This window comes from Mus musculus, chromosome 17 (genome assembly GCF_000001635.26).
Source record: "Mus musculus strain C57BL/6J chromosome 17, GRCm38.p6 C57BL/6J".
Classification (NCBI taxonomy): domain Eukaryota; kingdom Metazoa; phylum Chordata; class Mammalia; order Rodentia; family Muridae; genus Mus; species Mus musculus.
Window position 1 is genome coordinate 73,873,654 of NC_000083.6, and position 126,816 is coordinate 74,000,469.

Below are 126,816 nucleotides of genomic sequence, written 5' to 3' on the forward strand. Positions count from 1 at the left end.
GAACCAACCTAAGCCATTTCCTCACTCAGAACAGGCAGAGGCAAACTTCAGCTGTGGGCTTGTTCTTGGACTAGCCTGTGCCTGCATACCTGGCCCCATTCTCCTTAGATAGCTTCTACCTGTGAACTCCCTGCATTAGCATCCCCACCAATGTTCCATAAAATACAGATTCTCTGGCCCCTGTAGACTCATTGGATCAAAATCTCTGTAACAGGACCCTGGAGCAGTGCTTTGAACCATAAGTTCCAGTAATTCACTTGCTCTCATCGAAGCTTCCCAGACTATATGTAGCCCCACGGAACACTATCAAGATTCCTTTAATAAACTACTGATCCTCTCTTAATTTTCATTAAAAGATCATTTTCAAAATAACTCTCTAGTGAAATATCAAGTTTATTTGGTTATTCAGAATTCACAAGCTCACATGATGGTATATATAGCCTTATCTCAAATATCCTCCAGAGGGTTGACCCTGAAAGTATGGCATTATGGGAAAACAGTGGAATCTTTTAAGGGGAGGAGCCTAGTTGAAGAGAGTTGATCTTTATCCTGGAAGGATAAGTTGAGATCCTGGTGATAAGTCTTCCTCTACCTCATGTCCCCAAAACATACAGATACTTTGTGGCCACAGGCCCAAATCAACTAGGTACTGAAATTTAGAGCCAAAATTAACCCTTCACCTTTTAAGTTAAGAATCTCAGTTATTTTGTCCCAACAATGGACACTGACAACATTCCACATGAGGAATTTAGCCAGGTTTTCAGGGGACCTGAGGCTATTGCTAGAAGAGAAGGAAGCCATGCAGTGAACATTCTGTGAACATTCGTGGAGGCCTGCGTCTATGAGATTCACTACAAATCCTCATTTATATCACCCTGGACCCTCATTCCTTCACATTGCTGCTCTTCTCCGTGGGTTCTGATAATCTACAGCCAGTTCTTCACTATGGATTCGCAGTGCAGATTTAAAGCTTAAACACTAATAAGTACGTAGACTTGAAGAGGGACAGCTTACTTCTTGTCTTAGTTAGGGCCTCTATTGCTGTGATGAAACATCATGACCAAAAGCAAGTTGGAGGAGTGTGATAGTTTTCAGATGCTCAGCCCAGGGAGTAGTTGGATTAGAAGGTATGGCCCTGTTAGAGTAGGTGTGTCACTGTAGGTGTGGGTTATAAGACTCTCATTCTAGATTCCTGGAAGTCAGTATTCTGCTAGCAGCCTTCGGATGTAGATGTAGAACTCTTAGCTCCTCCTGCACCATGCCTGCCTGGATGCTGCCATGCTCCTGCCTTGGTGATAATGGAATGAACCACTGAATCTGTAAGCCAGCCCCAATTAAACATTGTCCTCTATAAGACTTGCCTTGGTCATGGTGTCTGTTCACAGCAGTAAACCCCTCACTAAGATAAGGGGGAAAGGAATACACTTCTTTACCATAGTCCATCACTGAAGGAAGTGGGGACAAGAACTCAAGCAGGGCAGAAACATCAAGGCAGGAGCTGAAGCAGAAGCCATGAAGGAGTGCTGCTTGCTGAAAGGCGGGAGCTTCAGAGATACAGAGGCCACAGGGGCTGGGGCTGGGGTGCTGCTTACTGGCTTGCTCCTTATGGCTTACTCAGCCTGCTTTCTTATAGAACCCAGGATCACCAGTCCAAGGATAACACCCATCACCATGGACTAGACCTTCCCATGTCAATCACTAATTAAGAAAATGCCTAAAGGCTTGCCTACCACCTGATCTTACGGAGGCGTTTTTTTCTCAGTTGTGGTTTCCTCTTTTCCAGTAACTAGCTTCTATCAAGGTTACATAAAACTAGCCAGCACACTGCTCAAATACAAATAATACCAAAGCTAGAGGAAATGAGTGTGTACACAATCATTCCAAATTGGGCTCAATAGTCAGAGCTCATTAAAGGAATCAGCCCATTTTCCACGGGGAAATACGGAATGGAGGAAGTAGATAAAGATGTTTAAGTGGCCCTGAGTCAGGTTCTGAGTATAGTTATTGTCACTTCTTTCTTTTATTGCCCTGGGGAGAAAGAAACAAAAGCACCTCCCGTTGTATCATAGGCCAAACCTCTTCCTTCAGGATAGCCAGCTCCTCTACCCTGTCCTGTCTCTCAGAGGGTTCTATCAACTCCACCCTCAGGCGCCACACTGGACAAGCACAGCCCACAGAGCTGGTTGAGGTTTCCCTGGTCCTCAGAAATAAGCAGTTAGTAGCCTCCATAGCCCCTATCTCCTTTCCCTTCTTGCCAGAGGGGGCGGTTGACTCACTGCCTCCCCCCTGGGGAAACCACAGAGCGCAGTGGCCGCCAACCACTGGTGGTAAAGCTCCCGGAAAGTTCCTGCAGGTCCCAAATAGCTGCCATGTGTGGACTCCCCGTCTCTTATTGGGTACCACAGTGGGCTTTAACTCATGGGATCCTAACCCAGACGTGTCTCAGGCCTGTGGTGGGGATTCACGCAGATGAGGATGCTGAGGAGAGGAACAGTGTGGTGTTCATCCATCCCCATCACCGCACACCTGAGCTGAGCCTGCTTCACCTGAGCTGAGCCTGCTTCCAGGATGGCTCACTGTACCAACCCCATCCGCGTAGGTGCTGGACCTCTGAGTATCCCAACCTGGGCCTGTGGGTGCCTCTGCTTTACTCCATTTGTATTAACGTGCACAAACACGGCGAGTTCTTAACAGTTTGCAAGGTCTTGACTTGCAAGCCTACACAAAATGGCCTACATTTTTAAACGTGAAGGTTTACTCACATGTAGCAGAATGTGTGGCTGCCTCGTGACTTCTGGTAGAGGCCAAACCTGTAACCCAACCAGCATGCAGAATGTTTCCATCAACCCCCTGTCTCCTTCCTATTCACTCCCCACCCGCCAAAGGAGAGCCCTGAGGAAGAGATGCCGTTCTCAGGGGGGTTCTAGTTTGTTCATGAAGCTGGATGAAGGGAACAGAGGCAGGAACCGGGATCGAGTGGATGCAGGAGAGATACTGTGTCCACCTCCTCTACAACATGGAAGCAAAATAAAACCCCAAAACTCAAAACAATTTATTCGGCTAGTCTGAAGATCAAAACCATATCCTTGCATATGCTAAACAAGTGCTTCACCACCGAGCCACACCCCCAGCGACACGCCTCCATCCCAAAGGAAACTTCCAGAGAAGTTTCCAACAGCTTCTGGAGATGTCTCCCTGGTCACTCCTTTCACCAGCTCAGCAGCCTGTCACTCTCACACCTTGGGCCACCCCCAACCTGATCCCACTGCGGTCAATATCTGGTACAACGATGCCGCTTCCTCCAAGGAGCCCTCCCACAATGCCACAGCCTCAGCACCTCTCCTTTCCTTTGTATGCCAAGGGCCCCACCTAAAGCCTTCAGGAGCCACTGAGTTAAGAACAGAACATGGTGGTTCTACCAAAAGCCCTCTTCTCTGTGAAGGCACGGGGCAATACACTTCCCAGCTATGATTACATCCAGACACCTCTCCCACATTCCTGCTGAGTGTCTGATAACATCCTGCCTCACAGGTCTATAAAAAAAAACAAAAACAAAAAACAAAAAAAAACAACCAACTTTGTTATGTTTACCTCAGTCCTGTTGATGATGTTAAAACAACTTGGGAGCAAGTCAAATGTCAACACTGGGAGAGTTCATTCAATAAACTATGGTTCAATCTATACAAATGGAAAATTACATACCCATTAAAAATAACATCAAGGAAGCATATAAATAGGCACAGAAAGCTGGGGAGACATACTGCCAGGTTTTAAAGGCATCTCGCAAAACATCCAAGTGTGAACAGGTTTCCTCATTGAGAATCGACATTGCCGGACATCATCTTATTCATATGATAGGCTGTGGCTTTGTGTGATTCATGAACACTATGAAATGAAAGTTATCTACGGACAGTAAAAGTGTAAGGGAAGAGCACACACAAGGGTTATGAAGTGTTATGACAGCAATTCCCAGGCAGAACTGACCCCAGTATCCATTTAGCCGGTGGTTGCCCATGTCCCCTTCAGAAGGTCTTTCTCTGTTCAAGAGCTTGCAGGCTCATTGTTTGGAGGCATTGACTGGTTTGTATCTAGAGGACAGGTGGTGGCTTTCTTTGTGCTCCAGGGATTTATTTCTTGTCCCCTGCTCCTTTCCCAAAGAGCCATTCCTCATGCCTCAGCAGGTGTACTCCACCCATTCATAGCAGGCAGGTCAAAGGCTTCTCGGAGACATGTGGGCCCTAGTCCTCTGGATCTGGGCAAGTAGATTTACACAGTGTCACCAAAGTGGCTTTGCAAACGTTATTAAGGTGACTGGCCTTGAGCCTCTTGGGTCCAGTCACATGAGCACAGAACTTTGTCTCTCTGGGGTCAAGAAAGATTCAGCAGAAGTGGTCAGGGAAGCATAATTGAGGCTGTCTCCCATTGTTAGAGGGGCACAGGCAAAGCATGAGGATTCTGAAGGCTCCTAGCAGAAGACTGGCTTCCAGGCAGCTAGGACAAGGGTAGTAAAAGACATGCCCACAGTGACACACCTACTCCAACGAGGCCACACCTCCCTAGACCAAGCATATACAAACCATCACAGGAGGCCAACATCTATATAGCAAACTGGGCATGCCTTGCACATCTGAAACCTCAACTCCAAGTAGTATGTGGGGAACAGGAGGGATCACTGGGACTTGCTGGCTTCCAGCCTAGCTGTAAAAACACGAGCTCCAGATTCTGGGGGAGATGGCTGTCTCAACGGAAAAGATGCAGAGTGATGGAGTTGCATCCAATAGCCTTGTCATAGTAAGTGGTCCTGTATCATTGAAGCTATGCCAATGGGCTCCCCTGCCCTCATATTGCAGCTCGAATGTTGGTATTTGTTCCACCGCATCCTTCAGCCACATGCCCTGCCAGAGGCCCAAAGCAATAGCACTGCCCAGTCACAGACTTGAACCTCCGTAACTGTTAATTAGATAAACTGCCTCAGGTATTTTATCATAGTAACCTGAAGTTAATTGAAACGTGGAATATCATTTAGCATCGTTACAAAGGCTACTTTCATAAACATCCTGACTCCTCCAACCACAGGTGAGTATTTCTTCCTGGGACTTTTCCTGTCACTCAGCTCCAGAGAGTGTCCAGCCATTGCTGTAGTCTACCCGAGCTTACTATTGTTTCTGCGTAGGACATCACTCTCTTCCTGGGTTCTGTGATACTGGCTCGTCTTCATTTTCCTTTCAGAACACCACAGAATAGCTAGTGTACAGTTAGTGCTAAATTTTTGCTGGGAGGATGGCTCACTGCCTGGATGGATGGTTATTGTTTAATAAAATGAGTCGCTATGACAGTTAGAAACGGGAATGCGAACCTGAGGCTATTGCAGATGTGAGAAAGAATAGCTAACGTGATGGATACTGACATGATAGAATAGAAAGAAAAGGAAAAAAAAAGAACAGGAAGAAAAAAGAAAACTTCTGACTGTTCGAAAGGAGTCTAAAGGTGCTTGGAATTTTAGCACATATGTACCTGGTCCTAAGATGTAAATTTACAAATAAGACAAATATGGCTGCAAGTCGGAATAAAGGGTTATGGCACCAGATGGGCAAGGCTGATGGGCTCCTTGTCCAATCTCATTTGTTCTACTCAGCTGTGGGGAGCCGAGAGGCCGTCTTCCTCCCAGGGAAAGTCACCGGAACTGAGACACACGATCATCTTTCACTATCATGTATGACACGTGATCGTCCACCACTGTGTCCTATATGTCAGTGTGTAATGATAGAAGCTGGCCACACCTGGTCCGGGGCCCCGCAGTTATCCATGCTTGCCTGTTCCCCATCGCTCCACACCCCCTGATGCTCAATAGTATGTCTTTGGCAACTCTGAGAATTCTGCTGCCTACAAAGTAAGTTTGGCAGGTGGTGGTGGAGGTGACTGCTCTGGAGGTGGAACCCAAGGCCTTATGCATGCTAGGCATGTGCTCCACCATTGAGCTGTATCCCAGCTCTCCTGCCTTGGCCCCACCCCCACCCCTCCACCCCCACCCCCATCCCCATCCCTGACCTCATTCACTCCTCACAACAGCCAGGCAAGCCTGATGAGCTCATGGTACTATTTTACATGTGAATGGACTGAGATTTAGGTGAGCAAAATAAACTTGCCAGAGAAAAGGGAGCAGAAGGACAAGGGCTTGGGCAGGCTGTGGGTGTTTGTTTCTGACACCGGAGAGCTACCAGAGCTACCAGAGTCTCCTGTGTCACTGTGCCAGCCTATCCTGGGTGGAAAGCAAGAGAAAGAAGTGTCCACAGGGATGTACCCACCTAGGAGGGCAACTGAAAATATGCTACCTAGTCGGAACACAGGAACACACACACACACACACACACACACACACACACACACACACACACGCTGGTTCAACAACACTTAGTGATAATTCATGCATTAGGACCATTAGCCAAACAGGGAACCCAAGCACAGGCCACTCAGATTGTCCAAGAGACACTCCAGGACCCCAGACTGAAGGAGGAATATGTCAGAACGAAAACAATCCCAAGATGAGAACCCTTGGTCTTGCTCCTGTTCACGGAGCCCCCAGGCGAGGAAGGACTGCTACTTTTCCTCCATACTGAAAGGGAGATGGGAAGGGGAGAGGTCAAGCCATAAAAGAGTACCCAGTACATTCCCTGTGGCCACACTGGAGCCTGTGGCCTCGTACAGTGCTAGCTCCTTTTCCCATTGGGGTGACACTAAACCCTCCAGATGATCATCCTGAGTGGCCCCACCCTACCTGGTCTACTGGTCCCCTTGCTGTGCCAAACTGCAGGAGTGCTCCTGACCCTGGCCTTGTGCCTCTCACCGTCCTGAGGCCTCAAGTTGACTTGACCACACCTGCCCAAGTGGATCTCCAAATGCTCTTCACGAGTCTCCCTCCTTTTCTCCCTGGTTGGAAAGATCCCCCACCACCAGCGTCCCCACACACATAGACGTACATACACACCTACGAATGCTCTCCTCTCTTTGTCAAGGGCAATATACAGCCTTCTGGCTTCAAAGAAACCTCTGCAGAGCCTCTCAAATGTAATACTCGAGTGCTGTATCCCTTTCACGTCGACAATACGCTACAGGAGGCAAAACCAGTTCTCCACCACGCCCTCACACAGTTCCTCATGTGACAAGTTGGCACCTTGCTTTCGGAATGAGATAGTGTTCTTGCACTTAATGCTTTCCTCTCCACTTGCAAAGTAAGGAAGAGTTAGAATCTTGTTCCCAGAGCCCGGGCGTAGAGGCACAGCAATCAAACATTCCCGTTTATCACGGTGCTCAGCTTGGTCCTTCATCTCCTCTCCAAGCAGGGAAAACCAGGTTCTGGTCACCTCCCAGCTCTTAGAGTGAAGGCTACAGAAGAGAAGGCCCACCTAATTAGCAGACTCGTGGTTTTGTTGGAAAAGCAGGAACTCGGAGTTGAGAGGCTGTATCGTAAGCCTGGCTCTGCCATTAAATGGCTTTGGAGATCTAGACCCAGCTGGCTACCTCCACCCCCGCCCCCACTCCCACCTTGTGAACTCATATTCTATGGTCTCCATGTTCCTTCCAGCTTTAGGATGCTGAGTTAGTTGGTCTGGGGGATTGTAAGCAAGGCCTTGGAAGTTCAAGGGCAGAGATGACGTCAGAATCCCTTTGGGCAGAGGCTGTCACTTCCACTAGTGTCAATGGCTGCTTTGTTTCAGGTGACAGGAGAGTCATAGAGTCTGTCTTCCAACTTAGGGACATGCCCTTCTCTACCTCAGGATAGAGGAAAAAAACAAAAGCACAGCTTCCTGGGTCTGGGGCCATGAGGGCAATCTCAGGCCTCAGCCATTCAAGGAAGCTGCAAGATCCAAAACAGGCAGTGCTGGTCTTCCAAGTGCTCTGTCAGCTAAAGATAAAAATATCACGGGCTCGGGGATGTTCCCAGGCATAAATCAATCAGCCCGGACTATTTCTGTTCTTATCTTTTGCCCAGGGTTCCTCCTGAAGACCTCCATCCCGCCCTCTCCTCGCTGCACCCCAGCCACCTTACCCAGAGTGGGATGAGCATTCAAGGCTTCCCTTACCTCAAGTCACTCACTATCTTATCCACGCCAATATGGGAGTCCTTACCCCACGTGCAAGTGAGCAGGCAGGCATTCTGATGCCTTAGCTCCCATTATCCTGCACATCAGGGACCCTGGGCTTTTCTGATAATCAGATTGATCCCCTCCATGGTATGTCAGGTCTGTCAGCCTTTTAGGCAGAAGAGCTACCCCTGGTTCTGGTGGGCTTCTAGAAGGAAGCAGTCTTGACTAAGACCCCTCACTACTGGCACGGTGAGAGTAAGGCTTGTCACTCGTGTGCTTACAGGGATTAGAGTACCTGCCCCTTAGGGCCACTTGGAGGATTAAATGAGGCTCTGTAGATAAAGCATTAAATTTGGCACATGGCATGTTGCAGATGTTCAAAAAAAAAAAAACAAGAATTGCCTTCCCCTGCTAGCCTTCCATCTGGCTGTCACCCTCCCACGACTGACCCGTGTCTTGAAAAAGCTCCTTTGAGAAGATTTTTGTCAGCTTGTCAGGTTCAAACCCAGCTCCCGGGGAAGCCCGTGAGGATATCTGATCCACTCCCGGATCCTAAGTCAGTGTCCTAGTAATAACCACAGATGCCACACTGCCGGGCCATCTGGAGAAGCCTGCCTTATCCTCGGGCTTCTACCGCCCTCTAGAGGCTGTAGTGTCACATTGCTGTCAACGCTGGTTAGCCCTGGGAGAGACTGAGGGACCTCACTCCACAGACTTGAGGCACCATGTGGATTAAGGTAAGACAGAAGGAAAGGCAAGATATCTGAGGAAGTCAACACCTCAGAGTAGCATGGAGAGTTCTAGTCCACAAATTTCTGCGTGAGTTCCCCTGAACAGGGTTCCTGCGTCAACCTCAGCACACAAGGGAATTCCAGTCATTCACTGTTCACTCAGTAGAACCTCATTAACGAAGGGTACATCTCACAACCTTGCGGAAAATCATCTGAACCAGGTCTGTATAGCTCAGTGTAAATACCAGCTCGGTGTTTAAAGCATTGCCAACCTCTGCCATGTTGTAAGAACAGCATATCTAGACTACATTGAAAGGTGTTTGTAGGCGGGAGGTTGCTCCATTATAAAGTGCTTATGTTCACAAAGCCCCAGGTTTCATGCCAACATCCCATAAGTGGGACAAGGTGGCAGATGCCTGCAATCCTAGCAATTGGCAGGGGGACTGTAAGTTGAAGGTTATGTTCAGCTATATAATAAGTTTGAAGCTAGCCTGGGATCTTATCCCAAAAAGATAAGGGGGAGGGAAGGAGGAAAAAGAGAATGTGGCATGTGCATGCATGCATGCATGTGCACGTGCGCTCGTGCGTGTGTGTGCGTGTGTGTGTGTGTGTGTGTGTGTGTGTGTGTGCGCGTGTGCATGTGTATACACATGCACAAGCTCACTCATTTTAGAAATAATGACTAGCTATGGAAGATGCTAGCATTTGATGGGAGAACCTCTAAGCATCTCTCATATGGCAAACAGCTAACGGACACATTTATTAGGACATCAGACATGACCGTCTGCATCTGCATCGTTTCTGCCTGTGCTCCTCCCGTGGCCAGACATGAAGACTGTGTCTGGCAGGCTGGGGGCTTGAAAGGAAGCCGCTGACCCCATTACCTCGTCCATTCAGTACTGTGCTGTGCTGGAATCTCCTGCCTGGGCAGTGGGGGGGACGGGGGGGGGGGCTTATCTTTCCTGTTCTCTTTACCAACTGCGAGCAAATGGAAGAATCTACGCAGGGTTCATTCGGCCCAGACATTGCATAAGAGCAAAGGGGGCCAAGTCTTTGATCGCTGCAGCTCCCTTACGTAACAGGAGTTTTCGGGTCATGTATTTATAGACTTAGAGCAGGGGGAGATCCTAGTGATTATTGTGGTCTAAGTCTTTCATTTCCCAATAAAATGCATCAGAGGAAGAGAAGGCATTTGAACGGCACACATGTGAAGTCGAACTCGGGCTTTCCCCTCTGACTGATATTGACCTCAGTATCACAGTTTCTAGGAGAAAATTATTCTCAGGGAAGTCCTTAAACAGAATCTTATGTATACATAAATGGGAGGAGAGAAGAGACCCAGCGCGCTGTAGGCACTCAATGATTAGATTGGTTGGAGTTTTGCACCAGAGAATAATCTAACCTTAGTAGCTCAACAGACCTGGAATTAACCCCACATTCATTATCATGTTTTATTGTCTTCTATGATGTAAAGGCAGTTGGAGGTTTTAATCCCCCCCCCCCACACACACACACACACTATTCCACTGAAGACTATGAGTGTGCAGCTGCGGTTACAACACGGCCCTTGGTGGCTTGGCAGATATAAGCTCTCTGAAGAAAGCATGCAGATCTAGAGAAACGTTGGTTTCAGCGTCAGGAGGTGTGTGAGAATCTTAGTTACACAGGCCATGTGGCGAGTAGGGACATAATGCAAACCCTTGCTAACCTCATTTCAAATATGTGATCAAAAATGGACTCAGAATTACCCAGAATTACTCAAAACTGCCACTTGGGCCAGCAGCTCCCCGTTTGCTTATTGGTTTGTTTGCAACTCATGATTTGGATCACAATTGTCCATTTTCTTGAAAATGCCATCCTGCTGAGTCCCCATGGGATGTGTGGAAATCTGGATACTACGGTATGCACTTGACATTCCGAGGAATCAGGGCTGTAGTATAAAACCATACTGGGGAGCCTCCTTTTCAGATCCTCACGGACCAGGATTTACAGTTTTCTGGTGTTCCAGTGGCACACTAGGAAGAAATGAAAGAATTGTCATTGCCATGTTTCTTCTATGGTGTCCCTCCCACTCTATCACAGAGACACCACAACCAACACCATGCCAAGACCAAACCCCATTTTATAGTCTCAGCTAAGGACGACACCCCAGCACAGGACCCCTTAAGTTCCTAGTCCTTCCTTTATTTTTACTGAGCATGTCTGATGTAGCAGCCAGTCTGGTGGTCTCTTTATGCACGGCACTTGCTGTCCTTAGGAAGCACAACTGTCATGTGGAATCAGATGTTCACATGAGCCCACAGAGGAGCTTTGTAATCACCGGAGCGCTGCTACAGAGAAGAGAGTCTTTGATCTAGGTTGGAGGCATCCGTGGGCCTCTTTAAATGATTGAGTTTTGCATCCCATTCCTTGCAAAAAGCCTACTTCGCCACCTGCCCATAGGTACCACTCTTGTTAAAGATACAGGGCTCGGGTAACCAGGAGCAATGGTAACGTGTTGGGTTCTGGGTCCTGGGAATAAAGTAGCATAGCGTAAGACGTGCTCTCCAGTTCTCACCTCCGAGCTAAAGCTATCAGCAGGCACGATAATGGCCTGCCTGGGAATCTACCTGTCTCCTTCACTCTTAGAATAGAGGTCTGGGTGTCAGATTTTCCTGCCATGAGGACTCTCCTGTCCACACCTCATGCCTGTCATATTGGGGGCAACAAGTACTCACTTTACCTATAAACCTACAGGCTGTGAAATGTCAAAATCCACCCATCTGCCAATCCAACAGGGGCTTTGAGTATAATCAGAGCTCTCTGTGCATAGCTACTGTATCATACAATGTAGGCTAGGCTAGCGCTGAGATCCTGTGGGGGGGAAAGTGCTCCTAGCAAGTTCTCCTTTCACCTGGCATCGCCCATCTAAAGTAAAACCAAGGGGCTTCCCAAAGGGAAGGGTCCTGAAGACCATAGAATTCCTCTACTGAAGTTCTCAACCTATAGGTCATGGCCCCTTAGGAGGCTGCATATCAGATATCCTGCATATCAGATATCCTGCATATCAGATTATCCTGCACATCAGATTATCCTGCATATCAGATATCCTGCATATCAGATATCCTGCATATCAGATATCCTGCATATCAGATTATCCTGCACATCAGATTATCCTGCATATCAGATATCCTGCATATCAGATATCCTGCACATCAGATATCCTGCACATCAGATATCCTGCACATCAGATATCCTGCACATCAGATATTTACTTTACAGTCATTAACAGTAGCAAGATTACTGCTACTGTTCTGCTACTACGCGCCTCTCCAGGGTGGAAGTCAGTCACCACATAGTGTGGCCGTCTGCCCCCCCCCAAAAAAAAAAAACCCTGCAAAGTCCTTGAGCGTACCTATCTACGTGCCCCCGTATCAGGAGGGCAAATGGTAATGTTGAAAGAAACATCATTAACCAATCATATTATTTCCTTTCCCTTCCCTCTCCACAGCCCTCACACGGTGTTTTTAACAGGGGAGTCACCCAGGTGATAGTGATTAGCAGCAAAGACTGGGTGTTCTGCAGATCTTCCCGTTACCTGAAGCCAGCTGGAAAATGGTAACATTCCCAGGTCTCAAAGGTCTGTACGCACCTCATCCCTCCCACCGAGAAAGAAGTCCATGTACAAGCGGCAATTTCAAAGGGGGGGGTCACTATTCTCTTGCAAGTTCAACTCAGTGTCACACATGGCTCAGGGAAAGCGATCCTTGACCCCAAGGCCAGCGGGGTAAAACAGAGGCTGAGAGTTCTCCCCGCTGCAGCACCTTCCCCTCAAGTCTGCCAGCTGGCCCCTATCCATCCCAGGGTGGGGTGGGAATTTGTCCAAGTATCCTACCAGGGTGGTGAACTGATCCACACAAGCGTTTCGGATCTTCTCCGGAGTGGCGGGGCTGTCTAGCTGGAAGAGCTGTTTGGCGTTACTGTCTCCGTGCTGAGCTCGAGCTGCGCGGATGGCATCTTTGATGGCAAAGAAGATCGAAGAAGCCAGGAAAAGAGGTGGCTCGCCGACAGCCTGAAAGGACAGAATATAGAACAGAGAATCAACCAGACTTTAACATCATCACACTGACCCAGGAGGCCAGGCCATGAGCCCTGCACTGAGATACCAAGTGATGTCCGGGAACAACTGCACCCAGCTCTGATGCAACCACAGCGAACTGTCGAGCGCGCTCAACTAGTCAGGAAGAACGACGCTGCTACAGGATCCTTCTGCACACATTTATTCAGTCCTGTTTCTTCTTTCTCCATATATCTCCCTTGTTTATATCTCCCCTGTTTATATCTCCCCTGTTTTTATATCTCCCTTGTTTATATATCTCCCCCGAACCCTGGGCCTCTCACTCCTTTTATACTCTCTCTCATCCACGCACTGCAGGCCATGCCCCCTCGCCAGTCACGAGGCTTCAGCTAATCAGGGCAGCAGGGGCAAATCTCCACCAAATTGGATTCATCTGTATCCTGGTACACCTGCGCAGCACTCAAGATGTTTGTGTCTTATATGAGGAAGTCAGGTGCAAGTCATATGACTTAGCTGCAGTCCCTGGCGCCTTTGGGACTGCCGCCACACCCGCTCCCCACAATTCCCCCTTTTTTCTTTTTTGGCAGAGAGAATGTCTGTAGATAGCCCCCCGCAGCCATGCCCCTTACCCGTCCTTGGGTGACAAACAGCATTGGTTTGATCCCTGTCTTAGGTTGGTGACATGCCCAGGGAGTCTTATCACTGACTACCTCTCTATCATGCCAAGCCACACCTGGGGAGATTGTGTTTTGCTTGCGGCAGGTGCATCAAAAGGCCAGGATGTTAATTAACCTATGGCCAGATCTTAATTGCTGCAAGCAAGCCTCATGGGTGAAGGTAGAGGTCTGATCCCCAGTGTGCAAGCATAGGGGCCCTACACAAAACCATCCCTTAGGCTCATCACCCAGAGAGGTCTTGGCCAGCTCCCGTGTCGTTTTTCCTGGGGGAAGGGAACTAGGACACTGAACCTTCATGCAATCAGACGTGCCTTCCACAGGATGCCAACAGCAAGCTATCCTCTGTGCAGTGCTTAGCCTCGCACCCCACGGCATAACGCAGCATAATTTCTTTTAGAGCGGCAAACCGAATCTGAGGAGATTGTCCCGCCTCCACTGCAGCAAAAGCCTATGCTACCATAGCGAAAGTGCGGACCGCACACTCTGCACCTAACACATGTGCCAAACACAAAACACACACACACTATAACAAGCATACATCCCAGGGCTCTCATCCCCGCTCATCTTCCCTGAAGCAAGGGATAGATAGCCAGAGGGGCTATCTCTTTAAGGGGAATTCAGGGATCAAAAAGGCATGGGAAAATTTAAACGTCATGTCGAGCTGGTATCGGCTTCTGGAATACCGAAAGGATCTCTCATCTCGGCTCCATCCTTTGTGCTTGTGGGATCATCCACCACATCCACAGGGGCAACTGGATCAGGAGCCTCATTCTTGCAGCGTCTCATCAATCTCTCCGGCACCCAAAGAGGTTCTGTCTGGTCCTGTGGAAACACACAAACAGACCCTCTCGCCCACATCAACACCTGATCTACTCGATCCCCAGGGGGGATGGACACAATACCTCGTGGTGATGAGACCATAACCTCAATCACCTGTGTGTCCATCTGGGGAGTCAATATGAGAGTCAAGTTTTCATTAGCTTCCCCCCTGTTGGGCAATGATTTCTGTGCCCTTATGGCAATCTGATTTACCTGCTTAAACACCTGCACTGGATATCCTGACTGTTGTTGTGCAAATCGACCTTGATCAAGCAGCATATCTCTATCCCATGCAAATTCAGCTTGATCAGTGAAAATAGGACATCCCAGCAAGGAGAATCTATCCTCTTTCCAGACCTCCGGACAGAAGGTCTGCCCATAGATGGCTGACGAGGAGGCATAGGGAGGGGGAGCAAAAGCTAATTCGCCTTCCTCCTCTGCCTCAACTCTTTTATTTTGTCCTTTCTGTCCACCTGATAACACTGTGTCTCCTTTCTTTTTCCTTTTTCTTTTTAAGCCCTTTTCCTCTTCCGACATACTTTCTTGTTGCTCTGTAAGGATTTTCTGACCTGTCTTGACTGCCTCTACACACAGTTTCAAACAGTAACAGAGTCCATATATCAGAACAAGCAAGACCAAAACTATCAGACCTACCCACAAAGGGTCAACGGGAGAAAAAAGCATAACTACACAGCGAGGATCTATTGATCACTACACTGAGGTTATCATAGTTCCTTAACTTGTCCCCAAACCGGGAACCTTAACTTGTCCCAAAGCCAGGAACCTTTCGTTACCTTGTGCCTGCTTCCTGGCAACTTAATGCTTACCTCTATTTTATCCAAGGTCCTTCCCAAACTCCTGGGTTACTTTGTGCCTACTTCCTGGCAACTTTATGCTCACCTCTATTTTATCCGAGGTCCTTCCCAAACTCCTGGGGTCACAAGTTTCACTCACCGTGAACTTACCCTGCCGGCAACCACTGACTGCTGAAAGTTCTGAACTCGGTGGGGGAGTCGGTTCCCCGTACGGGCCACCAATTGTCACGCCCGCTCTCGACCAGCAAGAACGACGCGACCACCAGTCCTTCTAACAGCAGTTTATTCAGTCTTCATCTTTCTTCTTTCTCTTCATCAGTACCTTTCCCCAGCTGAAGAGTTCTGAATCCACGCCGGATCCTTCTCAACAGTCTGTTTTACGGGAACCTTTATTAACCCCTTCTTCCCCGTTATGCAGTTCTGAATCCTCCCTGTAGCAGGGGGTCTTCACTCATGCCTGAAGATGTTTCTTTTCCCGGGTTTTCTCGTCCCAGGTCTTCTCGTCCCGGGTTTCGGCACCAACTGTCGCGCGCGCTCAACAGGCCAGGAAGAACGACGCTGCTACAGGATCCTTCTGCACACATTTATTCAGTCCTGTTTCTTCTTTCTCCATATATCTCCCTTGTTTATATCTCCCCTGTTTATATCTCCCCTGTTTTTATATCTCCCTTGTTTATATATCTCCCCCGAACCCTGGGCCTCTCACTCCTTTTATACTCTCTCTCATCCACGCACTGCAGGCCATGCCCCCTCGCCAGTCACGAGGCTTCAGCTAATCAGGGCAGCAGGGGCAAATCTCCACCAAATTGGATTCATCTGTATCCTGGTACACCTGCGCAGCACTCAAGATGTTTGTGTCTTATATGAGGAAGTCAGGTGCAAGTCATATGACTTAGCTGCAGTCCCTGGCGCCTTTGGGACTGCCGCCACACCCGCTCCCCACAGCGAACAAGCCAAGAAGAGCCAGCCAAAACTAATAAAGGCCTGAGAAGCTACTTCTTAAAGGACTGATCTTCATAAGACTTTTCTTTTAGCTCATACTATGTAATTTTCTCCAACAATACCAGAAAACTGCACGTGACATAATTATATGATGTATCTTTGAAAGTTATGTTAAATAATCATTTTTATTACTGAGAAAGTTTGGCTATGAAGCCCTGCCTGGCCTTGGTACTCACTGTGTAACCCAGGTTGTCCCTGAACTTTTAGTAATTTTCCTACCTCAGCCTTGGAAATACCAGGATTACAGATATGCACCACCATGCCTGGCTACTGTTTTATAGATCAAAAACTTGGCATAAGTTTTAGCCTCTCCCTCAGTTACTAGCCCACGGGAATAGTCTACCTGCATCCTTGACAGCAACGCTAAATATGCACTGTAATTACATATACAGATCTTCTAGGATTGCATGCATCTCCTAATAGAGATTGACTTTTCTTCCCTGTGAGGCATAGGTGCAAGACCACCTGCATCAGAATCAAGGAAACTTATTAAAACCTATGTTTTGAGGTTCTGCCTTCTTGGACTACAGAACCAAAATTTCTGAGGTTATGATCCTCAGAGATACATTTTTCTCATGGATCTAGTGACCCTAACACATGGTATTTTGTAAGAACCCATGGCCAAGGTCACAATGTGTTCCAGACCCTACCCACCCTCAGCAGGATAGTGAACCATGACCTGAGAAAATGTTTCATCAGATACAAGTTATGGTTTTCCTTCCTCAGAGACACAGGACTACATTGCTAAGCTAGGTTGATTCTTAACCATGGTCTGTGCTTTTTGTGGATAGGAATAAAGGAAGCTCTCTGTGCACAATTCCCCAGGCTTGTTAGCAAGGCTTTAAGGTTGGATCTCAATAACCAGCGGGGATGACAGGATGGATTGGAAGACACTCCCCTCCTCTGCAGCGAAATTGCATATTCTCACAAGAACATAGAGGTGCCGTATCTATGAAATCATCTCTGAGGATCAAGGACCGTGATTGTATGACAGAGAGCAGCATAGATCAGACTTTGATCCATAGGATTTGCTTAAGAAATCTCTCTGAGGCTCCCTATAGGAGCCAGCTTCAGCCAATATGATCAAGATGTGTTCTCCTGAGCCCGATTCCTTTGGTTCTCAGCTCTGCTGCCTTACCAAGGTCAGTGCCAATCCCCTTCCTTCTTTTGGAGGGATCCCTGGCAGACCCACTAGGCAGGTGACTGAAACTCCTTCTCCCCTGCAGTGGTCTCCCTTCCTAAAGTTTAGAAGGCAGCACAGAGCCACCGTACCTTGGATGCATAGATGGCCCTCTTGTTGGGGCAGTCGCGGAGCAGGGATACTCTGAACTCAATGGGGATGCTGCCAAATGCAGGGATCTTGTAGGTACTGGGGCCACGAGTGTGCAGGCTCCCCTCGGGAGAGTAGTGCAGCTCCTCCATGGTGAAAAGACCAAGACCCTGGACAAATGCCCCTTCTACCTGCAGGACAGAAGGTTATCATGGTTACCACCTCCCCTCCAGTCCCCAGGACAGATACTGATGACTACCATGGATGTAAAACCTGACCTAGAGTGGGACCTGGAAGGGGCCAGTTCCTACCTGGCTCTTGCCACAGGACCAAGGCCTCCCTATTGGATTGTCACTGAACTTGGTCTCAAGCAGAGCATCCCTCTGTTCAGAATGTGTCGGCAGAGTGGTAGATACCATTTCTCACTAAAACCTGCCACTGTGCGGATGGAGATGTTGTCTCCGTCTCGACACTAGTGATCCAACACCAGGACACAAGCTCATGGGAGGGATTTCATTTCTGGAGTAGTCAATCCTTTGAAATTTACCTCCAGCCTCATTGGGTTCCCACCCTTGTCTGTCCTGCTATGACTTACAGATCTAGAGCATCCACTACACTATGTTGGTCCCCATCCGTTCTCCCATCCCTACTCAGAAGAGTGATATGTGGCACTGCCAGAGCTGAACAAACACAAGAGGGCACTGTTGATAATCTTTGTATCCATAGTACTTGATGCAATGCCTGCCTACAGAGGGCATTCCCCAAGCAGACCAACTGAGTGTGTGTGTGTGTGTGTGTGTGTGTGTGTGTGTGTGTGTGTGTGTTGACTAAAGAGTAGATTAGCCTTTTGTATATTTTCCAAGTGTACTCATATTTTCTACCAGATGCATCTGTCTCAAATTGTGACTCCTCCCTCTCGTCTTCTCCAGCTTGACCTATTCTATGAATCCCATATTTGGGATATTCATAGAAAAATGGTTTTCATTTGGGAAGTTCTTTTCCTACTCATGGTTGAGCTCACGCCTTTTGGCGGATCCCTCTACCACCCCAGTCTTGTTACCATTTTCGTCCTAGAGAGTAGTTTATCTAATCGCTGGGTCAGTGGGCAATGGGGAGGCAGCCAGTTCTTCTGAGCTCAGACCCTACTGCTTAAGCATCAATACCAGTCTCTATTGCCCTTCCCCACTGTGCTTATTCCCAGGTACTCGAATACTCCCCTCCCTTCCCTCCTCTCCCTTCCTTCTATCCCTCCTCTCTTACTCCCTCCCCCTTTGTCCTCTGTGTGTGTGTATATGTGTGTACAAGTGTGTGTGTGTGTGTGTGTGTTACATGTGAGCATCCAATGGTTCCTCACACACTATACTGGTGCCTGGGGCATGTGGCTTCCCTTTCCAGGTTAATCTATGTTTATTTGTTTTCTGCATTGAGAGTTGGATGGATGATCATCAACCTAACTCTTACTCAAAATGAGGTTCCCCAAGTACTATGCTCTGGCCTGCTTAAAAACAATGACATGTTGTGTAGCTGTTGATCTTCAGTTATCAGGGTGGGGATGGGCACATTGCTGGCCTATTTATTCTGTTACCACCCTGATCTCCCATACACCTTACCTGTCCGATATCAATGGCAGGATTCAAGCTGGAACCAACATCCATGACGATATCTGTACGGAGATTCTGTGGATGGAAGATAGTTTGAGAAGAATAGAATACCTGAAATCCCACAGTGTGCTTTGATAACTCCTAGATTGTAAATCCCAATTCAAATACCATGTTCACAAGCACAAAGCCCTAAGCAGGTGGACACAGGGATCCCCACCACATATGGATGGCCATATCAAAGCTGACATTTGAGATCTTAGCAACCGAGTTAAATGCAGATCAGAGCTGATCTCGCCACACATCCACAAATGAGTGGTAAGAGAAGGTCTCCAGGGACTAGGGCTTTGAACCTGAGTCTGGGCAGATCTGCGAGAAATCAGTCAATAAAGTATATTGTGGCTGAATCCAAAGCATGCTTGGTTAATAGAGCCTGTAAGATAATAGCCACATTATTAAATAGCTGAGGGGCTGAGGATATAATTTAGCTGGTTGAGTTCTGGCCTTGTATGCATGAGTCCCTGGGTTTACTCGCCCAAATAAGAAAAAAAATCTAAAAATAAATGACTGAAAAAAATATAGGAAGAAGATACTTGTGGCACAGAAAAAAAAAACTATCTTCAGTTTAAACTTCAGTGGGCGGAAGTAGTCGTTTATGGAGCAGAGTCCCACACCATCCCACACGGCGGCTTTCACCACACCAACAGTCAAATGCTGACGCAGAAACTATGAGGCTCGTGGTTTAAGGTATGTGCTCTGTGGCCTTCATGGAGCAATCCCCTGCCTCTGACGTAAAGCTTATTTCCTAACCAGAGAGCAGGCCTGGGCCAGCCATTCAGATTGCAATCCAACTGTCTTTCTTCTCGTAGGCTAATACGTTGCAAATGTCTTACCTTATGGTCCCCTGTTAAGCAGTCAATTTCTACTTCTGAGCAAGCCACCCCATAACTGAAGTAGTGGAAGGGGTTCCCAGAGTTTGTCTCAAAGCTGTAACCAAGGTTGGGTGTCCTGGAAGAGAAAAGAGAAACGTTTATGTGTTTTAGACAAGCCCACCCCTTTCCATACACATTTTTGCCCCATAAATCTGTAAGCCCTAAAGGTCTTATTTTTCCCCTTAGTCATCCTCCTCCAAAGCCCACACATTTTGAATATTATGAACTTGTCATGAAAATGAGATATTCCAGAGCCTTCTACTTATGTTTAAGTCTTCCAAAGTTGTATGAGTGTTCTGTACAACCTGGCAGCATTTAGCGGAAGCATGCTGCTTTCTGCACTGTAGTGATAACAGAAACAGATATGCTAGGACTCACGGAGGATGTGGAAATCGCTCCCTAAAAGAGTGAGTGAGTGAGCCAATCCAAGGTCCTCAGCACTGCGGCTCTGGGCAGGACAGCATTGTGCTGTTCTCACAAGCTCACCTGATCACTTATTTTCAGGTGAAAGGTCACAAGAGCAGGGTGTCCTACCAACCTGGGTGAAGCCCCAAACAGCCACTCCCCATCTCCTGGCCCCTTCGGAACTTCAACAAGTGACTTGAGGAAAATGTTATTAAGAGATACAAATGTTCTGTTAATGTGTGTTTCTCTTTCAGGGTCTGAGTGCTTTGTCCAATTGCCATAATATACGAACCATATAAACGTGTACTCACATAAAGTATGTCAGCCCTATGTAATTATATATTGTACATACATTCACTATACAATGTATGTTTACTTGAATATATATAACACGTGTACATAATACTTATATACATATAAAATATGCTACATAGAAATAATATGAGCTTACATGACCAGAACTCACCCTTAAACCAAACTAATGCAGGCTGAGGGACAGGACTCAACCCCGGAGAAACTTCACTATCTTTGCCCTCTGACCTCATCTTGTTTATCTAGGTGACTATGGTGGTTTGAATAGGTTTGTCCCTGACTGAGTCTTGTGCTTGAATGCTCAACCGTAGGGAGTGGCACTATTAGGAGGTGTAGCCTTATTGGAGTGTGTGTGTGTGTGTGTGTGTGTAGTACGTGATAACCACATATTCGTTCAAGACATTTTAAAACAAGCTTGAAAAGCTAGCTTTAAGTGAAATTTCCCAGAAACATGGTGATGGCTAGTTTTAATTGTCAGCTTGATACTGTCTGGAGTCATCTGGGCAGAGTCTCACTGAGGGGCCGTTTAGATTGGTCTGGCCTCTGGACATATCTATGAGGGATTTTCTTGGTTTGGTTAATTGGAGTGGGAACAAACCATCCTCAATGTGAGCATCATCATGTCATGGGCTGGGCGCTGGACCGTATGAAAGGGAAGGAGGCGAGCTGAGTGTAAGCAAGCCAGCATGCTTCTTCTCTGCTCCTGATGGTGGATGTGCTGTGACCCAGTCGCTAAGGCTCCTGCTAATGCAGGACCATAACTTAGACTTATGAGCTAAACCCTTTCTCCCATACATCGTTCTCATCAGGGCATTTATTATAGCAATCGGACAGTAACTATAATCGTATCTTTTTATAACTCCAAATGGGAATGGGGGGAGTCTCTAGCTAATCACACAGTGATACAATTTTAAGACTATCAAATACGTATGTTCCCTCCTATGGCTCACTGCACTAACAAAGTTCCACCATACTCTGTATGTTGTAAAGAGACCACAGACTCTAAATCCTCCTGTTCTCCTGAGGGAAAGTCACTATGAAGAAACCCAGTGTTCTGCCCAAGGAAACATGCAGGTTGCCCAGACACATGTCGTGGTGCAGCTCAGTGCCATGTCCTATAGAATGCGGCACAGATTCGCCCTTCTTCTAGGAAACAGCATACTCAAAGGTCTGGAACTGGAGTCTTCTAACACAGCAGTTCCCGTGTTTGTCCCCTCATACTTAGTTGGTAATTGTACATAACGAAGCATCTTTAGACTGAATGAAGTCAGCGTGAGTCCCACTGACATGATAAAGGTTTTAGGGTTGCTGATTTTGTCTGGCCCTGGGCCAACCAGCATTCAGGGCTGTCAGCATGTGAGAGTGGGCAGGATGAGGATCATACTCACTTATAAAATCCAGTAGCAGACAAGCTCACTGCACTAGTGTAGGCATCCATGACCTGAGGAAGACAAGGGGCATCAGGAAGGGACATTTGTGGTAGACCCAGCCCACTACTAAGACATCGTTATTCCCGTATTGCAGATGAGGAAACTAAAGGCTTAGAGAAAACAGTTTTCGACCTAGCATCTATACTAGGCGTACAATAACGTACAATATAATATCTATATTAGTGACTGTGGATGACTAGCCTGTGTCACCTGCTCATAACGAATCCTGGACTACATAGCTGGTAACACTGGACGAAGCTCAAGTTGAGTGAAAGAAAATTATCAACAAGGCTGTTGTGAAGAATGCTCCAATTGCCTGACAAACCTATGCACAAGCCACCAGAATTAAATTAAATGCATATGGTACTTAATGACGTGAATGGAAAGGGAAGTTAAGATCAGACAGGGAGTGGAAAAAGAGTAGACATGACATGGAAGCTTGTTTTCTCTGAATCTGGTGAGATGGGTTGTACTACCATTTAGTTCATGTACAGTCCCATTTTGGTCCCTCTCCTTGGTCCCTCCAGTGTGTGTGTGTGTGTGTGTGTGTGTGTGTGTGTGTGTGTGTGTGTGTGTGTGTTTTGCACTGCTAGAAGTTGAACCTAGGACCTTGCATATGCCCATCCCTTGACTTCTTGAGACAGTGTCTTTCTGCATATCTCAGGCTAGCCTCTAGTTCATGAACTCTCTGTCTCTACATATGATTACAGGCGTGCAATATCTCTAAAAATTCTTTGTATACAGACACATCTAGTCTAGAAAGAATTCAGACAACTAGGCTCGTTCTTATTGAGATTCTCTGTTTTATCACTCCTAGCATCTATTGGGACATCTAGATCTCTCATGGATGACATTTTCAGTTGCCCCAGACTTGAAAGTTGGGTAAGAGGGCTGCCAGGGAAGCCCTCAGAGACATGGAGTTTTAAGAAGACACACCTCACTGGGCCTGATGATATATGTATAGATCCACACCTGAGTGAGCGAAGCCATCATGTGGAGGTGCTTAAGACAAACAATCCATCCTTCCAGGCTTGGGGAGGCCAGAGCTCTAATCTCCACAAGAATGAACTTGTTCTTACCCTGTGACTCAGACAGAGCTCATTGTCTCCAAGTAGGTGACTAGGCCATCATCTCCTACATGTGTTAGGTAGGGACAAAAGCCCTGTGTCACTGATGTACTTTTCCTTTGTAAAAAAGCAGCTTAGACCAGCTCAGACTTACCCAGCTCTCCCAGGAGCCTGAGGGATTCTTTTTCTTGAAGGGCTCCAGTCTTTTCAGTATGGTCTGACAGGCTTCCTGGAGGAACCCCACCAGACACCAGACACATCAGTGCTCTGCCCTCTGTACCAGGTGACACCCAAGCCACTTACACCGCTCAATGGTCTGCACAGTAGGCCACCATTAGCTCTTGTTTAGAGAGCCCTCCTGACACCATGCCTAGGCTGACAGAGAGGGAACTTCTGATGGACACCCCCCCTCCCAGGAGGTACCTCTCCTAGTCTGCTCCTTGTTTGAGGATATATCTCTCATGTGAGAAAGAAGCAAGTATCTGGGATCCTGCTGACCCCATAGTCAAATATCAATTTTAATCCACTATCTTGGATTAAAACTAGCTAGTTCCAGCCCAGGGTAGTATTCCTTCTCAGAATCCACTGCCTTCATTCTAATCCCCTCCTTCTCTGGATCCAACATTCCTGGCTTTGATAGACATGATTAGGCTGGAGTCTCTCTATTAGCTGGCCATATGGACCAGACCATCCTCCTGAATAGCAGAATGAAGTCATGACCATTGCCAATATTCTATTACAGACCATCAAGGAGACCTCTTGAGACACCTCACCCCAAACCCAGAGCCCATCCCCAGCGGCTCAGGTTTCCGCTAGACTCCTCACTTACATAAATGGCCTGGCCATTGAGGTCAGCGCTGGCAGAGGCAGCCGTGGGAGAGGTGTTAGGGACAGTGTTAGTGCTTGTCTCCGTTATATGGATCTTGGAAGTGGGGATTTTCAGAGCTCTGCTGGCCACCTGCAACAAAGGAGATGTCACTCTCTAGGACAGAGGTTATCATGGAACTTGGCTGTCCTCTTCCCAGTCTGGTAAGCTCTCTAGTCTGTTGATTCTGGAATGTCAAACCTGGCTGGGTTTGAAGGAGCACTTTTTGTGGGGTCTGGTTGGCTAAGACATCTATAAGCCCGTTTTAAAAACACTGGAATTTCTTTTTAAGTCTGGATAAACCTCAAGAGCCAAGCAGATGTTCTGATATCAATCCAGCACCATTAGCCCTCCTCCCCTTGAAGTCTCACTGAGCTGGGAAAATGAGCTATTTTCATACATACAAGGAGCTCAGAGCCCAGGATGCTGGTAATGGACATACCCTGGGGGATTATCTAGTCAGTAGCAGAAATAAGAAGGGAGAAGACTTCTCTACGGCCATGTGTGATGTTTTCTCAGGCCTGATGCTTCTCCTGGCACATCACCCAGCATCTTTCTGGACACCAGACATCCCAAATGTGGTCCCCAGGCTTCTCACCTGAACCATCTTGGTGTGAAGGCCTTGACCCATCTCAGTACCTCCATGTGTCAGCAGCACCGACCCATCCGTGTACACGTGGACCAAGGCACCCCCCTAAGGAAAGAGAAGGCCAACCACAACATTTGGTAAATCCTGAATCCACTCAAGCTTTGAAACTGAAGATACAGAGCCCAGGAAGAAGAAATCCATTAACCATGGTTTAGTTTAAAAAAAAAAAAAAAAAGACCCAAGCGAAAATTAAACAGTGTAAACCTCATTATTTAATTAACTAGCCCTTCAGGAGTTAGAGAAACGCTTTCATTTCTCTGTGTATCTTGCCTTGAGAAGGAAATAGGTCACTTCTCCACTTCTCTCTGTCCCTATGCGATTCTTGAAGAAAGAGAATGAAGAAGCCGAGTGACTGTCTTGTAGCCATGAAAGGTAAGAACTAGAAGGCTGACCCCAGATCCCCATCTCACCCTCCTTCACACACTACACTAGCAGCAATATGCAAATTTTATTTCAGAAGCAGAGAGAGCCTCCTAGTCAGGCCTGTTACCAGAGATGAGAGGCTTCTTTTATCCAAAAAACGAAAACAACAACAACAAATCAGTACTGGAATGGTGTGCCAGAGGATATGGCCAAGTTACCTAAAGCAATTACCTGGTTCAGAAAAGAAAGTGTGAAGCTTATTCCAAACTTAGTCGGGATTATACACAGCCCTCTCTTTTTCCAACAGTTCTCCCTGGAAAGAAAAAAAAAAAACATTCAAGGCCTCACTCTGTGGGAACTTTCTGGCCCAGAATTCACAGAGATCTGCCTGCCTTGGCCTCCCAAGTACGGGCATTCAAAGGGCCTTCTTAGAGAATACATATATATGTCTAGTTGGATATATTTCCGTTATCATCTTTTTTCTCAATTTCTTTTATTTTAATTAGGTATTTTCTTCATTTACATTTCCAATGCTATCCAAAAAGTTCCCCATATCCTCCCCACCCACTCCCCTACCCACCCACTCCCACTTCTTGGCCCTGGCGTTCCCCTGTACTGAGGCATATAAAGTTTGCAAGACCAAGGGGCCTCTCTTTCCACTGATGGCCAACTAGGCCATCTTCTGATACATATGCAGGTATAGACACGAGCTCTGGGGGGGTACTGGTTAGTTCATATTGTTGTTCCACCTATAGGATTGCAGATCCCTTCAGCTCCTTGGGTACTTTCTCTAGCTCCTCCATTGGGGGACCTGTGATCCATATTAAGTCAGAACAGATCCTTGAAAGCCACTGACACTGTCACTGTCAGACCTTGAATTGTGCCCCAGTAGGGTAGACAAACATGAGACTGGTGGGGATCTAGGTCTCTGGTCCTCCACTGCAGATGGCACAGACATCAAAGTACTATCAAATTTCCTCCCTGAGTGAAATGTGCATTTAGACATTGTGTCCTAATGACCTTCAACTGTCCTTGCCCCAGGGTGGAAGATAACGATGCTTTCTCTATGTGTTTGTTAAAAAAAAAAAAAAAAAAAAAAAAAACTGTGAAGAAGACAGAGCCAATATAGTCATTCCCACCTTACAGATGAATAAACTGAAGCCTGCTTCAGAGAAACTGAATGACTGCCTAAGTCAAATATATTTGCTAATTTCAAAGGTAGGCACATGGCTGTGGTGTTGATGGCCCCGAACCAATGCTCTCAACAATGTGGTACTCTAAGGAGGCACACATATGGATACAGATGAACCTCAAAGGATGTCTCTGATGCTGAGTGAAGGCTGGAGGTTCCTTGTTCCTGGCCTAATATCATCCACAAATGTTAAAGAGAAAACTGTCAATGAGCTGGAAGGTTCAGTAGTCTCAGATGTTGTCCTTTAAACCATCAGCTTGTTATTTGGGAACAGTAGAAAGGCTGGACCACAGCAAAGCCACAGAGCATAGGAACAGCGGACTCCCTGCCCTACACTTACCTGTTGAATTTCTCCACTTCCATCTTGCGAGCCTGATACTGGGAGCTCGCTATGCACTCATCCCAGCACCTGGGCAAGGTGAACCCCTCCAGCTTCTGGTTGAAGTGAGTCAGGTCCCCTTCTTTGTACATGTTTTTCCTCCGTACCTATCCAAGAGAGAGATTAGGTCTTGTCAGCTTCTGGTCCCTCTGCAGTGCCTGTTTTTATGGCCTACCCCAGGAAATGCACCCATGTAAGGATCACTCTTCCCGCCCAAAAAAAGCAGCTCACCTCCTCTGCAGGCAGCCCACAGGTGACAGCGACCTCACTCATCCAGTATTCTGCGATTAGCATCCCCTGAGGACCCCCAAAGCCTCTGAAGGCTGTGTTAGAGGGCAGATTAGTCTTACAAATCCTCCCGGTGCCGCGAATGTTGGGGATCTTATAGGCGTTGTCCATGTGGAATACAGCTCTTTCCATTATCTGAGGCAGGGGAAACCAAAAAGCATAGCACACGAAAATCCAGTGATTCCTTTGTCAGCTCAGGAAATGGACCCAAGCCTGCCTTCCCTAGGCTGACTGCCAACAGCTCTACCATAGGCCTGAGTTGTTTCTCTCCTAGAACAACTTACTCTCCTAAGTAGATCCCCAACCCAGCTTCCCACATGGGAATCCTTCCCAGGACCTCCAGTTTGAACTGACTGTTGGCCTCTTTCAAAAACAAGTTGATTTTTTTTTTTTGGCCCACTATAAATTTGTCTTCTTTAAAAACAATTTGTGTATATGTGTGTATGTATGTAAAACAACATTTTTTTAAAAGGCCATGAATTTGAGAGAGTGTTGGGGGGTTAAATGGGAGGGGTTGGAGGGAAGAAAGGGAAATGATTTAACTATATTTTAATTTATAAAAATAAAAATAAAAGAGTGGTTGAATTTGTTGTGTTCTTCCCCTTACCTGACTCTGAATAAAATTCTGCATTGTAAAGTTACTAATTGCCTGCTGCCTTTTGAAAGCATTTCACTGGTATGTTCTATCCCCAACACTGAGGAACAATGAGCAGCTCTTCAGCTCTGCAAAGAGCTGTGCTTTCGCTTCCTGAAGACTCTAAAAGGCAGTCTCCAGATTTCTAGATTGCACAGTCTATTTTCCTGGGTTGTGCTTATTGTAAATTGTCTTTTCATATCTTAAAATTGATGTCCATTAGTGTGTGTATGTGTGTGTGTATGTGTGTGTGTATAATGTGTGTATGTATATATATAGTGTGTGCACAATGTGTGTGTGTATAATGTGTGTGTATACATATATATATATGTATATGTATATATATATATATATATATATATATATAGTGTGTGCACAATGTGTGTATGTGTAATGAGTGTGTATGTATAGTGTGGGTATAATGTGTATGTATAATGTGTGTGTGTTTGTGAGTGTGTGTGTATGATGTATATATATATATATATATATATATATATATATATATATATATATATAGTGTGTGTGTGTGTATAATGTGTGTATGTATAATGTTTGTCTATAATGTACATGTGTATAATGTGCATGTGTGTATAATGTGTGTGTATGTATAGTGTGGGTATAATGTGTATGTCTAATATGTGTGTGTGTGTGTGTGTGTGTGCATAATATGTGTATATATAGTGTGTGTATAATGTGTGTATATATAATGTGTGTATAATGTGTGTATATATAATGTGTGTATAATGTACATGTGTATAATGTACATGTGTATAATGTGTGTGTGTATAATGTGTGTGTATGTATAGTGTCGGTATAATGTGTGGGTTGTGTGTGTGTGCAGCTTATGTTGTTTCTTGATAGCCTCTGCCACTGTGTGTTCCCATTCTTTTTTCTTTTTCTGAGATGTCAATTATTTGGACATCCTGGGCTGGTTCCCAGTTTTTCTTGTATTTTGCACACCTGCACAGCATTTTCTCTCTGGGGGAGCCATTCAGTTCCTTTCAACCTCTCTTACAGTTTGGATTAACAAAAGTTCATTTCATTCCTGGACTGATCTAGTGTTACAGTATGCTGCTGGCGCTCTCTCTCTCTCTCTCTCTCTCTCTCTCTCTCTCTCTCTCTCTCTGTTTCTCCCATGCATTGTGTTTATAGGCTCTTTGCGCTGCCACCTAGGGCTACATACTCAACATATTTATAGGACTGAATTACAAGGTTTTACGATCTTTGGGGATAACTACTGCATGCCTGTCAGCCTGATTTACTCTAAAACACCAAAACACGTTACACATGGTGAGAACGCTAGAAATACTTCCTGTTTTGAACATTTGTAATAGTAGGTCTGGAGTATAAAGTTTCCTAACTGAACTAATTAGACTCTAGCATAGAGGGGGACCCAGAGGGCATAACAGGAAACCTGCTTTTTAAAAAAAGGTTACTTTAAAAAATAGAAATCTAAACATGTAAGAACCAATCTGGTCATAAAATTAGGATAGTAACTTTTAAAAGGTACCACCATCCATGTAAATTTGATAATTCTCACAATTGATTTTTTTTCCATTTTTATTAGGTATTTAGCTCATTTACATTTCCAATGCTATACCAAAAGTCCCCCATACCCACCCACCCCCAATCCCCTACCCACCCACTCCCCCTTTTTGGCCCTGGCGTCCCCCTGTACTGGGGCATATAAAATTTGCGTGTCCAATGGGCCTCTCTTTCCAGTGATGGCCGACTAGGCCATCTTTTGATACATATGCAGCTAGAGTCAAGAGCTCCGGGGTACTGGTTAGTTCATAATGTTGTTCCGCCTATAGGGTTGCAGATCCCTTTAGCTCCTTGGGTTCTTTCTCTAGCTCCTCCATTGGGAGCCCTGTGATCCATCCATTAGCTGACTGTGAGCATCCACTTCCTCACAATTGATTTTATTTCACCCATTTTTGCCTCTTCTTACCTTCTTTTTATCTACTTCTTTTTAAACTGTACTTATTGGTTTACTTGAGTGAGTGTGTCAGAGCACACATGTCTAGGTCAAAGGACAACTGGCAAGAGTTACTTCCCTCCACCAAGTAGATGCCAGGATCAAACTCAGTTCACCAGTCTTGGTGCCAGGCACCTTTGCCCACTAAGCACCACCTTTCTGGCCCTGCTAGCTATTTTATTTTAACACTAAATTATTCCAAGCTCATCTATCACAGCTGTGGCAAAGTGAGCAGTGCACACAGCTGCTGGGCTTATCCTTGCCATTTATGGCTCAAGGATCCTCAGCAGGCGCTAAATACAGAAATACCCAAGGACCATGTTTGACATTACTCAAGGTTTTATCCTGGCAGACAGATACTCATCATTAATATACAGTATGAGGACCTAGCCCATCCCATCCAGTATCCTTAATATGATAGATAGATAGATAGATAGATAGATAGATAGATAGATAGATAGATAATTGACAGAGATAGATGATAGATAGATAGATAGATAGATAGAGAGATAGAGATGACTAGATAGGTAAATAATAGATTGTAGATGGTAGATAGATGATAGATCAATGATAGATTATAGATAGATGATAGATAGTAGATAAGAGAGAGAGAGAAAGGGAGAGAGAGAGAAAGAATGTTTTAAGTCAACAGTGATACAAAATATTCTAAAAGGGAAAGGAAAGTGGCAGAAACACTACAGTCCTCAGGAATCAAGAAATGGTGTGGTAAGGAGTTCTAGGGGTTAGAGGTTTAAGGTGTTTGGTTATGCTTCTAGACCTCAACCTTTATGAAAATCAAGTGATCTAAAAATGTCAATGATTATAGAGACTAAAAAGGATCACCCCCTTAAATCCTGTTCTTTTTATCCAAAAGGTCAATAAAAGGTAGCCTAGCAAAGGTCTTAGACATTAACTATTATACTCCAACTGAATACCACATACACACTCATAGACACACACACTCACATATACATATACTCACAGACACACACATCCACATACATACACACACACAAACACATACTCATTCACACGAGTTGTGACCCCGTTCCTATAACCACATCTGCAAAATCTCATCAGAAACCTATGCTTCCATTTTCATGAGGCTCCATTGGGGTGCCCCAACACTCTTGTTCGGATGGTATCACAAAAAGTCAGGTATGGATCTAAGACTCACCACTCACCACCTGTAGCCATTTATAAAGCCCTACCCACACCCTAAATAAAGCCATTGTAAAGCACATAAGACCCTGGACTTTCATGCTCACTTAGCAAAAAGACCTCTTACTGACTTTCCTTCTGGATGGTGCCAAGGGTCTAATAAAGAACCAAGGCCTTCACCATATCCCTGCTGTTCAGTAGCTAGTCAGACTTTAGCAGGCTTGGAGCCACAGCTACTGTGTGTTCACAATTACAATACCCTATGCTTCCTTGACCTCTAACTCAGACTACATAACTTTCTCTCTTGCTCTTTCCATCCCCTTCCTTCCAGTAGTATTTGGGTACAGTTATTTGAATAAGAATGGCCCCTATAGGTTCATATATTTGAACATTTAATCATAAGGAAATGGCACTACTTGGGAGGGATTAAGAGGTGTGGCCTTATTGGAGTAGGTGTGGCCTTGTTGGGTGAAGTGTGTCACAGGGGGTGAGCTTTGAAGTTTCAAAAGATAATAATAAATCAGTACAAATAAAAGACAGAGATTAACAGAGTACATTTAAAAATATGATGTAACTATATTTCTTTGAAATTTTCATTTCAATAATAATAGTAATCATAATATAATATAGGTAGATTGAAAGCAAAAGTTTAGAAAATATAGCATGTAAATATTAAACAAAAGGTACAAAACAGACTTTTAGTAACATTATATAAAGGAGAATTGTGAACAAAACATTATAAGAGAGAGATTATATAATGATAAAACGTCAGTTTCCCCAAAGCATACTCGTTGGTTTGGTCTCAAACAACAGAGAGGAAATACAGATGAACTAACAATTTCAAGGGCTCAAAGAAGAACAGATGAAAGAACAGGAAATCTGCACTTACAGTCAGAGGTCGCTGTGCCCCTTTCTCAAGATACAGAGATACTAGACTGAAAATTAGGAAGGAGGTAGAAGAACTCAGCACAAGCCAAAAGCAGCTACTGGACACCATAAGTAGTGTCCAGTACTCTACTTATGGGAGACAGAAAGCAAAGTCCTCCCTAAAGCTATGTTAGCTCCTCGAACTGTGAAAAGATAAATGTCCATGGCGTATATTATTGAACACAACTGAATTTCATCAGAGGATGTCTCTGCACCAGGATGGGATGCCCTGCAACCTAACTCCCTGAGTATGCTTTACTTTGTAAAAAGTCACTTCCGTTTCCTGTCTACAAATGCCACCTGGCCACCTCTCTGAGCCTCTGTTTTGAGCTGACTGGTTTGTAAAGTGTTCTTTGCTCGTTTAAGCTCTCTGAACTTAATTTTTGCAAAGCTTTTATTTTATAAACAAATATTACATCTTTTTGTCTTTTTCATGAGCATGCACATGCACACACACATACATACACACCACACACACACACCTGAAGATGTATACGTAATAGGGCTAGCATGGCAAATATCTTGAACAGAAAGGACGAGTTACTAATCATAGATATAATATGGTCATTCTCTGCTTAGAGATTGTCCAAGGACGGGAAGCTGAAAGTGAGGAAGATTTAGTTACGTGGCTATACAGAAATAATTGGCAGGGATGCCCCCAGACTGTGCAGCACACCCTTGGCCTTCCAGTCACTCCTAGGGGCAGGCAGATACTACTTACACTCCGAGAGAGATCCTCACTGTTCCCGCCATTGCTGAAGTGAGCCACCTCCAGTGCCACTATAGTCCCAGTCTTCATGAAGCCCACCTGATGAAAGGAGAGTCATTCTCAATATCACCCATGTCTGTCTGTCTGTCTGTCCTGGTCCATCCCACCCATTTATCCTACCCGAGTAGACAGAACAGATCAATCACCTTGTATTTAGCCAGGAAGGGATGTCTGCCACCAGTTATGAGCATGTCCTCGTCTCGGTCCAGCATGCAACGTACAGGGCGGCCTGTCCTGGGGCAGCGGGGGATCAAGGAGGTTAGAAACCTGTAAGCCTCCTGCAGCCTAAGCCCCGTGTGTCTCAGGATGCTAAACAGTACGGAGGTTTGCTTTCCATCTACACACTGAGCTTTTCAGTGGTGGTGCTGTGCTGAAGAACACAGGAAATGCCAGGCTGTGAGTCCTCACCTTATTCCTAGGGAGCTTAAGCTAGTTGGGGGGTGGGGGTGGAGAGAGAAGCCATGAATACAATGTACAAAGAAGCTGGGGAGGGTATCCCTGCCCTTATGTTCAAGGGTTTGAAACAGAGAAAACTGAGAAATCAAAGTAGGGACAATTACTTTCAACAAGGGGAGACTCTAGAAGGCCATCCTGACCAGCTGGCATTGTAGCAGGAGAAGGGGGCCTAGAAACTCACTTGTATGCAGCCAAGGCCACTGCTGTGGATATCAGAGTGCTCCGGGTCTCCTTCCCTCCAAAGCCTCCACCCATTCTTTTCACTCGGACTACAATTCTGTTGTCTGGAACACCCAACATCTTTGCAATAAAGCTCTATACAAAAGAAGAAAAACAACCTTGCATTGACACATCCTCTGGACCTTTTCAAGGCCTGACCTCAACCTGTCCAACATGCCTGGGCCTAAGCACTACTATGAATTCTGAAATTTCTGAAGTAAACATCTTCCCCACCTCCCAGTGGTGACTGGTGCCAGGATCCAGCACTCACTGGTCACCACCAAGTGAATTCAGGCAACTCGGATATTTCCTTTTTTACCAGAAGGGCAAGATAACAGCATGCATTCAGGGTGAAAAAAAAAAAATCATCTCACTTGGCAAGGACTTCTAGGTCAGAATGGTAAGAGTAGATACCAAAAATCCTGGCAACCAATATCATGTACCAGTTAGTACATGTACATACACCTAGTATTGTATTGTATTGATAGTGCATGTGCAATATCATATACAGACAGCTGTATCTGCTAAGTTAATGGTCCTTATGGTTATCACATGGTCCCATACTTGATTTTAAACAATGAGATATTTGGGCAGGATATGCCTTGGTATGTGCTGGCCACATAGCCTCAGAATTATAAAAGTGAAGACTCCCTAGGTTCTAGTGCAAGTTCTAAAATGTATCTGATTGATGAAATGACGCTAGCAAGCCCCACCTTACTAGTTAATGTTAAATGGCAAGTTCAATGTCCCTGGTGGTGAACAGGCTCTGATTCCAAGACTAATACTCATGTCCCTCTTAGGATCTATATCTAGTATCTACTTCTTCCTGTTTCCTATTCTGCCCGACCTGGTCCACTAGGAGTTCTCCTGTCACTGCCTTGAGCTGACCTGGGTTTTCATGGTGTTCTGTGTGCTCACGAAGAGCTCCATCTCGCCTGCCTCGCCTTTCGGCACGGCAATGGTGCAGTGGGTCTCCAGATAGAAGTGCTCCTGGCCACCAATATATAATTCTCCTGGGGGAAGCAATGAGAGACCCCTGATGAGCCCAGATCTGTACAGGGATATGCCTGCTGTGGTGGCTAATCTTGATTGTCAACTTGACACATCTGGGAACTTCAACTGAAGAATTGTCTCCATCAGATTGTCTTGTAGACATGACTGTGGGTCACTTTCTTCACTGCTAATTGATAGAGGAGAGCCTACCCGCACTGTGGGCAATGCCATTCCTAGGCAGATGGGCCTGGGTTGTATAAAGAAAATAGCTGAGCAAACCAAAGAAAGCATGCCAGTTAGCAGTGTTCCTCCATGCTTAGTTCCTGCTGCCAGGGTCTCACCTTGGCTTCCCTCAAGAACAGACAGGAACCTGTAATCCGAAATAACCCTTTCCTCTCAAAATGCTCCTGAGCAGTGTTTTATCACAGCAACTGAGGCGCGAACCAGAACACTTGCTAAAGGAAATAGTCCACCAAAGAACCCCTTGTTGTTCATGGTCACCTCTGGTGACCAACTGGGATGGGAAAGGGTCTTAAAGTCCTAACATTCTGTGAGTTATGTCTGTCCATCCAATCCTCCTCCCATCAAGGCAGCCAGAGTAACATTAAATACTGAGGCCACTGGGCACCTGGGATTTCTAAGATGAACATTGTAAAGTTTTATACAAGGTTAAAAAAAAAGAGAGAGAGTTTGGCAAGCATGATTGGAAACATATCTTTCAGAATGGAATCAACCACTCCTGTAAGAAAACTAGTTAGCCTGCTAATAACTTAGCGGGGCCAAAGGGTCAAAGTAGGAAGTTATCCTAAGGGGACTGAAGGATAGCCTTGGCCTGGGCGGGAAGCTGTGGGCCTAACTCATAGAGTTAGATTTCAGGGAGGGTGGGGAGGGGCAGAAGTTCAGACAGTGGTTAAAAACATCTTCAATCGAGGCAGGCAGATTTCTGAGTTTGAGAACAGCCTGGTCTACAGAGTGAGTTCCAGGGGCTATACAGAGAAACCCTGTCTTGAAAGAAAAAGAAAGAAAGAAAGAAAGAAAGAAAGAAAGAAAGAAAGAAAGAAAGAAAGAAAGAAAGAAAGAAAGGAAGGAAGGAAGGAAGGAAGGAAGGAAGGAAGGAAGGAAGGAAGGAAGAAAGAAGAGAAGAGAAGAGAAGAGAAGAGAAGAGAAGAGAAGAGAAGAGAAGAGAAGAGAAGAAAAGAACATCTCCAGGCATCCAGTGAGAATGGAGAATCTGTCCCAAAGCTGGATGCATCTGTGGCCATCATCCTCCCTACACAGCCTTCCAAAGACATAATGTAGGATCAATTGGGTATATCCAGCCCAGAGATGGAAGAATGAAGATTTAAATGGGAGAGGCTCTGTCCCTGCTAACTACAGTTTCATTCTGAACACCAGAGGTTTCTTGCATTAGAAGATGCTGTCACCTCACTTCCCTTCTGTAAGGCTCCCTCCGTGTGCATCTCTAGAATTTAATTCACAGACCAATACCCCAGTCCTTCCTGCTGCTTGGTGCCACCATACCTGAGACAACATTGTCAGCTTCAGAAAAGCCTTTCTTGAGATCTCCTTTCTCGATTTTTACCTCGGGGCCATAAAAGGAGTTGTTCTTTATAGCATCCTGAGGGTCAGAAAGGAAGCTTCAGTACCATGGCTTTCCAGGGAGGGGGGAGGGTTCTGACGAGGAAGAGAGAGCCTTTCTAAATTACTACCCCTCCCTCCTCACAGATGTGCCTCCCCGAGCTCCTGCATACCCTAAAGCTCGCTCTACTGGAGCTCAGGGCATCATGTTCTGTCCATCTCCTCAGTGAGGGACAGACATCTCTGAGACTTCTGGAAAAGCAAGAGAATCCCACAAGGAACCACCTGCCACTAAAATGTGGAGCCGGAAGAGCCCAGCAGAGTCATTGGTGGCTTGAACCCAGGATGGTGAAAGGTAAGACTTCCTGGAGCATAAACTTTGGGGCTGGAAGGAATTCTAAACTCTACTTAGAGATGATCCTTGTCTTATGATAGGGTTATAGCCCAATAAATCTATCATACTGAAAATACCATATGCTAATGGTTCAAGGTACCTAACATATGGAGTGAACAACATAGCTTCGACTAGATAAACTTAAACAAACTCAGAAAACCTATATTAGCCCACAGTTGGACAAATTGATACAGCACAAAACCTGTTTTCAAATGCAATGTTAGATATAATATATGATTTGAGTATTGTACTTAAAGTGAGAATCTGGGTGTTTGCAGACTAGGCTTGTACACTACCGTTAATCTGAGGAATCAAAATAGTTTAAACCGAACCCAGGGAAGCTGCTGTCAACTGTAGTCAAATCTCTATGTGCTACTCAAGTTGGAGGGTCATTCTCCAGAGGATTCAAAGAAATGCCTTGGGTGCAGACGCTCGCTCCTCTACAGGAGCAGCCCATTTCTCAGTTACCTGGATTGTGATAATGGCTGGAAGGTCTTCATAGGTGATTTTCACCCCTCTAGCGGCTCTGTGTGCATGTTCTGGGGTGTCAGCGACCACAGCACCAATGATGTGCCCAACACAAGTAACCTAGGAGCAGAGCCAAGCTGTTAAACACCATAAAGTTCACTGGGAAGCAAATCTATATGGATATTCTGAAAAGCCAAAGGCTGTCCCCACCCTTTGGTCAAAGCACATTTTAGGAATGTTCTCTGGCCTTTCCATTTCCTGACCCAACTAACTGAGACCATGAGCCTCTCACAAGAACTTAGCATCAGTGTGCCAGGAAGAGGCCATAGAGATCACTGGCACCAGAACAAAAAGATTTCAGCTCAATGCCCAATTCTTGTATTTTCAATCTGGTAGCTTATTGAGACGCTAACAAGATAGACTAGAAACAGTGGCTCTTCTTGTCTACCATGAGTCAAACAGGAGACATGGTCATGTTTCTCAGCTTCAGTATAGTTCCACCAGACCACTTTCCACCTCAAAGTCACACTCATGTCTCATAACTTCATCTAGATCAGCAGTTCTCAACCTGTGGGTGGCAACCCCTTTGAGGGTCCCATATCAGATATCCTGCATATCAGATATTTACACCATGATTTATAACAGTAGTAAAATTACAGTTATGAAGCAGAAATGAAATAAGTTTATGGCTGGGAGTCACCCCAGCACATGGAACTGTATTAAAGTATCACAGCATTAGGAAGGTTGAGATACCCTACTCTAGCTGCTCCAATGGTACAGGTCACAAACAATGCTGGTTAACACATGATCGCACCTGTTTCTCAATTTATAGTGATTGTTTCTTCCTTTTATTAAGCCAGAAACTAACAAACTATCAACTCTTCCCCCCCCCCCGCCTCTCTCTCTCTCTCTCTCTCTCTCTCTCTCTCTGTGTGTGTGTGTGTGTGTGTGTGTGTGTGTGTGCGCGCGTGTGCATGTGTGTGTGTTATGTGTGTGTTATGTGTGTGTAGATGTTCATTTATATATATGTGCACATGATTGTGGAGCTTAGCATCCCTCACTGAATCTGGAGTTTAGTGATTGGCAAAATTGACAGGCCAATGAGCTTTTAGGATCTGCCTGTCTAGGTTACATATGTGTGCCACAACAGCTCATATTTTGCATGGGTTCTGGGGATGTAAACGCAGGTCTTTGTGTTCGTGCGACAGCACATAAAAGACCGAGCCATCTTCTAGAGAACTCAAAATGGATCTCCTTCTGGAATAATTTTAATCATATACTCATCAGAAAAGAAATGAAAAAAGAACCGATTATACAGCTTATTTTATTAAGATGCAAGGTTTCCAACAACACCAACCAAAGCTCAGCATGCAAATATTTGGGATGACCAATAAGTATTGGTATAACTGCTTCTGCAGTATTGACCTGCTCGTACCCAGTTGATTCTCCCTAAATAAAATGCTAGCAACACTCTTGGGACTCTAGACATTAATAAACTAATTTGTTCTTCTACCAGACACCATAAATTTCCTCCACAAATGCTGTGGGAGTCCTTGTGTTTGCAGGGTTTTGTTCTTTGCTTCACCCTCACATTAATATATATATATATATATATATATATATATATATATATATATATATATATATATATATAAAGGCTATTAGCCTTCAGCAACACCTACTCCAATCTAATTTGCAACCTTCAGTCAGTATTAGAATTATAAAATGAACATCTGGCAACTATTTGGTGGGTGAAACATTAGAATTATAAAATGAACATCTGGCAACTATTTGGTGGGTGAAACATTTGTAGCAGCTATGTTCAGGGCTCGGAGTCTCTGTTTTTGCAGGTTTTCATACAGTTGAAATCAATAAATAAACTCTCATAGAAGTGGGCTGTCTAGACCTAGTGGTGGGCTTATGATCCCATTTCTAGTTAGCTCATCTAATGTACTCTTATTTCCTTTTGGTAAAGGTGCTCAATGCTATACCTTATAATCCTGGATGCTAAGTCACATCCAGGCACCAGCCTTGTTCTCCTGTCATTTTGGCATGGAGTCTCCAATATGCAAAAACAGCAGTCATCAATTAAGTAGCTAAATAGCATATGCTGTCCCTTGTGGATTATTTCAAATACTGGCCAAATTACATGATGGCCAAAATATATGCAGGATTGGGAATTTGGAACAATCAACACAAATTAAAAGCGTGATATTTATTCCAGTTATTTCTGATGACACATCCAACATACCTCATCCTTCGCAAAGACAGTTTCATCATTGAAAATGCCAGTTATGTTACTACCAGGGACATCCTCTGAGGTGAGGAAACAAACAAACCCTGGCACCTTCTTGGCTTCTGAAGTGTCGATGGACCTGGAGAATGAACAGAGTGCAGGGCCAGATCAGCAAGCTAGGGCAGGAGATATGTCATCCAGCTTGGATAGCCTGTCTCATTAACGATCTTCCCTGCGCCAACTCGGTTTCCCATCTCTCTATTCTTCACTATTAGATCCTAGCTCATTCCTATGCTTTTCTGAAAATGGTGATTGAATACATTCTGTAAAGATGTCATTGTGCCAACTGCTGCTGGGGATATAGGATGGATCAGATGACCCCTTGTCTCCACAGATCAGATGCCAGCCCCTGTCTGGGCCCCAAGTACAGGGAGCCATATCTAAGAGAGCAGCAATGACCCTGGGGAGCTCCGGTTAGAACTTATCTCACTGGAACCAGCACTTCGGGGCCTTGGCTATGCCATGGACACAGTAGCCCTGAACATCTGCCCTCAGACCATTTTCTCTTAATAGTGCTAGGCCAATATAGCAGAGTATCCTAGACACAATTAGTCAATCTGGACCTAAAAAGGATGATGCTGGAGGTGACCAAGTCTAACAGACTACATAGCAGAAGTAGTTCAGGGAAAATTCTAGAAAATGCCTTGAAAGGCTCATCTTCCAAGCAGGATAATACTCATCTCTGAAAGAAAGAAAGAAAGAAAGAAAGAAAGAAAGAAAGAAAGAAAGAAAGAAAGAAAGAAAAGGGGAGGGGAGGGGAGGAGAGGGGAGAGGAGAGGAGAAGAGAAGAGAAGAGAAGAGAAGAGAAGAGAAGAGAAGAGAAGAGAAGAGAAGAGAAGAGAAGAGAAGAGAAGAGAAGAGAAGAGAAGAGAAGAGAAGAGAAGAGAAGAAGAGAAGAGAAGAGGAAAAAGAAAGTAATTCCCTTTACTTTCCAATATTGCAGTTAAGGAAATGAAAGTTTGAGGAGCCAAAGTCACCCAGCCAGTTAGCAACACATCTGGGTTCAGGTCCAAGAAAGGTGATGAGGTCCCCAGACAGTGAAGCACCTTCCCTTCCAACCTACCCGTTTTCACACTGATGGGGTAGACGTTGCTGGAGCAGAGACAATATGTCATGGCACTGTTAACATGGGCTCAAGGCAAGGGCCAAGCAAAAGGATTCATTGTTAGCCCTAGCTAGCAATCATATCAACTGAAACTAACTCCCAGACTGTCCTCTTACCCTCTTGCCCTCCCACCAAAAGAACCTCAGGTACCGTGCCTGAACTCTTCCTGTTGCTCTCTGATGGGTCTGAGGGGACTTCCTGTCTCTATTCTAGAATGGGGAGTCCTCCTGGAGCCTCATTCTCTTGGAATCTTTAGCTCCTACAAGGCATGCTTCTCACTGACTCCCTGGGAAGCAATACTCACATGATTTTAGCATGGGCCCGCGTGCTGGTGACCAGCCTGAGGGACAGCTCATTCTCATAGCGGGGAATGTCATCACAGTACACAGCCTCCCCGGATGCCTGCATGTCTGCTGCCAGGTGAGGCATGGGCCTGCCCACCATGTCCTCCTCAGACTGACCCTTGGGCACCTCCTGAAACAATATGGGTACCAGTCTGGCTGAGCTTCTGAGGACACGGTTTCTCTATAGGCCCTAGAGATGTCAGGAACCAGGAAGAGCCAGATAGCTCTTGGGGTAAAGGACACTAAAGAGTACATAAGAAGTCACTGACAGGGTAGTCATAGTGTAACTATATCAATAAACAACAAAAGAACCTAAATATGTGTTAGCTGTGAACTGTGTTTTACTATATTTTTACAGCAGCGTAATATGCAGCAACTCAAACATACTTTTGAAGAATTTAAAGCAGAAGAAAGAATGCTTATATTAAGCATAAAACATCCTATATGTATGTGTAATGACTAATTCTATACAAAATAGTACATTATTAATATCATATATTAATATCATTATTAGTATTAGTATCATGTGAGCATAGGAAAATAGAAATAAAACAAAATACATGAATTTTCCTTGGAGATAAGATTTTGGGTGTTTTTTCTTTTCCTGTTTGTACTTTCCTATATTTCCCAAAATGTTTTATTAATTTCATAATCAATTTCTATTTTAGTTGTTTTCAGAGTAGTAAAGTGTCTAATGCTTACTGGGCATTTTTATGTGCCATGGACTTCTAAGCAGCTTAATTTAATTTTTCAGCACTAGAGATGTTCCCGAGGTCTTACTCAGCTCTAGCACTGAGCTGCACGCCCAGAAAACACACGTCCATCTTCTCCGGTTCTGTGAAACAAGTTTGTCATTATCCGCATGTTGTAGGTGGATCTAATTAACTTGCCCAAGAAGCACAGAGGTGGTTTGCCCAAGGTTACAGAAAGGACAAACTTTGTATTGCAACCAGACAACCGTGCCCTAGAGCTAGCTCATCTGTGGGCCACCAACTCAGGGCTCAGCAAACTGCAGCCAGTGCTTGGTTCTATAAATACTTACTTAGCTTGGCACGTTTATTTTGGATGTTTTGGGTTGTTTCATTTTCAGAGACAGAGTCTCCTGTATACTGGACTGTGTGGCTGAAGATAGCCTCAAACTCATCCTGATCCTCCTGCTTCTACTTCTCTGGGGTGGGGATTATAAGTATGCTGCTCCCCCACAGCTGTTTTATGGGGTGCCAGGGTCTGAACCCAGGGCTTTCTGCACAAGCCCTGGCATAAGCAAGCTTCCTGCATGAGCAAGCACTCTACCAAATGAGCTGTATTCCCAGCCCCTCATTCATTTATGTTTACAGCTGCTTTGTGCTACAGAGATGCATGCACTGTCTGGTCACAAATTCTCAAATGCGGACAGGATATGTGCTGGCGTTTTACCTAAAATATCCTCCCAAAAGCTATGAAATGACATGTTTGTATGCATGCACACATTCATGCATGCATCTTCAAGAAGACTTTTGGATTGGCACAACAGGAGTCAGGAAGGACAAAATAGATTTTTCTTTTTCCCTATGGAACAGACACAGGTTGACACCGAGTCCTAAGAGAGAAAGGGACGCCATCAAGGACAAGATAGCTGCAGTGGCAGCAGTGTGGCTCTGGTGTCCTTCCCTGGATGTTTACACAAAGGGTCCAGGCCTTTCAAGTCAGTCCTTTGCCAAAGCTCAGCCAGGAGTCATCGCATGCGGCTGTGGCGCCCTGTTATTAGACACGCTGTGTGTACTCACTTGGAAAAGCTGGACGTTAGCTGGAGGATCCTTCTGAAAGAGCAGGGTGGCGCTGGCAAAGGTGGGGTCCAGTTTACCACACATCTGTGGAAGTGAGATAACAGGGAATTCTAGGACCAGGTCTTGTCGTTTTCCTCCTTCCATCCACGAGTAATAAAAGTGATGAGCCTTCCTCCATCCCTCACTCCCCATCCCTTCATTCCCCATCCCCCATCCCCTCAGTCCCTCATCCCCTCATCCCCTCATCCCCTCATCCCTCATCCCCTCATCTCCTCACCCCCTCATCCCCTCATCCCCTCATCACCTCACCCCCTCATCCCCTCATCCCCTCATCCCCTCACCTCCTCACCCCCTCATCCCCTCATCCCCTCATCCCCTCATCCCCTCATCCCCTCATCCCCTCATCCCCTCATCTCCTCACCCCCTCATCCCCTCATCCCCTCATCCCCTCATCCCCTCATCCCCTCATCCCCTCACCCCCTCACCCCTTCATCCCCTCATCCCCTCATCTCCTCACCCCCTCATCCCCTCATCTCCTCACCCCCTCATCCCCTCATCACCTCATCCCTCATCCCCTCATCCTAGAGTTTTGAATACAGTGCTGGATCTGTCTCAAAATGTAAGTTCGAGCTCTTAGGACTCAGTACTTAGTAACTACCCAACTACATTTCCAGCCATCTTGATCCTATACCTTGCACACTTAGTCCTTTCTCCAACACCCCTAGCTCTCCATCCTTCCACATTTATGCAAGCCATTCTCTTTGTCGGAATACCACTCACCCCCAGCCTTCCTTAATTCTTGCTTATTCTCCTTTACTCTGGAAATACTTAATGATATGGAAGACAGTCATGACATAACTTCTAGGAGAGCAAGCTGCATATAAATCCTTTTACTCAGCATGATTCCAGATCTGCCTACAACATGATGTATGCAGGCCCAGACAGACATTAGTAGATGAAGTGGTGGCACTGCCCCTGGGGTGTCCTGACACCTGTTCTTTTACTGTCAGATGTTGAGAGGTGGGAAGAAACTTTGTCACCCAGGTCAGCCTCCTGAGTCCCCAGAAGCTGTGCTGAAAACACTCTGTGCCTGACTCTGCTCCACACTCACACCCTCAAGGTCCGCTCTGCCCAGCTTCTGAAGCACTGTCAGGTAGAACTTGAAGAAGAAGCTGAGGGTGAGGGTGCGCCGGAATTCCACCATCCCACCAGGGGCGTCGGGGGCCAGGTGCAGCTCCTCTGCCAAGCCAGCACACACATCCTGCAGCAACTCCTCATTCCAGGACCTGGGGGAGAGAGAGCAGAATGTGGGCTTGCTTTCTCCCACTGTCTCTATCACTCAGTGTGGAGCATCACACACAACCCCCTGTCTAAGAGGCCTGGGTTCAGGCTTTGCCTCACATGCCACTAGCTGCAAGCAAGATACTTTATCTTCTGATGCCTTAGTCCTCTTATCTTTAAAAGCACACACAATTTTCTCTATATACTTATAGATAGATAGATAGATAGATAGATAGATAGATAGATAGATAGATAGATAGATAGATAGATAAAAAAATTTCCTTTTTTAATATTTGGGATTATAATAGAATTATAATCTATATTATATATATAATTATAATTGTAATTATAATTTTTCCTTCCCCTTACTCTCTCCAAACCCTCTCATATAGACCTTCCCACTGTCCTGCAAGTCACTACCCCCTTTTTAATTGTTATTGCATGCACATATGTATGCACATTTGTATTCCTAAATATACTGTTTAGTTCATACAGCGTTACTTGTATATATAATAACCCCCGCCCCAAATTAGTATCTCTAGCTTCTTATAAAATACTAAGCAATGTCCTAAGTACTTTATGTGAGTTGTTAGTTTTCATTTAATTAAACATTATTGTAGGGAGAAGTCTGATGCCCATTTTACCACTGAGAAATTTTGGAATCGAGAGACTAAGTGATGTGACTCCTATTACTCATCTGATTAATTAATCATAAGAGTATGAATATCAGTGATAGTAGCTATAATAATAGTAGAAGTAGTAATAGTGGTAGCAGAAATAGCGGTGATGCCACCCATCAACAACAGCAGTAATGCTTTTAATGTCAGTGAGAGGCCTGGTGGTAACCATAGCAACGGTAACACTAGGCATGGAAGTAGTAACATAGATAGGAATGCCACCAGACATGCTGCTGCTGTAGAGTGGTAGTAGTGGTGGCAGTAATACTACTACCTACCAGTAGGAGCAGCAGCAGCAGGGTAGTAGGAGTGACAGCAGTGGCAGAAAGTAGCCGAAGTAACGGTGGCAGTATGCTGCTAGCATCAATAGCATTAACAGTGCTTAGCTTGTAATGGTGCTAGCTGCACTGGCAGTAGTAAGAGCAGTAGCAGCAGTAACGCTAACAAGATAACCTGTAAAAGCAGGGTTATCAATGGCCATGTTCACAGTAACAGGTTGAAACTAGAGTGGCCAGCAGCAGTAGCAGCAATAGTAGTGGGAGATACTACCACGGCAGAGATGCTAGCCAAACTGAATAGCCACAGCTGTGAGACCAGGCAATGACAGCAGTCATGATCGAGGTATTAGAAGCATTGCTGGAAGGAGCAATAACAGAAAAGTAGCAGAAGCAGCTGCAGCAATAGTCACACACCAGAGTCAGTGCAGCCAGCTGCCTGCTACAGCCCATGCTTACTTACTTGGACAGCTGCTTCGGAGTGGTCTTGAGGGCTGAGACAGTTCTGTCAGCCATCCCTCCAAAGCAAAGGGACAGTTCCTGCACTTCAGTGGTCCCTGGCTTGAACAGGACTCTCATGCCACTGGTCACCTTGGCAATGTCATCTTCTCTCCTGGAGGCCTGCTTGAAGGCTGAGAAAAACTCACCCTAAGGAAAAAGAAAATAGCCTGCATGAAACACAGGTCTGTGGCCAGATGGACGGGAGAAGAAGAGGAAAGGATGGGACTGCCTTAAACATCAGTGAGGAGCTAGTCTCAGGGAGTGAAGACAAGACATATCCTAGACTCCATTTTTAGAAGTTCCTGGTTACAAGCTGGAAAGGGTCAAGACTTCCCCTACCAGTCAGGCAATTTGGGGATAGGTGATCTTTACAGAGCAAACAGCTGGAAGGAGAAAGATACCTCCCCAAAAGCTCTCAGAGACCCATTCTGATGCCAGTATCAGAATCCATGGCCCCTCCAAAGACTTCCATGAAAACTTGCACGCTGCCTCTCCAGTTGGGATAAGGAGGTGTGGTTATAGGCTGTGACACACCCTCGCCTCGTGGATCCCCCAGATGGTGTAATGTGTCCCTCCCACCAGTACACTGTAGCTTGAGACATCCTGGTTCCTGTAAACCTGTGTCCCTCTGTGAAGCAACTGTTGCTTTGTGTTAGAAGCGTGCTTCCCTCCTGGGGCTGAACCAGGTCTGTCTCTATGGAGAGGAAGATATGAATCACTTTCCAGGAAAGAGCCATGTGACATCTGCCTTCTGCGTTGTGTTGATCCTCGGGGTTGTGGCCAACCTGGCTCTGCATATTTTTATGACTGCTAAAGGCCCTTTGTTCTGAAGGAGCCACAGGGCCTCCTCCACACATGGTTCTTAGCACTGACGTGGTCTGCAGCACCTTGCTTGGAGCTTGAACTGTTTGAAAGCAGGCAGTGTTCCAAGGGCTACTCCCAGGGCCATACGGGTGTCACCAGCTGTCAGGGGAATGGTGTCCTTTCTTAATAAAACTGTCTAGCTCACAGCGTAAAGTCTCCTTCCTTTTATCAAATGATAGCTTTTGTTAAAGACCATACCTAAAACATGAAAGCTGAGCCCGCCCCTATCTCCTTTCCCCACTCAATTACAAAATGAATTAGTGATTCGTGAAATTCAAAATTCTGAGACTCTTTGCTCAAAATAGTCTATAAACACAATCTGGAAAATCATTAGGAGGCCGCCTCAGGGGCATAATTGCCCAGATTGAATTAGCATTCTCATTAAGGAGGTCAAAATACATAAGAGTGAACACTGGCTATGTGCTTCGGTAACCCGTGGTTATCCTGGCAGCTGCGTCGTTGGCCTCCTCCAGGAGCTTTTGTAATATGTCTGCCGTGACTGTATTCTCAGCTGGTGGCTGTGGAGAGGAGGACTACACTGGTCCAAGCCACCCAAGGTGCCACATCTGCCCAAACGAATCAGAAAAGATGCTCATAAAGCCAAAATCCAGCAGGGTAAGGCCAGAGCAAGTCCAAGGTTGGCATATGAGTGTCGTACGGCAGCCTCTTCACTCTGCATGCAGGACCAAGACAGGTCACCTTGGGAAGATTATATCACTGGCATGGAACAGGAATAGCAAACAGAGATGTTCTTGGAACTGTACTGAACTGCTGGTTGATAATCACCATTGGCTTTATACATCTACCATCTCATGAGCTCATCCTTCAGTCTTCCCTGTAGTCTGTATGGTAGGATATACTGTGCCAACTTTATAGAGAGTACATGGGGGCTCAGAAAGGTGAGACAAGTCACCCTAGACCCCCATGCCTTCCTATTGAGTTCCACAGTCCATGCCCTGCAATTTGGTCGGGATCATCAAGAGCAAAGCCAGTGAGAATGGATCCATGTTAAAGTTGAAAGATGTTGATGTGGTTCTGAGACTGTCTTTAGGCTCCTTATCTGGAACCTAACACTGGTACAGTTTGGGCAGAGCCTAGAGCAACCTCTGCTGTCTTACCTTCCTGCTGTAGGGGATCACAATGGACACCAATATCTCCTCTGGACTGAGCAGAGTCCTTCTATAGCCAGGGAAGAAGGTATGGTCCATCCAGACCGTTCTCTTGGTACCTGTATACCGACAAGATGATGGCCACATGCAGATGAGAAGATTATAGAAATCAATGTGGAGGTTTCAAAAAGAATAAAACTACCATATAACACAGCACTATCCCTTCCGGACCAAACCCCAAAGGAACCAACATCCCAAGATGCCAATGTTTAATGTTGCTCTATTCACAACAGCAAGGAAAAGGAGTCAACCTGGATATGCATCGACAGATGAATGGTTAACAAACTGTGACCCACAGAGAAAATGCAATTCTATTTGGCCAAAAAGAAAAAATGAAATTATAAAATTTGCCAAAAAAAAAATGGACAGAGTTGGAAAACATACTATTGAGTGAGGTGGTCCAGACTCAGAAAGATAAATACTACAATTTCTCTCTCGTCTGAAGCTCACAGCTTCTAATGTTTTCTATATGTACTTTAAAGGGGTGAGTGTGGGTAGAAGCTAGAAAACTAGGAAGGGACCCATGATGGGGACATAAAGGAGCTTTAAGGGACATGAGTAAGAAGAGTAAGGGAAGATAATTATGCGAAACTAAAGTGATATAAAGAGGGGAAAGAAAGAAGAAACCAAAAGTGAGACAATGCTTAAAACTCTCCCAACCCCACAATCTGGATTGATTTCCCTGCAACTTCTGTGAACACAGACCTTAAAGCATTGGGAATCACTGAATTTGGGGCTCTGTTTCTCTAGAAAAGGACCGATGCAATAAGACTTTCCTCCCCCCCAGGTCATTCTATTTGGATCTCCATCTCAGGCAGCTCACCTCTAGATGCGAGGGTCAGCTTGGCTCGACTGGCCATGAGCACAGGGTTGAGGTCAGAGATGGGGCTCGCGGTGATGATGTTCCCGCCAATGGACTAGTGAGGACAAGCAGAGCATGAGTGAGCTGCTCAGGGCATTCAGGGCAGAAGGTGACAACTGTGGGGGCAGGCACCCCAAGGACCTGACTCCCCAGCAGTGCCCAGGGAGACATGGCCACTCACAGAAACACACAAACCCGAAGTCAAAACACTTGGGGGATGGGCTCAGCTCTGAAAAGTACGCATGTGTCAACTCATACCCTCAATCAACTGAGGGTAGCTCTTGTGAATCGCTTACCCTCCCCTGACCTTTTATTTCTGGAAGGACTGAGGGGAATTATCACAGGGGATGTAAGGAGTCAGTAAAATGAAATCCAAGATAAAGATCAAGGAAAAAAAAAAGAGGACAACTTCTAGATGAATAGTTGGCTCTTTTTGGATCTGAACGTCCTGACAATTTGACAAGAATCAGTAACTGTTGTGTTACTGAACGGAAGAGGAAAGACAGCTTGAGCTGAAAACAAAACACCTTCTCAGAAGCACGCTTAGGGGAACTGAGAACAAGGTGTCAGTCTCTACATTTGTGTTTCTCTGTCTGAAACCAGAAACGGCCCATTCTTCTTGGACAGGGTAGGGGCGTTGAAAATGTGCTGTTTTGTTCCGTTTTAACCTTAATAGCAAATTTCCAAAAGCAGAATGGGAGAGAGAGTTTGTCTCCCAATACCGAGAACTCTGTGAATCCCAAATGAAACAAGGAATATAAATGTTGTTCTCTACAAACTACAAGTATTTGTCAGTCTGAAGGCTGACATAATGGTCAACAAATGGACCCTTCCCTCTCTTGAGTGGGCTCTGTACTTCTGGTTCTCCTCTAACCTCTGAGGGGGTCCGTCCCCTCCCAAGTCTGGCTTCTCTCTCAGATATCTCTCATTCAGACTCTGAGAACCTGGGCTTAACGAGAAAGGAGATAGGACACTGTCTCTCCAACCTTGAGGGAGAAGTGTGAGTGTTTCTCGGTTGTCTACAGGCCATCTTCATGAAACTTCCCAGGGACTTATCACGAACCTGGGTTTGCATCCTTCCTCTTTGCCTCCAACCTGAGGACTCACCGCCACGGACTTGACCTGCTTGCCAGCAAACCAGCGCAGCTGCTCCATCACGCCTCTGAACACCTCTGTCCTCTGCTCTGGAAGTGTAGCAATCGCGTCCGCCAGGACACTTTCCACCAAGCTAAGGGGGCAAGCGGCTCCAAAGGAGATTCCTGTGGATACACGCCCGAAATAAAGTCACTCCTACCTGGAAAGACTTTACATAGGCTGTGCCTGTAAAACAGAGCCAGGCTGAAGCAAGACTCTTTCATCATTATAAGGTCTAGGGAAGCTACTTAAAACTAATGCTCGACATGAGCTGGGACGATGTCTATACCTCTGGAGTTCATGTTCAACACATATTCCTATAATCCAGTAATTCTCAACTCAGCAAAAATCAAAACCTCAGGAAAAGAAGTTCTGGCTTAAAAGGGGGCGGGGCACACAAACATTATCATCTCCATCTCTCTAGTTCCATTGTCACGTGATTCAATGCGCCATCAGGACCAGCCAACACCAAGATTCTCACAACCTCCTGCAAGAGATGATCTTGTATGCTCCATGGAAGAAAGGCCATGAAGGCTATCTCCTTCCCAAATCACCCATGCTCTGTACCAAGTGGGCACCAGGGGAAGTGGATGGCAGCCTTACCCTCAGGCCCATGTGCCACTGAGGTCAGTTCAAGGATCCAGGCTGGGCAGATGATCAGAGGAAATAGCATATTTTTAAATTTCATTTCAATGCCTTTGGGAAATAAGAAACTTGGGTTAGAGACTTTAGTGGTTTCCCCACATCACTCATGGGGTGTGCGGCTTGTTGAGCATCACACTGAGTATGGCGGATGGGGGGGGGGCTCTGGATTAGGAAACAGGACAGATGAGGAGAAATCAGGCCAGTCATAATCTCTGTCTTTCTCCGTCAAAAGCAAGTAAAAAAAAAAAGTGCACTCAGAGTCACTGCAGTGCAATGCATGAGTATTGTGTGGTGGCAATAGTGATGTTAGAAATCACAAGACATTAAGGAATGTCTGAAATTCTTCTAAACAAACACTTTACATTTTAACTTACTTAATATTCCTAATAGCCCTGTACTGGGGCTGTAGATTTCTGTTTGTAGATGTGAAACCTGGGTATGGAAATGTCCAACTTAAAACATAAGATCATGTATGTGTATGTGTGCACGTGCACAGTAGAAGCGTGTGCATGCCATGATGTGAGCGTAGTATCAGAGGGCGACTTCCAGAGGTTGGTTCTCTCTGTCCACCATAGGTCCTGGAGATAGAACTCAGGTCATCAGGCCCATCTTTTCCCCACTAAACTATCGCACTAGCCACAAGTGTTAGGATATAATAGCAAAAACATCAAATCCTTAAACTCAAGCAAGAGAAGAAAATGAGATATAAAACTTCAAACCTATCTTCTAACCTCCAGTATCACTGTCTGGGTTCCTCAAAGTGAGGAATCCTTACAGGGCTGCATCTTTGTCCAGTTTCTGTCTCCACCCAGCTAATCAAGTTAGAAGCCTCTGCTGATGCTGATGCTGACGCTGACACTGATTCTGGGGTCCCACAGACCCAGATGATGCACTCTCTCAGTCTACCCAATAGTGTTGCAGATAGGGAAAGTTGAAACAGAAATACCAGACTCTCCATCTTGGTATGGCTTAAGGCTTCAAAGAGCAACCCACTTGAGGAGTCCATTCCCAAGGCAAGATCCAGACTGGTACAGTGAATTCCATCTTAGTAAGGCTTTTTCCTACACTTACTCTTTCACATCCTGCCCTGACTGTAGGTAGGTAGGTGTTTACTTTGCATGGTGTGTGTATCAGGAGGGAGGGGAGCAGATGAAGGCAGTTTTGTATAGTTCATAAGATCTTATTATAACCCCACAGTGCTATCAGACTCACAGAGAGGAACATATCCAGGGTCAAAGCACCTCCAAAGGTTCTTCTAGCTATGCTACCCTTGGTCCCTAAGGCTCTGGTTATATAGACAAAAGACCCGAGGGCCACAGTCATGTTGACAACAAGCACACCAACCACCATGAATGCTACTGAGCCACAGACTTTAAAGTCACGCCACAGCAGCATGTCTCACACCTTAAACACAGTGTGTCACAATGCTATAGATGAAGGCCTCTGTACCACAGTGTACTTCTGAGGGCAGGGCCAGTACTGTGCTCTATCACTGATCCAAACCAGATTCTCCTCTCTGGGCTGGGGTTCCAACTGGAATCTAAGGAGTTGAGCTCCTAGAAGCTGCTTTAGCTCGCCAGGCATGGTGTGTCAATCACAGTACTGGAAAACAAGGAACCTCTCTCAGGATGCTCGGGCAGGGATTGAACCAGGCCTCCCTGACTCCAAAGCCGATGTCTCGGGAGTCCATGTGCACTGAGATCATTGTGTTCCTCTTAGTACCCAAATACCCAATAAAGGAATGAGTATAGCGCAGAGGAGAAAGCTCAGGGAGAGAGAAGAGGGACAGAAAGAGCCCAGCAATGCCCAAAGGTCTCCATGGAATCTTACCTATCTCTGTGTTTCCCACCACCAGCTTGGCATCAGGGTGCTGGGCTTTGAGGTCAAGCAGTTCCTCCATGGTTGAAACCTGGATCCAGGTCACACGTTCCCCTTCAAAACGCAACGTCTTCCGGGGAGTGTCTTTCAGCCTCTGGGAAGTGTAGTTAGCTTACCATGTGTCTCCTCCCTACCACCATTCACCCAAGGAATTAAGTCTGCAAGGGGGTCAACCTGTTTACTGACTTGTGTAAAACTGAACTCAGAAGGAAGAGCTGCACATGCCATGGGCAAAAGTGAGGGGAAAACCACATTCAGTAAGGCACTCTGTTCCCTGTTCAGTACACCATAGCACTCTTGAGAGGAGCTTGGTAAGAGATGCTCTCTGACCATCACTGTTAAGGCTGAAGATCAAGAAGGCTATGGAACCTGCCAAAAGCCACCTGCTATGAGGAACCCAAACTAGAAATCACCAGGAGGCACAGAGGACAGAGAGTGGGAAAGGTTAGAAGTCAGGAAGACAGACATCCAGAAAGCAAAGATCATGTAGAGGAGAGGACTGAATCTAATAGATGTGGATGATACTGGGTGGTAAAAGAAATCCCAGATTTCAAACTGATGGTGTCTTCAAGGGTTCACAGTCCAGAGGATGATATACCAGGGACACTGATAATCTATTCTCTGACCTGTTGAACTTTTTGAGGCAAGGTTCGGGAGCCTACATCCCCAAGAAGCATGAACTAGAGAAACACTGGAGGAGGCTTGAATCTTTCCTTGCAACAAACACAAGTGAAAATGATAAAGTAGGCATGAGGTTGTGTCTCTAAGATAGAACCTCAAGCCATGCTGATGTCCTTTGAACATGGTTCTGTTTTATGGTTCCTCTAAAGAAGCAAGCTATCTGTGGAGAGGGAAAGAGGTGGGTTGATGGGCTTACGCGTAGACTTGCCAGGAGGTCCAAACTGATACACAGTGGCTACATAGTGTAGTACTATAAAAACCAATCTCTATTCCTGTGGGGCTTAAAGTCCATCAACCTGGACATAGAATCTGTAAATGTATGTATGACACTGGTAAGAAGAAGCAAGGGACCATGGGATAGAAGGGCTTTACCTCCTAGGAATGGCAGGAAAAAGAAGAACTAAATTTAAATGCAATACCAAAATCTAAGATGAAAACGTGCCAAGTTCTCAGCAGCTATAAATACAAAAATAGAACTCAGTGGCTCATGGAACAGATATTTGGCTAGACTTCTCCCCACTATTACCTACCAGCAACTCTGGGGGAAAGATGGGCTCTTGGGTGGGATCTAAAGGTTTGAAATCCTCCGGGTTGAATAAAGAAGATGAGGGAGCAATCTGTAAGGAAAGGAAACAATAAGAATCAGATGCCAGGGCTGACTGACCCAGCTCTTCCTTTGGGTGAGCTCTTTCCCAGGCTGTCTGGTCCTGGGAGAAGAAACGAGGCTTCTCTGCCAGAGAAGCCAGAGGTGATGAGCATCTTCATCATCTGAGCATCACCACATCTCATTGATCCTTTCTCCACCACCACTTCTGGGGACATGGGAAGAGTGTAGTAACCCCCATCACCCGTCCTAGGCCTGAGACTGCCCCACCAGGCTTCCAGAAGCAGAAACCCCCATTACCGTCTGGTCCTTTGTTTGGCTCATGCAGCAGTTTGGGTTGTTTCCACTTCCTCCACAGCACCCACCATCCTGAGAAAGTGACACACATTCACGTAAGGCTATTTCCATTCTCATAGAACCTAAGAAAAGTCCATTACTTTTGTCTACTGAGGCCCAGATCTGCTAACCCCAGCCTGCATCAATGGGAGAAGCACTGCCTATCCTATCCGGTCTGTCTCCGCTCAGAGAGTCCCTGCTGTGTGCTGACTTCACTGAAGTGGGTTAAGGAAGTCTTTGGGGCAACAGGGAAATCTGATTTTTCAAGAGAATGTCTCCACAAAAGCTAGGCTCTACTTTATTACGATGTATGTTTCTACCTGCTTTCCTTCGTCACTGTTGTTTCCTTAAGAAGCCGCTAAGAGAAAAATTCTTATCACTTCTTACAAGACTTGAGAGGTGCTAACTTTTAGACCAGCTGAGATTTATAAAGCTTGGCTGGGAGTCTGAAGCTGGGGTCTGTCATGGATGCCCTACATCGGCACGGATCTCAAAGATGCAGCCACAGCCAGTGTGCCCAAATGGCCTCTACTACTGACTATGCATTTCCCACAGAAAGCTACACACTCCACTCCTCACTGTGGCTGTGTTCCTGAGAAAGAAGATGGGTCACCCCTAACTTATGGGGAAGTGCTTGCTCAGACCTCTTAGGAGGGTTGTGACCAAGCACAAATGAGCTCAACTAAGCTCAACTAAGGCAGCATGTGGTGGGGCAAATATGTGTTTCCCTGACAGATTCAACTCAAGAAGGCAGGAGACACTCCAAAATCATGAAGTTAATGCTAAGAAACAAATGTGGGAGACTAAGTTTTCTAGGGTATCGGGTCATCATGGAGTAAGCTGGGGGCAGGCTGCCCTTCTGTGTGTGAATCAGGAGAGATTCTGAAATCTCCAAAAGTGGAGCCGCCACCCTCTACCTGCATCTGAAAAGGCTCTTAGAAGGCCTTGGAGGTTGAAGGTGTGGCCTTTGAGAACATGTAAGCATGAGAAAGAGAAACCCTTGCTAGTTCATACCCCGTGGAGCTCTGTATGCAGAGCCCTCTGGCACCTCATCTGTGTTCCGTATACCAGACCTGTTCTGTCTATTACACATGAAAACACCCTCTCCCATCGTGCCCTTCTCTATGGGAAGAGCATATTGGACAGGGAGAATGAGCCCTTAATATCTCTTTTCAGCTTTCCTCTTGGAGAAAGAGTAATGAGGTTGCATTCTCAGACTTTCTGGAAGCAAGAAGAATTTGCAAATATTTTACCTGGCCTTCTTGAGGAAGGACATACATTATATAAGCAACTTTGTCCCGACAACCAGTATTGCAACATATTACTACTTGGATCATTTTCTTTGATAATTCATTGGTATATTTATGCCCTAAATTATTGTGATATGTAATGGTGTCACTCAGAGTCTCTGGAGACTGACTTTTCTATCCACACCTTCCCATGCTCTCTGTTTTACAAGGCAAGCAAGAAGAAAACTGGCCAAAATACTCAAAACACCAAGAGAAAATTCTACCAACTTAGAATTCTGTAAGACTCATATTTGAAAGCTAAACAGAAAAAAGGAGAACAATAATGCACACATGTGACCTTGGTGCTTACGAAGCAGAGGCAGGAGACTCACTATAAGTCAGAAGCCAAGCATGAGGTCATAGGTACAATAGCCCAGTTAAGAAGACATAAAAACCCTCTATCTGGAAGTTGTCAGTGATGGTGCATGTTTTAATCTCAGCACTCAGAGGCAAAGCCAGACAGATCTCTGTGAGTTTAAGGACAGCCTGGTCTATATAGTGAGTACTTGGACAACCAGAGCTACACAGAGAGATCCTGTCTCAAAAACCCACCCCCAAAACAAAACTTAAAGTGCCTTAATGTGTATGTAGATAACGATGAGGCATCAAAAGAAAAATATTGCAAGATAAGTTTTTAAATGTTTTAAACTGAACAAAATGAAGCAGAGAAGTGCAAGGACAATTGCTTCCAGTGGAGAGTGCAACACTGTTCATAAGAAACAGAGAAATCCTGCAGAGAGATCAGTGAGGGTGTGGCTGAACATGACCAGTTCTGTTGGAGAAACTGTGAAACTGTGAAATAACACCTTCAAAAGTAACTCATTCCACTTTCCTGACAAGGAAAGGGCTATATTATTAGTACATTATTTGTTCTGAAGAAAACGTTGTTTCCATTTAATGAAAATTATTTTCATTTTCTAGGGAACAACCTTTACTGAGTCATCCTATTTACTGTTTATTGGGAACTTAGCGATCAGACCTCAGATTCGGACTTAATGTTTACAAAGGAGTTTAGGTTAAGGTGAAGACTGATTCAGAAAAGCCTTAAAAGCCAACCCTGGTGTTTTGGGGTTTTTGTTTTTGTTTTTGTTTTTGTTTTTTTGTAATGTGTAAGTGTCCGTAATTAGAGTGGTTGCATCTCCACCTTCCACTGCTCCAACAACCGGCAGACCCAACAGCATTGAACAAAGACTAAGAGAAACTATAGAAGCTGAGGTCATGTTGCTAGGGTCATGAAGGCCGAGACTGGGGTGTTCCTCTTCTGGAATTCCGGGTGCTGAAGGCAAAAGGTTACACACGACCCTCCTTTCCAGGAAGCATCCAGGACAGGAATAGTCTAGAGATTCTTCCTACGTCTCCATTATTATCCATTTAATGTTTATTTTTCCGTAGTCACCACCTTTCCTTCATTTTGATATGCATAGTCTGTATTTGTCCCTTAGCTCGCCTGGCTCAAAGCTTATTGCTTTCATTGATTTATATATATATATATATATATTTTTTAAGAACTAGGTTTTGTTTTGTTGATTTTTCTCTATGGAATTCCTGGTTTCAATTTCATCAATTTCTGCTCTAAATATGGTTTCTTCTGCTTCTTTTAGATTTAATTTGCTCTCTTTTATTCACCTAAGGTGTGAGCCTATATTATTGATTTTTAGATTGTTTTCTCCCAGTATTTACATTCTCTGATATAAATTTCCCTCTAAGCAATTTTCAATTTTATTATATTTTCAATTTTACCCAGTTCCAAAATATTTTTAAATTTACTCGGGGATTTCTTCTTTGCCCGTGTGTTGTTTGTTGCTCCTCCTCACAGAAAGCCTTTTTTATATTTTCCAGCTCTCTTTCTGTTGTTGGTTCTAGTTTAACCACAGTCTAGTCCCCAAACAGACATTGTATAATTGCTATTATTTTTTATTTGTGCTATAGTTCAGAATGTGATCTATCTTGGTGAATGTTCCATAAGGAAAGTGTCCTTTCTCTCATTTCTAGCTATGGTGGTATAGAAACTCTAGTAACTCTAGTAACGTGCAGCTAAATTGATGGTTCTGTTGAATTCACCTGTGTCTTTCCTATTTTTGTTTTCTATTTGCAAGATATGGCCATTTCTGATAGAATAGTGATAAAATATTAAACATTAAAACCCTCCATTTTGAGTCCCACCATGTGTGCTCTTTGGTTGGTGGTTTAGTCCTTAGGAGTTGTGGGGGTACTGGCTAGCTCATATTGTTGTTCCTCCTGTGGGACTGCAAACCCCCCCAGCTCCTTGGGTCCTTTTTCCAGCTCCTTCACTGGGGACCCTATGGTCAGTCCAATGGTTGGCTGCGAGCATCCACCTCTGTATTTGTGAGGCACTGGCAGAGCCTCTCAGGAGACAGCTTTATCAGGCTTCTGTCAGCAGGCTCTTGTCAACAGTGTCTGGGTGTGGTGATTGTAAATGGATGTATCCCCAGGTGGGGCAGTCTCTAGATGGTCATTTCTTCAGTCTCTGCTCTACACTTTGTCTCTGTAACTCCATCCATGGGTGTTTTGTTTCCCCCTTCTAAGATGGATAGAAGTATTCACACAATGGTCTTCCTTATTCTTGAGTTTCATGTGGTTTGTGAATTGTATCTTGGGTATTCCAAGCTTCTTGACTCCTGGGCTAATATCCACTTATCGGTGAGTGCATATCATGTGTGTTCTTTTGTGATTGGGTTACCTCACACATGGTGAGACTCATGGCTCCAGCTGCATATGCAGCAGAAGATGGCCTAATCGGACATCAATGGGAGGAGAGGCTCTTTGTCCTATGAAGACTCTATGCCCCAGTGTGGAGGAATACCAGGGCCAGGAAGCAGGAGTGGGTGGGTTGGTGAGCAGGGGGAAGGAGGAGGAGATAGGGAAAGGGTGTCTTTTGGAGGGGAAACCAGGAAAGGTGATAACATTTGAAATATAAGTAAAGAAAATATCCAATAAAAAAATTTAAAAAAACCCTCTGTCTTTTCAGTTCTGTAATTTTCAAGTGTATTCAGCTAACACATTTTTTAAACTTTATCTTGGAATATCTTTTCCCAGTGCTCTGCTCATACTTGCATACATGTTAAGAGCCTCTGTGTATTTGTACTGTGGCTTTTGGACCCATGAGCTCACAGCAGGAATGCCTGGATGTAGCCTGCACTAGACAGGGATCATCTACATTCACAAAGCCCCATTTTCTTATGAGTTGTCTTGCTTAATAAAGCCCCACATGTGCTTTTAAGAAAACACTGTGTCTTCTTAAAGCATCGGTTCTTTTATTGATCCATTCAGTGGCCTTGAATGCAGCCTGACTTCAGCCTGGCTTTAAGCTTAGGGAAATCCTCCTGACTCTGCTTCCCAAGCACTGGGATTACAGATGTGTAGAGAATTTATCTCGGTGGAATTTCCCCTCCTTTGGCGATTTCAGTATATGGCTCCATTCTCCTCTTCGTTCCTCAGTTGCTTATAAGGGGAACATGAACTTTAGCTGTGTGTAGATCAGCTGTAGTTCTGGATTCTTTGGTGGACTGTTTCTTATTTTCTGTAGCTTGACTTAATTACATGTTGTCGGGATCAGGGTTCTGTTGATTTCGTTTCACTTAGTTCAGTTCTTGGTGTTTTATTTTGTTCTTTTTGACACTGGTCCACCTTGGTGTCCTCTGAAATTCCTAGTTATGTGGTTTGGACTCAAAAATCCATTTGAGGAAATCCTCATTCATATTGTTGAAATATTACTCCTGCCTCTTGTTTTCCTCTTCTTCTGGCTTCCCCCTCACATGCATGTTACACTCCTGTGGTTCCATAGTTCTTGGTCTCCTGGTTTATAATCTCCTTCTCATCTCTTCTCTTTGCCCGTTGGCTCTAGGAGTCTGCATTTTCATATCCTCAGTCTCAGAACTGCTTTCCTGAACATTAACGCCACAAATAAGCCCAGCAAGGTCATTCTTCATTCTGTTATAGTGGCTTTGATGCTAGTGTTTCATTACCTATCTATTACTGCATGTCTATTTTTTCCATTAAGACCTTTAGCAATTATATTATTTTTATAAAGTCGTGATTCTATCATTCTAACACCTCTGTCGTATCAACTCCAATCCTGTTGTATGTTCATTCTCTTCAAATTGTGTTTGCCCTGTGTATGTATTGTGATGTTTATTTTTACTGGAGAGAAGATATGTTGTACTGAATTAAAAGACCTCTGTCAGTATACCTGTACTGAATAAAAGGACTTCTGTCAATATGTGAGTCTGCCCCTATACTATGAATGTCACAAGGACCTTTCTGGAGTCTATTCCTTCCTTAGATGAGTCAAGGTGGTTGGAGGAGTCTGAAGTTGAAAATTTATCTTCTTCCTAGTTTGGTAGACATATGATATGATATGATATGATATGATATGATATGATATGATATGATATGATATGATATGATATGATAAGAGAAGAAGAAACTCTGGTACAACATCTATATGTTTCTGCTCTTTTCAATATTTTTTTTGAGATTGTACTATAATTATAATATTTTCTCTTCCCTTTCATATATTCCTTCTTGTGCCTGTGATTGTCTGGACTTCGCTGTCTATCTTCTACCTGAGGAACAGCAGCTGGTCCTCTAACTTCCCTCCCCACAAAGAATCAGAGTAGAGTTGTTACCTTCCAGTTGTCTGGCTTTGCATGGACTGAAAACATCTGCACCCCTCACACACCATAGTGGAAAATGGAAATCCTGCTTCCGCCTGTTCTAATGGCTTATCCTTCCACTTCCTCTCTGGTAAACACACACAGTCATTCTTTATGTCAGCCATGTGCCCAGCTCTACCAGAATCTGCTCAAGCTTCATTAGCCATGTGATGTATATGAGAAAATAGGAAATCCAAGCTTGATACATCCAGGGACAAAAGTAAACAGTCTCTAAATAAGAATCCCAGAGGCTCCAGGGAAGGAACATGAAGGCACTTCTACATGCTTGCTCAGTGCCAGGCCTTCAGGCTGTTTAGAGCTCTCCTCTCAACTCAGGAAGGACTGGGTTGAGAGGGATAGAGTACTCCACATTGAGATCATGCACTCAGTCCAGGAGACCCGGAGGAGAGGAGAGCTGCTGACATTGGTCTCTTTTGAAGCACTCTCGGGGCTAGATTGTATATCTTTAAGCAGGACCCTAAGATGTGTGCACGAGACAAGATCAACAATCCTTGCTTCTCAGAGAAGCCTGGGCAGTTCATGAAGAGCATATGTCAGATAAGAGAAGACAGGTGTCAACACCATCACTTAAAGTGTCACTTGTTGAAGGCCTATTGTACTAGGTATTGTCCCTAAAAGCTCTGTGAGTGGTACTTGATTTTTTTTTTCAAACTCTGATCATGTGTTTGCTCCTCTCAAAGTCTTATTTATTACTGGACTCAGATATAGTAGAAGCTCTCAACTAGGAGAGCTGACATCTCTCAGCAATCTATTCCTGATATGTGTGTGTGTGTGTGTGTGTGTGTGTGTGTGTGTGTGTTTGCATGTGCATGTGTGTGTTTAAGTTCCTTCATTCTCTTTACCAAACATTTAGCATAGTCCACAGCCTCCGCATTTTGCTAACTACTACATTATTTCCTCAGAGTAATACACCAACATTTGTGTTTCAGGACACGTGAAATAGCAAGTTGCTGAATCTTTGTACTTTGGCTCTGGGCTTACATTCTTTGTTTAAGGGCTTTCTGGCAAAGTATTGATGGACATCATCTTCTTTAGAGAGATTGAAAAGCTTTAAGATTCTTCTAGCTCTTTTGGGCCCCAACTATCAAATCACAGCAGTATCTATCAGTCCAGGGATAACCTTTTCTCTTTTGTGCTTAACAACCAAGTTAAGACAACTCATACTGGCATCCACAATGCATTCCTGAACGGACTTGCACTTCCTCCCTCCAGGTCTCCTTGGTCTACTACAAGAATTTCCCTTACTCAACAGTAAGTGCATCTGGCATGAGTCAAGACACGTTGCTTCATGGGAAAGCCTTGTTTGCAAATCCCAGCATAGATTCCCACCGTATAGACCTCCCAACTTAAGTTTTATAAACACTGCACGGTAGCTATTATAATCCTTGACTCATGATCCACCATTTCCATCAGTTCTACCTAATTGCATAGCTCCTACTTCATGATCGGATTGCTGGATCACCACCTTCACTCAGCCTTCCCGAGTTACAGAAACCCAACACTTTCTCCTGATGTGCTTGCCCTAAAGGTTAGTGAGGAACTCCACGGCCTAACTCTCCGCAGACCCGCAATCAAACCATGATGAGAAAGTTTGATTGAAGTTAGAATCCTCTTAACCCAGCTGAGGAGTCAGGTAAAAACTGGAGTGGATAATTCAAGAGCAGAGAGGCCAACATTCTACCCTCACCACATAGCGGGTGTGTGTGTCTGTGTTTACACCACCAGTGAACACACACCGAGCTATGGCTTCAGACTAGAGGTTTATGAACTCTGAAGTGGTTCACAAACTGTCTGGAGATCTGATTATCAGCTCCACGAGGCCAGCAGAGTGCCAACTGTGACAGCAGCTAAGAGAAGGAAGGAGGAGGGGTATGAGGCTGAGCCAGGCAGGGATGCTGTTAAATGCCACATTCGGTACCTGTGCAAGCAGAGCCTGCCAATCATCAAGGAAAGTGGCCAAGTCTCCAGGCATTGTAGGAAGGTAACACTTGGGTAGTGCACATCTTCCAGAGAATCTGAGCTGCAGGCCTTGCCAGCAGGAAATTTCACACCAGGGATAAGAAGGTAGCGTCTGCTTGCCTTAGCACATATTACCTAGGAGGAGGGCTCACTACACTGGCTTGCTTCATTCTTCCTCCCAATAGACCTAAGGTCCTTGGCATCCTCCCAGTTGTGCTTTTTGCAGTTTCCTGATTTAGGGGCAGGCTGTGCCCACTCCAGGGCCCCACTTACCTTGGCAAAGGTCCGGAATCCCTGGAGGATGGGTCTATAGCCTGTACAGCGGCAGAGGTTTCCTGCAGGCCAAGGGGAAAGCTGTAAAGTTAACGTCCCTTCCAGGGGATGAGGACTTATGACTTTGCTGCATGTGCTTGACCTTCGACCTCCTATGTCTGCTGCCTATGAGGCCCTGCTCCTGCTTACATTTCTGTCTCTAAAACACCCATCCCGGTGCCTTCCCACAATGCCTAGAGCAAGCCCACCCTGACCCTTTCAGAGTGTCTGATCACCTTCTCACTGAGCTTCTCAAACTATATTACCAGTCATGCTCCCTCTTCAGAGTGGGAGTCTCTGGAGGAAGGGACTCCTATCTTTTATCCTGTGTCCTTCACACTTCAGATAGTACAAAGCATAGGGCTCAAAAATCGGCTGAGATATTGAATGGGTGGGAAACTTTCTGGATTTAATTCCCTAGATAGAGAGCTATAATCCAGTCACAGGAGATGAATCGGGAAGTGAGCATCTGCTATGACTCAGCATCTAGTCTCTCTTCCTCCTGAGCAGCAATCACCCTGGTCAAGCTTGTTCTGATGGAAGTCAAGTGAAAGAATCCGAGGCCAACAGCTCTCAACCTGTGGGTCACAACCTCGTTGGCAACAGTCTGTCTCCAAATCCATTTACATCATGATTCATAACAGTAGCAACTTTACAGTTTTGAAATAGTAATGAAAGTATATATAGTAAATAGTAGAGAGTCACCACAGCATGAGGAACTGTACTCAAGGGTCGTAATATTAGGAAGGTTGACAAGCACTGCTCTAGACAGCTTCTCAAATGTCAGTGGTTGTCTTGGGACAAGGTTGCCCCATGAAGGGTAGGATCTAGACATCCCAGGAAGCAGGGACCAACCTGGTCAACCAGAAGAAGGTGAACTTCCCAGCAGATCTTGGCTACCATGTTTTATAGCCAGAGCTCTCAGAAGAGCAACACCTGGCATTCCCAGCCCATTCTTGACTGTCATTGTCTTGACCTGTTCAGGACCCATGTGCCATCCCACTCCCTGGGCTGCGCCTAAAGGTCCACACCTTGGAAGGCATTCTCGATCTCCTCGACAGTAGGCTCAGGCTTGTTTCGGAGCAGTGTGTACATACTCATGACAATACCAGGGGTACAGAACCCACACTGGGAACCATGGCTTTTGGCAATTCTCTCCTAAAAAAAAAAAAAGACAGATAACACATGCTCATGTTGGCAGAAACCCCACCTCCCCAGCTCCTTCATATTTGCTTAAAGCTGTGAGGGTCTCCATCAGGCCACTGAGCCCATCTGAGGTGGCACAGATTCCTCATCTTCATGACGGAGACCATCCCACTAATTACAGCTATGGATTTTTTTTTAAAGTCATTCATATAAAACTCTATTTTTTTCTCTTCTTTATCCCCTCCTTATTTCTTTCTATTTGTTTGTTATCGAATAACGCTAGGGCCCTGAACATACTAGGCAGGGACTCTATTATTGAATATCTGTAGACCTTTTTCTACTGTTTGTATGTATGTTTGTTTGTTTGTTTGTTTATGATGATGTCTCATTGTGTAGTACAGGCAGGCCTCGAACTTGATTTCCTTCTATCCTAGTCTCCTGAACAGCTTGGTTTACAGCCACCAGGACAGCCTCAAACTCCTGGTGTTGTCCCTGGCATTCTGTAGGCATCCATCAATGTTAGCCATTAGTGGACAAGTCCTTTAGAGAATACTGTTAGTTCTAGCACAGAGAGTTTAGGAATTTACCCCGGTTCAAGTATCTTAAATAGAAACACTGTGCTGCGTTCTTTTGACTACATGAGCCTGCAGTGAAATTCAAGCACCACTCCTGAAGGACCACAGAGTGTGCCCTATTCAAACCCACCACTGCATTCCTGGATTGTTAAGTGAAGGTACCCTCGGAGCACAGGGAGGACATGAGAACTGGACCAGGCGCTAAGCTGAGTTTACTATATGCATAGAATGTCACAAAACTCCCACCAAAGCTGGTGGGTTTTACTTCCAGTTCCTGTTCCTCATCTACATGGCTTTCTCCTTTTTCTGTCTCTTGGGAATCTTTCTCGGTACTTGAGTAAAACTGACAGGACGTTATAACATCTGTATCTGTAGTCTACCCATTCATTTTGTGAACATGGATCAAGAACCTAGTATGCAGTAGGCATGAAAGGTTATATAAACAGAGAAGAGAGATGGGGAGAAATTCCATGAAGCCTGGACTGTAATAGTGCAATTTTGATAAAAATGGAATAAGAAAAATTCCATGTGGTGGCCAGCGCTGTGCAGAAGATTTGCACAATTACATGATCCAGAGTGACTGAACCACTCTAGAAAGGATCTCGAGGCTGGTTTCAATATCGCAGTTAGGATCAAGAAAAGAGAACTGTCAGCAAGAATGCTTGATACAGCACGAGCTTGGCGTGCCAGAGCAGCTGAGAGAATATGGGCGGAACCTGCTGACGCTAAACACTTTGGGTGGGAAAGCAGCTCCTCACAAGCTGGGGCAAGCTACAGAACCTTCTCTGTGTGATGGGCAGCCTTAGGAGATTTCAGCCAGCAGTGATGTGATTCATGGCTTTAAAAAAATAAATCACTTTGGGCTGCTGGGTGGAAATTGCATTCTAAAAACAAACACAGAAATGGGTCTTCGGAATATAGTATAGCCAGCTAAAAAGAGATAATGACATGGATCAAAGTAGTGAGAGTTAAACAGATGGGGGAGCTATCATAGATGGTTTAGAGAGTGGATCACACTTCTGGATGGATAGGGTGTAGTATGTGAGGGGATCAAAGATTACTCCTGGATCCTTGGAAAGTAAGAATGGACTGCTTTGCCATTGGCTTAAATAGAGCAATACCCAGGAAGGAAGATGTTATGGACAAAATGGGTTTTTCCTACAGCTGAGATTAGACATTTGTGCTGTGGTATCAAGTAGGCAATTGCAAACGAGTAACTTCTGAGGAGAGGTCAAAGTTGAAAGTGCAAGTGTGTACCATTTGCAGGTAGTGGATGTTCCAACGTACCTGCCATGAGATTGTAAGAATGGAGAAGGGCAGGGCTGAGGCCAGAACCTGGATACTGTGGCAGTCTGTGGGGAGCCAACGAGTCAACACATGATGCCAATGAGAGTAAGAGATGAAAACATGGGAAAGCCAGAAAACAAGAAAATCAAATGCACTAGGAATACAATCAACCCTGCTGCTTATATGGAGATAAAATAAGAACACCGAGAGTAAGAGTTCATGTTGTTGGGAGGGCGGATACAAATCCTGTGTTCAAACTACCCCTGCATTTGGCTACCGAGGAAACAACAGGCTCAAATTAAGCTCACACTTCTCGCAGGTTGGGCAGGTTTAGAGGTGTACCCTTTTCCTGCCTAAGAAACAGAGATGAAGCAACAGCACTCTCGCCCTGCTCTGACACCACAGACTGGATCATATGCTCCTCCTGTGGAACAGAACCTGTTTGATCATCCGGAGGCCCTAGTGCCTGGAGACAAAGGAAGTGTCACCCCCTGAAAGACGTGTCTCTTCAAATGGTCAAGAGAGGATTCAGACCTGGGTTTAACTCTGGAACCGTCTCTGATTGCAATTTTTCAAAGAACTCGCGCCTCAGTTATCCCAGGGTGGGGCTGTTCTCTGCCTCCACCTGTTTCAGTTTGGGCTAAGAGCATCCAACTTCTCCCTCCAAACCCCCAGATTTGCAATATGGTCCCCCTCATGGTTCCTGACTTCAATCCAATGCCAAGGTCTAGTTCCACAAGGGAGAAAACCCCCAGTGAGGTATTTATGGGTATGTTTGTTTGGCCCTTGAAGTTGCTGAGGTTGTGAATAACCTTGAACTTTTGATTCTCCTGCATCCTTCCAAGGGCTACAATTTCAAGCAGGCAGTGTACCCCGTTTCTATGGTGCTTGGGATCTAATTCAGAGCTGCATGCGTGCTAGGAAAGCAATCTCGTCAACTGAGTCATACAGCCCCTAGCTATTAACTTATCTTCATTCTCCAGAGAGTAAAGGTCTGACAGTCCATATGCGTGGCATTTAATATTGATTGATAACTTTATAGGATATGTAATTTAGGAAACAAGCCTCTGGGTGTGTCCCTCGAGGAATTATCTAGATTAAGTTTGCCTCTGGTCAAAGCCATGAGTGTTTATCTAGATTAGTCAAGGTGGGAGAAATGGCTGAATCCAGGACTGAATAAAAGAAAAACAGCTAGCCAGATATGAGCATTCCACTGCTCTCTGCTTCCTAACTGTGGATGCAATGTGCCCAGAAGCCTCAAGCTCTGATCACTATGACATCCCTACCATGGTAACGAGTACCCTCAAACTGTGAGTTAAAATAAGTTCTTCCTTATGACTGTAAATATTAAAGTAGCCCGTTTTCCTTTGTTCCCGTTTTGAGGCTGGTACAATGGTAGCTGGCCCTGACTACTTATCTCCAGTTGCTTCTGACAGGAATGTTGCAGAAGCAATGTGTAAAGAAAGTAATTCAACATTGATATTGTTCGAAGAGTGGAGGATGTGTGGTACAACTGGAATTATAGGAGTCATGGAAATCTGGAATTGGAGGACTGTCATTTGTCAAAGCATACTCAAGAACAAGATGTCCTTCCCTGCTTTCCCAGGTCTGAGGTAAGGATGCCCCTGGATATTAGATTTAGCTGAGTTGTTGCTGTTGCTGCTGTTCCGGGGAGGGGGGCGGGGGGAGGGGACATCATGCAGTATTAGATCATCCTGTCCCTATGGATGGGGGAGCTTTGGGTATGAGTACCTGCTCTCTCTACCTTGTTCATCTAGAAAACATTCACAGGGGGCCCTGGAACAACTTCTTTTCCTTGGGCTGTGAAGTTTCTCCTAACAAAGGTGCAGCCTTGGTGCAAGTTCCCCTGTAAAACGTGCTGGCCTCACGTTTACCACTCCACTCACCTGGACAGGATGCAGCTTCTTGGTGTTTCCTATGCCTTCCACAGTTGTCACAGCAACATGATGCAAGGAGCAGATGGGGGTCAAGCAGGCATTGACGGAAAAATGACTAGAACCACAGATTAAGGCCATTTCATTGCCATTGAGGTCATCAGAGCAGTGCAGGGACTGCCTCATAGGACTTGGGCGCTTTCTGAATGTCTCTCTGCTCTGTGCTAGGTTTGTGTCTGCTATTGTTATCTTTGCCTCTCCATATAAAACTCTGAGCCAGGAAAAAAGGGGGTTCTATTCCAACTGCGACTGAGCCTCATTAGAGTCTCCGTGGGCAAGCTACAATCACACCAGCCTCAAACTGGAGCAAAGGAAAATAGAGTACTCTAAGCAATCTCTTATCCCAACTCTAAAGGGCATTGAAAGGAACTTTCCAGCAGGCTATAACCTCGAAGCATGCTCCTCCTCTCTCTGCAGGACCCTTCCCTGGTCCTCAGCATTAGAGCATAATTTTTGCTTTCATCCCTTCTATCCCTCCATTTCCCTGGGGTAAAAGTAGAGATGAAACTCTAGCCCCTTCCCTGTATCTCTCCCTTAGTTATCACTCTTTCATGAAAATAAACAACATAAGTTTCTTTAAAATATGCCAGCTCTGTGCTAGGGGCTGAGGAAGTGAGGCTAAATAACATGAAATCCCTACCCTGGAAAAGCTTGTAGTCAATGCAAGAGATAGAAGTGGGTGTAGAGATGTGATGTAAAAATCTGACAGTTAATGATTCAGGAGTGCTGTGCAGAGGGCATTAAGATGTTTGCATAGACAAGGAGGACTTAACTCAACCTTGGGGATCAAGCAGCACTTCTTAGAGGAGATGCTGTTGGGGCCCAGTATTTCCAGGTAGAAAATTCCTGGGTGAGAGGACATACAGGACAGGAAACAGTGTGTAAGATGATCAAGAAATAAGTAGGGCTGGGCCATGAGTTCATAATGTTAAGTTTGAGGAGTATTGAATCATTGATGGCAAAGGAAACTGGGGAGGAACTCATGGACATACTATGGAGTATTGGGGATGGATTTTATGGGATGCCATGTTAGCCTTAACTATAGAATGGTCGTTTTATCTGTAGTCCACAGCTTGGTCCCCATTCATCAGCCAGGAAAGATACCCTATAAAACATCATTCTCTGATCTTTGTTCATGATTGGAGTCTTCTTGGAAACACACATGCTCACACACTCACTCACAAGATGATCCCACATCCTACCCTCCCATGGAGCACCAGGCAGCAGGCAAAGGATACACGATCTTGTTCTGAAGGCGGTCATACTTGGAGATCATCACGGTGCATGCCCCACAGCCACCTTCTCCACAGCCAAGCTTGGTCCCGCACAGCCCCACTGAGCAGCCTCTTGTTAAGGACACAGATCCAGAGAAAGGACTCTACAAACAGCTGGACAGAGCCTCACAGGCACAGCTTAAACACAAATGAAGCCCTTGACCCAGGAGGCAGCAGACCTATGGCCTCCTCAATCCATGAGGCTGAACTGCACCATACAGATGTAAGAACAGATCAGCTCCACTGCAGATGAGTCAGTACCCACAGAACACCATCCAGGATACAAGCTCCAGGCTCAGGGTCTCCCAATGTCTGAGCAAGAGGACCTCGCATCTCAAAGACAGCATTTGGGGTGTTGAGGTGAGCAGTGACACTCCTCAGCCATTCTGAGGCTTGGATTTTTTTACCCTGAAAACTACAGCCTGATAATGTTCCTGAAACCAAAATTAAAGCTGAACCAGGCTTTTGAATATCTCACATAATATATATATATACATGAAAAACAAAAGATCGGTAACCAAGAATGGACCCAGCTCTTATGTATACTGTGGAAAGATAATCTATTACCTTGTTAACTGGTAGGCTAGTCCAAACCCACAGCACTCATGTGGCCACCTTTCTTGAGCCATAAAGCCCTCTTTGTTGGGTTTCTATCAGTCCCTAAGCCCCCATTTCTCTTCTGAAGATGGGAGACACACAGAGAATTACAAGCAGGTAGCCTCGTCCTCTATTTTCAAGAAAAAATTAACAAGAAGAACTATATTGCATCTTACATTTAAAGCTCTTGATTTCCACAGCAATTTGCTTAGGCAAGAGCTACTATTGCTCTGCAAATTTGAATGCAAAGCACAAACAAGCTGAGGTCTAAACTGTAACACGAGCTGCAGAAATGTCATTGTGTGTGTCATAGTCCTCTGACTAAGAGTCTCCTGACTCCAGAGCTGTGTGCAACCCATCTCCTCCTCTGCCAAAGAGGCTTCCCAAGACCTCAGGAATTTTTGTTCTCTTCTTTGTTCTCATTAACCGAGGAATAGATAGTTGTTTGCAGCTGATACACCTAGAAAGTGTATGGACAGAGATAATATGGTACGATCTAGTCTTTATCTTCTAGCCTTGACCTCTTTCTAGAAACCCTAGGCTAGGAATATTTCTCCTGCTCTCACAAATTAACTACCAGCCCAGACTGCAATAAGGAGGAGGACTTTATACTTTCTGTGGCAGCTTTCAGTTTTAAATTTCATCTGAGTTTTGATTTACTAAGCCTGTCCAGTGAGATAAGGAGTTCCTGCGGCTCTGAGGCGTCAGAAATAAAACTGAAACTAATAGAGAACTAAAATGAACTTTGTTCTCAGAACACTGGAATTCATATCAACAACTTCCTAGTGGGGTTGGGCTGGTAACAGAGTCCTCTTTCCAACTCACAAAAGACTCACCAGGGCTATCTTCTGAGCCTTCAGATATACCCATACCAAGCTCGCTTCTGTGAGTACTGAGCAAGTGGGTCACTCACACCTCTGGGACAGGGACAAGGACAGCATAGACAGATGTTGAGAGGAGCACCAGGCCCTGGAGACTTGCCAGCCTGGATGAGAAGTGCATTGCTGCAGCTTCCATCCAGGGTCTACCAGAACTTGCTCATAATATACTTAGTGAAAAGCAGGTCATTTAATCAGTGCTGGCCTCACTTCCTCTCCAAGGGAGATGATGTTATACCTCCACAGAACTTCTGTAAAGATTACATGACATCAGCTATGCAAACTACTTTGAACTTTGCCTATACATGACAAGTGTCCATTAAATGTCAGCACCTATATTTTCTGTTGTTTTTTATCCAGGGTCCCAGAATAGTTTAATAACATGAAAGAACAAAAGGTGTGAGATCTTTTAGAAGCCTTCCCCACAATGGATGAAGAGCAGCAGCCCAGAACTCTACAGCAGTGGTTCTCAGCCTTCCTAATGCTGTGACCTCATGTTGTGGTGGCCTCCATTATTTATTTATTTATTTATTTATTTATTTATTTATTTATTTATTTGCTACTTTATAACTATAATTTTGAAACTGTTATGAATAATAATGTAATTATCTGATATTCAGCATATCTCATAAACAACAATCTATGAAAGGGCCATTTGTCATCCCTCCAAAGGGGTTGTGATACCCAGGTTGAGAACCACCTCTCTAAAGTGTCTCCTGCCCTTGATATCTCTAAAGCCTGCCACTAAGCATTCGATGCCTTACACAGTACCCACTGCAATCATCCTTTCTCAGTGTACAACACTTGTTTGGGAATGCTCAGTAACCATATGGAGTTTACCTACTATATGAAAGGCCCTAGGTTCAATGCTCAACAGTGCAAGAAAAAGTAATAGCAACCCTTCTTCTGGTCTCTCTGGACCTATATTGAGCCAGAGAGGTTCCTGGGTAATCCTGTATGTGTTAAACAAATGTCAACTAAAGAAGAGCTCACTACTCCTAAAGTAAATGACCATGAAGTTCATGGGGGCTGCCGAGGAGGACTTTCATGGGCACAGAAAATCCTTCAATTACTAGACTCTTTGCTGAAGAAGTCTGAAAGAAAACCATGAACAGCCTCTCATTTGAGGACTGAGAGTTTACAATCTAGGGAGCCTAGGATCACCCAAGGATTCTCAGTTATATTGAGTGCCACAGCTGTGTAGACTTCTTCGAGGCCACTTGGAAATTACTTAAGCTTCAGAGAATAGCCCTATGGTCCCCTCACCCTCATTTCCATTGAAGAGTCAGGATACACTTTCTTCTAAGGTAGACCAGAAGTGTTGTTTCAGGGTCTGCATTTTTCTCCACCACCTACCAAGAAAATACATCAAAGAATCACCTTTCCATTCTTTTGCAGTTGGTTTCCTCCCTTTCATCTCTCAACCCAAAATCTGTAGAGTTAATGGGCACAGAATAGATAGACCATGACAATCAAGGCATTTCTCTTTCTCAATCCCATAAAAAAATGAACACATGAGCTGTAAAACACAATCGTGCCCTCGGGTCCTAGAATTCCACCTGGACACACCACAGAAGCTTGGGGTCTATGCTGCTAAGAGCATCTTCTAAGTCAAACATATCGCCTCATTTCTCCTGCCTCTTCCCAGCCACCCACTCCAGAGTTGGAGCTGTCAGCATGCAGACTCTAACTTTGCATCCATGTGTATGCCTGCTCAGATTCTGTGTGTGATGAGAGACAGTTGCATACGTAGTCCATGCTCATAGCAAAGTGTGGTATGCAACAAGCTACACAGTAGCAACATGAGCACGCTAGCATGGAAGAGCAATCTCAACACAAAAACCCATCCATGTGTTCAGTAAGGTAGAAAAGGCCAATGTGAGATGCTCTCTCCAGATGTAAACCTTCAAAGAAGATCCAGGAGGGGCCATTTCACTACTCCCCATATTTAAAGGCAGAGAATTTGTAATAAGAGATCTTTTAAGAGAACTGTGCTATGTATTGGTCCTAGAGTTTCTTCTAGTGAAAGGAAAAGAAACATCTGCCTCACACCTCAAACTAAAAGAAGGGATACCCTTTGTACCATACATAAATCCGCCACTCCTCCTTCACAGTCGTGCCAGGGGCCAGACCAACCCAAGACTTTCTCAGAGGCCCCGATGAAAGAACAACAGGAACTTTAATTCTATGCCCTTGTCCAAGTGGGCTTGGCAAGGCCAGTCTAGGGATGGAGCCTGTATATCCTCAGAAGAGTCAAGGTGGCAGCTTCTGGGGTCCAGGCTCTTCCCCCTGGGGACCAGGCTCTTCCCCCTGAGCTGTGGTTATCAGTCCTAAGGCAGCTGTGTCTGCAGGACCCTAGGTTCTCTTTGCCAAGATTGTCTGACTTAGTTCTGCTGACTCTGACCGTTTTTCCCCTCTGCAAATAGAACATATGACGCTGTACTTCTTAAGAATTCTGCTTGGCACGAGTCACCAGCCTGTAAGAGACATCTTTGTCCCACCTAGAACCCTGGTTCTCCTTCTTGATATGTCACCTTTCAAGACACGCATTCCTGCAGGTTCTGGACAGTATAGGACATATAGTGGTCTGCCGTACCATAACTAAAGGTAGACCCAGCATAGTGTTGCTAACTAGAAATCATGTGTTTAAACTCTTACTTAAGTTTAAATGGACAAAGTGGAAATATTGGTTCACATTCCCAGATTTTAATCGGTTCAAGAATTTTGTTAGCAGTGGACATACTACAGACCATACATGATGTGGATAGGGTTGGCTTTCGTGTATTTAAGTCAGTCTCAGTAAGGTTACCTAAAGGGAGTGACAGAGCAGATAATAGAAGTATTCTTTGTACAATGGACCCTTCATGTTGGGGGCTGAGATAAAGCAGAGGGCATAAGAAATGCACATCACACATGTCATGGGATACATGAGCAAACACTTCCTGCCATAGCTCCTGAAGAATCCTTGAAACCATCAAAAGAATTAGCCCTAAACAGTTGAAATGGCACCTTATAATAGAGCCAGTTAAGTGAGATCCTTCTTGCTATCTCATGAATCATTCTAGGTTCAGACTGTTTGGGGAAACTTTGCTAGAAAACAAAATGGTGCATGTGCATGTGTGTGTTGTGTAGTGTGTTGTATATATGTATGTAGTTCATGTATGTGAGTGTATGGGTACATACATACATACATACATACACACACATGCATACACACAGGGATAGATAGATAGATAGATAGATAGATAGATAGATAGATAGATAGCTCTCTCAGTCTTACTAGCCTTAGGCAAGGTCTCTCACTGAACCAGAAGCTCACTGTATAGGTTAGGCTGACTGGTCCATGAGCTCTTGGGACCTGCCTGTCTCCAACCACCAATGTTGGCATGTGCAGCCCTTCCTGGCTTTTTGTATGGAAGCTGGGGATTCAGATTCAGTTTCTTATGCCTGCAGAGCTAGTGTTCTTAGCTACTACATCACCTTCCTTGCCCCAATATTAGTATTTTTGTATTGACTCCAAATAATACATTCCTGAAACTTGTAGAACTTCCCCTTCAATAATATTTAAAGAAAACGTGCAAGATAGAAAGTATAATCCTTAGACAAATATTACATTTTTCTCTCATTTGGGATCTATCTTTATATAGACATGTATGTATATGACATGATGGTACAAGTGAAACTATGTAGGAAGAAAGAGAACAAACGGGAGGGGGAGGGGAGGAAGTGGAGTATATGAGTAATATGATCAACATACAACATATACAATCATACAACATACTCGTATAATTTTTAATTTAAGTTTAAAATTAATGTTTTCTTTAATTAGTTTCCTTTTATGATAACACCCCAGGATTCCAGCTTGCTCAATATCCTGGTTATTAAGGCAAAGCTTCTTTTCTAGGAGAAGTCACACAGGCAAATAAAAATGACCCAAAATGACATTTATCACCCTCCTGGTTGGCATCAGTGACCTTAGTGTGCCATTTCTCGCCTTGTTTCTCCTTCTCCTTTATAGTACATCACACTAGACACACACACACACACACACACACACACACACACACACACACACACACACTGCCTGCTGGGACCACCTACAAATTCAAGGTAAGTTCCTCAGTGTCTCTGAAGACCCCTTTAAACATGTCTTCACTTTTAGCCATCCTGCCTCCTACTTCCCCAGCAAGTCTGTCTGATTGAAGTTAAAATCCATCTCATATCTCCTAGTCCCGTACCTTGAGCATATCTCTCTCTCTCTCTCTCTCTCTCTCTCTCTCTCTCTCTCTCTCTCTCTCTCTCTCTCTCTCTCTCTCAGACATATTGACTTCTTGGGAGACTTCATATGCTGCCCTACCCAAGGCTTTCTACCTCGCTACCTTCTCTTGAATATCTACACAGAACAGCCATGCTACGTTGGAGCTGTGTCTCACGAGCTTCCCACGGTGTGCCCCACGGAATAGTCTCCACAGAAAGCCCAGAGGGAAAACACTTGGCAGGCATCCCAGTGTGAATCTGAAATATTCCCTCCAAGGCCATATTTGCAGCACTTGCTACCTAGCTGACAGGGTGGTTGTAAAACCTTTAGGAGCTGAGGTGAAAGTAGGTCATGGGGTTGTGGGGAGGCTTTGGGGGCTATACCCAAACTCTGGCACTTCCTTCTCTCCATCTCCTCTTCTGTCATATTGTGGATAATGACCCCTTCCCTCTATTTACCGTAATCGTCTGCTCAAGTTACGAGGCCTATTTGTGGACTAACTCCAGTGAAACCATGAGCCGAAACAAATCCTTCCTTCCTTCCTTCCTCCCTTTAATTGATTCTGCCAGGTATTGTGGTGCCTGGGATATAAAAGGAACACACTGCAGGGCAAGTAACATGGGCCAGCCTTGATGGGCCAGCAACATGGCTCAGTGGATAAAGGTGTCTGCCATCAAGCTTGATAACCTAAGCTGAGTTCAATTAATATCTTCTCTCACTCTCTCTCCCTCCCCCTCTCTCTCATACACACACAGAGAGAGACAGAGACAGAGAGAGACAGAGAGAGAGAGACAGAGACAGAGAGAGAGAGACAGAGAGAGAATAAATACATAGAACTCAAAGAAAATGAGTGAGTAGATTGCTCTGAAAATTTGAACTTTAAAAATAAAATGATTGTTGGGTATTGTGTTGTATTGTGGTGGTGCATGCTGTTAGTCACAGCACTCAAGGTTCAGAGGCAGGCCAGTCTCTGTGAGTTCGAGGCCAGCCTGGTCTACATAGTAAGACCCTGTCTCAAATAAATAAATAATAAAAAGGAAGGAAGAAAGGAAAGAAGGATGAAGGATAGAAAAAAGGAAGACAGTCCTAAAGGATGATAACATACTATATACATTAAATCTATAACATTAAAATTATAATTATCCAGTGAAAGAATAAAGCTGCATGCCTCCAGCTATGTCCTCTTCCTGTAGGGATTTCTCTTGCATCCCTCTCAGTAAAACTAGAATCCTGGCCCCTTAAGAGGACATCACCCACAATGCTGGTGAAATATTGAGCAACGCTCTCCCTTTAGTACTGACTCCAGAAGAGGACAGGTCACTAAGGTCCAGGTCACTCCCAGAAGATTCCACAGGCACTTGGTGTCTCATACCTGAGCCCTCTCTAAGCCCACTGGTGCAGACAGAACCATGCAGTGTAGAAAACAAGGAAAGGAAGAGGTGCCCTGAGGAGAACCAGCTGCCATCTTTCTACCGCTCGTTTGGTAATTTCTTTGCACAATCTCTCTGGCCCAATGCCTAGAACATCTTGAAGAAGGAAATGAATCTGAACTTACTCAATCTGCCTGTGCTCACTCAGATTGCCTGCTAGCTCTGGCTTCTTACTACTCACCAATTGCCCTTACTTTCTTCATCCTTCTGGAGAGCTCACACCTTTTTAAATGACAGGCTGGCTATTCCTCAGGATAACCTGACGGGACCAGAAGCTCCCAGGAATAGAAGGGATTGGTGTGATGCTACACTCTAAAAAAATCTAAAAATCACTTCTCTCCAGTGCTAGTAAAATGCAAGGAGAAGCAATTTCAGCCAAGCCAGTTCACCTCAAAAACACTCCTTTCTAGAACCAGAGGCTGACACTAAGCTATCCCCCCAGAAGAACTGTGGGTCACACATAAATCAACACCCGACCTTAGAGCAAGATATGACCTTCAGAACACTTTGAACCTGCCACTAGCTCACTGGGAAAAATTCATTTATGAGCATCCCAAAGATGATGATGTCTGTGTGTGCACAGTATTTCCAGGGAGCCAAGTTAACAGCTGTTTCCTCACCTCTGTGATGCAACCATTGGGCACAAAAGACATTTAAAAGATTGAGTTCAAAAGCCTTACTACCATCAGCTTAGGCATTTCACCCTAGCCCTTGTCTTGGTCCAAGCTTGCCCAACACACACACACACACACACACACAAAAGCAATATATCAGAGAGATTCAGGGATCCAGGGATGGGGCCACTCCCACTGAATCCACAGGCTTTACCGTACTGGTGTTGAAATGACTCCTAAAGTTTGCGTGCTAGTTAGCCAAGCAGATGCTGGCAGTCTAAGCCCTTAGGAATTCTTGAAATCACATGTCCATTCTTGCAAATTTCTTCAGAAATTACTCAGTCTCTTTAATCAACACAAAAGTGTCAAAATAAAAAAACAAGTAAAATTGTTTGGGGAGGGGGGGAAGCCTTTGGCCCACTCATGGTTTATGAAGTCCATGTGGCCAGTTACAGTGGGGGAAATGAGGGTTCTTCTCCTGTGACCTCAAGTGGGGAGCTGCAGTGCTGGGAGTACCTTGAAGGGAGGCCAACAACGCCAGAAACAATACACTTAGCTTGCTCCTTCTCTCCCTGCACCGAGTTGACCTTGCAAAGATTCTCAGGCTATCAGGGATTTTGTGGACCCCATACCACTTTACCTACATTCACAAGTGCCGTTTAAGGGGTTTGCAATATTTACATATAGAACTGAGAGATGGTGATGGAGGAGTCCTTTATGAAAATAATGACAATAATGGCTTGCCACAAGGTGTCAGTATATGTTGCCGCACAGTAAATCAGCTCTAGTTAAATCTATGTACAGGATCATATATCAGAACCAGTGGCTGTGTGTGTTTTATGTTCCGGCATTAGCATAAAAGTGCCCGCCTCCTGCTGTTTGTATTAAAGAGAGCCACTGAAACACTAGAAACAGAGAAGAAACACAGAAATAGGGAAGTGCTGTTGCCTCCTCCTCTCACCTAGACTCTGTTCCTTTTCCCACCTCTGAGCCAGTGTGTCCTCTAGCATAGAGTGGCCATCCCTCTCTCTTCCCTCCCCTTCCTCCTTTGCCCTCTGAGCGTCTTGCCTGTGTTCATCTTGCTCTAAAGTTACCAAACTACAGCAATATCTTTTGAGGGGTAAGATGAGACCAGAACACATCAAAGTGTCCACACAAGAGAAGTGACACAGGTCCCCTTTCAGACAGCAGAATCTCTAAACCAAAGGTCAACTGCCACTTACCTTTTTGCCATTCACAAAGAAGACCAACTCATCTACCGTTGTCCTCGTCATCGTGACGGCCGGAGTCCCCGAGCTGCTGCGAGGTGCTTGTAGATATCACTGCCTGCAACTTGAAAGATACGCCTCCCAGCAAAATGAAACAAAGTTAGCCAATGAGAAAGAAGCAGCTCCAGGCATGGACAGCTCTTGGCAAGAGTCACAGGTTTGCACAATCCAGGAAGGACCAGACAGCCAATCCACAGATCCTACTCTGTCCTCCTAGTCAAAGTGCACAGAGGAAAGTGCAGCCGTAGATTAAGGAAGCCTGCATCTTGGCACCAGATGACTGTGAATTCTGGGCACCTGCCCTTGTGAAACCTGCTTCATCCTCCTCCCACTTGCCATACCAGGAAGAGCAGGGAAGGAGCAGTTTGCCAGCCACTGAGGCTGATTCACTCTCTTCCCGTTCACACTTGTTATTTTCCCAAACCGGCTCACCCTGACACAGGCTCGCCACTGGCCTGCACAGCTCACTCTCTCAGGGCCTGGCAGAATGTGAAGGTCAGAGACACAGACCCTTATGTCCAGACTCAAACCCTGACCTTTGACTACAGCCTGTCACTTATCGCCTGCAGGACTCAGCTGTTTCTTCCTGGAAAAGGGACATCAGGATGACACCAAAAGCAGAAAGCTGAAAAGCAAAAGGTCTCTCGGGCGTGCCTTATAAACTTGCAGAGAATGGAAATAATCACTTTTGAACAGTCACAGGAACAATCCCAATAACAAATCATGTTCCAGAATTTCACAAAACTTGTCAAATTATCAGAGGAACTCATACACCAAAACATATTACAAGCACCAAGTAAATAAAATAAGCTAATACAACAACACCCACCACAGTCTGTTAATAGAGCTGAGAGCCCCCAGCTCCATCAAGGACCATTAGCTTCTGGTGTAAATGCCTATGCACAGCATCCACTCAGACAACACTCGTGGGCTCTCCTTGCTCCACCTCCCACCACTCCATTCCACCCATCTTCACATCAGCAGGCACTCTGTCCTTCCCCAGCCCTGCAGTCACTCAATCACTCAGCCAACCTACAGGGACACATGTGTCATCGTCCTGGAAGACCACAGAAAAGGAAGAAAAGTGCATGGTCAGATGAGCCTGGTGCAGCAACAACATTTTGGGAAACAGGACTCCTGGGACAGTCACATCATCAACACAACGCCCCTTTGCTGGCACAGCCCTGACGGAACCAAGAATGAACTTATTTGTCGGTCAATTGATATCCCAGTTTACCCTTAGACTTATGCACCAAATCCCTTCAAGTTTCTCGGTCCAGGATATTCTGGTCATCATAAAACAGTACTTGCTACCCGGAATCAAATTCCTTACGAAATGGGCAGTTTGGCTGTCTGGGGATGTTAGTGACATGCCTGGTAGGGCTGTTGTTGAAGATGATGATGATGATGATGATGATGATGATGATGATGATGATGATGATTATGATGCTTCTGAGACCAGGAAATGGAACTAACCATCCCAAGCCCAGGATAATCCTTCACAATAAAGAGTTGTCCAACCTAACATGTCAATCAAGTAGAGGCAGAGATGTGGTGACCTGGAAGGGAAAGGGTGGGGAGAGGGACTAAGGCTGAACCTAAGGTGTGTTTTGTTAACTCCCTGTTCCTCACACTCCTATGATGGACTGGTGTTCTGTTCAGTGACTCATCTTCATGAGCTCTGCCTTTCCCCCACAGTCCCAGGGAAAACTCTGAAGGCTGGATTTAGTGTCAGCTCCATCACCTTTGCAAAAGTCACTGGCTTGGGTCCAGTGGCCACGTTCACAGACACGGCTTACTATAACTACTCTGTAAAATCAATTCTGCCAAAAAAAAGTAAAGAAAGAGGGCAAACCATCCCAGCAGATGTTGAGAGAGTGCTGGATGGAGGATATAGGAATGTGAAACCTAGGGGTTGGTAACACCCACAGTACCCCTCCCCTGCCATAATCTGAAGGCACAAATAACCTGACTGAGGCAGTGCTGGAACAGGCGAAACTGAAAGAGGAGATGAGAAATTAGCTGGAACTGACCTCAGCCCTTGGGGAGTTGCCTGCGAAAGGAAAGAGCAGCCCACAGACACAGCTCCAGAGAGAGAGAGAAAAGGACTCTAAAGTTGGGAAGTTCGCACCACACATCACTCTGGACCCCATGGCTGTTGCTACCTTGTGGAGCCAGAGACCCTTTGGAACCACAGGAAGTAAGCAGGTTGCAGCCACTGGATAGGAGCAGTAAACCTAAGACACACAAACTGTGGCCATAGCTGAAATGTGGTAAGGTCACCGGAAGCAGGGAGATTCTCAACACTCCCCACCCTGACCACAGCTGAGAGAAGCTATGTGGATAACAGGAAGCCTGTGGTGGAACTTGTTGCAATGCACTAATGGACCTGTAGATGTGGGGTTGCGGCTTTCTCCTAACCAATAAGAAATGTTGACTGAGAACATTTTTATTTCCATTCATTGCTCATTTGCATTCATGTTTTTTATTTTATTTTTTGTTTCCTATATATCTTAGTTTTTTTAATTCTTTACATTTTTTGTTAGTATGTATATGCTTATATTTTAAATTCAGGTGATGTGATGTGATTTGTACCTTGCTGGGGAAAGCTCTTACATCTTCCTTATCTCTAAATTTAATGCAACATTTTCTTTACTGCTTTTCATATGTCTAACCCATATACTTGACTTAATTCTTACCCCAGTCCTTCCTATCCCATCGTCCACACCCCTTCATTTTACCACTTAAATATGTGACTTTCTCCCCCAACAAGAACTCTACTTCTCCTGTCTTCAAATTTTCTAGGAAACATCAGCCAAGGGCATGGTACCTTCGGCAGCTAACCTGGGGCCTTATGGTAACTCATAATAGCTGTCATTACAGTCAGCTTGGGTAATAATAAATCTAAGGTAGAACAAGCTACCAAAAATAAACAAAGATATACATAAAGCAAAGATAGAGACCATGGGGAAGGGGAAAGAGCTGCAAACCAGAGAACAGATACTCCTCAAGAGAAGCACAAAGCACACCAAAGAGACACGAAAGGCATGAGAAGATTTTCCATTATGACAACCCACAGGATGACATCTTGTTAACAATGGAAACCAAAAATTATAAGATGTTAAATTACAAGCACATGCAAAAAGAAATTGCAGAGTTTTGTCAAAAAAAAATTTTTTTCAAAGACCAAACAGAGGATGCAAATAAACTGATAAGGAACTTAGCTCAAGTTGTGAAATAGATTCAAGACACAGAGAGAAAGTTGCCGATATGACATGGCTACAGGAATCAGTAACTAGGAGGAAAAAGTTTAAATATGGAAGAAAAATCACCAAGGAAATGCAGTCTGTACAAGGAATAGAGGGATTCTGGAAATGAAAGAATCAATCAGGTAACAAGTAACAGCAGAGCGTCATCAACAAACATGAAGAAGAACTGATCTCAAGAGTAAATGCCAGGGTTGAGACAATAATACACACAGACATATAGAAGGGGAAATAGGCCAGGGAGATTTCTCAGTGGCTAGAATGCTTGTATGAAATGTAGACTTTGGGTCCCCAGAGCCCACCTAAGTGACAAACATGCATGCAAGCCCACCTGTAATTCCAGCCTGAGATGGTAGATATGGAAACTCTCCAGAGCAAGCTATCTAGCAAGGCTAGCCATACTGACAAGTTCTGGGTCAGATTTGGAGGCCAATGGACATCCCCACTCATGCCCATACACCCAAGAGAACAAAGTCAAGACTACATGAGATGGAAGAAGATGACAGACAATCAAATATCTTAGACAACCTACCCAATGAAATTTTAGCTAAGAATTGCCTGAATCTAGAGGGACAGACATACAAATAGAGAAAGCCTTCAGAATCCCAAGTAGTCAGGACCAGAGAAGACTCTCTCCAAAATGTATTATACTCAAAATATCAAAAATACAAAGCAAGGAAACCATAGAGGAAAATGCCCACACACAGAGGCATAAACATTTGAGTAACATCAGATCTGATGTCAGCAACCGTAAAAGCATAGAATAATACATTTGAATCCTTAAAAGAAATTGTTGTTAGCCAAAATTGCTGCACTCTGAAAACAGATGAGGAAATAGGAATATCTCAAAACAATACAAGCTTACACATACACTAAATAAATAAATCATACAATTCATAACAACTAGGTCAGCACTGAGAACAATTTTTAAGGATTATTATACATAGAAAAAGAAGAAAGTTTCACACATGAAAACACAGGGAAGAATATATTCTATGAAAGGAACAAACACTTTCAACACCGCCAGGAACAAAAGAAAGGAACTGCCAATCATCCCACCAACAAGAGCAACAAGCAACAAAGTCATAAACAATAGCAAGCCCTTCTCAATTATAGCCTTGAATACCAATGGCTTTAAGACAATAATTAAAAGACACAGACTAATGGACTGTATTTAAAAAAAAATGTGATCCAATTATCTGTGGTCTCCAAGAAACTCACATAGCTAGGAAAGTAACTGAGAGTCAAAGGTTGGAAAGCAAACTGTCAAGCAAACAGAAGTCGAAAACAAGCTGGTAGAATGATTCCCATATCTGATTACATAGATCTCAAACGAAAACTCATCAGAAGAGATGAGGTAGTTGACTGGGTATTAATAAAAGGAACAGTTCACCAAGAGGATACAACCATAAATGTTTCTGTCTTGAATCTTGAGACCCCAGTTTCATAGAAGACTCTACATAAACCCAGATATAGTAATAGTGGATACTTTGGTACTTCATTGGTATACCTAGGTAGGCCTTCCAAACTAATCATCAGCCAAGGGAACTCAAAGATTAACTACATCATAGATCAAATGGAACTAATAAACCTGCAAAACAATCCACCCATCTGATGGAAGTGAACTTTCTTTTCAGCCACAGTTGGAACCATCTCTAAAATTGACCACATTATTGGTCACAACACAAGCATCATAAATACAAAGAAAAATCTAAATAATCTCCCACATTGCATCAAACCACAGTGGAATAAGCTAGAAACCAATATCAAGACTAATCTCAGAAAATATACAAATATCTGGAGACTGAACAATCTGTTTTGTTCAGGAACAAAATAGGAAATGGGTCATTGAGGGAACCAGGAGAACTTGAAAATTCCTAGAAACAAACAAATCCCTGGGATACAGGCAAGTCAGTCCTAAGAGCTTAAACGTTCACATTAAAACAACAGAAGGGCTGGAGAGATGGCTCAGTGGTTAAGAGCACTGACTGCTCTTCCAGAGGTCCTGAGTTCAATTCCCAGAGACCACATGTGGCTCACAACCATCTGTAATGGGATCTGACTGGGACAGTGTAGTCACATATATAAAATAAATAAATCTTTAGGGGGAAAAAAAAGGATCTCAATTAAATAACCCAATGAGTAACTTCAGGACTCCTTGAAATCAAGAAGAAGCCTACTCCAAATACAGCAGACACAAATAGATTTGTGAATTAGAGACTGAGTATAATAGATGGAATTAGTCAAATAATTGTTTCTTTGACGGTATTAACAAAATTAACCAACTTCTAGACAGACTAACCAAAAGAGACACAAATTAATAAAATTAGAGATGAAAAGATCATGGTTGCAATAGACTAATGAGGGCATATCATTAAGGACTGCTTTGAAATTTTATATTCTTGGAAAAATGAAAAATCTAGAAGAAATGGATAAATGTCTAAACTCATATTGCCTACCAAAATTAAAGGCAGAAGATATAAACAATCTGAACAGAGGCATGACAAGCAAAGAGATTAAAGCAAAAATTAAAAGACTCTCCACAAAGAAAGCTAGACCCATTTATTGCCGAATTCTACCAAACTTTCAAGGAAATTCTAATACCAACGCTTCTCAAACTGTTCCAAAAAAATAAAACTTAGAAGGACTATTAGTGAACATAGTCTACCATCAAACAGATTACAGCAAGTTCTGTGTAGAATGTGGGAAGAGAAGGATTCTCACCCACTGTGATGGGGTATAAACTGGTACAGACAAGCATCAAAATTGGTGTGAAGACTTCTCCAACAACTAAAAACAGCTCTGCCGCATGACCCAGCTACCCTGCTCCTGAGCAATTACCCAAATGAGGCTACATCCTATCACAGAGGCACATGCACCTTTGTTTCTTGCAGCTCTTTCCACAATAGCAGGGACATGGAATTGGCCTAGATATCCATCAATAGATAAATGAGTTGCAAACTTTATATGCCCCAGTACGGGGAAGCGCTGGGGCCAGGAGGTGGGAGTGGATGGGTAGGGGAGCGGTGGGGAACGGTATATAGGGGACTTTCAGGATAGCATTTGAGATGTGAATGAAGAAAATATCTAATAAAAAAATTGAAAAAAAAGAAAAAAGAAAATTTGGTACACCGATATGACTGAATTTTATTCAGCCATGAAGAAAAATTAAAATGTGAAACTTTCAGGAAAATAGTTGGAACTGAAAAAAACACATTAAGCTGAGTAGCCTGGACTCAGGAAGACAAAGGCCATGCTTATATTCAGACCTAAGTTCTCGTTGATAAATATGTGTATCTAAGTAGGAGCAAAGGTGATGCCTTAGTAATGATTTATTATTGTGATGAAACGATGACTAAGGTAATTTATAAAAGAAATCATTTAATTGGGGGCTTTTTTTTTACAGTTTCAGAGGGTTGGTCCATGATCATTGTGACAGGGATTGTGGTGTTAGGCAAGCAGGCATGGTGCTGAAGCAGTGGCTGAGAGCCACTTACATCCTAATCCCCAGTCAGTATGGAGGGGTGGGGTGGGGAGGGGAGGGGTGCTGGTTCTAGCATACTTCCTCCAACAAAGGCCACATCTCCTATTACTTCTCAAATAGTTATACTTCTGGGGGACAAGCATTTGGACCTATGAGCGTCTGGGGCCATTCTCATGCAGACCTCCACAATACCCAAACCAAAGCAATGTGAGACAGAAGGAAAAGCGTGGGGAAGAGAACAGAACACAAGAGGAATTAAAGGAGAAAGGAGGACACTTGGGGTGAAAGGGAACACTGGGGACAGGGAGAGAAGGGAGGAGTTAGGAGCAGAGTGAGAGACTTGATCAAACAGACAGACATATGAAAATGTCATATGGAAACTTGCTACTTTGTAAGCTAATTTAAATACACTAGTAAATAAGGAAGTTAAATAAGACATAGCTTAAATAGATTATTTATGGCAGACGTTCAACATTGGCAACTTTCTCTGGGATGGAAATAAAACTCCACTCTGTGGCTGCCAAACATTGAGGTGAAAAAGAAGCACATTTTAACTATGGGTTACACTGTCATTCAGAGATTTTATTTCCAGAATCACCAGTTGGAAGCTCCAATACGGAAATCTGACAAACACTTTGACAAATGTGATCAGTTCATATTTGGCAAAACATTTGCAACCACCTCCTCTGTGACTTTGAATCTTTTTAATTGACTAATAAAACTGTATATATGTATAAAGTGTTTTGAAATAGGGGTGTATTTTAGAATGGTTCACTTGAGGTGGTTAATATATGCAATAAATCATTGCTATCATTTTTACAGTTTGAACACATCCTCTAATGGTTTTCAAAATGCAGTGTACCATTATTAAATACCACCACTGGATGTCTTCCCCCGATCTAACTAAAAAAAATGTGTGCTCTTTGGCAAACTTCTCCTCCTCCTCTTCTGTCCCAGCCTCAAGTAATGATGGTTCTAAAGCCAACTGTTCATACCCCACCCAGAGGTGAGACTCAGTAATAATACTGAAAGAATACTAATACTAAGAATAATAATACTGTCTTCCTTATGCCATTTCACAGAATAGCCTTCTGAAGAAGCCATGGATTCCGACACACAGGCGTTCCTTGGCCTAATACAATCTTGGCTTTCTGATGTAGCTTTTGTTGCCTGTGCTTTTGTGTTCACCTCCTAGACTCGCCTCCTGAACTCACCTCCCAGGACAACGTCTACACAGCCATATAGTTTGCTCTGTGTTGCATTAAAGCAGTTTATAGTTTGCGGTCTTGTGTTTTAGTCTTTCATGCCTTTTCCATTGATTTTTTTATATGATGTGATATAGAGAAATAATTTCATTTAAATATGAATATCCAAGTTCTTCAACACATTTTATTTAAAACTCTTCCATTTCTTCATTGTATACTCTCAGAATCTTTGCCACCCCGCTCTACCAAAATGATTTTTTTTAAATACATGCATTGTTCTGTAGAGCTAGGCAGCTTGGATATTTTTGGTTTTATTGATTTTTTTTTATGTATGCACAGTATGGTTCCCACAGTAAAACAATAAACTCTGAATTTAAGTATATGATGCCTCTGGTTTTGTGAGATTTTTATTTTGGCAATTGTTGTTAGCTTTCTTCAGTATTCCTTTGCCTATTTGGATTGCTTGTGATTGTGTGTGAATTTGTTTTTAAGTAATTTGAAACTGGAGAGATGGCTCAGAGGTTCAGAGCACTTGCTCTTCTTCCAGAGGACCCGAGTTCAGTTCCTAGTCTCCACATTGGACAGCTCACCTGCTCAAGGACCTATAACTCCAGCTCCAGGGGATCGAATACCTTCTTCTGGCCTCTGTGGGTACCTGCACACACGTGCATATACACACACATACACACACAGGCATATACTTCAGACATAGATACACACTTGTACATAAATAAAATGTATTTAAATGCTTATAGCCTCCATTTCTTTAGTGTTCATGTGAAGATAGTTCCCTTTTCTACTTTCTATCTTTTGTTTAGTTTTTTAAAATATACATCCTAACAATATCTGCCTCCAACCTTACCCCTAATGTATCTTCCTTCAAGCCTACTTGGTTGATTGATTGATTGATTGATTGATTATAACTTACTTAATGCTGCCCATATGCACAAGGCTGTAGAATCATCCACAGGGATGTGGGCAACCTGTCAGTGACCACCTTACCAAACAAAAAGGACCCTGCACCCCTTAGCGGCCATCAATTCTCAATAGCTCTTCAGCAGGAAGCCTGCCCCACTCCATGCTGGGATTTTTAACTAGCTTGATCTGACCCAGGTCTTACGCAGATAATTATGGTTGCTGTGAGTTCATATATGGCACAGCCATGTCAGGTTCCAAAGATGTTCACAATTCTCCTCCTCTTTCATAGTGTCCTTAAGACAAATGCCATTTGTTAATTTTTGTTTGGTTTGGGTTGGATTGGGTTGGGTTTTTTCCTTTTTTATTAGATATTTTCTTTATTTACACTTCAAATGTTATCCCCTTTCTCGGTTTCCCTTCCAAAAACCCCCATCCCATTTCCCCTCCCCCTGCTCACCAACCCACCCACTCCCCACTCCTGCTTTCCTGTCCTCGAATTCCCCTGCACTGGGGCATTGAGCCTTCTCAGGAACAAGGGCCTCTCCTCCCATTAATGTCCAACAAGGCCATCCTCTGCTACATATGCAGCTGGAGCCATGAGTCCCTCCATGTGTACTGTTTGGTTGGTGGTTTAGCCCCTGGAAGCTCTGGGGGTACAGGTTGGTTCATATTGTCATTCCTCCTATGGGGCTGCAAGCTCCTTCAGTCCTTTCTCTAGCTCCCTCATTGGGGACCCTGTGCTCCGTCCAATGGATGGCTGTGAGCATCCACTTCTGTATTTGTCAGGAACTGTCAGAGCCTCTCAGGAGACAGCTATATCAGGCTCCTGTCAGCAAGCACTTGTTGACATCCACAGTAGTGTCTTGGTTTGGTGACTGTGTGTGGAATGAATCCCCAGGTGGGAGAGTCTCTGGGTGGCCTTTCCTTCAGTCTCTGTTCCACTCTTTGTCTCTGTATCTCCTCCTATGGGTATAACATAGCTTCTGTAAGGCAAAGGACACTGTCAATAGGACAAAACAGCAATCAACAGGTTGGGGAAAGATCTTTACCAACCCTACATTTGATCGAGGGCTAATATTCAATATATACAAAGAACTCAAGAAGTTAGACTCCAGAAAACCAAATAACTCTATTTTAAAAATGAGGTACAGAGCTAAACAAAGAATTCTCAACCAAGGAATATTGAATGGCTGAGAAGCACCAAAAGAAATGTTCAACATCCTTAGTCATCAGGGAAATGCAAGTCAAAACAACCCTGAGATTCCACCTCACACCAGTCAGAATAACTAATATCAAAAACTCAGGTGACAGCAGATGCTGGTGAGGATGTGGAGAAAGAGGAACACTCCTCCATTGGTGGGATTGCAAGCTGGTACAACCACTCTGGAAACCATTTTGGCAATTCCTCAGAAAACTGGACATAGTACTACCTGAGGACCCAGCAATACCACTCCTGGCCATATACCCAGAAGATGGTCCAACATGTAATAAGGACACATGCTCCACTATGTTCATAGCAGCCTTATTTATAATAGCCAAAAGCTGGAAAGAGCCCAGATGTCCCTCAACAGAGGAATGGATACAGAAATTGTGATACATTTACACAATGGAGTACTACTCAGCTATTAAAAACAATGAATTCATGAAATTCTTAGGCAAATGAATAGAACTAGAAAGTATCCTCCTGAGTGAGGTAACCCAGTCGCAAAAGAACACACATGGTATGCACTCACTGATAATTGGATATTAGCCCAGAAGCTCAGAATACTCACGAAACAATTCATAGACCAAATGAAGCTCAAGAAGAAGGAAGACCAAAGTATGGATACTCTGGTCCTCCTTAGAAGGGGGACAAATGCCATTTGAATTAGTCCTTAGCATAGGTAATTCATACAAAACAGGCCTGCCACTCAGGAAATCAGCAGTTCCCATGAGGCTGCTGGGAAAACTGTTTGTACTATCCAGCTGTCCAGCTGAACTGCTGACCCGCCCGCCAGGTATTCTCCTCAGCTGAGAAACGGAACTACTTCAAGTATTTTTAAGCATAGGAGTCTTTAGATCTTCAATATCTTGTATATTCTAAAAGTAATGGTTAATATTCACTTTAAAAGATGTATGTTTACTTCACATACATATATATTTTACATTTGATTTCTAGGGTAACTAATATTATTATTTTAGTCCTGTGTTGTCTGGTGCCCTTAGCCATGTACTGAGCTATATCAAATGTTATAAAGTTGTATTCTAATCACTCCTGTGACTGTCTAATGTTTAATATAAGACTGCTCTCAGAGTCTATCAAGGCTCTAAAGAAAAATAGAAAGATGTTGTACTACAGCTCCACAATTCCCTGAAATGTTCTGAAATATATATATATATATATATATATATATATATAGTTTTGTTTTTTAAGACAGGGTTTCTTTGTGAACCCCTGACTGTCCTGGAACTAACTCTGACCTCTCAAACTCAGAGAGATCTACTTGCCTCTGCCTCCCAAAGGATGGAATCAAGGGCCTGGGCCATTGCCATGGGGCTCATCTACATTATTAAAGGCTACGTATGCATTAACTTGTTTTCATGACAAAATCTTGTTATTTTCTCGTAATCTCCTTATGACTCCTTTTAAACGGGATTTGTCTGCTGTTGGATGGAGCTAGGGAGTTAGCTCAGCAGGTAACGATGCTCGCCATGCAAGCAGGAAGGCCCGAGTTCATGCCACACTAAATGCTCTTTTAATGTGATATTAAATGCCCTTCTTCAAGAGATTTGGGGTAACTTACCTACTGTTTGCTATGAGCGAGCTTGCTGCTGATGTCTGAATCAGCTAGTTTGATACCTTGGTCAGCAGACAGGTAGGCCTGGCACCCAGGTCTCTGGGATAACAAGGTGTATTTGGTCAGAATTGGTTAGCTTGAAGCTTGAATCTGTGAGTGTGGGCCTGGGGCCTATTTCCCACAAAGGGCCAGCCTAGAGCTTGAGTCCACAGAGGCTAAGTGAGCACCAGAGTGTAGCCTGAAACCTTAGCCTACAGGGACAACCAAGTACTAGGATGTAACCTGGCACTCTAGGTTCCCCTTGGCTTTTGACTGTGCCAGAAGGCTTGATCTACAAGCCTTGGGGCGGTAGAAGCTTTCTTGGAATGGATTTACTGGATCAGACCCAGTGTGCAATTCAAGAGAAACTCTGGTGCTCACTTCTGTCTTCTTCCCCCAGCTGGAAAGTCTCTCTCCATACCAAGAGCATGGTGTTGGAAGAAAGGACAGATAGTATAAACCCATCCCCCTGTTCTCCAGTGTATCTCTTCCATCTGTGTTATTCCCAGCTACTGTAAACCCATAGGTTTCCAAGTGCAGACTTTTGTTCAAATTGGTGTTTTTGCCAGAGTATGAATACCAGAGGGTTCTATGCCATCATCGTGTTAATGTCAATTCTCTCTCTCTCTGAGACTTCTCAGGCTACCAAAATTAGAGGCAAGCAACCTAAAACGAGGACTTTTTTTCAAACTGAAGGCCCTACATGTGCTTTCAATGTTATAATGAATCCTGACATTTGAGGTGTGCTAATAGAAATTTATGGCCTGGAAACAGGCCAGCTATAACTTACATTGGGTTTCATTAACTTACCCCACTTTCTTAAGAGAAATCTTGGCTCACACTGCATGTCACATTAGTACAAAGAGTCCCAAAGTCCACAGACAACACAGATAAACAAAACCCCTCCCTGAAACAGGCTCCTTCCCATTGGAGCATCATTTCCAGGAAATCAAAAGAGATCAGAAATGCAAAATGCTGCCAAGAGCATGTGGTTGTTTCTGAAAACAGGATTTCCCTCAAAGCCAACCACTCCCTGAAGGAAAGTACGTTCAGACAAGGCTTTAGAGCTCGTCCCAAATGCCAAAAATGAACCAACAATGAAAGTCTTTCCTGGGATTGAGACTGTGTTTTGGCCTGTCACATGCCTGCTGTGTCCCCAGTTCCCTGTACTGCAGTGTGAGCCTTTGCTGTGGTCTGCACACTCCCTGTTTGTGTCTTGAATTACAGTCTTATCTATAACACTGTGTTCGTTTTCTTTGTTTGCAACAAATTTTACTTGCAAGGAAAAGAAAATTCTTCCAATCTGCTCCATTGTTCTAAATTACCTTGTACTAAACCTGATTACACCCTATATATGCCCCACTCTGGATAAAAGATCTTGCTGGGTTCTCAGAGCACCACTACCCAGTGTTCAGTTCCTTCTTGGCCCTGCCAGACATTTATATTATTAAGCTGGTCTTAATAATAATAGTCCTTGACACTCAAATAGGATTTTTTCTCCTCCCTTGTATTCATTCAATCCTTCTAATAGTCCTATTACGTGGGCAAGGAAGTTATTATTATATCCCCTTTCTAGACAAAGCAAATGAAGACGGGCAATGTAGGCTTGCCAGTTGTGGTGATGGAGAGTGCCAGTATCTACATCTGTCACCAATTTCCCAATAAAGAACTCATCTCTTTGATGGGAGCTCAGTAATAAACCAGGGTTCACCCCAGCATTCATGGTACCACCATTTGCCTGAACTACAGCCTTCTGGCTGGAAGTGCTCTCCTCCAATGCCTAAAGGGTAAGCCCCTGGGACCAGACTGTGTACCACCCTGCTCAGGGCTAAGATAGGGTCATGGGTACAAGAAGTCTCAACAAGTCTTTGCTGAACTGAGTCCACCCTGCAAGGAATGAACTAAGTTCCCGACACAGTTTGAGTCTCCGCTTTTCTCTAAGCATAGGGCTTCCCTATGCTCACCATTTAATATATTATTAGCAACAGTTACCTTTCCTCGCCATCTTTTGTCTACTAATCATCTGTTAGGTAATCTGCTAGTCTCCCCTAGTATATTCTCTAATGATTTCCATTTCTGTTTATTTTTTTAACATATCATGTAAAAATAGACACAGAGTCAAAACCAAAATATTTTTACTATAGCATGATTCTATACTATAACACACAGAGACTCAAGGCTTTAAAAACCCTGAGAAGCAAATTTAAAACCACTTCAACTTTACATTTAGATTTAAATTACTCACTATTACATTTGAATTGTTCCATATTCCTCTTCTGACTTGACAATGTCTTTTGTACTAAGTAAACTGTAAGTTCGCATGGCCATTTGGAGTAATGACAGGGTAGTGTATGTTGTGACTAGCTGAACACCTGGAAAGGCTCTCTAATCTGAGCTACTCTTGTAGCCTTCAGGAGTCACCTCAACTTTTTCACTCACTCAAAGATTTAGCTCACGGGTACCCTGAAGACAATCCTGGCCAGCAGAGACCAACCGGGAACATTATATGAACATTAAGGCTCCTCTCACTCTTCTCGCTTGGTTTAGTTGCTTTGTTATCAGCTGAAATGCTACACAATGACTTGTGTGTGCATTGTCTCTGCCTCCTGTGCCCAAGGGAATCCAAGCATGAGGGCTGATCTACCTGCCCATCAGATATTTATGCTCTCTTTTGCTACTGAAGACTCTCTATGGGAAAGCCACTGCATACACAGTGAGAAACATCGTTTTCTGGATTTCTTATACATGGGTAAAGCCATGTGGTTGAGGTTCGAGGAAGTCAAATGGGTGTCTGTAGTGTGCACAATATCTTGTCTCCTGGTTTTTTTGTTTTTCCCTACAGGCTGATATCAATATCAATATCCAGAATGACCTTAGAATCCACATAGTGGAGATAGCCCCACTTTGGCCCATCTCATTCATTAAATGACCCCTCAAACTAAATACCTCTCTCCTACTTGCACATAAATGCATAAACTTTTCATTTGATTTAAAAGGATAAGGATAATTAAGATGAACCATTATCTGGATATTATACACATAGCACAGCAGTCTCCCTCTCACCCACAAATTTGATTTTTGCAATTTCAGTTATTCGTGATCAGCCATGATCTGAAAACCTCAGTGGAAAAATTCCAGAAATAAACAATCTGTAAGTTTGGAATCGCCTGCTGTTTGGAGTAGGACGGCAACATCTCAAGTACCCTGCTCTATTCCGCCAGACTGTGAGTCATCCACACAGTGTGCACCAGCCTCACAGTGTTTATGTTCTGATGAGCTTTGTTTTAACGTCGCCCAAAGCACAAGCCTAGTGATGCCGGAAATCAAAATATGCCAGAGAACCTAGAACATGCTTTTTTACATGAAAAGCATTATATGCTAGGAACGTACATAATAAATTCAGGATTCGCTACCATCCATGGTTTCAAGTCTCCAGGAATATGTCCCTACATATCTGAAGGACTAATATAACGTTGTTGTATTTATTCAGAAAATGTTTGATAATTTGGAATGAAAAAAACATAATGGCAGTAATGGCAGAGCCGTGCATGGGAAGCCTGGCTTGCTCACATGCAAAGCTGATAAACAAATGTCACCAATGAGCGTGCACTCCTAGGGAGAAGAACTTTTTTTTTTTTGTCCAATCAGCATAATGTCATCAATATAGTGCACCAATGTAATATTTTGTGGAAGATCCAAACGATCAAGATCCCTTCTAACTAAATTATGACACAGGGCAGGAGAGTTAATATATCCTTGAGGCAAAACTGTGAAGGTATACTGTTGGCCTTGCCAACTGAAAGCAAATTGCTTCTGGTGGTCCTTATGGACAGGTACTGAGAAGAAGGCATTTGCCAGATCAATAGCCGCATACCAGGTGCCCGGAGATGTGTTAATTTGCTCAAGTAACGAAACTACATCTGGTACAGCAGCTGCAATTGGAGTTACTACCTGATTTAGTTTTCGATAATCAACTGTCATTCTCCATGATCCATCTGTTTTCTGCACTGGCCAGATAGGAGAGTTAAACGGAGATGTGGTGGGAACCACCACCCCTGCATCTTTCAAGTCCTTGATAGTGGCAGTAATTTCAGCAATTCCTCCAGGAATACGATACTGTTTTTGATTCACTATTTTCTTTGGCAGAGGCAACTCTAAAGGCTTCCATTTGGCCTTTCCAACCATAATAGCCCTCACTCTACAGTTCAGGGAACCAATATGAGAATTCTGCCAATTTCTGAGTATATCTATCCCAATTATACATTCTGGAACTGGGGAAATCACCACAGGATGTGTCCGGGGACCTACTGGACCTACTGTGAGTCGGACATCAGTCAAAACTCCATTAATCACCTGCCCTCCATAAGCCCCTACTTTAACTGGAGTCTTATCCTCAGGCTCTGGGCCTTGGGTATTCCAATCCCTATACTTTGTTGTCAAAGATGGGCTGTATACCTTGTACTTCTACTCATTTATCAACTCTAGTGAGACTTGGTCCTTTGTCGGGCATCATACTAAGTACTCATTAAATCTAGAGCCACAAAGGGCTTGTGAGTGTTGTTCTTGTACCTTATTATATATTATTATATCCAGGATGCTCTGGGCCACCATTGTAGGTGGCCAATGAGCTTGTTACCTGCTTTCCAGAAGTCATCATTCTCTCAGCAAGGATGCCAAATGCAGAGTTACATATTAAGATATTTTAAATGGCAACCTCTGAGGGCTCAAAGGGCACCAAAAGATCACCTGCCATTCCCCTTCTGAATGTCGTAGTTCTAGAACTCTCCAAGGGAATGCACTGCTGATAAGTGGTTATTAACCATAAAGTACAAAATACCCTTGATACACCCCAAAGAAGTTAAGCAAGAAGGAAGGCCCAAACAAGGTTGTTTGAATCACACTTAGAAGGGGAAACAAAATATCCATAGTGGGCACAAAGAGGGAGAGAACTAGATGTAGGTGAGGTGGAGGCCGTATTAGGTGTGGGTAAAGACAGGAGAGAGGTCCAAAGGGTCAGTAGAATGAATGGAAATCTGCAGCTGTTCGGGGGTGGGGAGAATTTCTAGGAAATCCCCACTTGGAATAGGGGAGGCACCCAGGAGTCAATGTGGGTGACCTTAGCCAAGATGCCTAACGGTGGAAACATCGAACTGGAAGAAGCCACCTCTTGTAGACAGGCAAGACCCCCAGTGGAGAGAGAAGGACACCAAGCCACCCACAAAATTTGTGACCCAAAATTTGTCCTATCTAGAAGAAATACAGAGATGGAGCAGAGACTGAAGGAAAGGCCAACCAATAACCAGCCCAAGTCCAAACCCATCCCATGGGTAAGCACCAATCCCTGACATTACTGATACTCTGTTATGCTTGTAAACAGGAGCCTAGCATAACTGTCATTTGAGAGTTTTACAGTGCAAACAGTAGGCTGAAACATGCAGACACCTTCAGTCAAACACTGGAGAGGGTTGAAGACACTTATGGAAGAGTTGGGGGAAAGATTAAAGGCCCCGAAGGGGAAGGGAAATCCTCAGGAAGACAAACTGAGTCAACTAACCTGGACACCTGGGAGCTTTCAAAGACTGAGCCACCAACCAAAGAACATACACTGGCTGGAATGTGACCCCTAGTACATATGCAGCAGATGTGTAGCTCAGTCTCCATGGCTGCCTTGTCTGGCCTCATGGGGAGAAGATGCACCTAATCTGGCAGGGACTTGATGTGCCAGGGATGGGGAATACCAAGGGTGTGTCCTCTCAGAGGAGAAGTGGGGATGAGAGGAGGAACTCTGTGAGGAAGGGGCTGGGAAGGGGAACAGTGTTTGAGAAATAGACAGACAGACAGACAGACAGACAGACAGACAGACAGACAGACAGACAATTCACAGCCTCCTAATCAAACTTCTTATCCCCGGGTCTCTTAGTTGTCTTTTCTCTCCTGTTGGGAAGCCAAACCTGACTATTAATAGTCACTATTACTCTGCCAACTATCATTTTCCAGACCTGATTACTATCAATATTTTCTCTCTCTCAAAATGTCCCCATTCATCATCTTTATCTTTTTATCACTATTATTCTAAGAATCCCACAGCATTAATTGAAGTGATAAGAATCTGTGTGCTGGCTGCCTTGTGAATATATCACATAGCCCAGTGGTCATATCTAAAATTCCAAGGGAAAAGTGTGTGTGTGTGTGTGTGTGTGTGTCCTTAAAATAAAGTCTTCCCACCTTTCCATATCTTTACCTACACAGTAGTTCTCAACCTTCCTAATGGCTTGGCCCTTCAATACAGTATTTCCTCCTGTTGTGGTGACCCCCAACCATGAAATTATTTCATTGCCATTTCATAACCATAATTTTGCTACTGTTATGAATCATAATGTAAATATCTGATACGCAGGATATCTGATATGTGACCCCCCCACCATGTATCATGTTGAGAACTACTGGTCTGTAACCTGCCTACACCCTCCTACATTTAAAATAATTTTCATACTATGTATAATACTGAAGATAATGTAAGTGCTATGGTATAGATATACTTCTTACTAAGAGAAGATGACAAGAAAAACTGTACTTGTTCAAGATGGGATTTTTCTAAATATTTTTTATCTAGGGTTTATTGAATGCATGGGTGTAGAAGGCTGATAGCCTGTGTAGGAAATAATGGTGAGGTTAACTGTCAACTTGACACAACTGAGAATCATGTGGAGAAAGGAGTCTCAATGAGAAATTATCTGGGCTGGCCTTTCAGCACGTCTGGGGCAGGGTGGGGTGTGTCTTAATGGCCTTAATTGACGTTGACATGAGAAGTCCCAGCTCCAAAATAGGCAGCAGCAATGCTTGGTTTGGTGTGCTAGACTCTATAAGGCTGAAGGAAGCAGCCGAGCAACACACATGAATACGTCTACTTCCCTTCACTTTTGACTATGTGTACGATGTGACTACCTGCTTCCAGTTCCCACCTTGACGTTTCTATGGTGACGGACTATAATCTGGAATTGTAAGCAAAAATAAACCTTATCTTTCCTAAACTGCTACCTGTAAGAGGATTTCATCACTGCAACTAGGGCAGAAATAAGTAACAAAATGAAGTTATTGCTGAAGTAGACCTAACCATGTTGTGTTGTGAGGAGGAATGTAGAAAGCCTTGGAATTTTAGCCTTGAAAATAGCTTAACGGCTGCTTTCTAATGGGAGCTTGGAAGATGAAAAGGCAGAGAGAAATGCAGACAGTGGGGGCCCAGCATGTGTGAGGTATAGGATGGTGATGAGGTCTTCATCAGGAACTGACATGGGAGCCATTTTTATAAAATGTTAGCCAAGAATCTAGCTTCCATTCTGTCTGTGTCCTGAAAAAAAATCTAAGTAAATCTAAACTTGAAGAGGGCAGAACAGTTTTTGGTAGGGAAAGACTCAGTATGGACTTATGCTAAAGAGACAGGCAGAATTATTATTTTTTTTTTAAGAAATCCAGTCCCATTGTAGGGGAGCCTCTCATGTTACACTGGGGGGACAGGAAAGTGTTTCCTCAGGATCACCACACAGAAAGTGATGTCTCCGAGATCCAAGGAGGCTGCGGTACACCTCAAGGTAAAAACAGAATTAAGCAATGTAAGAGTTAGCCGCTTGGTACTGGTTTGTAAATCATAGAATACAGAAGTCAGGTGTTGCTTGAAGAACAGTTGAGGCCAGGAAACTTTGACAAGATTGGAATCCCCCCCCCCCAAAAAAGAGCCTCAAAGGCTCTCACATGAAACTGTGACTGCAAAGCCTAAGCTGTAATAAGACCCCAGAATACTGTAGATGCCAGGACTGGGGAATGGCCACCAAGGAGAACTATAGGTACGGAGTGGAGCTGACTTAATCCTAAAAGAAAATATCCATCGGATATAGGGAGCAGAGCTGGAAGGGTGAAGCTGCCCAGGCCCTTAGGGTTCTGAGAGATTTTATTGTTAGCCCCAGATACTGATCACCAAAGCCACAAAATTTGTTGTTCTCCCTACAAAATTTTGGAGTTGCTTTGGTATGAGTGTTCATTTGCTATACCCTGTTCTTCCCTTCTGGAATGAGAGTCTTGATTCTGTGCCATCATATGTTGAAAGTATTTAAATTATTTTGATGTGATAGGATTTCAAATAAAAGGATTTGGACTTTTAAAGTGTTATACTTGTTAAAGACTATGGGAACACTCACGGTAGGACTCCATTTTTTACGATGAGATAGCTTACGAACAAGGAATTAAAGGTTATGGCTTCGAGTAATGTGTTTTTGTATCAAGTTGGCAAGGGGTGGAGTTATGATGATGATTTTTAATTGTCTGTGTAACAATTAAAAGGAAAAGTAAGAACTATTATTTCCCACACTTCAGGCCTGAGCTTGATAGAATCCTATATTTTTGAAAACACTAGTTTCTCTTTTAAAATGTCTCCACAATGCCTCCTCCTCTCCCTCCTCCTCCTCCTCTTCCACCTCGTCACCATCTTCTCTCTCTCTCTCTCTCTCTTTCTCTCTCTCTCCTTCTCTCTCTTTCTCTCTCTTAAAGAAATGGGTTTCACTGTGATATTTTCAAGCAATTATATTATTATACTTTGTGTTTATAACTGAGTGGCTCACAGAGGCACTGGCAACAACTCAGTACAGAGATGCAGCCAGCACTGGATTTGAGCCAGGGGGAAGAATCGAGGAGGAAACCCTCAGAGCTGCAAAAACAAAGCAGCCACTGCCCTCAACAGGAATCTGGGGACAAGGAAGTGAGTTCCACTAAAAATAGACTCACTCACCAGAAGTGCTGGTTTAAGAGAAACCGCTTTCCAGAAAGGGTTGGGCCCTGTGGGTGTTAGTCAGGGTTCATGACTCCATCCAAATGATGATTGGTGGAACACTCCTAAAGGGGGTTGGGAACAGAAGTCACTAATGGAAATGGGGTGGGCTAGAAATTATGTGCACAGGGATAAAAACTGGACATGTGAGAAATTGGTCCAGCTAGAGGATGAGGAAGGCAGCAGATGGGACCTTGCCCACTGCTGTGGCCTACTGGTCTCTTGTTGCATGATTCCAGATTGTCTGCCCCAGAATTTGTGAGTCATTTGTGGGGAGAAAAAAAAATGGTCATTTTGAGAATGGTTAAAACCAAGGGCTGGTCCACCCATCTCCATCAAAAGCCTCAGAGAGTAGTACAACGCTTCCCACTTCCCAGCCTGGAGGAGCTACTGTATCTGCAGGAGAGTGACCCCTTCCCCTTTCCAAAACCCTTCTGCTTCCCCTTGTCCCTCTAGGAACACAAAAGTTCCCTCCTGTGGACAGAAGGTATGAAATCTGTCAGTGACTTTCACACTTGTAGAATGAGTTGGTACATCCCTCCTCAAGTCCAGCTCCCCAGAGCCTAAGAACAAGACGAGGGAATCAGATATCACCGCCACCAAGTAGCTAATTAGCATATTATAATTTAAAGCATCAGTTTCACATGCCCAGCACCCTCCCTCTACTTCACTAAGGACCTGCAGCTCTGCCTCCTTTTGGCTACCATCCATGGATGAGAAGGGGAATGAACGGGGGTGGGAGGGGAATGAAGAGAGGATTGTATACAGGATGGGTAGACACTATTCTGGAAAAACAGAACTCAGATAGGCTATTCGTGTTCCTACCAGGAGCTCCTCATAGACAGCTGTCATGAGTCCTGAAAGGCCCAGTACAGGCACCAGCTGAGAATTAGTCACCCACAAAGTTGACGGGCTAGCTTAAGAACAGACTCTGTGACGGCAGGCTGGAGCAAGAAGTGGCACTGTCTGATCTGTGAGGGCCAGTGGGTGCCTTAGCATGCTCCCTAATTATGATGTTCTTGCTGTCTTGAGAAAGAGACAATTAGTTCTAGAAAGAGCTCTGGGGAGAAGAGTCTTGCAGCTGGTTTAACCTCTGCTGGAGCACCCTAGTATTTAGGCAGATGTTAGGTGATGGCTGTGGGTATCTGAGGAGACTCCCTAGCTTGGTCTTATGGGCAGGGCTAGTGCCTTGAATGATGCACGTCCCTTGCAGGCATTTGTATCCTGCTACAGTCTCTCATGGTAGATTGGAAGTCAAAAGGCGGGGGAAACACTTGCTACCATGATTCCCACAACTTGCCCCCATCATCCTTGTAAGAAGCAATTCTTGCCACAAAGAAACTATTTTCAAGAGACTTGGAGGGGGGAAATATCCTCTTATTAGCAGGCCAATAGGAAGAGCTATCAAGAAAAGGGTCCTCGAATAAGAGTCAGAGAAGACAATAATATAATCTGAGAGGCATGAGTAGTCTTATAACTAACTACATGCCATGCAGATTAAGAGGACACAAGAGGGGTGCAGCAAGCATAGAAAGCAAATTCACGTGGCCACTTATGAATGTTATACCTTTGGGTAAGAAAGATCCTTATGTTCTTTAAACTCATCCCTTTCTGTAGAATGAAAATAGCAATGTTTTCCTGAGCTGGGGTTGTAAGACGATGTTTGTCAATTGCCAGAACAAGAGATGTTTTTTCTGAGCAGAAACAGCTTTGCGGCTGTTATATTGTTTTAAGTCACTCTTCCAAGAACTTCCTGGTCACGTGCATCTAATGACGAACCGATGATGTTCACTAGGCACGTCTCAGAAGAAAGTGCCCTGCATCCACACTGAGACACCAAGGACCACCCAGGAAGGGAGGAGTGTGGGCTCCTCCCACCAGGTCTATCTGGGGCCACATTGCTCAAGTGAGTTCATGGTGCCTGTTTGTTTCAGTTGTTGGGACCGAGCAGAGATCGAACTAAGTGACCTCTAATAGCAGGGCTTCAGGACCCTTAGAGGATGAGACGGGTAACCACAGTCCTTCCATCGACTCAGAAATATCTAATCCGCTTAGCCCTGTGTTCCTGGGTCTTAACTGGCCGGCTGCATCTGCACACAGTGCTGACTTCCCATACCTGGAGATACTTGGTCAAGCTACACTTGTCTAGATGAGACACATTTCACACACTTGTCTAGATGCACATTTCAGCCTGTCACGTGACCACCCACAACTTTAAAGACGTTTGCCCATCACGTGACCATAGGTTTGATTCAACTATAATCATCAGCCCTCTAACTTCTTGGGTAGCACCCTGAAGAATGCCCGAGGGAGGCAGAGAAGTGGAAGCAAGGGTCGTCAGTCAGCAACTGCCTGAACATTGGTTCCGTGGTCCCTTAGTGAAAGCAGAGATGGCGACCAACCGGGGCAGACAAAACAGCTGTGAGGCAAAAATGAGATGGAGCATCCCTAGGGAGCTCGGCTTCATGGACAGGAAGAAGGAACAGCCCTTCCCAGAATGGGAGAGAAGGAAAAGAGCTGTGTGGTGACACTACCAGGTGATTAGATTTGGTAGTGGGGAAAGACCGACTTTTAAATTCCTTGCTGGGTTTGGGAGGGGACGATGTATTTTGTTTACAATGAATACAAGACAGTTAAAGTATCTGAGAGGATTATGGGTTGGGATGAATGAAGTCAGGAAAGTGGAGATGCGTGGCTATTCCTTGAGGAGGGCTAAGGAGCTGACCTCAGCAAGGTGGCAACTGGCAGTGCCCACCTCCTGCTTAGTGTTGAAAGTCATGAGCCTACAGCTAGAACAGTTACCATAGAAAAGAAATGCCATATATATCTACTCAGCTGGGAGACTGAAGCACTCACCTGAATGCCTCCCTTTACGTGGGCCTGTGTTGCAACAGAGGAATGTAAGAAGGAAAGAAGGTTTGCAAGGGAGGGAAATCACAGGATGGGCTGGGGAGAGAAAAAGAAAGAGGGGAAATAATTAATTCTATTTTAATTAAAATACATTAAATAAAAAATAACGGCTCATAAGCTGTAACCTCAGTAAAAGAGAAGTGAAGTCAAACAGTGTTGGCTAATACAAAAAAATAAAGAAGTCACATGGTCATTAGTAAGGACTGCTTCACAGAGCCAAGAATGGCATCTGAGAGCAGAATCAGTGAATTCCTGTCTAGGATTTGAGGCAATGGCCAGGGTGCAGTCCACAACAAAGTTCTTTGTGCTTTAATTCATATACTACTAGATGCATAAATCAAGTGCCCTGTGTGTAATTTGGGGCAAATGTATACACTCATTTTACCACCACAATTTACATCATAACTTGAAAGTTCTTTAATAATGACTCTCAGTTGTCACTCTGTCTCCCCAGTAGTAGGGATCCTGTTCCAATTGCTACAGGTGACACTTATGTTGTGTAAGGATTTCTGCCACTGTAATTGTACAGAATATCTTTTTTTTTGGATCTCGAATCTTTCCCTTTGGGGCAATGAAATTCATCCATGCTCTTCTGGCTCTAGTCATTCCTTCTTTTAGTTTTTAATTGTTAAGTGGTATCTCACTGGGAAAACACCACAATTTATTTGTCTTTTCTATTATCTTTCTCTATAGAATATCATATCATACATTAGATGTAGGCTTCATTTCATAAGAAATATATATGTTGTCCTTCAAGATGAGTGTCACATGTTATACTCCAACTATAGATGCTGTAAAAATCTTAGCTACCCCCAAAACCAACTCAACATTTAACATTTTCAGTCATGTTGATTTTAATAACTTAAATACTATGTCTTGTGGTGTTTCCTGCTTTTTTTTTTTTGACCTCCAAGTTACTGATACTTTTGAGTGATTTCCATGTGCTTCTCTATCCGTTTCATTTCTTGATCAGTGTCCATTCCAAATTGAGTTGGGTTTTTTTTTTGTTGTTGTTGTTTTGTTTTGTTTTGGGTTTTTTTTGTTTTTTTTTTTTCTGTACTGAACCAATGAGATCTTGGCTATTGATTTTTGTGACTGGTGTGAAACGGGAGTAGAATCCTCATTTTCCCATACAGTAATCTAGCTGTGAATGGTGTGAAGCAGGAGTAAGATTCTCTCTCTTTTTTTTTTTTCTCCTACAGTAATCCAGTTGTTCCACTGAACTCGAATTCACAACTTGGATCACATTGGCTTCTTTTGGCAACTTAGTTTATGGGTCAATTGACTGTCTATCTGAGGAGCTGTTCCTTGATTCTCCCAAGTGTGTCTAACTTGTTGATATTGTGACATGACAATTTCATTGTTCTAGCTAGTTTTATGTCAACTTGACAGAAGTTAGTCATCTGAGAGGAGGGAACCTCAACTGAGAAAGTGCCTCCACTATACAGGGAAGAGGACAGGGATGTGGTCAAGCTTGCAGAACACTTTCTTAATTAGTGATTGAGGTAGGTAGGTTCACCCCATTGTGGGTGGTGCCATCACTGGGCAGGTCTAGTTTCTATAAGAAAGCAGGCTGAGCAAGTCACCAAGACAAAGCCAGAAAGCAGCACCCATCCATGGCCTCTGCATCGGTTCCTGTCTCCAGGTTCCAGTCCTGCTTGAACTTCCTGTCCTGACTTCCTTCAGTAAAGTGATGTAGAAGAGTAAGCCAAATGAACCCTCCCCTCCCCAACTTGCTTTAGTCGTGGTGTTTCAGCATAGCAAGGGTACCCCTAACTAGAACAGTCATCTAAAAAGTTCATGTGTGGGAGCCCTGTAAGTGAGTAGCCCAGCAACAACAACAAAATTAAAACCTTATAGTGTTTTAAATCAGTTTGTAATGGTGTGTTGGGCCACATTCATAGCTGTCTTGGGGTGCATGCAGCCAATGGGCTATAGGTTGAACACTCCTGATTCTATTGTCTATGTGACAGTTTGTGTCTATGACCCAGTGTCTTAATCACTCTTGTTTTGTAAGGCCTGCGGCTAGGAAGCAAATGTCCTCTAATAACCTTTCCAAAATTGTTTTAGCTATTCTGGGGCCTTTGTAATATATTTTTGTGTTTAAAATCAGCTTACAAATGTCAACACAAGTGTCCAGTGAGATTTTGTTTGAGAGCGCATGTCTCTAGAACAGTTTAGGAAGACTTGACATCTAAGTTTTTTATGTTTTTGAAGTTATAGTTGGTGTTGCCTTTAAATTTTCATTTATCAGTACTTTATTACCTCTATAAAGAAGCATTTATATTCTATATACTAATTCTAGTATATAAATTCTAGATGCAAATCTTGAATTCTGTAACACTGGTAATGCCAGGGTTATCTTTTACCTTTTGTCTTAGAATAATGTCTTAGTTATCTATGCCTGATATTTATGACTTTCATTTCTCTTTGTCAGTTTGCTTCATATCGGGTGAATAGGTGACCTTGCCATGCCCCTCTTGTTCACAGAAGGGATAAACTTAGGTTTTATGCCTTTCGTATTTCTCCCCCTGAACAGTAAAAAGCTTTGGAGTAGGAATCAAAACTTACTCCCAGATGTATTTGTCATCACAGTAAAAGTCTGACATTCCAGAAACCTTTGATAAATACTTGCTGGTGTATTTTATTAGGTAAACTACAGATTGCAGAAATGCCTTGGGGCTGCTATTTTGATTCTTGGCCACATGTCAGCCCTTAAAATGGAGTGACAACTCATAAACAGGAAACCAGCCACTGATGAAAAATACTTTGAAAAACATTAGTAGTTTCATAGACTGAATTTTATATAAACATTATGATAGAATGCCAAGGCATATCCAGAGAGTTCTCTTTGATAAGGCCTGACAGGAGCAGTTTGAAGGAAGGGGAAGGGCATGTGGAGAAGACATGGAGGCTAGAGAGCCATCCATTGTGGGAGAATCTAGTGTGAATAGCTAACTTACTACACTGATGAATCAGAAAGCAGAGAGCTTGGGCTGTGGGCCATCAATATCACCTTTAAGGGGCATCCTTCCCCCATCCCCAGTGGCCTATGCAACCCCGCTATGCTCCGTACCCAAAGGTCCCACAACCTACCAGAACAGCTCCTCCAACTAGGGGACAAGTGCTCCAACACATAAGCCATGAAGGACATCACACATTCAAACCATAGCAGTGGCCATTTTGAACTGGGTGTGAAATAAGATGCAACACTTTAGTCAAAGTCTGGAGTCCTAACACAACGAACCATTACAAATAATGATAGGACTCAACTCCACCAACAATGATTCCCACATACATAAAATGATAAAGGTTTTTGGGAAAATTACATTCATCTATTCAGTACTCATGCACAAAGTACTTACTTAGCAATGATAATGTTTGTAAGACATGTAGCTACTGTTAGTTCAAAGGTTTTGTTTTTTTTTTTTTGCAAAATAACAATAGTATCTACCATTCCCATTTTTGGGGAATTTATGCTAATGGCCTCAACTATTGATGTTATGTTACCTGTCAACAGTTAGAGCTAGGCTTTGCACCACACTCTGTTGGTGGGCAGGTTGAGGTGAAATTACTTACCTAAGCCATGTGTTCCTCCTGTGTGCCACAAGTCCAGACTGTAAGCTTTATCTATGCCTTCAGACTTCATCCTGTGTCGAACAAGGTTGTCTCAGTGGTCTTCTCAGTGACAGACTGAGTGGCTCACAGATCATGGGCCATAACCATATGCCAGCACTCTAACCAATGTCTAGAATGGGCTCTGCCATAGAACAGGCACTCAGCCAACTTAAAAGGGTAACATAATCATCCATTAATGCTAGCCGTGAACCTCATATTTATCCATTTCACATCTCAACAACTGAAAATGATTTCATTGAAACGTCCATCATGGTGCTGACTCTGTCCATTTATCTAGCAATTCTAGGCAGTTTATTGATCTTTACTTTCTGGCCTAAGAACTGGGTACAGGCTTATTTCTAATGATTTTAACTTTTTAAGTTTTGAATAGTGACATTAGTATTGCCACTAAAGATGCCTCTTAAAAGTCTGTTTTAACTGAATGTAATATCATTGCCAGTTTTCTTAAGGTTAGGTAGCAGTAAAAAGGATAGAAAATTCTTTAAGCTTTAAGCTTATGTTTTATAAAAAGGCACATAACAGAATTTTATGGCAGCCTTTTCAAAACTATTCTATTTTAGCTAGCATATTTGCCCCATGTATAGTATTTATTAAAATATGTGTGGGTTTCCTGTCCTTTTATTTTGTGCATCATTTTCCTATGTTTTTTTTTCCTTTCTTTCTCTTATTTAGCTTAATAATTAGCATTCGTTGTTTTCTGATTCTGTTTCTTTTTCTTGTCTTGTTTGACATTTTTGAATGGTATTCTAATTCTCTCAGTACCTGTCTTTGAAAGTTACCATTTACAATTTTTTTAAAAAATAACTTTGCTCTGTTTCATTTTTAAATGTTCTTTTCTGTTTCAAATAAGCCAGAATTTTAAAAACATTCATCTTTTCCAAGAACAATCTGTCAACTGCTTGGCAGCAAAGGTGACAAGAGAAAAAGAGAGCTGCTCTAAAGCAAAATGTTTGCAGACAGGAGCTATAAAGTGAAGGCAAGTGCTTACAAACCAGTAAATGTCTAGACTTCAAAATTCCATAAGGTGAAAACAGAAGTTTTGATCTGCCAAGAAAAAAAAAAAGAAAAATTACTTTTACTTAAAAAAAATAATTTTTAAAGCTAGAAGAAACTTTTAAAAATTTTTTATTAGATATTTTCTTCATTTAGATTTCAAATGCTATCCCAAAAGTCCCCTATATCCTCCCCCAACCCTGCTCCCAAACCCACCCACTCCTGCTTCCTGGCCCTGGCATTCCCCTGGAATAGGGCATATGATCTTCACAAGACCAAGGGCCTAGTAGGCCATCCTCTGCTACATATGCAACTAGAGACACAAGCTCTGGGGGGTACTGGTTAGTTCATATTGTTGTTCCTCCTATAGGGTTGCAGACCCCTTTAGGTCCTTGGGTACTTTCTTTAGCTCCTTCATTGGGGGCCCTGTGAACCATCCAATAGATGACTGTGAGCATCCACTTCTGTATTTGCCAGGCACTGGCATAGCCTCACAAGAGACAGCTATATCAGGGTCCCTTCAGCAAAATCTTGCTGGCGTATGCAATAGTGTCTGGGTTTGGTGATTGTTTATGGGATAAATCCATGGGTGGGGCAGACTCTGGATGGTCCTTCCTTCTGCCTGAGCTCTGAACTTTGTCTCTGTAACTCCTTCCATGGGTATTTTGTTCCCCATTCTAAGAAGGAGCCAAGTATCCACAATTTGGTCTTCCTTCTTAAGTTTCATGTATTTTGCAAATTGTATCTTGGGTAGTCTAAGTTTCTGGGTTAATTAATATCCACTTATCAGAGAGTGCATATCATGTGTGTTCTTTTGTGATTGGGTTACCTCCCTCAGGATGATATCCTCCAGATCCATCCATTTGCCCAAGAATTTCATAAATTCACTGTTTTTAATAGCTGAGTAGTGCTCCATTGTGTAAATGTACCACATTTTCTGTATCCATCCCTCTGTTGAGGGGCATCTGGGTTCTTTCCAGCTTCTGGCTATTATAAATAAGGCTGCTATGAACATAGTGAAGCATGTGTCCTTATTACAAGCTGGAACATCTTCTGGGTATATGCCCAGGAGAGGTATTTCTGGATCTTCCTGTAGTACTATGTCCAATTTTCTGAGGAACCACCAGACTGATTTTCAGAGTGGTTTGTACAAGCTTGCAATCCCACCGACAGTGGAGGAGTGTTCCTCACCAGCATCTGCTGTCACCTGAATTTTTGATCTTAGCCATTCTGACTGGTGTGAGGTGGAATCTCAGGGTTGTTTTGATTTGCATTTCCCTGATGATTAAGGATGTTGAACATTTTTTCAGGTGCTTCTCAGCCATACGGTATTACTCAGTTGAGAATTCTTTGTTTAGCTCTGTACCCCATTTTTAATGGGGTTATTTGATTTTCTGGAGTCCAGCTTCTTGAGTTCTTTGTATGCACTGGATATTAGTCCCCTATCTGATTGGACTAATACCCCTATAGGATTGGTAAAGATCCTTTCCCAATCTGTTGGTGACCTTTTTGTCTTATTGACGGTGTCTTTTGCCTTACAGAAGCTTTGCAATTTTATAAGGTCCCATTTGTCAATTCTCGATCTTACAGCACAAGCCATTGCTGTTCTGTTTAGGAATTTTTCCCCTGTGCCCATATCTTCGAGACTTTTCCCCACTTTCTCCTCTATAAGTTTCAGTGTCTCTGGTTTTATGTGGAGGTCTTTGATCTACTTAGACTTGAGCTTTGTACAAGAAGATAAGAATGGATCAATTCACATTCTTCTACATGATAACAGCCAGTTGAGTCAGCACCATTTGTTGAAAATGCTCAGGGCAGGAGGAGGAGGGTATAGGGGACTTTCGGGATAGCATTTGAAATGTAAATGAAGAAAATATCTAATAAAAAATTGAAAAAAAAAAGAAGAAAAGAAAATGCTGTCTTTTTTCCACTGGATGGTTTTAGCTCCTTTGTTAAAGATCAAATGACCATAGGTGTATGGGTTCATTTCTGGGTCTTCAATTCTATTCTATTGATCTACCTATCTGTCGCTGTACCAGTATCATGCAGTTTTTATCACAATTACTCTGCAGTACAGCTTGAAGAAACTTTTTTAATTTTTTTTTAAAGTACAGTGTGTATGTATATGTGTATGTGTATGTGTGTGTATGTGAGTGTGTTTGTGTGTGTGCTGTGTGTGTATGTGTATTTGTGTGTATTTGTGTGTCTGTGAGTATGTTTATGTGTATATGTATGTGTACATGTGTATTTGTGTGTATTTGTTTATGTGTGTATGTATGTATACATGTGTATGTATGTGTACATATGTATATATGTGTATATATGTATGTTTGTATGTGTACATTTGTGTATATGTGTGTTTGTGTGTGTTTATATTTATATGTGTATGTGTGTACATGTGTGTATGTACATATGTGTGTATGTCTGTGAATATGTATGTGTATGTAAGTTTGTGTATTTGTATGTGTATATGTGTGTGTACATATGTATGTGTGTGTGCATATTTGTATTTTTTATGTGTATATGTGTGTGTGTTTGTGTTCATGTGTGTGTGTTTGTTTATTTGTGTGTGTGTGTTTGTGTGTGTGTGTATATGCAAGTATACACATGCCATGGTACTTACTGGGATATCCAAGAGTAACTTAAGGAAATGGTTCTTTCCTTCCTTCATGTAAGTCTCAGAGATCCAACTCACAATGCCAGATCTGGCTAGCAGAAACTTTTGTGGTCTAACCAAGATTCTTATTTCCAGAGAATAGAAATGATCTGCCTAAATATTGATTTGTGGCCATGGAGCACACTGTGAAAGAATCTTTGTTCAGCAGCTACTCGTACATGGAGGTGGAGAGAAAGCCTGACCGTGAAATGTGGCTGTGAGGGTTCCTTCCATAAGCCTCGTTCTCCAAGCAGCACTGATATGTTCCCTTATGTCAGGGAACCTGGCTACACATAGAGGGGAAGGAAAGAAGGAAGGGAAGGAGGGAGACAGGAAGGAAGGAAGGAAGGAAGGAAGGAAGGAAGGAAGGAAGGAAGGGAGGGAGGGAGGGAGGGAGGGAGGGAGGGAGGAAGGAAGGAAGGAAGGAAGGAAGGAAGGAAGGAAGGAATGAAGGAAGAGAGAGAGAGAGAGAAAGGCCAATTACCAATTTTGTAATTACAATTGCTGTCACTAGATTGCCTTTTTTATAACAAGTCACATGAGTTCAGGCATCCAAATCATGTGTAGGTAGATATTGTCTGGGTGATAATGACTGATTGGTATCTTCTGAAAAATTCACACAACTAGTTTTCAAGTTTTTAGATCACATCATTTAGAGATTTTTAAATTTATGGTCTCAGTATCAAAGCACAACAAATTGATTTTTCATGGCTAATCCAAGGTCCTCTAAGAATATCTACAAGCAATGAGCTTCTGAAGTTCATGAAGAAAGACATCTGTTGCTTTGCAGACATTATCTACTACATAGATGGTAGAAATGTGTGAAACTGTGCTTTCTAGACTAGTATTTTGCAGAAATTCATTTCTAATGGTTATCAGGTGATCACTAGGGGAAAAAAATAGTCCTAAGTTCACATGAACTTTAGGATTTTTTTTTAAAGTATTGTGTTGAGGACTCTCTAGCTGACCCAAACAGTATGTTCTTCCCCATATGTTCTTTCACGGAACACAGGTTAAAATTATAATTAAAGAAAAGGAGTTTTTTTCAGGGCTGGAGTGATGACTCTGTGGGCAAGAGCACCTTATTTATAAACATGAGGACCTAACTCCAATCCCACAGCACTAATGTAAACATCCAAATATGGCTGCTTGCACCTAAAACATCTGCTATCAGGGACGGAGACAGTAGAGCCTGAGAGCTCCCTAGCCAGCCAGCCTAGACAAAACAGTGAGCTTCCAGTTCAGAGAGAAACCCTGTCTCAGTGCAAGAAGGTAGAGTGCAGGAGGAGACATCCACTGTCCTGCCCTGGCCTCTCCTTGTATATACACGAGCAGGTACACCCCCTTATTTCCACACACACATGCACGGCACACACACTTAACTCACAGAGTATAAACTTTGCAGATAACAGTTATCCTTCTCACTGCTTTTCAAATCTGATAAGATATAAATGACATAACATCTACCACTCTACTACCTTTAAATGTACAGTTACAAGGGACTATAGGGTGCCCAGTCCCAGCTAGCACATCTACAATGCAACCCCTACACCTATGGCTCAGCAAACATTGTTGAAGAAAGGATAAAAATTGTAAGAGCTGGAGGTCTAGGATGCCTGCTGCTAGATAGTGTTTCCTAGACAGGACAGGAATGCTACATCCATGAAATCTCAGCAATAGGGCAGGCTAAACAAGACCTGTGTAATGCACCACAACAGCTGGCATGCCAAGGTAGATAGGGGATATCTGACCATGTCCCATCCAGATAAAGAGCTATAAAAAAATCAGTAGCAACTGAAAAAGGAAGAATCAGTCAGACTTCTCCAAGGACTAGTCCCTGGTAAGTTAACCAATCCCAAGTGGTCAGCACTAAACACACACACATAGAGCAATGCTGAATAGGCCCCATCGGTATCTATACATGTATGTGAATGTGTGTGTAACACTAGCAATTATAGGAGAGATTATGATCTTGAGAGGGACTGGGAAGGTCTCTGGGGGAACAGGAAGCATGGAAATGATGTAAGTATGGAACACATATGAAACTCTCAAAAGTGTAAATATATATTTAAAAAAAAATACAGTTCACTGAACTGTAGCCAGGCAGGAACAGGAAGAGAAGATGAAGCAGAGACTGAGGGAATGGCCAACCAATAACCACCCATGTTAAGACCCATCCCATGGGCAAGCACCAATCCTTGCCAGTATTAATGATAGTGTTATGTTTGTAGACAGGAATCTAACATGGCTGTCCTCTGGGAGGCTCCACCCAGCAGCTGACTCAGACAGATGCAGACAACCACACCCAAACAGTGGATGGAACTTAGGGACTCTTATGGAAGAACAAAAGGAAGGATTGCAGCCTCTAAGGAGATAGGAACGCCACAGGAAGACAACAGAATCAACTAGCCTGGACCCTAGTGGCTCTCAGAGTCTGAACCACCAACCAAAGAACATACAGGGCCTGGACCTAGGCCTCCCCACACATATGCAGCAGACATGCAGCTTGGTCTTCATGTGGGTGCCGAACAACTGGAGCAGGGACTATCCCAAAAGCTGTTGCCTGTAAGTGGAACATGTTCTTCTAGCTGGGCTGCCCTATCTGGCCTCAGTGGGAGAAGATGCACCTAGCATCACAGAGAGTTGATGTGCCAGGATGGAAGATTCTCAGTGGGGCCCCAACTCACTCAGAGAAGTGAGGAAAGGGTTGTGGGAGGGGGTGGCTGAAAGAGGATCAGTGAGCAAGATATAAAGCAAATAAGTAAATAATAATAACAGTAATAATAATAATAAATAAAATTAATACAGTTCAATGCCACTAAATGCATTTGTGTTGTTCTGCAAACACTGTCATTCATCTCTAGAACCTTTTAAAAATCAAAAGTCCTCACTCTTTAAATACTACTCCTCATCCCTCCCTCCTTCCAGCCCTAGCAATCAGCATTCCTCGTTCTGTCTCTATGAAACTGACTGCTCCAGGGAACTCCTGAGTGGAGTCATACAGCATTTGTCTTCCTTTAGGACTGCTTGGTTCCCCTTATCACAATATCCTCCCAGTTCCCCTGTATGGCAACATGCATCAGAACCCTCCTCGTGTTCTATGGTAAATTGTGTCTTACTGTTTACATCACATTGGGCTGATTTGTTGATGGGCACCTGGGCTCCTTCCACATCTTGCATGTTGTGAAAAGGGCTGCTATATTCACTATGCTTTATTTACTATAAATATTGCTGTTTCTATTCATGACTCTGAAAAAAAAAAAAACATTAGTCCAAAACTCTTTTTCCCCCTTTTTCTTTTTCTCCTTGTCCCACACAATATGCTTTATACTGATTAAAACTCCCTGTCTCTGAATAAAACATTAAAAAGCTTTTTCCATCCTGTGTCAAAAGTTTTTCACAAACTATGTGTTCCATCCTTTCAAGCATCTGGCAGCCACACGGAGCCTTCCAGAGAGTAGAGCTATCTATTCCTTCTTTCCTCGCTCAGCTTATCTTTCTTTGTCTATAATGAACTTCATACATCCATGAACACTCTCAGGAGGGAACCCAATGACAGAGTTTCAGGGTCTTTTTTTCCTCACAATTGAGGGAAAATAAAAAAAGGTGCTCTCTTCTTTAAAGGAAGCGATTTTCATCAAGTGATTAAAATATTGCGGTTGCAGCCCTTACTGGGGTGAATTTATTGCTCTCCATTATAATTCCTCCATGATTGAAGAGCAAAGTGGAGGCACTCTGCTTTCATGTAGAGGCAGAGAAGCATGAATTGACATGACCTCAGGCTGCGTGCTTGAGAAGAAAGCATGCAGATGCTCTTAGGAATGAGAAATCACACTGGCCAGTCACACCACAGGAAGTGGAGGGGGGGGGTGTCTAGATCAAGAGCAGCCAGAAAAGCCCCAGGGTCCACCCCTGGAAGGCGTTATTGACACCTTCCCAGGCCAAACTGAATAAGGAGACGTTAATACCCTCGCTCCATGTACAGGACATAAAACTCACATCACATTCTCCAGCTCTAGGCAGACTCCTCCTCCTCCTCCTCCTCCTCCTCCTCCTCCTCCTCCTCCTCCTCCTCCTCCTCCTCCTCCACTAAGCCAATTTACAACTTCTGGTTGCAGGGGAACTAGTTCTCCAAAGCCCACACCAGTCCCCCCCTCATTGCTCTGACCTTTCAGATTTAAATAAAAGCAGACCACACTGGATTCCCTCCCTCACCTTAAAAGCATCCGGTACCCTCCCTGCTCCTTCAGTTGTAGTTGGTGGAGGATGGAAAACTTCCCTTTCCTGGTCATTGTTGAATCCAAACCTGTCCCTTTCAAAGAATCCTGGTGCTTGGAGCATTGTGGCTTCTGAGCCTGTTTTCTTCTCCTCTTTGATTTCGTTTGCATTGGTTCATACCTGGAGCTCAGCCTCTTCCGCTTAAGCTCTCAAAGCAGGACATTGCTCACTCACTCAGACAGGTATGAAGAGCAGGTTTAACAAAGACCCTAGAATGCTAACAGGGAGGACACGGCCCTTGCAAACTCACCAGAACTGAATACAGAGGTTTTTGCCTGCCTCCCCTTCTCTGTTCTATAGGGTTTCCTAAGTCCTTTTCATGGCATATCTTTGGTTATGGAAGGAAGAAAGAGAGATAGAGAGGTCTGACCCCTTGGTCCCCTGAAAGTACACCACCCAAAGTTGTATTTCCACTGCGCCTTCTTCAGTTGACATTAGCCAACCTAAGAAGTTCTCCAATGACCATTTTAATGTCCAAAAAAAAGATAGTACATTAAGATGCGTCCCCAACACCCCTTCTCTAAGAGACAGAAAAGTCATCTCAGTCATCAAATTAAAGCCCACTGTTCCTGATCAGATCTAACCTTCACTCCAGTGCTACACACCTTTCTAAAGACTGAGGAGTCAGCCACAACGCATGGCAAAGTCCTATGCAAGATGTGAACCCTACAAGATGAGCTTCTCATTGGCAGAACACCTACAAAGGTGAGATCTGGGGCTATGCGATACTTTCTCCCTTAGCCTCCTGCTCGTCCATGTTTGGATCAGAAAGGAAGTTGCTCCACTTGGAATCATAGGACTTGGAAAGTCAGAGACACTACTTTGGAGAGCCTATCCAAGCACTACTCAGGAAAGGTGAGAAGCCGGGGGGACTTTGTTAGTCTGGCCCTGGCACTAGTCCCTCCATGATGTGCCTCTTCCTTTGTTTCCCAAGGCCCACTCACTTAATACCCTTGAGACATGAGTTCTCCTGTAAGGGGAGAACACTTAGGGAAGTGCTGGTCAAGCTGGCACCCGCATTTGGTCACCTTGGCAGTGCATTCCACACTATAAATTATTAACCTAGCATTTTGGTTTCGTAAATTCTCTCCTTGAAAGGCTTGTTAGTGTGAATCAGCATTCCAGCCACATCAACCCTTAACGCAGGTCCTATTGAAGGACTGGCACACTCTCCAAGGTAAATGTCACATGGTGTTTAGTCTCTTTTGTCCTGAGCCAGCTTGTCTTTCCCAGATAACTCCCCTCCTCCAGTTTTCCAGGTCCTACTGTTCAGTCCAAGAAAATAGAAAATATTGTTGTTGGTTTTTGTTTTGTTTTGTTTTGTTTTTGAGGCAGGGTTTCTCTGTGTAGCCCTGGCTGTCCTGGAACTCACTTTGTAGACCAGGCTATCCCTGAACTCAGAAATCCTCCTGCCTCTGCCTCCCAAGTGCTGGGATTAAAGGCGTGCACCACCACTGCCCGGCTGAAAATATCTTTAAAAACTCAAGCAGGAAGGGATTTAATTCAGAGAATTCGGTCTTTTGAAGTTCACCAAAAGGACTTGAGGATCATGTTCCAAACTGGACATCCTGAAAAATCCCTAGAGAAATAAAAATGGGTCCTTTGTGAGAACCACTCCTCTGAACCATAACTGTAGCCACAGAAGCAGAAACCCAGCCCCTGTCAGCTGCTTCCCAGGCCCAGAAAACCAGATGCCAGACAACCCAATGTGTAATTAAGATTCAAAGTTAGATCAAGAACCTTCAAACAACATCTATCCTTCTCTACTCCTGGGAAGATGGGGCCTGAGCCCTGAAGCCATCTGTAGGATTTTCATGGATTCCTACAACCGTTTTTTCAGGGACAGAGGATAAAGGAATGACATCCAATTCACTTCTAACTGTGTGTGTGTGTGTGTGTGTGTGTGTGTGTGTGTGTGTGTGTGTGTCTGTCTGTCTGTCTGTCTGTGTGTCTGTGTGTGTGTGTCTCTGTGTGTGTGGGGGGGTGTTCATGTGTGGGTGGGTGCACATGTGTGCAAGTGTGTGCATATGCTGTTGGGAGTGAGAAGAAAACCTCAAGAATACTATCCACCTCTTTTGAAACAGTCTCACTGGCCTGGAGCACACCAGGAATCCTCCTGTTTCTACTTCTCCAGCACTGGGCTCACAAGCATGTATCACCACACCCAGCACTTTTGCACAGGTTCCTCACATAGAATTTAAGTCTTGACTCTAGGTTGGGTTTTTTATGTTACAATCAAGGTGTCATCTGGGGCTGACATTATCTGAAGGCATGGCTGGAGATGATACTGCCACTGCTGAGATATGTCAGTCATAGGGCTTGTCATATGGCTCATTGCAGACTTCAACTCCTTACCATGCAGATTTGTCCAAAAGAAAGCCTGTGTATATTCATGACAAGCAGCTTGACCCAGAGCAGAAGACCCCACACTGCAACTCAGCATAGTTTTTCTACTACATTGAGCCACTATGAGTAACCACTTTCAAGTAACCACTTTCAAGGGATAAGAAATTAAGATGGAAACTATAATATAAATATGAAGAGAGATGGACGATTTGGAGTACATTTGATAATGTTGTGATCGTGTGTGTGTGTGTGTGTGTGTGTGTGTAGAAATGAGAGAAATTAAAACATCTACAAACGTTTGACCCATGTCACAAAATGAATAACAACATAATTTAATAAGAAGTGAAGAAGTTCAGAGGGTAAAAAAATCAAGTTCTACCTTGGCCAGTTATGGTTATGATTAAAGACTCAAGCTCATTTATTGAGCAAACAAATACGCTTACATATTTGAAGAAAAGACATGATGAAACTTGAGATACAAATATAGGAATTACCAAAAATAGCTTATTAAATCATGCCATTATCTGAGATCTCTTGGGAAGTACCAAGAAAATAGGTCTTGACACTAAATTCTAGGAAACTCCAAATTTCATGATTATGTAAGTTGGTTAAGAACCATAAGAACTAAGAAAGTATGACCAAAAAGGTGACAAGGGAAAGAAGAATGTGGATTCTGAGAGCCAAAGCAATTCGTGGTTTTTGAGAAGTAAGTGTTATTGAACATTGATTCAGATAAGAAAATAAGATTGAGTATTGATGGTAACAAGCAACTTGGGGAGGAATTGCTTTATTTGCTTACACTTCCACATTGTAGTCCCTCGTTGAAGGGCATCAGGGCAGGAACTCAAGTGGAGCAGGATGCTGGAGGCAGGACCAGATAGAGAGGCCATAGAGGGATGCTGCTTATGTGGCTTGCTCAGCTGTTTTCTTATAGAACCCTGGACCACCAGCTCAGGGGTGGTACCACCCATAATGGGCTGGGCCCTGCCATATCAATCACTAATTATGAAGATGTTCGAATGGCTTATCTACAGCCCTGTTTTACGGAAACATTTTCTCCATAGAGGTTCCCTCCACTCGGATGACTACAGCTTATGTCAGGTTGACATAAAATTATCCAGTACAACGGATGTCACTGGTGCCCTCCCCAAACCTGGTTGGTATGGAGGTGTGAGATATAGGTAACTGAGGAGAAAATGGGAAATAGAATATGGAGAAATAAAACAGACACAGGCCTTTTGAAGAGTGTGGCGATCACGTGGCCAGAAATGTGGAACAGTAATTCAAACTGACTAGGGACATGGGTCTGTTTCTGAAAGAAGGGATCCTAGGCAGAAGCAGGAATATTCACACTGTGACAGGAGAGAGACTATTGCAAGTGGTTGATTTTGTGGTGGGAGTATGAAGCCAATGTTTCTGTTTTGTCCCTGAGACACCCAAGTTGTCTGAGTTTGCAAGGCCCAAGGAGATTCATGCTCTTTCAAAAACCAAAAATCAATAATGTCAACAACAACAACAAAATGGAGCAGTTTACCGTGTGCCCTATGCCATTATCACTTGATTGCATGCTTTTCTTGGGGACTGTTAGCTCCATAAAAATAAAATAGTGCTTGGTTTGTTCAACACTGGTTCTCCAGTGCCTGGAGAATTAATTGTGGAAAGGCAATAAAGTGGGTTTAATTAACCACTTACTCCAGCCAACAGATGTAAGAGACAAATACCAGCCTTTTACTTACGTGACTAAGAATTATTAGTCTTCACGGCAACTCTATAAATCTAGTACTTCTTGTATCCCCCATTTTGGGTAAACTGAGGACAGAGAGATGAAGCAATGTATCACCTTTGTGTCACTATAACAAAATACCTGACACAGGTTGAGGGGGGAGGGTGGGGGAGAAAGAGACAGAGAGATTATGATTTTGGAGTTTGAATATGCAAGGTTCTATTGGGTGACTTGATTGGTTGGCCTCTGATGTGGGCAGTAGATGGCAGAGCATCCTGGTGAAAGGGTGTTTTAGAATGTGAAATAAGGAGTTACCTCTCAGGTGGGATTCAGAGAAGCTCTGATATCTCACAAACCTCTTGAAGAGTGGACCCCCAATTGACCTAAGAGCCTCTTATTTGGCTCCACCTCTTAAAGGTTCCATGCCACTTTCCCTAGGAACCAAGCTTTGAATCAAAATGGACCCTTGAGAGGCACTCAAACCACATTCAAAGTATAGCAAGTAATTTGCCCATGGCTCCAGAATTAGTAAGTAAAAGCAATGAGATTCTAATCCAGGTAGTCCTGCTCCAGGGTCTGCCACTTAAATCCTATCCTGATGGGTTCACTGCAACATGCCTGTCCCCTACCATATAAGGTGTGTTAGGGCACTGATTAAACACCTAGAGAGCACTAGCCCTCCGCAGAATAGGAACAATGGGCAGGGCTCCCTCCCTTGTTCTCATTCACTCTCCAGGAGGGAGAACCTGCTCTAGAAACCACTGCTGTCTTTGTCTTCCCTGGTTTTGCACATGAGAGCATTTCTAAAAGCAACTAAGTCATGTGTAGGCAAATCCCCAACTGGTTCTGCTAGGAACAATGTCTGAAGTTCACATTAGGCTCAGAGAGGAGCAGACACAGGAACTGAGTCATTGGCTTCAGTTAGAAAGAAGACAGGATCTGGAAAAGTCCCTGAAGGGTCAGCAGTTGCACTGAGTCTGGGAAGGTACATAGACATTTGTGGGTAGACAAGGAGAGAAAGGGCTGCTGGACAGGGGTAGGAGAAGCCCCAGAGACACAAAGGCCTGGTGAGAGAAGGCACAGCTTCTAGTGCTGGGACTTTTCAATGTAGCTAAACTGAATCCTATACTGTTTTGTTTTGTTTTGTTTTGTTTTGTTTTGTTTTGTTTTGTTTTGTTTTGTTTTGGACAGTGTGTCTAAATTTGTCCTGTGCTGACCTTGAGTTTGTCGTGTAGTCAAGGATAGCCTTTAACTTTTGATTCTCTTGCCTTCACCTCCTAAGTATTAGAACTATTGGCATTTGTCACCTATATGCATGGTGACATGCATGGGGGCATGCATGCCCAGTTTGTACAGTACTAGAGCCCAAATCTATGGCTTTCTACATGCAAGCAAACACACCACCAACTGAGCTATGTACAGCCAAGGCATTTGACCTTGAGGTGTTCCCTGAGGTGAGACTATGCTCTTATCCTTTTTCATGGTCCAATCAGGATAGCAATGGGGCTGAAGGCCAAAGGTCTCCCTCTGCCTCCTATTCAGTGCTTACGGCAAGAACCTCCTTGGAGAAGGTTGAGCTGAGCTATCAAGACATCAGTGCAGTCAGAGAAAAAGGCTCAGCAGCCACTGGCATGCTCAGAATTGCCCATGACCCAGAACCCCATCAAATTCACAGCCACTGACTGAGCTCCACCATATGCTTTGATTTCCATTGAGCTCCCATGGCACAAGATCCCTCCACTCATTCTTCTAAGACTTGCTTGCCTTTCCCCAAACACTGTGTGCAGTGATTTTGCAATGTGGGAGAGATAGGAATGATCCTAGCTATTCTGGAGTCTATGTTATTAAAGGTATGGATTAAATAACTTGCCTTACAAGAACTTTAACCATATTGAGAAAAAACAAAAAACAAAACAATAGAAGCACAAAGCACCTCCCTGGGCCCTGGATTGGATTCCAGCCAGAGTGATGTTTAAACTGAGACTTGTTTTAGCAAAGAGGAATGGGAAAGAATTCTGGAGAGGATCATGTCAGAAGACTCAGAGGTAGAAGGAAAACTTCACATATGAGGAACTGTGAAGAGACCAGCATAAATGGAATATAGTAAAGAAAGCCACAGATGGGAAAATGTAGGGGGAGGTGCTGATACTAAAGTCTGGTTCCCTAATTGAGTCTTGATTTGGTCAATAAAGAAGATGGGAGCCAATTGCTGGGCGGAAGGAACAGGTGGGACTTCCGGATCCCAGGAGGAAAAGGAGACACAAGAAAAGAGAAAAGTTTTTTCGGCCAGGCTTTGGAACAAGGAGCATGGAACTGTTATGTAAGATCTTGGGGAAGCTAAAACCAGTGGCCTCCCCCAAGGAGGTCAGTGGAGGTGAGTTGATGTAGGCTAGCTGATAAGTTTAAGGAAGAAGATTCTGTGCTGAGCAATTGTGTTAGTAGGCAAATTCTGAAGTAAACAACCTGCCTGCGTGTTTTTCATCTATAGAGCAAAGGTGAGCAGAGAGAGAAAGAAGCCTGGTTGTTGATGGCAAAGCTAAGCCAGAAGGAACAAAAGAGAAGCCAGGAGTGGGGCTAAAGGCAGCCAATCCTGGAGCTAAGCCTAGAGGGGCTAGAGCCCAGGCTGTGCTCTTGGGCAAAAGCAGGAGCGTCTTTTTAAAAATTACACACAACAGGAAAATGAGACTCTGGGAGGAATGGGGACTTTTTATCCTACAGCATTTAGTTGAATGTGGAAAGGGTTGCTGTATTTCCTGGGCAGAGGTTGGTTCCCACAGAATAATAATGAAATACACTCTCTCTTTAAGAAACTAAGAGGCACACACACACACAAAGATGTGTCCAACATCCCCTCATCACAGGGCTTTATGCATGATAGTCATCAAGTCATGCTCTACCAACTGAGCTACATTCGCAGCCTAGAATATCAAACGTTAACAAGGAAGAATTCTGTGGTAGGAGAAGGATGCAGATGTTACTGAGAACTTCAACATGGCCTCATTGATGTAGTGTAGCCACACCCTTATTTTCTCACTCCATTACAATAATGGAGTCTAAGCAGCAAACTCTGACAGACTTCCCCCTTCATTGATAACACCCCACTAAGGCATCCAATTATGGTCTGTTATCAGAATGAGCATCTGAACAGCTAAGCGTGTATTAGAGTCCCACTGAGTCAGTTCCCAGCTTTCTCCTTCTCTGTCCTGACCTCCATATCTACAGCCTTTGTTTTTGTCTGAGAGAAAACTGGGAATTAAATGGGACTGGGACAGTGTGGGTTTCTACTGTGCCATTAACAAAAACACTAATAAATTGGATCTTTAAATTTAATTGCTAAACCAAGATTTTCTATGTTCTGGGCTTTGGCAAATCTCTGGTGAGAATGGCAAGTGTGGCTAGTTATGGAAACACAAGACCCCAGACTTGGAATGTAAACACCAGACTCTCACTCAATTGTGGAACCAGGAAACAATATGGTGGCTGGGTCCTCATGCTGGCCATTAACCATCCCATTCTTCACACATCAACACTTCTTTCCTATAGAAACAGAAACCAAGAATTTCCTTTAAGTCACCAGAGAACAGAGCCCCTAGTGGGACACAGAACCTCAGAGGGATGATGGGATTGGACTTTGCCATCAGAGATTAGTTATGTTACAAATTGCCTATTAGGAATGAGTGCTGATAACACACTCACAAACAAACTCAGAAACAGCCACAAGGTACTGATGAGTCCGGAGGGCTCCGCAATAGATAGTTTCAGTCTAGTGATCGATCACATGGATGACCCTGATTAAACTAAATGGATCACAGACTTAGCCAAAATCATGAATCTGGGAAAGGAAATGGTAAGAAATTGGAGTAACAGTGTTTGGTAAGAATAGGAGAGAAATAAGAGAGGGTAGGGGAGAAAATAGGCAAGGTATAATGCATTATATACAATGTATGAAATTGTCAAATAGAACACATATTTGCTTAGCAACATTTTTAAATTAATTTATTTATTTACTTTACATCTCAATATCTACCCTTTCTTCTCCCAGTACCCCCACACAAATACTCCCCCATTCCCCTTCCCCTTCTCCTCTGAGATGGGGGAGGCCCCTGGGTCCTGGGTCCATATCCCCCACTCACCCCAGCACATCAAGTCACTGCAGGACTAGGACATCCTCTCCCACTGAGGTGAGACAAAGAGGCCCAGTGGGGGAACAGATATGCAGGCAGTCAACAGATTCAGGAACAGCCCCCACTTCAGTAGTTGGGGGACCTGCATGAAGACCAAGCTACACTTCTGCTACATATGTTCAGGGGTCTAGGTCCAGCCCATATTCACTCTTTGGTGGTGGTTTAGTCTCTGGAAATCCCAAGACATTCTGTACAGTCCCTATCCTCTTTGGGTCCCTCAGTCCTTCCCTCAACTCTTCCACAAGACTCCCTGAGCTCCATCTAACGTTTTTGCCCAGAAATATTAGAGATATATAAAGTCAAGTTTTATCCAAGGGAGTGTTATGTTCAGTGTCCATAAAGGCACTAAAGCCTTTTATTCCAAGAGAGTCAGAAGACTAAGAGTTATAAGTGAGTGAATGAAAGAAGGTCTTTCTTGGTTGATGTTGTACCTTGGTAGAACTAACCTGGACAAATGAGGCTGTAAGGCAATGCTATGTTATGCCACACATAAGTGTGTTGCTCAGACTCATTGACGCAGAAGCCCTGAACGATGCCAGATGTAAACACTGAGAGTAAGACGAGACTGCAATTAGTCCAATTAGTGAAAGCTGCTCAGCCACTTGGGCCTTGTAATTTAGAAGATCCAGTAATGTCTGTGTGTGTTTTGTCAGATAATAACACTGATAGTGTGCCTGAGAAACAGTCCTGATCTACACATCGCTCCCGAGCAGAGCCATGTTCTCCTCTTCAAATAACTATTCTTCCTTGAGACAACCCCTGATGTACTACTGAGCCCTAGATGAGGCTGAGCATAGCCATGGGAATTGGAAATACCATCCATTCACAGCCTCTGTTAGATCCAAAACACACTGACAGCCTTGGGTCATACACAGCCGCATACCACAATAAAATAGAAATTGTCCCCAAACAGCCGGTTGGGTGGCAGGTGATACCAGTCTCCCTGAGCACTCTTCCTATTTTACTGCGGCTGTATTTGGAGTCACAAATGATAAAGTATTTCTTTAAATGCACTGTTCAAGATCCAGATGCCTCCTGGCTAGGCCAGAAGGCAAAGCAAGTGAAGACTCACCGTCCTTTCATCCTTCAAGTCTTTGATGGTGATGCTACCGTTCATTCCGATGTGTGGCATTGCTGTGATTCATTATTGATAGAAAAAAATCCCATGGGGCTTTCTGCTTAGATCTCCTGTCCTAATAGTCCTCAGGATCCAGACCAGGAAACAAAGATAAGACCAATCTCAGTTACTAGTTGATCTGTTCCAGGCATGAGTTCAGAAACACTGAAACCAACCCTGAAACAAATATAAAGACTTTCTGTGATATGGATCTAGACAAAAACTTCATTTATCCTCCAACTTTTATCAACCCCCAACTCTGGTAGAGCAAAGATGCACTTTGAGGTACCCAGGAATTAGCACGAATTTCATTGTCTTGATCCAGTTCCCAAGGTTACTGTCATTTCTCCTCAACTTGCTGTTGTGTGGATATGTGGTTGCACATCCCCTGGGGGAATCTTAGAGGGATATTTACTTTGTAGGTTTGTGTTAATGTACTGGGAAGTGGCTCAGTTGGTGATGTGCTTGCTACATAATCATAAAGACCTGAGTTCAAGCCCCAGCATTCATGTAAAAAGCCAAGTATGGTAGAATGTGCATATGATCCTAGCCTTGAGGAAGCAGAGAGTGAAAGCTCCCCAGGACTCACTGACCAGACAGGCCTGCCTAAATGGCAAGGCCCATGGAGAAGCCCTCCAAAAGCACAAAGTGGAGTGCTCCTGAGAAACAACATCCAAAATTGACCTCTCCCCCCACCCCCCTCTGTCTCTCTGTCTCTGTCTCTCTGTCTCTCTCTCTCTCTGTCTCTCTCTCTCTCTGTCTCTCTCTCTCTCTCTCTCACACACACACACACACACACACACACAGTTGTACCAATACGCACATGAACATGTCCAGGGGGCTCTACAACCACCACAGCCAACAGAATAACAATCCAGTAGAAGCAAGAAGGTAGTTTGCTTCAACAGCTCAGTGGCTGGTATTGGTTCAAACTTCAGGAGTCTGATCCTGAGTATTTTGTTTGTTAGTAGTTTACTTAAGCACAGTACAATTTGATTTAAAAAAAAATCCCAGTGATAAATGATTCAACCACATGTGCACAACAAAGTTTAAGACATGACTACATTGAAGTTCTTCCTAAAGCACATGGGACATCTTCCATAAAAATAGATGAACAAGCTCACAATGATGAACAAGCTCACAATAAGGGTCTCAGGAAGGATCTGTCTTGGCCATACAAATAGTGCAAAGGTCACAAGGCTATTAATCATATTTGTTCCCAACCTTCTGATCAGAGCATAGGTCACACATCTCTCCTTTTGAAGAGACAGCCCTTTATGTTTAACATTCCTGGTTTTCTGGTGCTTATCTGCAAGCACAAGAACCTCCAGGCCCCCTACACACAGATGCTCTTTCTCAAGGAGACTTGACCTTGCCTCCACTCAAGAGCCATGGAATCTCTGACAAGCTCATGTCTGGGATAACAGTGAAAGCATATGATTCTTTACCACACTAGCAATTGACAGCATCATTGCCCTTTGCTCAGTCCCCAGTGTTTCTGATTCTATTTCTAGTTCACTTAGCTGCACATCTGGCAGCCCTAAAGGCACTGATCAAATAGCCAAACCGGGCACAGCGTTCCGATTCCCACTCTATCCTTGCCAACCATTTCAGGGATCCAGTTCATGTTGTCCCAGGAACCTAAGTGCTGCCACATGGTTTAGCCACTCTCAAAGCACTTCATAATGATGACAGCTATCACTTCCGCCTGCAGCTGGCAGGCGACAGACACTATGGATCCAGGCATGGTGGCTGTGTTTTCCCCATCAGTGTCTCTTAATACTCGGTCTTCCTAGGGGAATAAGGGAGCATCATGCCTGAAAAACCATCCAACTTTTCCCTCATAGTCTTTGGATTTCTTCTTATTCGCGATAACAGGGAAGTTATGGAACATTGACCTCTCTGAATTAATAATTAATATCTCCCAGGTCCAAGTTTCAGCTAACTAGACAAGCAAACTGAGAGTAATTGAGCTAGCTTCTCACGATAATACCTATTTTGAAAGTTCTGGAATCTGGCCCACGTTGATCTAACATTGCGTACTGACATGCTTGATAACAAATACGGTCAGTCAGAATCTAGTCAGAATAAGTAAGCTGCCTTGGATATTTTAAACAAAAATTATAATACGGTAGTTTTTGTTTTACAATTTTAACAGGTTCAAAGTGAAGGAGAGGTACGTATGGTACTCAGGGTCAGGTACCATGAAAAGCCCTCTCTGCCTGAAAGAGTTCTCTAGGGCTATATAGAAAAGTATCATACACAGAGGGTACAAAACCATAAACTTGTTTTCTTGTAGTACTAGAGGGCTAGCACTATACTGGGAGTCAGCAGGACTGATTCTTTTCTGAGGCCTCTCCCCTGAGACTGGTAAATAGTCATTGTATTAGTCATTTCTAACCCTACAGAAAAACAGAGCCGGTATGATGAATGGATGGATAATTGATTGGTTGGTTGATTGATCGATATTATAATGTTGGTTCAGGAGATTATACATGATAGGAATTCCTAAAATCCACAGTCAGCAAGCTAGACACTCAGGAATACTGACAATGTAGTCCCAGTATTCAAGGGCTTGAGAATAATGAACCTTTATTTTATTAAACTAATAAGATTTATTTTGACCTAAACAGAACAGCAATGGCCTGTGCTGTAAGATCAAGAATCGACAAATGGGACCTTATAAAATTGCAAAGCTTCTGTAGGGAAAAGATACTGTCAATAAGACAAAAAGGCCACCAGCGGGTTGGGAAAGAACTTTTACCAATCCTAAATCTGATAGGGGACTAATATCCAATACATACAAAGAGCTCAAGAAGCTGAACTCCAGATATTCAAATAACCCCATTAAAAAATGGGGTACAGAGCTAAACAAAGAATTCTCAACCGAGGAATACCAAAGGGCTGAGAAGCATTTGAAAAAAAATGTTCAACATCCTTAATCATCAGGGAAATGAAAATCAAAACAACCCTAAGATTCCACTTCACACCAGTCAGAATGGCTAAGATCAAAAATTCAGGTAACAGCAGATGCTGGCGAGGATGTGGAGAAAAAGGAACACTCCTCCATTGCTGGTGGGATTGCAAGCTTGTACAACCACTCTGGAAATCAGTCTGGTGGTTCCTCAGAAAACTGGACATAGTACTGCCGGTAGATCCCGCAATACCTCTGCTGGGCATATACCCAGAAGATGTTCCAACTGGTAATAAGGACACATGCTCCACTATGTTCATAGCAGCCTTATTTATAATAGCCAGAAGCTGGAAAGAACCCAAATGCCCCTCAACAGAGGAATGGTTACAGAAAATGTGGTACATTTACACAATGGAGTACTACTCAGCTATTAAAAACAATGAATTTATGAAATTCTTGGGCAAATGGATGTATCTGGAGGATATCATCCTGAGTGAGGTAACCCAATCACAAAAGAAGTCATTTGATATGCACTCACTGATAAGTGGATATTAGCCCAGAAACCTAGAATACCCAAGATACAACTTCAAAAACACAAGAAAATCAAGAAGGAAGACCAACGCGTGGATACTTCATTCCTCCCTAGAATACAGAATATCCATGGAAGGAGTTTCATAGACAAAGTTTGGAGCTAAGACAAAAGGATGGACCATCCGGAGACTGTCCCACACAGGGGGTCCATCCCATAATTAGCCATAATCAGCCACCAAACGCAGACACTATTGCATACACCAGCAAGATTTTGCTGAAAGGACCCTGATATAGCTGTCTCCTGTGAGGCTTTGCCAGTGCCTGGCAAATACAGAAGTGGATGCTCACAGTCAGCTATTGGATAGAACACAGGGCCCCCAATGTAGGAGCTAGAGAAAGTACCTAAGGAGCTGAAGGGGTCTGCAACCCTATAGGTGGAACAACAATATGAACTAACCAGTACCCCCAGAGCTCATGTCTCTAGCTGCATATGTAGCAGAAGATGGCTTAGTAGGCCATCATTGGGAAGAGAGGCCCCTTGGTATTACAAACTTTATATGCCTCAGTACAGAGGAACACCAGGGCCAAGAAGTGGGAGTGGGTGGGGAGGGGAGCAGGGTGGGGGAGGAGGAAGGGTATAGGGGACTTCTGGGATAGCATTTGAAATGTAAATGAAGAAAATATCCAATTAAAAAATATTTATTTTGAAATATACAACTCAGTATTGACAGAGAATCATAAACCTACACTGTGTATATTCCAATCTGAGTCTGTCCCCAAAAGTAGACGATTCATATCCCAGGTCAAATACGGCAGAGTGGATGCTCCTTCTGCCATCCTTTGTTCTGTCCAGGAAATTGGATGAGACCCATCCCGCATGCAGAACAGCAGTGAGCTTCCCTTAGCCTGGTGATTTGGGTGTTAACCTCATCCACGGATATGCCCAGAATAATGTCTAATGAGCTATCTGAGCACCCTGCAACTGAGTCAAGTCAACACATAAATTCTTTCCCTGTGTGTCTGCACAGACTTCTCTCTACTTGATTGTATCTGAGTTTTCTCCTAAAGACACCAGTCACATTAAGCTAGGGGCAAATCTAATGACTTCTAAAGACCCCAAAGTCTCCAAACACAGTCACGTTCCAAAGTACCAAGGGGACTTGAGCATGTAAATTTGGGGAAACTGCAATTCAGCCCACAACCCCTGTTGTCGCTTTCTTTCTATTGTGGAAAAAAAAAATCTGACAAAAAGCAACTTGGGGAAGAAAGAGATTATTTTGTCTTTTACTTCCAGGTTGGCCGTCCATCACTGAGGGAAGTTGGGACAGAGACTCAAGACAGGACCCTGAAGGCAAGACTGCTTTCCATTACATGCACAATCATCTCGAAACAGGAAGCTTACAGCCAAGGAGGTATAGCAGGAACCATGGAGGGATGCTGCTTGCTGGCTCACTTTCAGGTTCATGCATAGACTAACTTTCTTATACAGGCCAGGACACCTGCCTAGAGAATGACACTGTCCTCAGTGGGCACATCAGTTAACAATTAAAACAATATACACAGACTTTCCCACAGGCCAGTCTGACACAGGTGGTTTCTCAATGGAGACTTTCCACTCAGATGGCTCTTGGCTGTGTCGAGTTGACAACCGAAGCTATCTAGGGCATCCCATGAAGAAGCCCGCCCACTTGGACGATCTGTTTCACAACCCACCTACTCCTACAAGGGGCCTGTGGCAGTCCTTTGCCATGTCAAGACCTACACGACTGGCAAAGGCTTCTAGAATCCATATTCACCTCTATCCTGCTCCTCTAATCCCTGCCACCACGCCCTAGCCATAGGAGTCCTTAAGGTACCCAGAGTTAACATTCCTGTGTCATCACCACCTGTGGCATGTTGGAACCAAACATGCTCTGCTGGCGATGACATCGCCACCAGAAACAGAATAGCCTCTTTTCTTCTTACTCCACCCCGTGTGAGTGCCTCTGACAGTACAACCCAGCTGCATCTCTACAGATAACAAAACTGGCTTCCAGGCCCTGAAACCTAGGAAAAACATGGAAGGTATCTGGAGACCAAAGAACCAACAGTTATTGCATTTGAGCAGATATTTGAAGGAACACAGGGGCAAGCTGTACAAGTATCATAAAGCAATCACTACCTGAGTAGCGGTTGCAGGGTTCTGCAGTAGGATCCAGTTGGACCCCTGTCTTAGCTATGGTTACTATTGTTATGGAAAAACATCATGACCAAAAGCAAGATGGGGAGAAAAATAGTTATACCTCCACGTTGTAGTCCATAGCTAAAGGAAGTCGGGATAGGAACTCAAGCAGTCTAGGAACCTGGAGGCAAGAGGTAATGCAACTACCATGGAAGGGTGCTGCTTACTGGATTGCCCCTCATGGCTTGCTCAGCCTGCTTTCTCATAGAATCCAGGACCACCAGCAAAGAAATCACTACCCACAGTGGGATGAGCCCTCCCCCATCAATCACTAATTAAGAAAATGCCCTACAGGCTTGCCTGCAGCCCCATCTGATGGGGGTATTTT

The 126,816-nt window shown here is 44.0% G+C and overlaps 1 protein-coding gene, 1 long non-coding RNA gene and 1 pseudogene across 4 annotated transcripts; all 3 read right to left on the reverse strand.

Moving 5' to 3' along the window:
• Positions 1-10,241: 10,241 nt before the first annotated feature.
• Positions 10,242-76,744, reverse strand: Xdh (xanthine dehydrogenase). Of its 3 annotated transcripts, XR_003952104.1 has the most exons (37): positions 76,425-76,744; positions 70,194-70,251; positions 67,389-67,485; positions 66,103-66,208; positions 62,219-62,345; positions 61,149-61,210; positions 52,895-52,963; positions 52,521-52,607; positions 51,262-51,403; positions 49,390-49,482; positions 48,760-48,911; positions 47,614-47,707; positions 46,740-46,849; positions 44,720-44,904; positions 43,135-43,309; positions 42,024-42,107; positions 40,218-40,387; positions 38,764-38,887; positions 36,513-36,632; positions 35,594-35,690; positions 33,968-34,092; positions 33,042-33,175; positions 32,551-32,638; positions 32,357-32,443; positions 26,879-27,070; positions 26,609-26,754; positions 25,308-25,389; positions 24,663-24,758; positions 24,029-24,157; positions 23,354-23,428; positions 22,091-22,143; positions 19,947-20,061; positions 19,066-19,131; positions 17,458-17,646; positions 14,233-15,757; positions 12,690-12,866; positions 10,253-10,830 (listed from the first exon to the last, which is right to left on the reverse strand). XR_003952104.1 is itself a non-coding variant. In NM_011723.3 (36 exons), the coding sequence occupies exons 1-36, from the start codon at positions 76,473-76,475 to the stop codon at positions 10,780-10,782; spliced, it is 4,008 nt and encodes a 1,335-aa protein (NP_035853.2). In that variant the 5' UTR covers positions 76,476-76,543; the 3' UTR covers positions 10,242-10,779. The 3 variants fall into 3 exon arrangements, 2 of the variants coding, with proteins under 2 accessions (NP_035853.2, XP_011244683.1); NM_011723.3 differs by lacking the exon at positions 14,233-15,757 and having other exon boundaries at positions 10,242-10,830; positions 76,425-76,543; XM_011246381.1 differs by lacking the exons at positions 14,233-15,757; positions 44,720-44,904; positions 46,740-46,849; ... (10 more) ...; positions 70,194-70,251; positions 76,425-76,744 and having other exon boundaries at positions 43,137-43,219.
• On the reverse strand, positions 59,602-60,245 carry Gm18068 (predicted gene, 18068; annotated as a pseudogene).
• Positions 76,745-86,288: 9,544 nt separating the features above from the next.
• On the reverse strand, positions 86,289-110,317 carry Gm30983. Its single transcript, XR_385755.2, has 6 exons — positions 110,294-110,317; positions 104,518-104,569; positions 103,466-103,536; positions 102,983-103,074; positions 99,833-99,922; positions 86,289-86,305 (listed from the first exon to the last, which is right to left on the reverse strand). It is a non-coding gene; the product is annotated as a predicted gene, 30983 (long non-coding RNA).
• Positions 110,318-126,816: the final 16,499 nt, after the last annotated feature.

What these genes read in the sequence shown, in the direction of transcription:
- Xdh (NM_011723.3), bottom strand. Translation starts at nt 76,475, where the DNA reads ATGACGAGGACAACGGTAGATGAGTTGGTCTTCTTTGTGAATGGCAAA. An exon ending in GTGGGCTGCCTGCAGAGGAG is followed by an intron (nt 26,755 to 26,878) that starts GTGAGCTGCTTT and finishes TCTCTTGGATAG; the next exon opens with GTACGGAGGAAAAACATGTA. An exon ending in TCAATGGCCAGGCCATTTAT is followed by an intron (nt 23,429 to 24,028) that starts GTAAGTGAGGAG and finishes GGGTTCCTCCAG; the next exon opens with GAAGCCTGTCAGACCATACT.